This window comes from Aegilops tauschii, chromosome 1 (genome assembly GCF_002575655.3).
Source record: "Aegilops tauschii subsp. strangulata cultivar AL8/78 chromosome 1, Aet v6.0, whole genome shotgun sequence".
Classification (NCBI taxonomy): domain Eukaryota; kingdom Viridiplantae; phylum Streptophyta; class Magnoliopsida; order Poales; family Poaceae; genus Aegilops; species Aegilops tauschii.
In genome coordinates, this window is record NC_053035.3 from 486,452,946 (window position 1) to 486,595,458 (window position 142,513).

The 142,513-nt window shown below is 46.5% G+C and overlaps 9 protein-coding genes, 1 long non-coding RNA gene and 6 other non-coding genes across 16 annotated transcripts; 15 read left to right on the forward strand and 1 right to left on the reverse strand.

Annotated features, from left to right (window-relative positions):
* Window positions 1–31,596: 31,596 nt before the first annotated feature.
* Window positions 31,597–32,711, forward strand: LOC109761980 (protein RADIALIS-like 3). The gene is made up of 2 exons (XM_020320788.4): window positions 31,597–31,971; window positions 32,424–32,711. The coding sequence occupies exon 1, from the start codon at window positions 31,699–31,701 to the stop codon at window positions 31,963–31,965; it is 267 nt and encodes an 88-aa protein (XP_020176377.1). The 5' UTR covers window positions 31,597–31,698; the 3' UTR covers window positions 31,966–31,971; window positions 32,424–32,711.
* A 3,984-nt stretch (window positions 32,712–36,695) lies between these two features.
* Window positions 36,696–37,867, forward strand: LOC109761975 (protein RADIALIS-like 3). The gene is made up of 2 exons (XM_020320783.4): window positions 36,696–37,078; window positions 37,561–37,867. The coding sequence occupies exon 1, from the start codon at window positions 36,809–36,811 to the stop codon at window positions 37,073–37,075; it is 267 nt and encodes an 88-aa protein (XP_020176372.1). The 5' UTR covers window positions 36,696–36,808; the 3' UTR covers window positions 37,076–37,078; window positions 37,561–37,867.
* Window positions 37,868–51,285: 13,418 nt separating this feature from the next.
* Window positions 51,286–52,620, forward strand: LOC141039176 (uncharacterized). Its single transcript, XM_073506491.1, has 4 exons — window positions 51,286–51,408; window positions 51,501–51,674; window positions 51,795–51,981; window positions 52,508–52,620. The coding sequence occupies exons 1-4, from the start codon at window positions 51,286–51,288 to the stop codon at window positions 52,618–52,620; spliced, it is 597 nt and encodes a 198-aa protein (XP_073362592.1).
* Window positions 52,621–56,459: 3,839 nt separating this feature from the next.
* Window positions 56,460–57,574, forward strand: LOC141026163 (protein RADIALIS-like 3). Its single transcript, XM_073502146.1, has 2 exons — window positions 56,460–56,841; window positions 57,217–57,574. The coding sequence occupies exon 1, from the start codon at window positions 56,569–56,571 to the stop codon at window positions 56,833–56,835; it is 267 nt and encodes an 88-aa protein (XP_073358247.1). The 5' UTR covers window positions 56,460–56,568; the 3' UTR covers window positions 56,836–56,841; window positions 57,217–57,574.
* Window positions 57,575–61,408: 3,834 nt separating this feature from the next.
* On the forward strand, window positions 61,409–62,707 carry LOC109761966 (protein RADIALIS-like 3). The gene is made up of 2 exons (XM_020320774.4): window positions 61,409–61,788; window positions 62,380–62,707. Exon 1 carries the CDS (start codon window positions 61,519–61,521, stop codon window positions 61,783–61,785), a length of 267 nt encoding a protein of 88 aa, XP_020176363.1. The 5' UTR covers window positions 61,409–61,518; the 3' UTR covers window positions 61,786–61,788; window positions 62,380–62,707.
* A 3,212-nt stretch (window positions 62,708–65,919) lies between these two features.
* On the forward strand, window positions 65,920–67,604 carry LOC109761982 (protein RADIALIS-like 3). Its single transcript, XM_073506492.1, has 3 exons — window positions 65,920–65,938; window positions 66,260–66,525; window positions 67,151–67,604. The coding sequence occupies exons 1-2, from the start codon at window positions 65,920–65,922 to the stop codon at window positions 66,520–66,522; spliced, it is 282 nt and encodes a 93-aa protein (XP_073362593.1). The 3' UTR covers window positions 66,523–66,525; window positions 67,151–67,604.
* A 637-nt stretch (window positions 67,605–68,241) lies between these two features.
* LOC109761981 (alkylbase DNA glycosidase-like protein mag2) lies at window positions 68,242–69,371 on the reverse strand. Its single transcript, XM_020320789.4, has one exon. It carries the CDS (start codon window positions 69,302–69,304, stop codon window positions 68,456–68,458), a length of 849 nt encoding a protein of 282 aa, XP_020176378.1. The 5' UTR covers window positions 69,305–69,371; the 3' UTR covers window positions 68,242–68,455.
* A 10,029-nt stretch (window positions 69,372–79,400) lies between these two features.
* On the forward strand, window positions 79,401–83,811 carry LOC109761942 (sugar transporter ERD6-like 4). Its single transcript, XM_020320753.4, has 17 exons — window positions 79,401–79,827; window positions 79,933–80,022; window positions 80,279–80,338; window positions 80,424–80,489; window positions 80,758–80,823; window positions 80,902–80,977; window positions 81,130–81,194; window positions 81,280–81,372; window positions 81,542–81,622; window positions 81,713–81,797; window positions 82,270–82,316; window positions 82,405–82,467; window positions 82,570–82,629; window positions 82,780–82,845; window positions 82,933–82,992; window positions 83,157–83,271; window positions 83,389–83,811. Exons 1-17 carry the CDS (start codon window positions 79,543–79,545, stop codon window positions 83,499–83,501), a joined length of 1,491 nt encoding a protein of 496 aa, XP_020176342.1. The 5' UTR covers window positions 79,401–79,542; the 3' UTR covers window positions 83,502–83,811.
* Window positions 83,812–83,948: 137 nt separating this feature from the next.
* LOC120973131 (U2 spliceosomal RNA) lies at window positions 83,949–84,145 on the forward strand. The gene has a single exon (XR_005767245.1). It is a non-coding gene; the product is annotated as a U2 spliceosomal RNA (small nuclear RNA).
* A 3,356-nt stretch (window positions 84,146–87,501) lies between these two features.
* Window positions 87,502–87,698, forward strand: LOC120973128 (U2 spliceosomal RNA). The gene has a single exon (XR_005767242.1). It is a non-coding gene; the product is annotated as a U2 spliceosomal RNA (small nuclear RNA).
* A 2,940-nt stretch (window positions 87,699–90,638) lies between these two features.
* On the forward strand, window positions 90,639–90,834 carry LOC120973129 (U2 spliceosomal RNA). The gene has a single exon (XR_005767243.1). It is a non-coding gene; the product is annotated as a U2 spliceosomal RNA (small nuclear RNA).
* A 2,238-nt stretch (window positions 90,835–93,072) lies between these two features.
* Window positions 93,073–95,408, forward strand: LOC109761951 (uncharacterized). The gene is made up of 2 exons (XR_012187984.1): window positions 93,073–95,215; window positions 95,301–95,408. It is a non-coding gene; the product is annotated as an uncharacterized lncRNA (long non-coding RNA).
* On the forward strand, window positions 93,351–93,547 carry LOC120973130 (U2 spliceosomal RNA). Its single transcript, XR_005767244.1, has one exon. It is a non-coding gene; the product is annotated as a U2 spliceosomal RNA (small nuclear RNA).
* Window positions 95,409–97,300: 1,892 nt separating the features above from the next.
* LOC120973127 (U2 spliceosomal RNA) lies at window positions 97,301–97,497 on the forward strand. Its single transcript, XR_005767241.1, has one exon. It is a non-coding gene; the product is annotated as a U2 spliceosomal RNA (small nuclear RNA).
* Window positions 97,498–101,861: 4,364 nt separating this feature from the next.
* Window positions 101,862–102,058, forward strand: LOC120972907 (U2 spliceosomal RNA). Its single transcript, XR_005767045.1, has one exon. It is a non-coding gene; the product is annotated as a U2 spliceosomal RNA (small nuclear RNA).
* An 18,921-nt stretch (window positions 102,059–120,979) lies between these two features.
* Window positions 120,980–125,328, forward strand: LOC109761941 (sugar transporter ERD6-like 4). The gene is made up of 17 exons (XM_020320752.4): window positions 120,980–121,514; window positions 121,615–121,704; window positions 122,239–122,298; window positions 122,384–122,449; window positions 122,683–122,748; window positions 122,845–122,920; window positions 123,191–123,255; window positions 123,337–123,429; window positions 123,532–123,612; window positions 123,700–123,784; window positions 123,872–123,918; window positions 124,045–124,107; window positions 124,188–124,247; window positions 124,353–124,418; window positions 124,516–124,575; window positions 124,684–124,798; window positions 124,901–125,328. The coding sequence occupies exons 1-17, from the start codon at window positions 121,209–121,211 to the stop codon at window positions 125,011–125,013; spliced, it is 1,512 nt and encodes a 503-aa protein (XP_020176341.1). The 5' UTR covers window positions 120,980–121,208; the 3' UTR covers window positions 125,014–125,328.
* The last annotated feature ends 17,185 nt before the right edge of the window (window positions 125,329–142,513 follow it).

Genomic DNA, 142,513 nt, shown 5'->3' on the forward strand with positions numbered 1-142,513 from the left:
AGCAAGAACCGTTCTTACCTACGCATCAAAACCACAACGATAGTTTGTCAAGTTGGTGCTGTTTTAACCTTCGCAAGGACCGGGCGTAGCCACACTCGGTTCAACTAAAGTGAGAGAGACAGACACCCGCCAGTCACCTTTAAGCAACGAGTGCTCCGAACGGTGAAACCAGTCTCGCGTAAGCGTACGCGTAATGTCGGTCCGGGCCGCTTCATCTCACAATACCGCTGAACCAAAGTATGACATGCTGGTAAGCAGTCTGACTTATATCGCCCACAACTCACTTGTGTTCTACTCGTGCATAGCATCAACGCATAAAACCAGGCTCGGATGCCACTGTTGGGGAACGTAGTAATTTCAAAAAAATTCCTACGCACACGCAAGATCATGGTGATGCATAGCAACGAGAGGGGAGAGTGTTGTCCACGTACCCTCGTAGACCGACAGCGGAAGCGTTATCACGACGCAGTTGATGTAGTCGTACGTCTTCACGATCCGACCGATCAAGTACCGAACGTACGGCACCTCCGAGTTCTACACACGTTCAGCTCGATGACGTCCCTCGAACTCCGATCCAGCCGAGTGTTGAGGGAGAGTTTCGTCAGCACGACGGCGTGGTGACGATGATGATGTTCCACCGTCACAGGGCTTCGCCTAAGCTCCGCAACGGTATTATCGAGGTGTAATATGGTGGAGGGGGGCACCGCACACGGCTAAGAGATCTCAAGGATCAATTGTTGTGTCTCTGGGGTGCCCCCTGCCCCCGTATATAAAGGAGCAAGGGGGAGGCAGCCGGCCAAGGGGAGAGGCGCGCCATAGGGGGGAGTCCTACTCCCACCGGGAGTAGGACTCCTCCTTTCCTTGTGGGAGTAGGAGAAGGGAAGGGGGAAGGAGAAAGAAGGAAGGGTGCGCCCCCTTCCCTAGTCCAATTCGGACCAGACCATGGGGAGGGGTGCGGCCACCTTTTGAGGCCTTTCTCTCATTTCCCGTATGGCCCATTAAGGCCCAATACGAATTCCCGTAACTCTCCGGTACTCCGAAAAATACCCGAATCACTCGGAACCTTTCCGAAGTCCGAATATAGTCGTCCAATATATCGATCTTTACGTCTCGACCATTTCGAGACTCCTCGTCATATCCCCGATCTCATCCGGGACTCCGAACTCCTTTGGTACATCAAAACTCAATAAAACTGTCATCGTAACGTTAAGCGTGCGGACCCTACGGGTTCGAGAACTATGTAGACATGACCGAGACACGTCTCCGGTCAATAACCAATAGTGGGACCTGGATGCCCATATTGGCTCCCACATATTCTGCGAAGATCTTTATCGGTCAGACCGCATAACAACATACGTTGTTCCCTTTGTCACCGGTATGTTACTTGCCCGAGATTTGATCATCGGTATCTCGATACCTAGTTCAATCTCGTTACCGGCAAGTCTCTTTACTCGTTCCGTAACACATCATCCCGCAACTAACTCATTAGTCACAATGCTTGCAAGGCTTATAGTGATGTGCATTACCGAGTGGGCCCAGAGATACCTCTCCGACAATTGAAGTGACAAATCCTAATCTCGAAATACGCCAACCCAACAAGTACCTTTGGAGACACCTGTAGAGCACCTTTATAATCACCCATTTACGTTGTGACGTTTGGTAGCACACAAAGTGTTCCTCCGGTAAACGGGAGTTGCATAATCTCATAGTCATAGGAACATGTATAAGTCATGAAGAAAGCAATAGCAACATACTAAACGATCGAGTGCTAAGCTAACGGAATGGGTCAAGTCAATCACGTCATTCTCCTAATGAGGTGATCCCATTAATCAAATGACAACCCATGTCTATGGTTAGGAAACTTAACCATCTTTGATTAACGAGCTAGTCAAGTAGAGGCATACTAGTGACACTATGTTTGTCTATGTATTCACACATGTATTATGTTTTCGGTTAATAAAATTCTAGCATGAATAATAAACATTTATCATGATATAAGGAAATAAATAATAACTTTATTATTGCCTCTAGGGCATATTTCCTTCACGGGTTTCATGGAGGCGTTTGAATGCGGCACGGAGGCGTGTTCAGCCGGGCGTGCCGCGAGTGGCGCCCTCGACTCTGACCTAGGACACCGCGCCGTTCTTCCACTGACGTGTGGGCTCTTTGGGTGCATGGCCTGCATGTCAGTGACCCATCGCAGGCAGCGCACAACAGAGGAACCTTTGGTGGGCCAGGGCGGTCAGAAGCGGGCATTTCATAAACCGATGATTGTTCATTGAGTGTGACGTCATCTTTTTCATGTAGATAAGCCTACTATGTTGATAGCCCGTTCGATACGTTGTCATTCATAAAGACCGCTGCAAACTTCAATGTTCTGCTTATCACAGATAAGATTGATTAATACCCGTAACAATCCATGTCCTTAATAAAGGGTGCATGCACGTATAGGTTGAGCGTGTGTCTTGCGTCGTGTGCTGTGTGCATGCAGGCGTGCGAGTGTTGCGTGCGTGCAAGGGTACGTTTCAGTGTTGCATGCATGGGTGCGTACGTGCGTGTGTTCGTGAGTGCATGTGTACGTGTCAGCGTTGCACGCCAGCATGCGTGCGTGTGTACGTGTCAGTGTTGCACGCCTACATGCGTGCGTGTCTTGCGTGCGTGCATGTGTACGTGCGGGGTGAGGCTACACGTCAGTCGGCTGACTTTTCATCTTTGGTGATTAGATTTTCCAGCCGTTGGATACGAAATCAAGGGCCTCCAGTTTATCATCAAACTCCACCCCCCCTGAGCCGCCAGCCACCACCGGCCGAACCGCCAGCCCCCGCCGCCCGCGGCCGGCCTGCCCTCCCCGAAACCACTCCCCACCGCCGGTCCGCCGTCGCACCGGCCATCCCTCTAGCCCCCCCCCCCGTGCCGAGCTTTTTCTCCGGGGATCCCCACCCCACCGCCCAATGAACGCTCCCCCAACCGCCGGTGACTGCCAACTAGAGGTCTCACGACTTCGAATACCCACCGACCACTAATTTATTACCATTTCTGTCCTTCATATACGCGCTGACGGTTGGGCCCTATGGTAATGTGCGCTGCTGAATGTGGACCGTTTGACTGGTCAATTGATCGTGTTATCAACAAATTACGGAGCTGTATGGTGAGTCAGTGACCGTATGATCACCCTAAAATGTACTCCTATTTTATTAACACAGTACAGACTCAAACTACCATTTCTATCTTTCATATACGGGCTGACAGGTGGGCCCCACGGTTACGCGCCCCAATGGTGCAACACTAGTTGCGCCGCGTGGAACATTTGACTGGTCAATTGATTGTGTCATCAACAAAATACAGAGTTGTACGGGTGAGCCAGTGACCGTATAATCATGATATGTACTCCCTCTGTCCCAAAATATAAGAACGTTTTTAACACTACACTAGTGTCAAAAACGTTCTTATATTATGGGACAGAGGGAGTATTTGTTTAACACGGTACAGACACAAGGGCTCATATATACGCGCAAGCACTAACCGCTATAAGCGCGCACACGCGAACCCTACCCCTATGAGCACCTTCGAGAGAGTGGGACAGCATATATGATCTTGAGATTTTACGAAGTCACCATAGGTGCCTCGTAGTCGAGTGGAACGTCTCCTCCCACTGAACGTACATCGCCGGAAAATACTGAAATTAACACAAGATAAATGCGAGCACCGGGACTTTAACCTTGGTGGGCTCGAGAAACCACTGTCCTCTAACCATCCAACCACATGTTGGTTAGCACGACAAAATGTATGTGGTGACCGTGATGAGCTTATTCTGAAGTCCAGTGACCATATCGTGCTTTCGCTTCAAATACAATGACCGTAAGTTTCGTCAACAAAATACAGAGCACGCATCAAATGCAAAGTCCGTCAGTGTCATCAACAAAATATGGAGACGTATCGTGAGCTAGATACCGTTGTACTATTGTATATGCTTATTTTCTTAGTGGCCGATTGCGTGTGTGGTGTGGTGGGCACATCATTTCTAGTTGTGGTGGGTCAACATGAAGACTCATGGGTCGGTTCCATCCTGCGCCACATATAGGTTGGACCGAGACGTGTTATACGAAGACCCATGTGGAGGACTCGGCGTACAACACGAAGCTACCAGAGTCGCGGAGGACTCTATCCCCACTGGTGATAAGCCGACTATATATGATTTGTAACCCTAGGCCCTTAGTATGTTATACAAGCTTGGGGGCTAGTTCAGCGATAGTATACACACATGCACAATGCCTGGTATTCACATGTACTTTGTACACACCCCTATCACTAATATACAGTACCAGGAGTAGGCTATTTCTTCAACTGCAAGGGTCCGATCCGAACTAGGGTAAAACTTTGCCTCGTATTACCATCCAGCCTAACAGCCAGGGGTATCCTACCGAATGATATGATGAAATCATATCTGCCAACTACTAAGAGAGAGGTGTGTCGGGGGGCAATGTGTGCGAGAGAGGCCTAAAGATAATGTGCATGCGGGAGACACGTAGGCACATATATGTGCATATAGAGGGCTAGTAGAGACCGTGCATGTGTATATATGCATGTGAGAGAAATAGTGTTTTCCAACTGAGATTAGTGAAAAGAGTGGTACATAGTAGTCAGAAAGAGAGAGAGAGAGAAACAGAGAGAGCATGTGCGTGAGACACCCCGACACCCTGAGAGAGATTGTGAGCATGTGTGAAAGAGAAATGCCGATGTATATAAAGTGTGTGCACTTATGCGTTAGATAGAGAGATATATAACGCGTTTGTGAGAACGGGGCGAGGCATAGTGCATCTACGTGTAAAAGGCGGTTCTACGCATTAAATTAAAATATAAATGGCATTATTATTTTTGGATGAGATCATGAATTTTGCAAATTGCGTATGGACTAAAATCGGTCTATCAGACACCCATACTCTATTGAATTCTAGCATGTGCATGTGTTTATTTCATATTATCGATCCAAAGAGTGAGAGCGTTTTGAAATACAGGCAATGGATGCTTTTGCAATTATATATAAACATTAATTAGTGCACTCCATGTGTTAGTGTGAAGCACTATACATTTGTCACTTGCATGGATACATTCCAAATTGCTAGCTACGAAATAGAATACATGTCGAATTCAACATAAAGGGGGTTTCGAAGATTCGAATTCATAGGAAGTGCATTCATCTATTTGAACCCGAGATAATGGCATTTGTAAATCAAATGTAAAAGGCGGCATCAATCTTTGTTGTGAGTTTGAACATGCTATATATATTCATACGCATATCTAACTTTTTTTTGCAACCAAGGAGATTATATCTGGAACCATGCATGAACTGAGGTAAGTTGCATATTTTTTAATATATACTCGTGTACAATGTATATTCAAATGTACCCCCTCCATTCCAAAATAATCGTTGCTTTAGGATTTTCAAGAGTAAAGATTTGTGAAGTTTGACAAATCCTGAAAGTTCAATTCAAGAGAACCGAAAACGTTAATGCTTCTGCTCCCAAATATTGAACGAAGCGCCAAATAGGCCTCTGGTCACCCAAAACCGCGCGAGACTAATGTTTTGGTGGTAGGAAATTACTGTCCTGACTCTGGCCCGTGTAGCCTATCGGCCCGATGTCCAAAGGTCTAAACCGGGGTAGGTTTGTAACTTCACCAAGACGCCAGTCTCAACCGCCTCCGAGAAGCATTCATACGCCGTGGGCGCCTACCCATGCGCTCGGCCGAAATCTATCCCGCCCACATTTGGGACACCTGACATGACTGTCCTACCCCCAACCCGCAATATGTCTGAAATTTTAGATGGGGGCAAAGTTTGTAACTTTCCCCAAATTTCAAACAAGCGCGTCTCAAACCGAAACATTGTCCCCCCTTAGTTCCCCGCCTCCCTCCGTTTCCCCTTCATACTCCGTGGGCGCGAAAACGCCCTCTCCACCAGCCGCGAAACCCCAGCCTCCTCCATCCTCCACCCCATAGCGGCCAATCCACCGCCGCCCTCCTCCATCACGCCGGAGCCGGTACCCCGACGTCGTCGTCCAGCGCAACCGCAACCGCAACGCCCTCAAGGACTTAGCAGCTGAAGCCGAGGCAGAGCTGCCTCCACGACGCGGACGCCGACGTGCGCCGTACCAGAACCACTCCGACCACACCGTCCTGCGCCTCACTGCTGCGGCTCCACTGTCGCAACCGTCCACCTTACCGGAGCTGTTCCCGCTACGCCGTCGTTCGCCGCCTCGGATCTGCTTCCCCGTCGCCGACAGACGACCACCGCACCACACTCAACAACTTGGCCATGGGTTCGTCCAAGGCTGCACCGTCCTCCACAACTTCTAGTTTCCGGCGAACAACAAGAAGATCGTCGGAAAAACAGAAGGAGGACACAACACTGCCAGCAGAAAGAGGTACTCCTCTTCCCTTATTCGTGCAAATCTTACGTCTCCGCTCACACCGTATTCATCCCACGAAAGAAACTAGTTGAGCGCTTCTTACTGCATCTTCTTCGTGATACTAAATGCACAAGGTTTCCTCCCTTTTACTATTTCACCTTTGCTAGAGGTCAGTAGCCCGCCTGGATTTCAATTCAGGGTCAGTCGCACCGCAATTAAAAGAAGCAGCACCCGCTTAGGCGCGCAGAGCACCTAGTCAGCCTGTTCCCCGGGGAAGCGGCGCATCGGTGTCTATCATAGGGGTGTGGGGCGCATGAGCTGCTTGCGCCCGATCTGGAGGTCGGCGGGGCTTCAATGGATGGCCGGGGGGGCGGTGCCAAGCACGGCGGTGCGGTGAGGTCGAGGGGAGGGCGCAGGCAGGGGAGGAATACTGGGCCGGTGGTCGCTGGTGTTTCGAGGAAGATCGTCAACACTGAGTGGCTGGAGGTAGATGAAGGCGATCTGCCCGTTCTTTGTACATCGGACGGTGCGGAAAAAATGGACTGACCTATTTGCTTTCAGTCGACTATTATTTTCATAGAATCCTGTAGTAATTTAGTGTGCCATGCATGTTGTAGAGCTATCATATGTCTCCCGTCATTTATTTCTCACCGACCTGCTATCTGCTACCTTTACACTGTACAAATTGTGCACACACTTCACCCATACTCACACTATTGTTTTTTTATGCATGGGTATTTCAGACTCTGACGCAGTGTTGATGAATGCAGAAAAGAAAAGACAGAAGTCGCTCCAATGTAATTTGAAGATAAGCACTAAGCGTTTCAGCGCTCTAATGGGTGCAGTGTCAGCAGTTGGAGACAGTAAACGTAGCTCTGCAGTTGATGATCTCAATTGCCACACACAACCATCCCAGGTGCTTGCTTTAACTTCGCGCTGTCAAATGTGGTTGCATGTTGCATATGGTGTCTAGCTTGTATTGCTTCCAATTTGGTTAAATTGCATCTGGTTACTTTACACATTATACCTTTGATAATGACATGCCTTCCTGTTTTTGATACATACTACATATGTCTATTAACCATGTTCGTACATCAAACTAATGCTCTTTTGTATCCCTCGTCAATCACTTATGATGAGACAGTCACCCGAGTGGGTTACTGTGAGACGCCCTACTCGTTTAAAGAGTGCAGTGTCATCCTCCCCACATGATTCTCAAGAAACAGCAAGGCTAAATGAAGATAGTCAACGTAGCTCTCTAGTTGATCACCGCAATTCCCCCACACCACCATCGCAGGTGCTTGCTCTTACTTGGCAGTGTGATATGTGGTTGCATGTTGCATATGGTGTCTACCTTGTAATGCTTCTAATTAGGGTAAATTGCATCTGCTTAGTTAACACATTATACCTGTGAATATGACATGCCTTCATGTTTTTGGTACATACTACGTCTTTCTATTAACCATGTTCTTACATCAAACTACTTTTCTTGTGTATCCCTCATCAATGCTCCTAATTTGTTAAATTGCATCTCCTTAGCTTACACATTATACATGTGAATATGACACGCCTTCCTGTTTTTGGTACATACTACATCTGCCTATCACACCATGTTCTTGCATCAAACTACTGTTCTTGTGTATCCTGCGTCTATCGCTTATGACGAGATAGTCACGTGCGTGGGTTGATATGAGACGCAATACTCATATAAAGAATGCAATTTCATCCTCTCCACATGATTCTCAAGAAACAGCAAGCCTAAATGAAGATATTGAATGTAGCTCTGTACCTAAAGACCGCACTTCCCCTACACCACCATCACAGGTGCTTGCTCTAACTTCGCAGTGTGATATGTGGTTGCATGTTGCATACGGTGTCTAGCTTGTAATGCTTCTAATTAGGGTAAATTGCATCTGCTTAGTTTACACACTATACCTGTGAATATGACATGCCTTCCTATTTTTGGTACACACTACATCTATGTGTTAACCTTGTTCTTACATGAAACTACCTCTCTTCTGTATCCTGCATCAATCACTTACGATGAGTCACCTTTGTTCGTTGCATATTGCATATTATTTCTAGCTTGTTGCCATGTATTGCTTCTAATTTGGTCAAATACATTTGTTAGGGCACCCTTTTAATTTGGGAGAGTGATATTGGTTTCATCTTTCATATGGTTTCTAGCTTGCATCGATTCTAACAAGTTCAAGCACCTTGTGCTTGGTTTACACTTTATACATCATACATGTCAATATGTCACGCCGTCCTGTTTTTCATACATATTCCATCCTCCTATCATGCGGCTGCCTTACATGAAAGTAGTGTTCGTCAGTATCATGCATCAATGAGTTCTGAAGAGCAAATTTTATTCCTTTTTCTTGTGGGTTTGACTTGACAAGGCAAAATCAAGAAAGAGGAAGGAAAAGAGTAAGGAAGGCGATGACGGTGGTCCTCCGCAGCAACGTAAACGGAGCATCTGTACCGATTCTCCTTGTACTGATAGTGCATTACAAGGTCCAAGTCTCCGCTCCCCTACTCCACCATCCAAGGTGCTTGCTCTAACTTGGCAGTGTGATATCCGGTTGCATGTTGCATATGGTGTCTAGCTCGTATTGCTCCTAATTAGTGTAAACTGCATCTGCTTAGCTTACACATGATACATGTGAATATGACACGCTTTCCTGTTTTTGGTACATACTATATCTGTCTATCACACCATGTTCTTACACGAAACTACTCTTCTTGTGTATCCTGCATCAGTCGCTTATGATGGGACACCTTTAAGTTGGCAGTGTGATATTGGTTTGCGTCTTGAATATGATTTCTAGCATGTATTGCTTCTAGTTTGATGAACGCCACCTATGACGAGACAGTTTTAACTTGGCAGAGTGATATTGATTGCACCTTCCATATGGTGTCTTGCAGTGTTTCTAATTTGTTGAAGTGCCTTCTGCTTAGTTACCACATCATAGGTGTGAATATGTCAAGCCGTCCATTTTTTCATACATATTCCATCCTCGTATCATGACTTTGCCTTTCATCAGAGTAATGTTCGTCAGTATCATGCATGAATGAGTTCTGAAGAGCGAATGATATTCCTTTTTCTTGTCGGTATGACCTCACAATGCAAAATCAATAAAGCTGAAGGAAATTGGCAAGGCATTGGATGATGGTGGTCCTTCCGAGCAACTGAAACGGAGGTTCTCTACAGATTCTACTCCGCCATCCTCCCAACAAGATTCACAAGACAATGCAAGGCTAGACAGTCAACGTAGTTGTGTAGATGATGAGCACATCTCCCCTACTCCACCATCACAGGTGCTTGCTCTAACTTGGCACTATTATATGTGGTTGCATGTTGCGTATGATGTCTAGCTTGTATTGCTTCTAACTTTGTTGAATTGCATCTGCTTACTTTACACATAATGCCTGTGAATATGACATGTGTTCCTGTTTCTACATCAGACTACTATTCTTGCATATCCCGCATCAGTCACTTATGATAAGGCACCTTTAAGTCGCCACTGTGATATTGGTTGTGTCTTGCATATGATTTCTAGCATGTACTGCTTCTAATTTGTTGAAACGCCATACAGTTTGAACTTGGCAGAGTGATATTGGTTGCATCTTTCATATGGTGTCTAGCTTGTAGTGCTTCTAATTTGTTGAAATGCCTTCTGCTTAGTTACCACATCATTGGTGTGAATATGTCACACCATCCTGTTTTTCATACATATTCCATCCTCGCATCATGTGTTTGCCTTTCATCCGAGTAGTGTTCGTCAGTATCATGCATGAATGAGTTCTGAAGAGCGAATTTTATTCCTTTTTCTTATCGGTTTGACTTCACAATGCAAAATCATTACAGCTGAAGGAAATTAGTCCGGCAGTGGATGATGGTGGTCCTTCGGAGCAACTCAAACAGGGGGTCTCTACAGATTCTACTCCGCCATCCTCCCACAAGATTCGCAAGACAACACAAGGCTGGACAGTCAACGTAGCTGTGTAGATGATGAGCACATCTCCCCTACTCCACCATCACAGGTGCTTGCTCTAACTTGACACTATTATATGTGGTTGCATTTTGCGTATGATGTCTAGCTTGTATTGCTTCTAACTTGAATTGCATCTGCTTACTTTACACATAATGCCTGTGAATATGACATGTGTTCCTGTTTCTAGAACATACGTGTACATGTTGAGCACATCTCCCCTACTCCACCATCACAGGTGCTTGCTCTTACTTGGAACTGTTATACGTGGTTGCGTTTTCCATATGATGTCTAGTTTGTATTGCTTCTGATTATGTTGAATTGCATCTGCGTAGCTTACAACTTATACCCGCAACGATCACTTACCCATAAGACACATTTAACTTGGGACTGTGATGTAGGTTGCATCTTGCATTGTCTTCTAGCTTGTACTGCTTCTAATTTCTTGAAATGGCACTTACGACGAGACACTTTTTACCTGATAGAGTGATATTGGTTGCATGTTCATATGGTGCCTAGCTTTCATTTCTTCTAATTTTGTTGAAATGCCTTCCGCTTACTGTTTTTCATACATATTCCATCCTCCTATCGTACGTGTGAATATGAAACGCTGTCTTTTTTGTATATATTCCATCCTCCTATCCTGCGCTTGCCTTACATCAAAGTAGTGTTCGTCTGTATCATGCATCAACCAGTTATGCAGAGCTAATTTTATTCATCTTCTTGTGGTTTTGACTTCATAAGGCAATATCAGAAAATAGGAAGGAAAAGAGTAAGTTATGGGATGTTGGTGGTCCTCCGGACCGACGTAAACAGAGACTCTCTAGATTTGCCACTGCTACTGCTAATGAAGTTGAAGTCCCAAGTCTACATGATGAGTTCATCTCCCATACTCCACCATCGCAGGTGCTTGCTCTAAGTTGACAGTGTGATAATTGGTTTCATGTTGCATATGTTGTCTAGCCTGTATTTCTTCTATTTTGATTAAGTTGCACGTGCTGAGTTCATACGTTATACATGTGCATATGACATGCATTTCTGTGTCTAGAATACACTGCATCTATCTATCATACCATGTTCTTACATCAAAGTACTGCTGTTGTGTATCCCGCATCAGTCACTCATGATTGGATGCTTTTAACATGGCAGTTTGATAGTGGTTGCATCTTGTATTGATTTCTACGTTGTACTGCTTCTAATTTTTCGAATTGCCACTTATGACAAGACACTTTTAATTTGGCAGAGTAATATTGGTTGCATCTTTCATATGGTGTCTAGCTTGCATTACTTCTATTTTCTTGAAAATCCTTCTGCTTAGTTTGCACATCGTAGCTGTGAATATGTCATGTCGTCCTGTTTTTCTTACATATTCCATCCTCATACGGTTGTCTTACATCAAAGTATTGCTTGTCTGTATCATGCATCAATGAGTTCTGAAGAGTGATTTTATTCTTTTGTGTTGTGGGTACAGCTTGACATGGCAAACTCAAAAAAGAGCAAGGAAAATAATATAGTAGGGAGTGCTGTTACTCGTCGGGTGAAACGGAAAAGGTTCTGCCATCGAGATTCTGCTGGTACTTATAGTGCAGTAGAAGGTCCAAGTGCACTGGCTAAATCTACAAACACAGTATCACCTGCTCCACCAGCTGCAGCATCCGCTTCAACTGTACCAGCATCTCAACCAGTTACTCGTTCGTTTGCTCCGGAACTGGCCAGTTCCCAAGCTGCCTTCACACCTAACACTACTTCCGAAGCACTGCTGACACAACAGGACTTGGCAAGATCAGATGAACCTCATGAGCATCAACACCAAGACGGTACCTAACCGAGTCAAGTTGCAGTTGCATGCTCCTTTATATGTACTCTCACAGTTTGATGTACACTAACACTTTCCATATTCGTTGTTGAACTAGCACCACGGCGCAAGCGGAAACAGACATCAGGGATAATGCTTGACAGATTAACAAAATCTAAAGGAGGAAGAATGGAGATCCATTTTGAGGCAGGTTTAAAAAGGCCACGTGATGCTACAGAGTCAGCCAAGTTAGTATCAGAGGCAGTCGTTGCCGTTAGGTGTCATGCACGTATCCTCCCAACGTGGATCCAGTACAGGAATGAGAAAGACAATACCCAGTTTAACACCTTCCTTGACCATTTATCCGTAAGTAATGTTATTCATCGCAATTAGTAATATTGTCTTGCTCTGTCCCATACTTTCTAGCTTCCTCCTAATAAGATTCACATTCTTTTTTCGACAGATCAGGTTCAAGTTGGATCTGAAAGATGATGCAACTAAACAAGCATGCACTCATGTTTTTCAGTCTGCTTTGCGACAGTATCGGTACCACCTTAGAAAATCTCACTTTCAAGGCAAGGCTAACAATGAAATCGCCCAAACATCTCCAGTGGAATATATTACATATGAAGACTGGACAGCCCTCGTTATACACTGGTCTGATCCAAAGTATCAGGTAGGCTATATGTATTTGATCAGACCACATATTGAACTTGTATTTATGTATGTGCCTTACAAGTGTATCTTCTTCTAGGCTAACTGTCTGAAGAACAAAACCAACCGTTCTAAAGTGAAATTCCAACAGACAACAGGATCTCGTAGCTATATTGCACACTGCGAGGCTCTTGTAAATAGCTGCTACTTCCTTCTTTTTTTTGTGCCATATTATCGTATCTATATTGACTTGTTCCAAATACAGAGGAAAGCCCGTGCGGACCAAAAAGAACCTGAACCGAATGCAGTGCAAATCTTCAAGGATTGCCACACCAGCAAGATGAAGGGCATGAGCACACCAGTTCAAGCCGCTGTTGTAAGTCCTTAGTCCTCCTGCCTTGAACTGATTGGTATTGTGATGTGTTCATTTAACTACTTGGTTTGCAGCCAATGTCAGTTACTCTGTTCACTTTTATTCACAGTTGTCTTAACGTATCATTTCACCTTACATGGTTTAAAAGAGATGAAGGATATTCTTTTGGTCTTGATCTGTAATCTAGTTGTTATGTTCACGTGCGCACACAATGATAAAATAGCATGTTTGTTTTATATTTGTTTGCCCATGATATGAATGATGTCATACTATGTTCATCCTACTTTAAACCATGTCTATTTATCCTTAGATGTCAACGAATGTGAGGAAATAGACAATACAGTAGGCATGCTACATGGACATATGTTCCGAAAGTGATTTTATTATGTAGTTGGCACTACAATACATGCTAATGTATTACAATAGTTCACCAAAATAAGTTATGTATAAACGTTTAACCTACTTTGTTTGTTTTTGTCTCATTAGTAACTTATCTGGTACACTAATCTACAAGTTCAAACTTTCAGGAAGCTATGGAACAAACGATTGAACAGCCAAAACCACCTGAAGGTGACGAGGCTACTACAGGCACAATATCACCTCTTACTACAGTGCGTCAGTATCTTTCCACTAACAGTGCAAAAAGCACATTCCTGCGTAATTCTGGGTTGGTTTTCAAGGTAACCTCATCCAAATCGCCTACTGAACATAATCTTCCTGCTAGACAGAGTGATATATCTGCGCTCCAGACACAAGTCCAATCCCTAATGGACGTTGTTTCGGAAACAAGAATAGTGGTTGAGAAATATCATCAAGATATGAATGGTTTTGAAACCAGACTATCAGACATTCGCTTCGTTGTTCAAGAGCAATGGCGGAAAAAAGGTGGAGATCGTGCTGCTCCATCAGATTCTACAGCCTGAAACATTAGCACTCAGGTCAAATGATCTGTGCTTCTATACATCTGATGGTGCTTTTATCTGGAAGGACTGTAAACTTTATGCCAACAGGCCTTTTGTTGTATGGTTGGAATTTATTTTGTTGTGATACAACATTTATGATGCTGCCTCAGGCTGTAGTAATTACGACGCTATTTTTGTATAGTGTAGGTTTATCTTAGTAATGTATTCAGCCGAAAGCTTCGTAGGAGCCCAACATGCCAACATTCGTCGGGCCCATTCCAATTGGGCTAAAAACGATTATGGGCCGAAATTGGCATGTATCCCACTAAAAATATCTGGGCCTAAATTAGCATAAGCTTTCATATTTTTCTGGTAGGCATGTGCCCATAGTGGGCCTTTAACAGGCCTAAACATAATTTGGGCCCTCAGTAAAAATAGGCCGTTTACAGGTGTAAATATCTCGAGCCCATAAAAAACATGGGCCTTTAATAGACCGAAAGTGAGATTGGGCCCATTTACGATGCAGATCTTTGACACGCCGAAATTCGGACGGGCCGTAAATGCGCCGACCTAATACACGGGCCTTTAACAGGCCGGAACTTCGGTCGGGCTAGATTATCGTCATTTTTATATGGGCTGTTAATGCGCCCGATATGACGTTGGGCCACATATGGCCCATGGTTTACGTACGGCGTTAACATGCCGAAAATGACAACTGGCCGAAAGTGGCCTAAAGCTATAGTGGGCCTCTAACAGGCCGAATGTCAGACATGGCCGAATATGACCCAAATCCTTCACGGTCGTTTATGGGCCGAAAGTTTTGATGGCCTCTAAATGGGCCCACATGAAGCCGGACCTTTAACAGGCCGGAAATACACTGGGAAGTAATTCGGCCCAATTACTTAGCGGACTGTTAACGGGCCAGAAGTGACCACGGGTCGCGTTGATGACAAGTTTAGGATAGGCCGTTGACGGGCCGATTTGACAGAGAATGTTGGGCCTTTAGCTGGGCCGGCCCATTATGGTCTGCAGAATCTTGTGGGCCTTTAGCTGGGCCGCCCATTGTGGTCCGCAAAATCTTGCGGGCCTATAGCTGGGCCGGCCCATTATGGTCTGCAAAATCGTGTGGGCCTTTAGCTGGGCCGGCCCATTATGGTCCGCTAAATTTTGTGGGCCTTTAGGTGGGCCGGCCCATTATGGTCCGCTAAATCTTATGGGCCTTCGGTTGGGCCGGCCCATTTAAACTTTGTGGGCCACTTTTGGGCCGGTCCACGTGTCAACATATCATAGGCCCATCTCGACCGTTGGATGAGTGACACCTGTGCCAACGCGGAGCTGACGCGTGGATCCGTGAGCCAATGAGAATTTTACACGTGGAAAATCGGCATTGGTCGTGGCTGTTAACGGGTTATCGGATCCAAAATCCGACCCGATAGCTTAACGGCGTTCCGTTACGGTGGATGCCACGTGTCGGCCACCCTTGACGAAAGCACTTCTGTGACGCGCGATTTATCGTCATGGAAGTGGACACTTCCGTGATGATAATTTTGGCAATGTCATGGAACACTTCTACGACAGCACAGGTATGACTATCTTGATTCTGTCATAAATTTGTCATGGATGTACATGCATGACAGAAAACGCGACCTACTGTGACAAACACGTATCATCATGGAAATGTATTTTTTTTGTAGTGCTTGTTGTCCTCTAAAATGACACAATAAGCTTAGTTAGGTCAAAAATGGCATAATTAGCTAGGTAAGCTCAAAAATGGCATTTTTCTTCTTATTTAGCCTATTTAGTCCATTTATGACATAATTTAGCCTAGTCCACAAATGACATAATAAGATGAAGAAAATCAAGGAAGAGTTAGAAAAGAAGGAATAGGAAGAAGAAGAAGAAGAAGAAGAAGAAGAAAAGAACTTCTTCTTCTTCTTCTTCTCCAAAATGAAGTTAGCTCTAAGTTAGCTCTAATATGCTTAGTTACCTAGGTTAGTTCACTCAAAAATGGCATAATTAGCTAGGTTAGCTCCATTTTACCTAAGTATGCTAACTTCTCCTTCTTCCTCTTCTTCTTCTTCATTTTCATCTTCTTCTTCTTCTGATTCTAGTCTTCTTCTTCTAACTTTCTTGTTTCCCATTTTGCAGATTTAATTCACTATACGGAAGCTTGCATGGATGGAGTGCTTGTTCCCCTGTTCTTCTTTTCGTTTGTATCGATGAAAAATGTGGAACTTGTTATATGGATGCATGGAACAATGTGTTGGATGAACATTGTGATATTACTGTAATATGTATGGATGGAACTCTGTTTCTTATGTATGTATGTTGTCATGGATGGAGCTATGTGTTAGATACATCATATGTCTGCTGTGCCTGTGAAAAAAAATATATGTATATCTGTGTGTGAATTCCTGTGAAATTAAATGGATATAAATAAAAACAGTGGATATATAGCCTCTTTGCCGTCTGCTAGCGGACGGCGAAGAGCTTTTCCGTCTGCTAGCAGACGACAAAGAGGACATGTGGCAGCCACCTGTAGAAACTGGGAACACTTTGTCGTCCACTGGCAGACGGCATAGCTGGCCATGTGGCAGCTTTCCAGTGATGGCCTAGCTGAGCTCTTTGTCGTCTGTCAGCGGACGGAAAAGAGCACCGTTAACCCCCTAACGGCTCTCACCCCACCCCACTGTCGTCCGTTCTCTTTGCCATCTGCTGGCCTCGGATGGCGGACGGCACAATCCTTTGCCGTCCGTTTCTAAGAAGCGGACGGCAAAGAAGGCCTTTGCTGGCACGTGTTCAGACGGACAGTTTGTCGTCCACTGGCTGACGGCAAAGGAGTTTGCCGTCCGGGATCTATGCCTTTTCCGTCCGCCATGGCGGATGGCAAAGAAGGTGATTCTAGTAGTGTATGGACCCGTAGGTCTGTGGTAAACTACTCATGCTTCATCGGAAGGGCAGCAAGGTTGATGTAGATGCCCTCCGTGATCGAATCCCCCTCCAGCAGAGTGCCGGAAAAGGCCCCAAGATGGGATCTCACGGGAACAGAGGCTTGCGGCAGCGGAAAAGTATTTTGGTGGACGCTTCTGTTGGTTTGGGAATTTATAGTGCAAGAATTAGGGTTGGAGGACTCCCGGGGGGCCCACAAGCCCTCAGGGTGCCCCCCTTGGGGCGCGCCTAGGAGGCTTGTGGCCTCCACGGGAAGCTTCTGGCCCCCTCTCCAAGTCCTACGGGTGTCTTCTGGTCCAAGAAAAATCATCGCGAAAGTTTTATTCCATTTGGACTCCGTTTGGTATCCCTTTTCCGTAAAACTCAAAAACAAGGAAAAAACAGAAACTGGCACTGGGCTCTAGGTTAATAGGTTAGTCCAAAAAATAATATAAAATAGCATATTAATGCGTATAAAACATTCAAACAGATAATATAATAGCATGGAATATTCAAAAATTCTAGATACGTTGGAGACGTATCAAGCATCCCCAAGCTTAATTCCTGCTCGTCCTCGAGTAGGTAAATGATAAAAACAGAATTTTTGATGTGGAATGCTACATAACATATTTATCCATGTAATCTTCTTTATTGTGGCATGAATATTCAGATCCATAAGATTCAAAACAAAAGTTTATTATTGACATAAAAACAATAATACTTCAAGCATACTAATAAAGCAATTATGTCTTCTCAATATAACATGGCAAAAGAAAGTTATCCCTACAAAATCATATAGTCTGGCTATGCTCCATCTTCATCACACAACGTATTTCATCATGCACAACCCCGATAACAAGACAAGCAATTGTTTCATACTTTTGGTGTTCTCAATCTTTTTCAACTTACACGCAATACATGAGCGTGAGCCATGGGTATAGCACTATAGGTGGAATAGAATATGGTGGTTGTGGAGAAGACAAAAAAGAAGGAGAAAGTCTCACATCAACTAGGCGTATTAACGGGCTATGGAGATGCCCATCAATAGATATCAATGTGAGTGAGTAGGGATTGCCATGCAACGGATGCACTAGAGCTATAAGTGTATGAAAGCTCAAAAAGAAACTAAGTGGGTGTGCATCCAACTTGCTTGCTCATGAAGACCTAGGGCAATTTGAGCAAGCCGATCATTGGAATATACAAGCCAAGTTCTTATAATGAAAAATTCCCACTAGTATATGAAAAGTGACAACATAGGAGACTCTCTATCATGAAGATCATGGTGCTACTTTGAAGCACAAGTCTGGAAAAAGGATTGTAACATTGTCCCTTCTCTCTTTTTCTCTCATTTTTTATTTGGGCTTCTTTGGCCTCTTTTTTTTTATTTGGGCTTCTTTGCTCTCTTTTATTTTTTATAAAGTCCGGAGACTCGTCCCAACTTGTGAGGGAATCACAGCTTCCATCATCCTTTCCTCACATGGGACAACGCTCTAAAAATGATGATCATCACACTTTTATTTACTTACAACTCAAGGATTACAACTCGGAACGGTGGAAGTTGCATGACAATATATCACGGAATGGCTATGGAAATGCCATAATAGGTAGGTATGGTGGCTGTTTTGAGGAAGGTATATGGTGGGTGTAATGAACCGGCGAGAGTTGCGCGGTACTAGAGAGGCTAGCAATGGTGGAAGGGTGAGAGTGCATATAATCCATGGACTCAACATTAGTCATAAAGAACTCACATACACGCATGCTCCTAGGCAGATAGATTGGTAGAAAAAGACCATCGCTCGTCCCCGACCGCCACTCATAAGGAAGACAATCAAAAAATAAATCATGCTCCGACTTCATCACATAATGGTTCACCATACGTGCATGCTACGGGAATCACAAACTTCAACACAAGTATTTCTACCAATCCACAATTACTCACTAGCATGACTCTAATATCACCATCTTTATATCTCAAAATAATTGCAAGGAATCAAACTTCTCATAGTATTCAATGCTCTTTATATGAAAGTTTTTATTATATCCCTCTTGGATGCCCATCATATTAGGACTAAATTCACAACCTAAGAAAATAACATGTTGTTTAAAGACTCTCAAAATAATATAAGTGAAGCATGAGAGTTCAACAATTTCTATAAAATAAAGCCACCGCCGTGCTCTAAAAAGATATAAGTGAAGCACTAGAGCAAACTGCCTAGCTCAAAAGATATAAAAGCACATAGAGTATTCTAATAAATTCACGATTCTTGCATGTCCCTCTCAAAAGGAGTGTAAAGCAAGGATGATTGTGGCAAACTAAAAAGCAAAGACTCATATCATACAAGACGCTCTAAGCAAAACACATATCATGTGGTGAATAAAAATATAGCCTCAAGTAAATTTACCGATGAACGAAGACGAAAGAGGGGATGCCATCCGGGGCATCCCCAAGCTTAGATGCTTGGTTTTCCTTGAATATTACCTTGGGTTGCCTTGGGCATCCCCAAGCTTAGGCTCTTGCCACCCCTTATTGCATAGTCCATCAAATATTTACCCAAAACTTGAAAACTTCACAACACAAAACTCAACAGAAAACTCATGAGATCCGTTAGTATAATAAAATAAATCACCACTTTAGGTACTGTTGTGATCTCATTCTAAATTTATATTGGTGTTATATATACTATATTCTGACTTCTCCATGGTTCATACCCCCCGATACTACCGATAGATTCATCAAAATAAGCAAACAACACATAGAAAACAGAATATGTCAAAAACAGAATAGTCTGTAGCAATCTGGAAACTTCGTATACTTCTGTAACTCCAAAAATTCTGAAAATTTAGGACAATCTAGGCAATTTGTATATCAATCTTGTGTAAAATATTCAGATCAGAAGCACGCTTCTGTGATTTTTTAAAATTCTGTCAACGAGCGCAAAAGTTTCTGTTTTTCAGCAAGATCAAATCAACTATCACCATAAACCATCCCAAATGTCTTGCTTGGCTCAAACACTAATTAAAACACCAAAAAACAATTACTACAAATGTAATCATGTGCATTTATTGAAAACAGAACCAAAAACAAAAAGCACAAAAATAAAACTGGGTTGCCTCCCAACAAGCGCTATTGTTTAACGCCCCTAGCTAGGCATAAAACATAGATCTAGGTATTGTCTTCTTTGGTATGCAATTCTTCGATTGCACTTTTGTGCCTCCTAGGAAGTTCTTTGATTTTATTGATAATCACACTCCTCGGTAGGAAATCAAGAAATTCATTCGTAACAATTGGTTCTTTCACGATATTGACAAAGCTAGGGTGAACACTTATCATCTTAAGATGTTCGTTTCCTTTACTAGATGATTCACCATTATTTTTAGGAACATAAACAAACTTAGTAGCCTTGGCGGGAGGAAAATTTGGATTAGTTTTAACAGAGGCAAAAGCGGAATCATAGTTGGTAATAATATCTTCTAACTTATCAATTCTAGTAGAACCTATATCTATTTTCTCGTTAACTATGGGTTACTTTTCCTTTAGATTCTTTAAAGTCATTCCCACCTTCGATTCAATTTGAGTAATATGATTGTGGATCTTCTTATCCAAATTTTCAATAAGTTCTACGGTAGAAATTTTATTCTCAATAATACCAAGCCTTTGCATCACATGTTCCAAAGTTAAAACTGTTTTATTAACCATGAGTGGTGGTGAGCCTACCAAATCTATCATAGCATTATAAGAATCCAAAGTATGGCTACCCCAAGAAATTACCTCCGGTAATGGTATCTAGCACATATCTATACCAAGTAGTAACACCCACATAAAAATTGCGAAGGAGAACAGTAGTAGATTGCTTACGAGTAGATCTATTTTGAGCATTGCAAATTCTATACCAAGCATCTTCTAAATTTTCTCCCTCCCTTTGCTTAAAATTGAGAATCTCACTTTCAGCGGTACTAACGATGGTAGAAGGACTAGCCATGATAGCAAAACAAACTATCTAGCACACAAGCAACCAAAAAGCAAACGGAGCGAAAGAAGGGCAAATAAAAAGGCAAATATTTTTGTGTTTTTCTGAAAACGTTTTAGAAGTGGGGGAGAGTAAAACGAGAGGCAAATGGCAAATAATGTAATGCAAGAGATGAGATTTTATGATGGGTACTTGGTAGGCTTGATGTAGAACCTCCCCGGCAATGGCGCCAGAAATTCTTCCTGCTACTACTTGAGCTTGCGTTGATTTTTCCCTTGAAGAGGAAAGGGTGATGCAACAAAGTAGAGATAAGTATTTCCCCAAGTTAAGAACCAAGGTACCAATCCAGTAGGAGGCACAAGAAAGTCTCCAATCTATGCACCTGCAAAAACTAACAAACACTTGCACTCAACACGGAAAAGGGGTTGTCAATCCCTTCACCGTCTTGAACAAGAGTGAGATCTAATAGAGATAGGTATAAAAGATAAACAAAAAGGCAAACTAAAGTAAATATAAATAAATTGCAGCAAGGTATTTTGGGTTTTTTGGTTTGTAGATCTGAAAATATATGATGGGAAATAGACCCGGAGGCCATAGGTTTCACTAAAGGCTTCTCTCTTGAAAGAAAACATACGATGGGTAAACAAATTAGTGTCAAGCAATTGATAGAAAAGCGCAAAGTTATGACGATATCCAAGGCAATGATTATGAATATAGGCATCATGTCTGTGTCAAGTAGACCGACTCCTGCCTGCATCTACTACTATTACTCCACACATCGACCGCTATCCAGCATGTATCTAGAGTATTAAGTTCATAAGAACGGAGTAACGCCTTAAGCAAGATGACATGATGTAGAGGGATAGACTCAAGCAATATGATGAAAATCCCATCTTTTTACCCTTGATGGCAACAATACAATACGTGCCTCGCTACCCCTACTTTGTCACTTGGCGAGGACACCACAAGATTGAACCCAAAATTAAGCACATCTCCCATTGCAAGAAATACCAATATAGTTGGCCAAGCCAAACCGATAATTCGAAGAGAAGTACAAAGATATTTAATCATGCATAAAAGAGTTCTGAAAAGACTCAAATAATATTCATAGATAATGTGATCATAAATCCACAATTCATCGGATCTCGACAAACACACCGCAAAAGAATATTACATCGGATAGAACTCCAAGAACATCGAGGAGAACATTGTATTGAAGATCAAAGAGAGAGAAGAAGCCATCTAGCTACTAGCTATGGACCCGTAGGTTTGTGGTAAACTACCCACGCTTCATCGGAAGGGCGGCAAGGTTGATGTAGATGGCCTCCGTGATCGAATCCCCCTCAGGCAGAGTGCCGAAAAAAGGCCCCAAGATGGGATCTCACGGGAACAGAGGCTTGCGACGGCGGAAAAGCATTTCGGTGGACGCTTTTGTTGGTTTGGGAATATTTGGGAATTTATAGTGCAAGAATTAGGGTTGAAGAACTCCCAAGGGGCCCACAAGCCCTCAGTGCGCCCCCCTGGGGCGCGCCTAGGAGGCTTGTGGCCTCCTCGGGAAGCTTCTGGCCCCCTCTCCAAGTCATACGGGTGTCTTCTGGTCCAAGAAAAATCATCGCGAAATTTTTATTCTGTTTGGACTCCGTTTGGTATTCCTTTTCTGTAAAACTCAAAAATAAGGAAAAAAACAGAAACTGGCACTGGGCTCTAGGTTAATAGGTTAGTCCCAAAAATAATATAAAATAGCATATTAATGCATATAAAACATCCAAAACAGATAATATAATAGCATGGAACAATAAAAATTATAGATACTTTGGAGACGTATCACCCTGCTAATGAAGCACCACTCAATTATGTCAAAAGCTTTGGCCAAATGAATTTTAAGAATAAAAGCTTTGTGCTTCCAGGAGTTAAGAAGAAAGGAGTGAGTGATTTCTTGAGCAACAATAATATTATTAGAAATCTTCTACCCTAAAAAGATCTTGCTAAAACTCATGGATGTAATTAGGAAGATCTATTAGTCTATTAGCTAAAGTTTTTGTGATGCTTTTATACACTATGGGTCAGTTCTTTTGGGCGGCTTCAAAACTAAGCTGCCTCTCCCCAGCTTAAAAAATAAGCTGCTCCTCAATTTTGTTGAGACTTCTAAATTAGTTTCCCATAACTAGTTTAGAAGCCCCAATGAATAAGAGAGACGGCTTATGGGATAAGATGGAGAGGGGGCGGCTTATTTTTTTAGCTGTCAAAAGAACTGGCCCGACTAATGGGCTTAAAATCTTGAGGGATTTTGGCATTATCTTTCTTCAAAATTAAAGTAATGCAGGTTTTATTAAGTTGAGGATGAAGCTTGCCCCTTGTTTAGGAATCTTTAACTAATCTAGTTACATCTTCTCCTATCCACTTCCAACCTAGGAGGTGGAAGGCTACATTAAAACCATCTGGTCCAAGGGATGCATTCCTCTTCATTCCTTTAAGAACCTGCAAAACTTAATCTTTATCTAGTATAGAAGAAGAATCCATCATGTTCTCATTATTGTTGTTTGGAGAAGGCGCAGTATTTAAGTTGGGATTACTGGTTGAAAATAAATGAGTGAAGTCCTTTATAAATCAATTCGTAATTTCATCTAGATTCTGTAAAACTTAATTGTTACTATCAAGAATAGAACTAATCCTATTCTTCCTTCTCCTCTTGAGAATAGAATTATGAAAATAATTATTATTCCTATCCCCTTTTGTATCCCAATGCTTCTTAGCTCTTTGCTTGTAAAATTTTGTTAGCTTGGTCATAGTTTTGTCATAAAACTCCACCGAGCTAGCTTCTTCATTGTGGTCCTGCAAATGAATAGGTTTAGTCTGTAAATTTTCCAGATCTTTGTGAATGGGGTCAAGTTGTTGCTTCAAAAGCCTTTTACTTTTACTCCATCTCCTGAGCATGCCTACAAGAAGAGAGTTCTAACATGGAAAGGTTTTTTATTAGTTGTTCTAACATGGAATGGTTAGTGTTGTTCTATCATCATAGCCCACCTTCATTATGAGTTGCTTATTGCTCTATAAAGGAATCATTGGAAAAGTTGGTAATTACAAAAGGCACCACTTCTGACACAAATAGGCTTTTGCTCCGCTTTGTAAATAAATTAACCAACACGTCCATGCAAGAAGTCCATGAGCCGCCGGAACTAAATTAGTCAGTTGGGGAAACAACACAAACACGCCCAAAAGAAAGCAGAAAAGAGAGATGAAAAAGGCCACCAAGTGGCCGGGAGCTCAGGCGATCTTCGACAAATCAAGATGGCGTGCAGCAACAGTCACAGCGGCCACCATGTGTCCTAGCCGGTCTCGATCACACTGTCTAGAGCGCGGGTGCTAATGCTGCAGAAATGCAAGGAATTTTGAGATAGAGTCCGAGGCCCGCCTAAGAAAGACCCGCTCAATCACATAATATTTGGACAAGAATAATCCTCCCATTGTTGCCTGGGACTTAATTTGCAGACCTAAAAATAAAGGAGGATTGGGCATTATTAATCTGCATACATGGAATATTTCCATGCTTCTTAAGATGGTGCCTAAATTCCTCAACTATGTTGTTCTTTCTTGGGTACACCTGATCTGGGAGGCTTACTCTAAAAATGGAATCCCCAATGAGCAGATTTCCTATTGTTCATCCTGGTGGAGAAATTGCCTTAAGTTGCTGCACATCTATAAAACTCATGTTGGTTGCTCTGTTCAGAATGGTAAGTCTATTGATCTTTGGCATGACAAATGGCAGGACATACCTAGTATTAGAAAATGTCCATACTTGCATTATTTTTCTTAGAATAAACATATATCCTTGCAAAGCTTGTAACTTTGAAGATTTCTCAGATCATTTCCATCTACCTCTCTCTGAAGAAGCTTACACTAAATTCGAAGAGCTTGATACAATGTCACTTCAGAGACATACAATTGGAATCTACCTCCAGGTGCCTCCAACTTCAAAGTGTCCAAATCATACCAATTTATCATTGTGGATCATCCAGCCATGCCAGCCATGAAATGGATATGGAGGACTTGTTGTCAGCTCAAACACAAAATCTTCCTATGGCTACTTCTCCAGAATAGACGCAACAGTAGAGCAATGCTTCACAGGAAGAATTTTTCTCTTGCTGGTTATACTTGTGTTATGTCTGGTATGTAGGTCTTAGAAACTAGAGGTCATCTTTTCTTCCATTGTCCTTTTGCACATGTATGTTGGACATACCTTTGCCCATCTTGGAAACCACGCTACCAAGGAGTCCAAGCAGATATTGGTCACATCAAGGAACTCCTGGGAATGCCTTTCTCTTTTGAGATCATCATTTTAGCCTCATGGGAAATTTGGACAACAAGGAATGACTTCATCTTCAAAGGCATTACCCCTAACCTTTTATGCTTGCAGGAAGAAGTTTAAGGAGGAGCTCAAATGGACTATCCATAGAGCAAAGAGAAAAGGGTATCTTCATATTGAAACATGGGTCAACTCTTTTAGTTATAGTTGACCTATGAGACTTTTGTTGTTGTACGTGTGCTCATGTTTAGCTTTTTTCTTCTTTGCTTTTTTTTCTGGAACACCTCGTCTATACTGTTTATTTGAAAATTAAAATAAATAAGCAACAGAGTCTTGTTGTTTCCCCAAAAAAGTTTCCTGCCCTCACATGTATATATATTTGCCCAGGAGGCTCAATACTATACACAAAGCATTACGACAATTCTCTCATCTCTAATCCTCTTAGACGGTATCAACCATAAGTTCCTAGACCTAGCTCCAGAATGCTAGCCGGCAAGCCAGAATGCTAGCTGTTTTTGTCATACTATGTTGATGTCGATGCTATGAGAGTGGTTTCAGTCTGTCAGAAAAGTTTTGTAAGTTGTCTTGTATTGGATGATTTGTGGACAATAATTTGTGATTGTGGTGAAAGCCTGACAGTATCATAAATCATGGCAAAACTTATCTCAAGCTAGCTAAATGTTGTGGCCTCGAAAACACAGACCGAAAAACGAGGACACATGTAGCTACTGCCATATTATTCCTACTAGCAATAGTAGCATTAATGAATACATTGGCCACGCTCTGATTCATCTTCTTAGAATGAACCCTGCGGCAGTGGGGGTAGTGTGTGCCGTGCACGTACCCTGTGACGAGGAGAAAGTCGGAGGGACTCGCCGTTTCCTTTTCAGGTGAAAAGAAAGAAAGAAGGGCTGGTAGCTTTGAATCCACAGCATATATAGCGAGGCCCGCTACCCTAGCCTGGATTCTGATTCCCATCTCCAGCAACTTGTTGAGAGAATTGAATCCGGATCCCAGAGCTTTTGGGCTCAAATTTTAGAAGTCTCCCCTCTTGGGACAACTATCTACCGGCTGGTCCCTCGCGTCCCTCGCATCGCCATCTCTGGCGGCGGCGGGGGAACCCCAGCAACCAGCCGCCACAACCCCTTCCCAGCCCCTCAACCACCTCGCCGCCACCGGAGGAGCAGCGCGGGCGCGCCGGCTCCCAAGAAGGTGGCGGCGGGGCGCCTCCTCCGGCTGCGGCCTCCCTGCCGTCACGCCCGTCCGCCGGCCTCTGTGCCCTCCGACGGCTGATCCGCCCTCCGCCGGCGCGTCTCTGGCGGCGACCTTCTCCCCACCCCGCCCGACCTCGCCCTGCTCCCTTCCCCGTCCGATTTCCACGCCAGATCTCGGCCCGGCGAGGTTTGTCCTGTTGCCGGCGCGTCTCTCCTGCTGGCGCTGGACCCGGGGTTGGGGCTGATGTCCTCCTCGGCTGGCCTTGGGGCTACCCTTGTGGCGCCGCGACGACTTCCCCGATCTGCGGCCATGACTACAAGGATCTGACGCCGGGATGGCGCGAGGTGTCGACGGCGGCTGTAGGGTCGTTGCGCTGGGCATGTGGGGCTGCGGCGATGTGCTGGCCTTCCGCGTGTGCCAGCCGAACGGCGATGCTACGTTTTTCGGTCGGTGGTGCTGATCTAGATCAGATCGGTCAGATGGTGGTGTTCGTAGATTGTTCTCCAGAGACTTCCTACGGATCCACGACTGCGCAGGTCATCGAAAAGAGTTCGGGAGGTTTTATCTCTTGATCTGGTTGATGACTTCAGTGGTGTGATACAAATTATGGATGATGAATTGACGCAGAGGGTAAGTTGTGGAGTGGCGGCGGTCCAATTGTAGCTGCTGGGATTGCGGACAAGCGGTGGCGACAACACTTTTGTGACTTGGATGGTGGTGCTGCACGCACCAGGTCTCGAGCTCCGGGGCGAAAGCCTAGGTCAGACCCGAGTGGTTACATCTGGCAATGGCGATGTTTTTATGCCGTTACCTTGTTGGAGGCATTGCTCGGATTTGCTCGGACGGATTCTTCAGGGTGAAAACTTAGATTCTGGCCTTTGTGGTTAGATCCGGTGACGGCGGCGCTTGAGTGTCGCTTCCTTCGTGAAGGCGTTACTGTTGAAGTTCCTCGTCATCATGTGGTATCAATGGTTGGTGCGAATATGGTCTCAGTTGTAGTTTGTCGATCACTGATCTGATCGTTTTTTTTCCTCCTTTTTTCTCGCCCGCACATAGCTTTTGGTCTTATGACTTTGCTAGTTGCGGGTATGTTTCCACGTGAGTGTGTTGGGTTGGTTGTACTCATTGTGTTATGTATTCTCTTGATGCTTCATTTTGAGCCAATAAAGTCCACCCTTTGTCGAAAAAGTAACATGGAATCCAGTCCGATCCAAGGCTACTACTTGGCATCCATATAGGGAGGGATCAGTCAATTATCCAGCCAAGCAGCTGGCAACGAAGAACATACTGTATACCGACTAATGATGGCTTAGACAGAGCCCAAAAGCATTGCCACTTTGCTTCTTTTGTGAAGATAGATGATAGATGATGTTTGTACCTACAAATTCAGCCTGGTTGACTCGAAGAAATAAAATCAGGCTGGTTGTTCTGAAAGACTAAACATAAGAATCGAAACATATAGTATAGATAGAAAGTTGGTTCCTCCATACAAGCTAACGTAAATATTCCCCACAATGCGAGATGCCTTTTATGTTATCTACCTTCTCACTTGGAGACAAGACTCTGGTCAAACTAAGGACCTCCAATTTTCCGAAGCCCGGCGCTGAATTATAATATCGCAACAAGTTTATAACAAATCTTCGCCCAAGATCAAACTGCAGGCAAGGAGGGAAAGATCTATGTCGCATATTTCAGTGGGCACGGGTCACTAATTTTGTTTTCCTCAAACACGCCACGCCCACTGGGCTGTAGCACGTCATCATTTTCGTCAAGAAGAAAGCGCTAAGATAGTGCCCCATTGTATGTAGGATAAAGTTATGTTTTACTAACGTACATGAACTGTATCGTGATAGCCTACCTTAGAGAATACTGGCAAAATATGCAAGAGCAAATGCCTTCCTGTAGGAAGCAGAAAAGCACCCAAAGAAAATGCCCACAAAAACATGCATGTTAGCAACTGATTTTTTTTTCTTTTTCAAAAATAGAAGACATACATGCAGATATAAAGTTAGTTCTTGTGTACAGGATAAGAGATAAATTCCACACAATATGTGATGCCCCCTCCTCTCCTTTTATCTTCCCTTTCACACAACATTCTGGTCACTCAAACTTGCCCAGAAGCAAAACGTTCAAAACAAACCAATCTTCCGTTTTCGCTCCGCAGGATTAATTAGAAATCACAAATAGCATATTCAATTTTTTTAAATCGTATATCAGATACCGTCATGTTTAAAAATACAGGACCACGCCTGTGATAACCTGCAATTGTTGTGATACTGCTATTTGGAAGTTAATAACCCATCGGAAAGTAGTGGCCACTCTCTGGTGTACTACACCCGAGTTAGCAAAAAATTGAAAAAAAAAGTTATCAAACAACATCCAAACAAATCTGAAATTTTGTGGCATCAAACTATACCATATGTTCAAAATTCTTGCAAAAGTTTATCCAGAAATAACGTCCTAGGAGCTCTGAGGAAAAAAAACAAATCGCTGCTCAAAAAGTGCACAAAACTTTGAGCAGCGATTTTGTTATTTTTGGTGAGATGAGACCTCCTCAGATGTTATTTTTTGATAAAATTCTGCAAAAATCTCAAAAATTTGACAAAGCTTGATGTCATTAAATTTCAGAGTTTTTGGATTTTGTTTGATAACTGTTTTCAAATTTTTTTGGTAACTCATGAGTCGTACACCCAAGAGTAGAAGATCCAGTCTCATAACCCATGCATGCATGACTGTGGAACAATAGGAAATGCTTGCAGAAATACTACATGAAATAAGTGCGCATTTTGCTGGTTTATTTACACGGGCTAGCATCTTCCTGAAAAGCATTTTTTCTCCAATTGTTCGAAATTTGACAGAGAATCCTGCATCTTTCCCATGGCTTTTACGCAGATATGATTCCGGTGAAGAGATCTCCGGTGGACGGGTGGTGGACCGGTCCACACGCCCAAAAGAATCAAACCCGACGCAAGTTGCGCCCACTGCCCCCTCCGCAGTCCAGTGCATCCGATGCAAACCCTAACCTCCTAAGACTCCTTGAGCAAGCAGCAAGCAAGGAGCCAGGAGCAGGATGGAATTTTGTCAATGTCCTTTCCAAGACCATTGGAGATGGAAAGATAGATATATTCCTTCGGTCCCCGGACCCACAGGGTGTTCATCTCCCTCTTTGGAATCTGTTGGCCGATCGGGTGGCCGAGATCATTTGTGCGACATGTAATGAATGGAAGCTCTCAGCCCACATCCCTGCGCTTTTTCTATCCCAAACGGATGATGGTGCTCCCTAAACTAACGCATGGTCAAGCAAAACACCCTGTCTGAATTCCGCGACTCCTTTCTGAACAATGCAAAAATATTTCTTTAGATGATTTCTGTATTACGTATAAAAGATTTCTCTATCGCTGACTCACTGTGAGAAAAAAAAATCTAGGATACTATATCGCCGATAATGTAATAAAAGATACAGTGATGCTAAACCCATGCTTTAATTCACAGTTTCTGGCACATCTGGTAGAACTACTTTTAGGTGAAATGGTGATCAGCTCAGATAGGCTATGAGGGTGCATGTATGACATGCTTGCCAGCATTGGGTCAGAGGGGTTTCAGAAAACTAATGGAAATGAGCATGGAGATGAGACGTTTTTGGGTATGCGCACCTGCACATTGGCAGCTCAGTTCAGAAAAGCACGTATCCTCCTCCTCCTCTCCTGTGGGCGCCTTGCAGCCTATTGGCTGATGTGCACGCTTTACGAGACTCTCTGCCAACCCATCATCAATGTCGGGATCACGCGGCTGAGACATCGCCATGCAGGCAGAGATGGATGCTTCCGCGCGTTGGTGATGTGAGCAGAGCACACAGCCTGTGTCAATCGATCCACGCTGCTTGCTACGGCAGCTAGCATTGTGCGCCAAAATGTTGAATTTGGAACCATGTAGAAGATGTGGGCAGGAATGTGTTTGAAAACTGATTACCAAGAAAAAAAAAAGGCGATGGACGTAGTGAACACGTGAATTTCACAAGGAATTTAATTACCAAACATCAAAGCTGCCTACCATGCCCATGCCATGGTGGAGAAGTTGAAAGCTGGACACTACATGTGATCAATGTGACCTGTTACTATACTTGAGGGGAGAGACAAGCAAGATGTGCAATGCTCCAAACGGCTAGATGTGCAATGCTACAAACGGCTAGCTGGTGTAGTAGTAACTGATTCCAGAGCACTCGCCGTCCATTTACATGTATCATCGCGAGTGAGTGGCAACTGCTGCCTGGTGATGAACAGTTGTCAAATGCATGCAAAACTAGCATTGGAGGGAGAAGAGGTCACACCACCATGGCACCATTGCCATCTGTCAGTGGCCGCCGAGCCGTGCCATGCCTGGCCACGCTGACAATAATTAGGTAACCTCCATCTACCTGAGAGAGTATGTTTTGGAGTTTTGACAAGTTCTCAAAAAAAAAAATGTATAGCATGTTGAAGAGATGGTTTTCTATACACATGTAGAAATTTCGAGTTAGAACACAGTACAGATTCATTTACAAGGTATGAAAAAAAAACAATTCAATAATGAATAGTGAAGAATAACAAGCTAGGGCAAGAATATGCACACAGAAAAATATATTTCTCAAAAGAAGGATTTCATTTCCCTTTAAGATGCAGCTTAGCCAGGAAATTACATCAAACAATTTTTTTCCTTTTTATAAATTAATCAAATTTTCTTTTACATCAAACCGAAGCACTAATTAAGATTTAGTTACGACGGATTCAAGAGTTATGAGTTAATTCAGATTACGTTGATATGTGTAGTGTTGGATACAACTCGAGACGACGTCGGCATGCGTTGGCAGTGCGCAAATGGACCCAAAAGGCTTAATTGCTCAAACAGGCTGTCACTTAAATTGTTCATGTCTGATACTGATACCTACCTCAGAAAACCTGCGAGAACCTTAAGCTTGTTATCCTCTCCTCAGCCACCTTTTAACCCACAGCCACATAGAGAGACATGGCACGCTCCCAGGGCCTATAAATAGCAGCCCATATAGCAAGAGAGACACCAAACCAAACCACCAGAGCTTCTCCAAGAGCAAAGGACTTCCTCACTTCCAGGAGCTAGCCCCCAGCACCCCAGGCACAAGTAGAACATCACATCTCACCTGAAGATGTCTTCCGGGTCGCCGTCTCGGAGCACCTCCCCGAGCTCCGACTCGGAGTGGAGCAAGAAGGAGAACAAGATGTTCGAGGAGGCACTCGCCTACTACGGCGTGAGCGCCCCCAACCTCTGGGAGAAGGTGGCCAGCGCCATGGGGGGCACCAAGTCCGCCGAGGAGGTGCGCCGCCACTTCCAGCTCCTCGTCGACGACGTCGACAGCATCGAGCACGGCCGCATCCCCTTCCCCAAGTACAAGACCCAGGGATTCTGGACCTAATAAACGGTATAATTCTCAACAGACATAGGATGCTTTGCTTCTAACAAGTTTTCAGTTACTGCTGTATTTGTCTGCTTGCTGGGACTGCGTCGTTACTCGTTAGCATATATGCTTTAACTCAAAAGGCACAACATGCAGGGTATTTATGTACTACTTTTGTTTTTCTTTAGAGGTTACTTACCACCATGCATGCATGACGACTGGCACCATGAACTAACTCTCTATAAGCCAAACTGCTTAATTGCAGCCACCCTGGCCCAATTTATCAGTGGTCTAATCTTAGAACAATCAGACAAACAAATTCCCTACTTCCAAAGCAAAAGCTTGGATGTATCTTGCAGTCTTTCATTTATAGTTTTTTTTTTTTTTTTTTGCTAGAACAAAACAAGTCTCTTCTGTTTGAGTATTTGTGTTCAGAGTTCAGATAAGCTTACAGCGCAAGCGTCTCATGTTTTCAGGATCGATGAAGCAGTGTAAGCTCCAGTGGACAGTGAAAAAAGTTGTACAAAGTAGATCTCTTAAGAATGGGCCGATGTTCTAGGAGGAAGCAAGGGTATCCAGCATTGGTTAGAATAACAGGAAGGAATGGAGTGTTGTCTATTGTGTGGACAGAGTATTGTTAGGCCCTGTCCAAGGTTAAGTCTGTTAGATTCTCGTCTACATTCATGAACTGCATGTTGTTAATTATCCCGTGGAACCAAGGTTAATTATCCCGTGTTATTTGTAAGAAGTTGTACCTGTAGCAATTTGTCGTCTCCAATATCTGGTTTAGCTGGCCACCATGTTCAGTTTGGACTCCACGGGTTCAGAAAGCACACCGAATCCTTGTCACCGCTACCTTCCTCCTTCCTAAAAGAGAAGTCGCTAAACTTTGTTCAAGAACCACAGGAAGAACCTAATGCCAGAATAATCTAGTACATCTGAGCCCACCAATATTCACTGTTAAGCATCATGGAATCAGGAGTGGTATTACGGTAGAATCAAGAACAGTCCTTGAGATTGGCCTATAACATAGGATCATGATTCCGTCAAAAAGAAGTTGTGAGTATTATTTCAAACACTGCAGAGTACAGTATAATCAAGTACAGGCTGTATATAGCAAGTCAAAGCGGACATATGTCGATTCCATATTGTTTCCAGCCATAAAAATTACACTCTTCTCTCTACAAGTAACAGGACAGGATGAAACTAAACTTCATTGAGAACAAGGCAGGACAAGTACATCAAGATAAAACCATATTAGCAACCATAGTGGGCATATAGACACACAAGTCACAGTGTCAGACACTAATACTTCACTAATCCAGGCAGCATCTGCCACATTGTCATCTAAATTTAACAGCTTGAGTACAACAAAAACAGACTAGCATCACACACAAATGACACATACCTAGCTATGAGCTCGCATTGCCCTTCACTGCCTTATTCGTCGCGCGCCCTTGATCTACAGGAGGCACCACACCACATGTACCTTGTGAAGAGGAGAAAGCCGGGCGGTCACCAATTCCTTTTCAGGGGAAAAGAAAGCTCGCTTTGAATCCCCAGCATTGCAACGCTCGCCATGCCAGGGAGACCACCCTGGCCTAGAATCCGATTCCTATCCCCTACAACTTGACCGGTGAGCGAATCTGGATCCCGGAGCTTTTGGGCTCAAAGAATTGGAATCTAGCAGCCGATGATGCAGTGACGGAATCCAGTCCGATCCAAGGCTACTTGGCAACGATATATAGGGATCAGTCATTCAAGCAGCTGGCAAACAAGATACCATATACCGACTAATGATGGCTCACACCACAAAAGCATTTCCGCTTTGCTCTGCTTACCTTAGCTTAATATACTTTGTGAAGAAGATGATGTTTGTAGTACTAGCCAAGGATCTAGTTATGGAGAGAGGCAACTTGACCGTTTGCATAAATTCAGGCTGGCTATTCCCAAGCCTCAACATCACATGAATGAATTTTCTCCAAGAATAAAAACACATACATGTAGATAGAAAGCTAGTTCTTCTGTGCAAGATAATGTATTCTGCACATCATGAGATGCCCCTCTCCTTTCATCATGAGATGTCGAGGAAGACAACACTCTGTGTTCAAAGTTCAAACTGTACCAGCCCGCCAGGGAGCAACACATACGTTCCAAAGAAACATGTTGGCTCCATCTGTATGACTAGAGATCCCTACATTAATTGGTTGCTTGATGATTTATTAATAAGATACTACAGCAATACTCGAATTGTAACAGCCGTTATATCAGATACTATCATGTTTACAAATATAGGAACATGCCGTATACGTATATATGCATATATACTGCGATGCCGTTATTTGGAAGTTAACCCATGCATGAACGCGTCACAATACTGAACTGGCAAAACCTGTCCCGTACGAGAACGGAAATCTAAAGGAAAAATGCTCGCAGAAATACATGAAAATGAGTATAGTTTAATTGAACCCCAGCAGCTTCCTGAAAAGCTTTGCTCCGATTGTTCGAAATATGAGGGGGGAATCCTGCATCTTTGCTATGGCTTTTACGCAGATATGATTCCTGAGGAGAGATCTCCGGTGGATGGATGGACCGGTCCACACGTCCAAAGAATCAATCGCAAGTTGCGCCCGCCGCCCCCCGGTTCAGTGCATCCGATGCAACCACGAGGACTACGTGAGCATGCAGCAAGCAAGGAGCTGCAGGATGGCATTCTGTCAATTCCCTAGCGAAGACCATTGGAGATAGAAAGATAGTTATGTTCCTTCGGTCCCTGGAGCCCGGGGGCGTTCATCATCTCTTTGGGATCTGTTCGTCAACCGGGTGGTGGAGATTGCGCGACATGTAAAGAATGGAGGTTCTTAGCCCACATCCCTGCATCTTTGCTCTCACAAATGGATGAATCAATCATGGTGTCCCTAAACTAATGCATGGTCAAGCAAAATTCGTTTTTGAACGAGGACAGCACCCTGGACTTCTCTATCATCGATGGTGACAGAATGAAAGAATGGAGGCTCTTAGCCCTCATCCCTGCATCTTTTTTTCTCCCTAAAAGAATGCACGGACAAGCAAAGTACTCTCTCTGAATTCTGGGACCCCTTCCCGAACAATGCAAAAATATTTCTTTACACGATTTCTCTATCATAAAACTCCATAAATATCCCATACAAAAGAGTCAAAAGGCTGTTTTTGAGGAAAAAATTCTAAGATACTCTAATGTAACAAAATATTCAGAGATACAGTTGGTAGCGCCATGCTTACTCCATGGTTTCACAGCTTTCCGGGACATGGTGATGATTAGCTCAGATAGGCAATGAGGATGCATGCATGTTGCATGACATGCTTCGCAGCATTTGATCGACCGGAGGGGTTTCAGAAAACTAATGGAAATGAGCATCGAGATCAGAGGTTTTTGGGTATGCGCACCTGTGCAGCTCTGTCGTTCTGAACAGGAGTAGTGTCACGTACCCTTCCTCCTGTGGGCGCCTTGAAGCCTATTGGCCGACCCATCATCCATGTCAGGATCACGTTCAATTTGGAACCATGTAGAAGGTGTGGCCAGGTATATGTACTTGAAAACTGAATAGCAAGTAAAAAAGAATGGCGATCGACGTACTGAATGCGTGAACTTCACAAGGAATTTAACTACGAAACAAACAAAGCTGCCTGCCATCATGCTCATGCCATGGTGCCCAAGTTAGAAATAGGACACTGCAATCCTGGTGAGAGCTAGCCATGTGATCAATGTGACTTTGCTGTCTACTTATTTCAGAGGAGACGCACGCACGCATGATGTGCAAAGCGCCAAAGGCTTAACAGGTTTCTACTTGGAGCAAGGCCAGCTAGCTGGTGTGTAATAACTTAGCAGGGAGCCTGGGACCAATGGCCTGAGAGGGTGCATGCACTCGGCACCGGCCATCCTTTTACAAGTTTAATTTGTAAGGATTAGTAACTGTTGCGTAGTGATGAACAGTTGTCCAATGCATGCAAGTTACTAGCTAGGACACATTGCAGAGATGACACCACCATTGCCATTTGTAAGTGGCCATGCATGCATGGGCACGCTGACATCGGGTGCCCAGCCCAGCCCAGCCCAAGTCACCTCCATCTACCTGAGAATATCTCGTGGGAACCGGTGAAAACCACATGAAAACTATGTTTCTGGAGTTCTGCAAAATTCTCAAAAGGCTACTGGATAGTTTTCTATATGTGGACATGTAAAATTTCAAGTTCAAACATAGATTCATTTACTTCCCGAAAAAAACACAGATTCATTTACAAGGTATAAAAATACAAATTCAGTAATGAATAGTGCCAGATAGCAAGCTAGGGCCAGAATATGCACACAGGAAAAAAACATTTCTAAAAAGAAGAGTGTATTTCCTTTTGAGATGAAGCCTAACCAGTAACTTACGTCAAACCAAACGACTAATTCAGATTCAGATACGACGGATTCAAGAGTTAATTTGCATTTTAGGTGATACTCGTATAATGTTGAAAACATCTCAGGACAACGTCATGAGTTGGGGGCACCGGCAAATGGACCCAAAAGGCCTAATTACTCAAACAGGCTGTCACCAAAAAATTTCATCACAAACACCACACGCTTCTCATGTCTGATCCCTAGCTCGAAAAACCTGCGAGAACCTTGTTGTCCTCTCCTCAGCCACCCTTTAACCTACAGATAGACACATGACACACCCCCATGGCCTATAAATAGCAGCCCTTACAGCAAGAGAGACACCAACCAAACCACCAGAGCCTCCCCAAGAGCAAACAAGTTCCAGGAGCCCACACCCCAGCACACCAGGCACACGAAAGCTAGCGTTAGTACAAGTAGAACATCACATCTCACCTGAAGATGTCTTCCGGGTCGGCGTCGTGGAGCACCTCCCCGAGCTCGGGCTCGGAGTGGAGCAAGAAGGAGAACAAGATGTTCGAGGAGGCGCTCGCCTACTACGGCGAGGGCGCCCCCAACCTCTGGGACAAGGTGGCCAGCGCCATGGGGGGCACCAAGTCTGCTGAGGAGGTACGCCGCCACTTCCAGATCCTCGTCCACGACGTCAACAACATCGAGCACGGCCGCATCCCCTTCCCCAAGTACAAGACCCAGGGCTTCTGGACCTAAAAGGTATAACTCTCAACTAAAAACTGTACAGACATAGGATGGTCTGATGTTAACAAGTTTTCAATGTCAAAGGCACAGCATGCAGGAGCATTTATGTATTTTTCTTTTTTCTTTAGAGGTTACTTACCAGCACGCATGCATGACGACTGGCACCATTAACTCTCTATGAGCCATACTGCTTAACTGCTGCCACCCTGGCCCAATTTATCAGTGGTTTAATCTTAGAACAATCAGACAATTTCCCTGCTTCCAAAACAAAAGCTTAGATGGATCTTGCAGTTTTACTAGGCTACTTTTTTTTTGTAGATTTGTGGTATATTTTGTGCAGCTCCACACTACCTACACACCCATTCGCCTAACCTCATGCCTACATAGAACAAAACAAAAGAAAGAAAGAAAGAACAAGTTTCTTTTATTTGAGTATCTGTATCTGTGTTCAGAGTTCAGATAAGCTTACAGTGCAAGTGTTTTTCTCAACTTTTCAGGATGAAGCAGTGTAAGCTCCAGTGGACAGTGAACAAAGATGTACAAACTATATCTCTAAGAAGTAAGAATGGACTGTTGTTCTAGAAGGAAGTAAGGGAATCCAGCATTGGTAGAATAACAGGAAGGAAAGGAGCATTGTCTATTTTTGTGTACAAAGTATTGTTAGGTCATGTCCAAGGTTAAGTCTGCCTCAATGTCGTTGTAGATTCTCGTCTACATTCATGAACTGTGTTGTTGTTCATTATCAGTAAACTGTCATGTAAACTCATGTATATGTGTTATTTGTAAGAAGTCGTGCCTGTCGCATTTTGTTGCCTCCAATATCTGGTTTAGCTGGCCACCATGGTCAGTTTGGACTCCACAGGTTTAGAAAGCACACAGAATCCTTGTCGCCAGTACCTTCCTACAAGAGAAGTCACTTTGTTCAAGAACCACAGGAAGAACCTAATGCCAGAATAATCTACATCTGAGCCCACCAATATTCTCTCTTAAGCATCATTGAATCGAGGTTGATATTACGGTAGAATCAAGAACAGTCCTGCAGATTGGCTAAGATACGATCATGATTCTGTCAAAAAAGGCTGTGTATATCAGTCAAGGCTGAACAATGATAGAAGATCATGGTGCACAGACATGGACATACAGCGATTCCATTCAAAGAAATTTCCCTCTTTCTCTACAAGTATTAGGAGTTCAGGACATGATGAAACTAAATTTTATTGATAACAAGGCAGGACGACAAGGACATCAAGATACAATCATATTAGCAACCCTAATGTGCACATAGACAGACAAGTCACAAGGTTGCCCAAAATACTTCACTAATCTAGGCAGCATCTGCCACATTGTCATCTAAATTTAACAGCTTGAATACAACAATACATACTAGCATCACTATCACACATTATTAAACACATACCTACTCCCTCCGTCCCATAATATAAGAACGTTTTTGACACTAGTAGAATGTTTAAAACGTTCTTATATTTTGGGACAGAGGGAGTAGCTATTAGCTTGCATTGCCCTTCACATTCTTTGAAGCAGCGTGCTTGATCTCCAGGAGGTGCCACATGTACCTTGTGAGGAAGAGAAAGCCCGGTGGTCACCATTTCCATTTCAGGGGAAAAGAAAGCTCGTTCTGAATCCCCCGCATTGCAACGCCCAGCGCAGAGAGATAGATCGCCCTGGACTGGATCCCGATTCCCAATCTTCTTCAGCAACTTGACCGGGGGAGACAATCAGGATCCCAGAGCTTTTGGGCCCAACGATTTAGAATCTGGCTAGCCGATGATGCAGCGGCGACTACAGGGCGGAATCCAATCCACTTGGCAACGATAGGTAGGCATCTGGCAAACAGAGTCCAAAAGCATTCCCACTTTGCTCTGCTTACTTTAGTACTCCCTCCATTCCCTTATACAAGGCCACTATCAAAAATACATTTTGCATCAATACAATGCCACCAACAGTAATCGAGGCAAAAATTAATGATGTTTCCTCGTTCTAGCAACTTTTTAATACTTACATGCATGTAGTCATAATGACAGTCAGTCACTTCCTTCCCATTCATTCGTTGCATGCTTGTGGTGTATTAATAATCTCATTTAACGAAAAGAAAAATTGACTTGCAAAGGAGTCATTAAATTTTATCTTGGTACATGTAATATGAGTTTGTGGCCTTGTATAAAGGAATGGAGGGAGTAGTAATATACTTTGTGAAAGAGATGATGTTTGTAGTACTAGCCAAGGTCCAAGGATCTACTTATGGAGAGAGGCAAGCTGGCTATTCCCAAGCTTCAACATCACATGAATGAATTTTCTCCAAGAATAAAAACATATACATGTAGATAGAAAGTTTGTTCTTGTGTGCAAGATAACGTATTCTGCACAGCATGAGATGCCCCCATCTCCTTTTATCTACCTATATGCCTTTTCAGTCGAAGGAGACAACACGGTGTGGTCAAACTAGCCTCGCCCGCCAGGGAGCAACACGCACGTTCCAAACAAAAGTGTTGGCTCCATCCGTACGACTATAAACCCCTACATTTATTGCTTGATGGTTTATTAATCAAATACTACAGAAATACTCACATTGTAACACTGGTTATATCAGAACTATCATGTTTAAAAATTATAGGAATATGTTGTCTATGTACACTGGCGGGGCTATGTGTTGTGAACTTGTGATGCAGGGGCCATGGCCCCCAGGCCCCAGCCCATGGATATTTTGTGAAGAAACACTGTTTAGGATGGGCAAATTAAGAGAAATAGAGTATTTGGCCTCTTCAGAAAATTCTATTTGGCTATTTGCCCCCTCAGTAATCCCCCGCAAGCTCCGCCACTAATATATGCATACATACTGTGATCCCGTTATTTGGAAGTTAACCCGTCCATGAACGTGTCATAATACTGAACTGACAAAACCTGTCCTGTACGAGAACGGAAATCTAAAGGAAAATTGTCGCAGAAATACATGAAAGAAGTCTAGTTTACATGAGGTAACATCTTTTTGAAATGCTTTGCTCCGATTTTCGAAATATGACGGGGAACCTGCATCTTTGCTATGGCTTTTACGCAGATATGATTCCGGGGGAGAGATCTCTGGTGGATGGATGGACCGGTGCACACGCCACAAGAATCAAACACAAGTTGCCCCCCCCCCCCCCCGGGGTCAGTGAATCCGATGCAAACCCCAGGACTCCGTGAGTATGCAGCAGCAGGATGGCATTCTGTCAATTCCCTTTCCAAGGCCATTGGAGATGTAAAGATAGATATATTCCTTCGGCCCCCAGAGCCCGAGGGTGTTCATCGTCTCTTTGGAATCTGTTTGTCGACCGGGTGGCAGAGATCGCGTGACATGTAAAGAATGGAGGTTCTTAGCCCACATCACTAGACTAATGCATGGACAAGCAAAATTCGGTTTTGAGCCAGGGGAGTCCCCCCGGACTTCTGTATCATCGATGGAGACGGACTCGAAGATTCAGAGGCATGCAAAAAAAATTTGAGATAATTGCACTATGCTTCGTGCTTTGGAAGTCTTTTTGTTTTGTGATTGAACATGACTTTTGCGATTGAACATGACTTTTGTGATTGAACATGAGGAAATATTACAATCTTTGGAGAGGAGATGCAAAAGCGCAGTCTCCTGAGATATGTATAGTACTCCCTCTGTCCCATAATATAAGAGCGTTTTTTACGCTACACTAGTGTAAAAAACACTCTTATATTATGGGACGGAGGCAGTACTATTTTTTTAGATGAATTGGTAATTAACTCGGATAGGCTACGAGGGTACGCGCTTGGTACTTAGCATTGGATTAGAGGGGTTTCAGAAAAATGATGGAAATGAGCACCAAGATCAGAGGTTTTTGGGTGTGCGCACCTGTGCATCTCTCTTCTGGATAGAAATAGCACGTACCCCTTCCTCTCGTGGCGCCTTGCAGCCTATTGGCTGATACGCACCGCTCACGAAGAGCTCTCTGTCGACCCATGTCAAGATCACATACGGCCGAGATGTCACCATGCATCCAGAGATCACTACCAGAATAACTGGCGATGCCGACGGCCGAACCTATGCCGACGGCCCCCGTCGGCATAGATTGGCCTATCCCGACGGCCCAGCCCAAGCCGTCGGCATAGAAAAGCCGTCGGCGTATATCCATCTATGCCGACGGCCCCCGTCAGCAAAGCTTAGCCGTCGGCGTAGCGAGAAATATGCCTACGGCGGCCGTCGGCATAGATAAGCCCGTCGGCATAGAACGTGGGCCCGGCTACCCGGGCGGAAACGGCCTTTTGATGGCGTCAGTCTACGCCGACAAGCTAACGGCGGCCGTCGGCATAGCCCCCACGTCATCGATCCGCTTCGCCCGCCACGTCATCGATCCGCGTCGCTCGCCGGTCCGTGGGGTGGCAAATCTATGCCGACGGCCTGGCCGTCGGCATACGCCTGGCCCATGGATGTTGCCACGTCATCGATCCCCGCCCTTTGCCACGTCATCGATCCGTGGCCGTGTGCGCAGGTATGCCGACGGCGGCCTTGCCGTCGGCATACCTCTATTTTTTATTTTTTTTATTTTTTATTTATATTATTTACTTTTTCCTTTTTTTCACAACATAAATGTGCCTTATCTAACAAAAAAACATACCCCGATGGTATATCGATTGCCCCCCTCACGGACGTTGCTGCCGCCGTGCCCCACAACGACGCCGGTGAAGGGGGGCACACCCCGGAGCTGCGTGCCGGGTGCCTGCGCCAGCCACCACGCTTCCACAACCGTAGGAGGGCCCAAGGCAACACCTAGCGGCATTGCTACCCCCCCACCCCAGGTACACCGTCCCGTCTAACCGGGCCCTCATACATGCGGGGCGGTGTGGTGCCATGTCTGAAGAGGCGGGACGGGGGCCCTGGGGGATAGCAATACCACCGGAGCGTCGCACCGGGCCCTCATACATGCGGGGTGGTGTGGTGCCATGTCCAAAGAGGCGGCGCGCATCTCCGGGGTGTGCCCCCCCTCACGGACGGCGGCGCCGCCGGCACCTGGAGGGGGGAAACGGACGCGTCGGGTCTACACGGAGGGGATCTTGCTGTGGGTCTGGCCCGGATGTTGCTCCAAAGTGTTCCTATGGGCTGACCTAACACAACTGGGTGGAGAGTTTCACTGGTCAAAGCCCGTCCGTGTAAAGTCAAAGGGCTAGATCTCGTGGTCTAACGCTACATGGTTAGGCGGGACGGGGCCCCTGGGGGGTAGCAATGCCACCGGAGCGTCGCACCGGGCCCTCATATATACATGCAGGGTGGTGTCGTGGCATGTCCGAAGAGGCGGCACGCGTCTCCGGGGTGTGGCCCCCCTCACGGACGGCGCCGCCGCCGGCACCTGGAGGGGTGAAACAGACGCGTAGGGTCTCCACGGAGGGGATCTTGCTGTGGGTATGGCCCTGATGTTGCTCCAAAGTGTTCCTATGGGCTGACCTAACACAACCGGGGGGAGAGTTCCAATGGTCAAAGCCTGTCCGTGTAAAGTCAAAGGGCTAGATCTCGTGGTCTAACGCTACAGGGTTAGGCGGGACGGGGGCCCTGCGGGGTAGCAATGCTACCGGAGCATCGCACCGGGCCCTCATACATGCGGGGTGGTGTGGTGGCATGTCCGAAGATGCGGCACGCGTCTCCGGGGTGTGGCCCCCCTCACGGACGGCGCCGCCGGCGGCACCTGGAGGGGTGAAACAGACGCGTCGGGTCTACACGGAGGGGATCTTGCTGTGGGTTTGGCCCGGATGTTGCTCCAAAGTGTTCCTATGGGCTGACCTAACACAACCGGGGGGAGAGTTCCAAGCCCGTCCGTGTAAAGTCAAAGGGCTAGATCTCGTGGTCTAACGCTACAGGGTTAGGCGGGACGGGTGCCCTGGGGTAGCAATGCCACCGGAGCGTTGCACCGGGTCCTCATACATGTGGGGTGGTGTGGTGGCATGTCCAAAGAGGCGGCACGCGTCTCCGGGCTGTGGCCCCCCTCACGGACGGCGCCGCCGCCGGCACCTGGAGGGGTGAAACAGACGCGTAGGGTCTCCACGGAGGGGATCTTGCTGTGGGTATGGCCCGGATGTTGCTCCAAAGTGTTCCTATGGGCTGACCTAACACAACCGGGGGGGAGAGTTCCAATGGTCAAAGCCTGTCCGTGTAAAGTCAAAGGGCTAGATCTCGTGGTCTAACGCTACAGGGTTAGGCGGGACGGGGGCCCTGGGGGGTAGCAATGCTACCGGAGCACCGCACCGGGCCCTCATACATGCGGGGTGGTGTGGTGGCATGTCCGAAGAGGCGGCACGCGTCTCCGGGGTGTGGCCCCCCTCACGGACGGCGCCGCCGGCGGCACCTGGAGGGGTGAAACAGACGCGTCAGGTCTACACGGAGGGGATCTTGCTGTGGGTTTGGCCCGGATGTTGCTCCAAAGTGTTCCTATGGGCTGACCTAACACAACCGGGGGGAGAGTTCCAAGCCCGTCCGTGTAAAGTCAAAGGGCTAGATCTCGTGGTCTAACGCTACAGGGTTAGGCGGGACGGGTGCCCTGGGGTAGCAATGCCACCGGAGCGTTGCACCGGGCCCTCATACATGTGGGGTGGTGTGGTGGCATGTCCAAAGAGGCGGCACGCGTCTCCGGGCTGTGGCCCCCCTCACGGACGGCGCCGCCGCCGGCACCTGGAGGGGTGAAACAGACGCGTCGGGTCTACACGGAGGGGATCTTGCTGTGGGTTTGGCCCGGATGTTGCTCCAAAGTGTTCCTATGGGCTGACCTAACACAACCGGGAGGAGAGTTCCACTGGTCAAAGCCTGTCTGTGTAAAGTCAAAGGGCTAGATCTCGTGGTCTAACGCTACAGGGTTAGGCGGGACGGGGCCCTGGGGGGTAGCAATGCCACCGGAGCGTCGCACCAGGCCCTCATACATGCGGGGTGGTGTGGTGGCATGTACGAAGAGGCGGCACGCGTCTCCGGGGTGTGGCCCCCCTCACGGACGGCATTGTTACCCCCCCCCCCCCCCCGCCCACAGGTACCCCGTCCTGTCTAACCCTTACACAGACGACCGCCGGGTCTAGCCCTTTGACTTTCGCCGGATGTGGCATGTCCATCTATGCCGACGGCTAAGCTCCAGTGGCATTGCTACCCCCACGGCCCCCGTACCGCCTAACCCCCAGGGTCCCGGTGTCACAGGCGTCGCACCGGGTACCGGGTCCCATACAGACGGTAAACTAAGAATCTAAAAATGTAATAATTGAATTGATTAAAAACTCCGGTATTCATCATTGAAAATGTACTATCACTGTGAAACCTTTAGTGCCCGGGCACCGGGCCGGCTGCCTGGGCACTGAAAGTTTCACAGTAATTGTCCATTTTCTTCATATAAGTCTAATGAATACCGGAGCTTATAACGTATGGATTAGTGAACTATTTAAACACGTCAAATTGCTTTTCCCTCGGCGAGGTGGGACTATTTTTTCAAAAAAAAAGTAGTTGCCATCTATGCCTACGGCATAGCCGTCGGCATAGGCCTCCTATCTATGCCGACGGCCTGGCCGTCGGCATAGAGCCACCCTTATCCACTCGATGGCCCTCTCGCTGTCAGGTGGGACCACTCCTATGCCGACGGCATGGCCGTAGGCATAGATCCACCCTTATCCACTCGGGCCACGCCGTGGCCACTCGTTCAACTGCCCCTCCTCAACCACTCATCCTACTCCGACCCACGCCGCGCCGCCGCCCGACCCCGACCCCCACCCCCACCCGCGCCGCCGCCGCCACCGGATCCCGACCCGCCGCGCCGCCGTCCACCCCCTCCACCCGCTGCCGCCGTCCGCCCCCTTCCACCCCAGTCCCCCTCCACCCGCCGCCCCGGCCGCCCCCTCCACCCCCCCTCCACCCGCCGCCCCATCCGCCACCTCTACCTGCCGCCGCCCTCCATCGTTGCCGCCGTCCGCCCCCCTCCACCCAAGCCCCGGCCGCCCCGTCCACCTCCTGTTGCTGCTGGTGAGCTGGCCGCGGCCATGGCTCCGGCGAAATCCGGCGCCCTCCCGGCCCTCCTCTGCTGCTGGTGAGCACCGGGGAGGCCTCGGCCGCCCACGCTCCACCGCCCGTCGCCGGCCCCTCAGACACCACCTCCGCCACCACGTCCCCCGCCGCTCCCCTACTGCCCCCTCGGTGAGCTCCCCCGCCACCCTGCCGCTCCCCCCGCTGCTGCCTTGCTCCCTTACCGCTGCTGCCTTGCTCCCCTGCCGCTATTGTGTTGCTAGATGAATGGATGGATAGATAGTTAGATAAATAAATAAAATTGTATGTTTTTTGTTCTTCTTGCTACTGTTTTTAGGTGGATGGATGTATGGATTATTTTTTGTTAGATGGATGCATGGATGTTGTTAGAATCATAGATGGTGGATGGATGGAATGTCGGTGAATTTTTTTAGAAACTTTGTTTGTCATAAATTTAATGTTAGGTCATGTTGATAAATGGATGTTGGTCTGTTAATGATATATGAATGGATGGATGGATGTTGAACAAAATTTTGACACTTGACTGAGATGTGATGATCTTGCTATTTTTTTATACTCATAATGATCTTGATAAAATAATTGAAGACAAAATTTTGAAACTTAATAAGATGTGATGATCTTGCTAAAAAATGATAGTCATGATGATCTTGCTAAAAGAATAGAAGACAAAAGTTTGACACTTGACTGAGATGTGATGATCTAAGTTGTTTTTTCGTTGGAATTTGCAGGCTTTGTGGTGTCACATTTCACCGGAGTGGCCGTTGTCCGACGCGTTGGTCCCTGAGCATCCCTCTGCTGTTCGACTACTTCCTCTACACCGGAGGGTGAGCTACAAATCCATCACCTCCTTTTTCATGTGACTAGATTTCATTCTCAAGTCAACTGGCGTAACCTAGGCATCTCCCGTCCGAAAGGGTTGCATCGATAAATATGCATTCAATTGCATATTTATCACCGTAGCTCTTTCGGATTGTCCAGCGTTTTCCACGGACAGCCCGAGGATGTGTAGATTGGGTATGTTCTCCATGTTCTACCCCGTTCCGAGATAGGATTTCGGCGGCGCCTCCCCATTGTTCTCCGGAGCACATTCTCTCGGCTATTTGCCGAGACGTGTATCTAGAGAACAGCGGGGAGGTGCTGCCGAAATTTTGTCTCGGAACGGGGTAGAATGGAGAACGTACTCAATCTACACATCCTCGGGTGGGATTAGGACCCATCTTTACCTATTAGAGATGTAGGTGGATTCAACGCGGTAGAAACTGAAAATTTGATGTGATTAATTAAAATGAATCCTTAATTATGTTGTGTGGCTTGCAAAAAAGCAGAGGATGGCAGATAATCAGTGGATGTATAGTGGTTTTATCCGTCGGAATCGAGTAACATCAGAGTAGATCGCGAAAACCGATGTGTATTTGAAGGAGATATTCCGTCGTCCAATGAGAATTATCCCACCATGCCCCTGTGCGAGATGTGCCAGACGTCACCGTAGAAATCAGACGGACATGAGTGAGCACCTTCGCACGCACGGATATATGCCAAACTTTGACATGCCGCCGATAAACATAGCCGAGCAGGACCGTGGTAGAGAGGAGGTGATGCGACAACGCATCGATGGATATGAGGACGACGGGGTCAGGGACATGCTAGATGATGTCATTGTTGCAGAAACGGCAAATGCGACACCTTCAGAGAATGAACCAGAGGAGCCGGAGGCAACCGCAAAGGCCTTCTTGGAGGTCTTGGCCTCGTCGAAGAAACCTCTTTATGCGGGTGCGAAAATATCTCAGCTGGATGCCATCTCGCAACTGATTGCAGTCAAGGCTGAGTACGGTTGTAGCCAGAAATGCTTCGAAGCATTCTTGGGAGTATGGGCTAACAGCCTCCCTAAGGGTCATGAACTGCCGAAAAGCATGTACGATACAAAGAAAATCATGAAGGCACTCTCTATGGATTATGAGAAAATAGATGTTTGCCCGAAGAATTGCCTTTTGTTTAGGCATGAGTATGCGGATGACAAGTACTGTAGGCAGTGCGGTTCGTCTCGGTACATTGAGGTGGTCGGTGAGGATGGTGAGAAAAAGCAGCTAACCATCCCCGTTAAGGTTCTTCGGTATCTTGATTTTATAAAAAGACTGCAGCGCCTTTTCATCACGAAGGAGTCTGCCAAAATGATGAGGTGGCACAAGGAAGGTATAAGGTACAATCCAAAAAAATCGTACATCCATCGGAAGGGGAAGCATGGAAGTCGTTCGATGAAGAATACCCCGAGGAAGCAGCCGAGGCTGGGAATGTCAGAATAGCCATACCAGGTGATGGGTTGAATCCATATGGTATGTCGTCCAATCCATACAGCTGCTGGCCTGTGTTTGTAATTCCGCTCAATCTTCCTCCCGGTGCCCTAATGCAACGCAAGACCATGTTCTTGTCGCTCATCATTCCGGGGCCTGATTATCCGGGGAAGCAATTGGGTGTGTTTATGCAGCCGCTGGTGGATGCTTTGCACCATTCTTGGTACTTTCCGACGTTGACATACGACCGGGATCTGCAGAGAAATTTCTTGATGAAAGTTTGGTTGCGCTATTGCATGCATGACTTTCCCGGCTATGCTCTATTCTGCGGATGGTGTACAAGTGGGAAGATGCCATGCCCAGTGTGCATGCAGGCTCTGCGAATGATTTGGGTGAGTAAGGGTGGCAAGTATGTAGCCTTTGACCTGCATCGACAGTTCCTCCCTCCAGACCATCCAGACAGGGAAGACAAGAAGAACTTCACGAAAGGCCGGGTTGTTCATGAAGTAACCGAGATTCCAACATTTTCGGGGGCAGATGTTCTCGCTCGGCTAAAAGCTCTCCAGCCTAAAGTCAAAGGCAAAGGCAAAGCCAAAGCCAAAGGCTTCGAGGGATATGGTGAGACGCACAACTGGACTCACATTACCCCCTTCTCGCAGCTTCCCTATTTCAAGGACCACAAACTTCCTTACAATATCGATGTGATGCACACCGAAAAGAATGTGGCAGAGTCCCTTTTCCACACGATCCTCGATATTCCTGATAAGACGAAGGATAACGTTAAAGCTAGAGCCGATCAACAGTGAATTTGTGATAGACCACGTCTGAACATGAAGCCTCCCACAGGCGGTCGAAAAAACTGGTTCAAGCCAGATGCTGACTTTGTCCTTAAACCGCCAGAAAAAAGGAAGTACTTATCTGGCTGAAACACATTTTGAAGTTCACCGATGGTTATGCATCAAATATAAGTAAGGGAGTCAATCTTTCAACGGGCAAAGTGACCGGCCTGAAGAGTCATGACTACCATGTATGGATTGAGCGGATAATGCCGGTGATGGTTCGAGGCTATGTCCCCGAGCATGTCTGGCGAGCGCTTGCCGAGCTAAGCCATTTCTTCCGCACGCTCTGTGCTAAAGAAGTAAGTAAAGACGTGATTGAAAAATTGCATAAGAAGGCACCGGAGTTGACAGTCAAGCTAGAGAAGATCTTTCCGCCAGGCTTCTTTACACCGATGACACATCTCATTCTGCACCTCGCGAATGAGGTATTGTTGGGGGGCCTGTGCAGAATCGCTGGCAGTACGGCCCTGAGAGACAGAACAAGCATCTCCGACAGAAATGTGGAAACAAAGCTAAGATTGAAGCTTCCATAGCTGAGGCAGTTATCCTAGAGGAGGTGTCAGACCTCAGGACATCATACTATCCAGACCACGTTCCCCATCTGCATAACAAGGTGCCTCGATACAATATAGAAGATCTGAAGTATCAACCCAGGCTCCATCTATTCAACGCGCAAGGTGGGAGGGCTGGGGCCTCGAAACCTTATAACATGCCACGACAAGAGTGGCAGGACCTCATGTTCTATATCTTGCACAACATCAGGGAAGTTGAGGAAGTGTGGATGAGGTAATACCACTACACCATTCCTTTATGTCTTCCACATCATCATGTTTTATGTTCACTTAGTCCCGGTCTAACACCGCTTTTCTTTTTTTTAGTGATTTCGTTCAAGAGGAATGGACGGGAATGAATCCTCCTACTGAGGCGGAGGCACTTACTCTTCTCCGTCATGGAAACCCTGGACGTAAAAAAATTTGTTGCTTGGTTCATGGAGAAAGTAATTTTCCACACTCCCCTATTAAATACCTAGTTCAACATTTATTAGTTAACTAATGCACGCAACAATTTCAATTATACTTGTAGGGAAAAGATCCGAACATATCTATGGATGATGAATTGAGATGGGTTTCCATGGGTTTTGACCCTGCCGTCATGACATGTAAAAAGTATGATGTGAATGGGTATCGCTTCCATACAGAGGAGCACCAGAACAGCCGGCCTGATCCCAAAACTATAAATACCGGAGTGTACACCCCCGGTCAAAATTCAGTAGACTACTATGGAAGGGTACAAAATATATACGAGATTAAATTCCACCAGGGGCGCGAGACCCTAAGTCTGCCTGTGTTCAAATGTCGATGGTTTGATCCGCGGGAGGGGGTAAAACATACGCCTTCCATTGGTTTGGTCGAATTTAAACCATCAACCGTCTATGCCGGAGCCGATCTCTTCATTGCAGCTACCCAAGCTACACAAGTATATTATCTGCCTTACCCATGCCAGAAAGAGTACCTAAAGGGTTGGGAAGTTGTGTTCAAGGTGTCGCCACATGGTAAGCTACTGAACCCGAATGAAGACGATTACTACAACATTAACCCCATGACATACGAGGGAGTGTTCTATCAAGAGCAACCTGATGATGATGATGTGGTTAGAAACGATGACGCTAGACCATTGGGTGATGATGATGTGGATCCAAACGACGACGATGCACGGAATGATGGTGAGACCATTGTCAATGAAAATGACATACTTATGCTAGAAAAGTTAAACGAAGACGCTGACGACGAGGAAGAGCCTCCACCTCCGTCAGACAACGAAGATGATATGATTGATAGTGATGATGAGACGGACCGAGAAAGAGGTTACAACAGTGATGATTCATATGGTTTCTAGCAGATGTACGTGTCAAGTCTTTTTTCTATAGTTTAGGAATATGCATTTTTATTAATGTGTTTATTATCATGCCTTTTCCTTCATTTCATTAATTTACTAATTGCTTATTCTCTTTTCAATGCAGGTTCGTGGAACATGGGCAAGGGGAAGGCTGACGGCGTGGGTTTCCTATGCAAGGTCGTCGGCCTGCCTAGTCGGAGTGGTCGAGCACGTAATCCTCCCCCCCCCCCCCGGCTACTTGACGATGACTCCTCACAGGGAGGTCGAGGGAGAGGTGCCCCTAGAGGAGGAGGGGGCGGGGGGAGAGCCCCTAGAGGGCGAGGTGGGGGGGAGAGCCACTACAGGGGGTCGTGGCCAGAAAGAGCGCACCCTCACCGACTTAGGGGTGTTGTCTTCGAGGCCATCCTCTAGTGAGGTACCCTCCTCTGGTGAGGAGGAGGAGGACGACGAGGCAGGCGAGGAGGAGGAGGTTCGGGATGGGGCCGAGGAGGAGGTGGAGGAGGAGGACGAGGAGGAGGAGGATGAGGAGGAGGTTGGGGAGGGGGAGGCAGGCGAGGAGGAGGGTGGTGGCGGGGATGATGGTGGTGGCGGGGAGGGGGTTGACAACATGGGGTGGCTGCATGGTAACGCAAAGCTACCAAAGCAGGTTCCTGCTACTGAGGAGCAGAAGTAGCTCATTGAGCCCACGGGGAAAGAGTAAGTGCGACTTTATAATAATTTCATTATTTTGCTTGTCACATGCTCATTCCGGTTGTTATTTATTTTGCTTGTCACATGCTAATAGTTCATTCTTTTTCAGCAACTGGATATATTCTAAAGGGGTCCGTATTCCCAACGGCCTCATCACCGTCTTGCTGAAGTTACACTGGCCGGGGTTGTACTGTCCGGATCCAGTCAGGCACCTGAACCATCGGGTCTTGGCCACGAGATGGGAGCATTGGGAAGCGGCCCTCCATGCAGACCATGGGACCCATGCCAAGGCCGTGATCACCACTTTCTGGGTGAGTTCTCTTCAGAAGCACAAGTCCATTCTAGTTTCATGAATGATTTAACTCATGGCTTCTTCCATTCTTGTTTCGTGCATGATTGTAGAAATTCTATCGAGTTCTCCCGGAGCACAGGGCCAGAGCGGACCAGATCGTGCTGCGCCAATGCAAGAAGAGGGCCCGCCAGATGCAGTACGAGGTGCGCTATGTGGCCATCTCGACATACCACCACGACTATCTTGGTGTGAAGATGACCAAGGAAGACGCGCGGAGGATGGGCATTACCTTGGAGAGGGACGAGTTCTTGAAGGTAAGTATAAAAGATTTTTCATTATGCTTTCATTACCTTGTGGTACATTTCACCGTTTTGTGTTGACATGCCATTATGCTTTCATTATGTAGGTGTTACCAAATTGGTGTTATGGAAAAGACGAGTCCTGGGCGGCATTGGTGGATCTTTGGTGTGATGAGGCTGGAGCCTGGGCGGCTATGAGAGTCAAAAACAAGGCTAACCGAGGGAAGGAGGGAGTACATGCTCAGGGAAACCGAAACCACTATCTCCACAAGGCAGTTAATGTATGACTAACCCCATTAAACATTCTTCTTCTTCTATTTACCATCACTTTCTTATGTATGACTAACCTCTGTTTGGTGGTGCAGGAGGAGAAACTAAAGCGGCCGCTCTCACACATGCAGGCGTGGGAGATCGCCCATACGCGGAAGGACCCCAAGCCTGGCGAGCCCAAGTACTACGGCAAGAAGACCGCGCATAGGAAGAAGGCCTACTCCGATGGGTATCTGGCGTTACATCCTGACACACCTGACCCCATTGCGGCGGATCTGGACGAAAGGGTGGTGGTAGGCATGGGGCCGAAGGAGCACGGTCGGGAGGCGATTCTCGATGCTGTGATCACTCCTACTATCTCCTACACACAGCTCCGTCGGATCGACCCGACCCTAAGCCAGCGCACGAGCACGCCCATGAGCAGTGCACCGTCACAGTCCCTCTTTCAGGAGCAGCAAACTGTAAGTATTTTCCCTTTTATCTTCATTGCTCACTTTATTTTCCACATTTAGTAGTTTTATGAGTTTCATCATGTCATACTGTAGGCCTACATGGAGTACACACGCTAGGAGACCATGGCGTGGCACGACCGCCTTCATGCATACCATCAGCAGAGGGATCGCCAGATGCAGCACGCTTTTCAGGAAATGGCGGCCGGCAGGTGTCCTCAATGGCCATCAGCAGAGGGTCCTCCAGCACAACCAACGTTGCTGACCTTTGAGGAGTTTGTGGCACAGAACGCTGGCCCCTCGCCGGTTAGTTCATCCCCAATCTATTCACTCAAAGCATATCATGCCTTTCAACACAGTCATATATCCCGTTAATATGTCTTTTCAACATCCAGGGAACCGGTGCATCAACCGTTGGCGGTGGTCTTCGCAGCACTCCCGAGTCACGGAGCCCGACCACTCCGATCCACGGAGGCAGAGGCGGTCTTGGCGGTACCGCTGCCGCTAGCAGTGACGACCTGGGCTTCGGCGGTCTTGGCGGTGACGACCTCCGCGGTGCTCGACGTCCTGGCGCTTAAGCCTTTGGGTCACATTGTGGCGGTTCTCGATGCTAGGATACTTATATGCTTGTGATGTTTCTTATCTTATTGTTGTTTGTGAGATTCTTATATGTTTGGTGGTGATGATACTTATATGTTTATGCTTTGCGATGCTTCTTATGATGTGTGATGATGAATTTGTTGTGTGATGCTGCTCCTTATTGTTACGTGATGCTGCTTCTTATATATGCTGTTCTTATATATGCTGTGTATATTCAAATGAATTGAGCTGAAAAGAAACAGAAAAAAAAACTGGACAGAAACTATGCCGACGGCCTGGCCGTCGGCATAGGCTTGGCGTGAGCTCCTAGTGGCCGACACGTGGCAGGTCTATGCCGACGGCCTAGCCGTCGGCTTAGTTTGAAACTAGGCCGTCGGCATAGACTTGCCACAGGAGCGCCCAGTTTCTGACACGTGGCATGTCTATGCCGACGGCTAGGACGGCCTAGCCGTCGGCATAGTTTCAAACTAAGCCGACGGCTAGGCCGTCGACATAGACCTGCCCCAGGAGCAACCACTACAGGAATCAGCTATTTTGCCGTCTGCCATGGCGGACGGCAAAGGCATGAACGGCGGATGGCAAAGGCCTTTGCCGTCAGCCGCGGACGGCAAAAGGCTCCGGCAAAGTAGGCTACGGTAAACAGCTGCTTTGCCGTCTGCTTCCTGACGGCTGACGGCAAAGGCCCTTTGCCGTCTGCCGCGGACGGCAAAGAGAGCAGACGGCAATAATTGTGCTCTCAGTCCGTTAAGTGGCTAACGGCAGGCCTTTGCCGTCCACCGCGGACGGCAAACTTTCTAGTGCCTTTGCCGTCCGCTTCCGCCTCGCCCGCTTCCGCCTCGCCCGCCGCATTGGCCGCCCCCGCTTCCGCCTCGGCTTGCGGCGCCACTTCCGCCTCGGCCGCCGCGTCGCGTCGCGTCGGCCGCCCCCGCTGAGGCGCTGCCGCCTGCCCCCCGCTGCCCGCTGCCGCCTCGCCTGCCCCGCGTGCCCCGACGCCTCCTGCCCCCCGCTTCCCGCTGCCGCGCTGCCGGCTGCCGCCTCGCCTGCCCCGCGTGCCCCGATGCCTCGCGGTCAACGCCGCCATCTCGTCTTCCGCACGCCGCCATCTCGTCTTCCGCGCGCCGCATTAATTCCCGGCGCTATAAAACCCGCCCTGCGCGGCGAGTTTGGTCACACCGCCCGTCCATCCCTCCTCCCCCTCTTCACACGCGCGTTCTCTTCGCGGGATGGCGTCCAGTGACTCGGACTTCGACGGCGCGGCACCGGGCGGCCACTGGCCGTCGAGCCTCACGTTGGGGCAGACGGAGGACCTCGCTCGGTTCTGCCTCTATGTGCCGCCGCCGGCGAAGGTGCCGCGGCCGTGGAGGATCTCCGCGGACGGATTTCCCACGCAGGGCGTACCGGCGACCAAGGCAGAGCTTCGCGCGCACCCCGGGGGACGCTACAACCGGAAGGGCCGCCGCCATTTTTGGAAGGGCAAGCGGTTCGACGACGTCATCGGCGCCTTCAAGCGCGCCGCCCGAGGGCTCCCTGTCGGTGATCTCTCTGGTGGAGCCGGGCCCTCCCAGCCGCGCGGGTGCATACCCGCTCCCACCCCCGCCCCAGCAGCCCCGGCCGACGTTGTGATCCCGCCGGAGCAGGCGGCGCTCCAGCAGGACGGCGACCCGGAGGACACGCCCGGGCTCCTCGCGATCCTGGCGCAGTCAGCGGAGGAGGCCGCCGCGGCGGCGGCGCTGGAGGCCCGGGAGGAGGCGGCGCGGCAGGCGGCGCGGCAGGCGGCGATGGCGGCGCGGCAGGCGGCGATGGCGGCGCGGCAGGCGGCGATGGCGGCGCAGCAAGCGGCGATGGCGCCGCCGAGGTGGCAGCAGGAGTGGCAGCAGGCGCCGGCGGCGGAGGAGGAAGAGGATTCGGACGACGTCCCGGTCGACTGGGACGACGTCGCGAACCGGTCCAGCAGCGACGATGACGGCGGCAACGGCCCGGCCGTGATTGACCTCGATAGCGACGCCGAGTAGTTTTTTTAGTATTTATGTACGAACTAGACTTTATATACGAACTTTTTTTAGTGTGTTGTTTGCGGACCTAAAACTAAACTAAAACTAAACCTAAAACTAAAAAAAAAGAAAAAAAGGAAAAAAAAAGGGGGTAGAGCTCACCTGAGGCAGGGCCGGTGGAGGAGGTCGCCGGTGGAGAGGGGGGCGGGGCGGTGGAGGAGGTGGCCGGTGGAGGAGAGGTGCGGTGCGGCCTGGGGCGACGGCGCCGGGCCCGGGGCGGTGGGGCGCGGGGGGGCCGGGGCGCCGGGGCGCCGGGGGGCCGGGGCGACGGGGCCCCGGGGCGGGGGGGCGACGGGGCGGTGGGGCGGCGGGGCCCCGGGGCGGTGGGGCCGGGGCGCCGGGCGGCGGCGAGTGCTGGGGGCGGCGGCGGCGGCGGTGTGGTGGGATGTAGTGCGCGTCGGCGAGGAGAGAGAGGGAGAGAACAGAGAGTAACGGGCGGGGGGGTACGGGCCGTTAGGTAGTCTCCTCTTTGCCGTCTGCCACTATTTGTCGTCCGCCCTTTTGCCTCTTTGCCATCTGCTGGCAGACGGCAAAGAGGTGGGGCGTTAAGTTTTTTCCAAACGGGCGGGGGGTGGGGGCCACCTCTCTCTTTGCCGTCTGCCAGCGGACGGCAAAGAATCTTTCTTTGCCGTCCGCTGGCGGACGGCAAAGAGCCCGCAGATGGCAAAGAGCTTCTTTGCCGTCTGCCATTTCTTTGCCGTCAGCTTCTGGGTAGCTGATGGCAAAGAGCTTCTTTGCCGTCAGCTAGCAGACGGCAAAAAGCTGGCAGATGGCAAATTAGCTGATTCCTGTAGTGAACGGCTTCTCGCCACGTGGTGAGAAACCATTGGTCAACACTTGACGGCGGCCGTCGTTAGGCGATGACGTTGCCGACGGTCAGGGCCGTCGGCATAGATGTACGGCCACCGTCGGGATAGGGGCTATGCCGACGGCCTTTCTATGCCGACGGGCATCCTGGCTACGCCGACGGCCCTATACCGACGGGGGCCGTCGGCATAGGCCTGTCCCGACGGCTAGTCAGGGGTATGCCGACGGCCCATAGGGTGCGATTCCGGTAGTGGATGAGATGCTTCCGTTGGTGCAGGCGGCATGCATCGATCCACACTGCTTAATTGCTACAGCAGCGAGCACTCTGTGTCAAAATGTCAAATTTGGAACCACGTAGCAAGTAAACATGGTCAGGTATTTCAAAACTGAATACCAAAAAGGAAATACAGCGATCAACGCATGATTTTCGCGAGGGATTTAGTTACGGAACAGAAAATTCGACGCTGAAAATTTCTAGCATCAAAGCGGCCATCGTGCAAAGCACCAAAGGCACCACGCTGGTAATTTTTACTAGGCTGGAAGCAATGGCCTGAGAGGGCGCGCAGGTGCATATCCAGTTTCTACAGCTATGATATTTGGAAGATGTGTATAATGTTGGATACAACTCCAGAGTCCAGACGTCATGCGTCGGGAATGCCCTCATGCGCACCTGGCCCCAAAAGGTAATTACTTAGGGAGGCTGTCAGTGAAGTGATGACACTTAAATTTTTCATCACACACAACACAAACACAGGCTTTCTACTATGTCTCTAGCTCAGAAAACCTGCGAGAACCACCTTGTTGTCCTCTCCACAGAGAGAGACATGACACCCCCAGGGCCTATAAATACCAGCCCCGGCAGCAAAGAAAGACACCAAACCAAACCACACCACCAGAGCTTCTCCAAGAGCAAAGGACTTCCAGGAGCCCCCACCCCAGCACACCAGACACAAGAAAGCCAGCGTTAGTTCGAGTAGAGCATTACATCTCACCTGAAGATGTCTTCTGGGTCGTCGTCTCGGAGCGACTCGCCGAGCTCGGACTCGAAGTGGAGCAAGAAGGAGAACAAGATGTTCGAGGAGGCGCTGGCCTACTACGGTGTGGGCGCCCCCAACCTCTGCGAGAAGGTGACCAGCGCCATGGGGGGCACCAAGTCCACCGAGGAGGTGCGCCGCCACTTCCAGTTCCTCGTTGACGACGTCAACAACATCGAGCACGGTCGCATCCCCTTCCCCAAGTACAAGACCCAAGGATTCTGGACCTAGTAAGAGGTATAATTCTCAACAGACATAGGATGCTTTGCTTCTAACAAATTTTCAGTTGAGCATAATTAAGCATAGCAGTTACTACTGTAACTCAGAAGGCAGCATGCAGGGATATGTATGCACTTTTCTTTTTCTTTAGAGGTTACTTATCACCATGCATGCATGACGACTGGCACCATCAACTCTCTATGAGCCAAACTGCTTAATTGTAGCCACCCTGGCCCAATTTATCGGTGTTTACTCTTAGCACAATTAGACAATTTCCCTACTTCCCAAAACAAAAGCTTGGATGCATCTTCCTAACCTCACGCCTACATAGAACAAAACAAAAGTTTAGAGTTCAGATAAGCTTACAGTGAAAATGTTTTCTCAACTTTTCAGGACCAAGCAGTGTAAGAGCTCCAGTGGACAGTGAACAAAGTTGTACAAACTAGATCTCTAAGAAGCAAGGATGGACTGTTGTTCTAGGGGGGAAGCAAAGCAATCCAGCATTGGTTAGAATAACAGGAAGGAAAGTGGTATTGTCGATTGTGTGTACAAAGTATGATTAGGTTATGTCCAAGGTTAAGTCTGTCTATGTTGTTGTAGATTCTCGTCTACATTCATGAACTGTGTGTCGTTCAATATCCCCTCGAACTAAGTCGTCAAGTAAACCGTCATGTAAATTCATGTATTTATAAAAAAAATCATGTATTCATGTTATTTATAAGAAGTCGTACCTGTAGCATTTTGTCGCCTACAATATCTGGTTTAGCTGGCCACCATGTTCAGTTTGGACTCCACAGGTTCAGAAAGCACACAGAATCCTTGTCACCACTACCTTCCTAAAAGAGAATCCACTAAACTTTGTCCAAGAACCATAGGAAGAACCTAATGCCAGAATAATCTACATCTGAGCCCGCCAAGATTCGTTGTTAAGCATCCTCGAATAGAGGTTGGTATTATGGTAGAATCAAGAAGAGTCCTGCAGATTGGCTAAGATACAATCATGATTCTGTCAAAAAGAAGTTGCGAGTATTAAGTAGAGTATAATCAAGCTCAGCAGGCTGTATATATCAAGTCAAGGCTGAAACAATGATAAAGATCATGGTGCACGGACATGGACATACAGGGGTTCCATATATTTCCATCAACAGAAATTTCCCTCTTCTCTACAAGTATCAGGACAGGATGAAATTAATATTATTATTTTTGCGAATGAAATTAAATTCTGTTGATAACAAGGCAGGACAAGTACATGAAGATACAACCATATTAGCAACAAGAATGTTCACATAGACACACAAGTGACAAGGTTGCGCAGAATACTTCACTAATCTTGGCAGCATCTGCCACATTGTCATCTAATTTTTTTTACGGGAACACATTGCCATCTAAATTTAAAAGCTTGAATACAACAATACATACTAGCATCACCATCACACATTAATGACACGTACCTAGCTATGAGCTCGCATTGCCCTTCACTTCTTTGCCGCGGCGTCCTTGCTCTCCAGGAAGCACCACACCACATGTACCTTGTGAAGAGGAGAAAGCCGGGCGGTCACCATTTCCTTTTCAGGGGAAAAGAAAGCTCGCTTTGAATCCCCAGCAACGCGAACCCCCCCCCCTCCAGAGAGATAGATCGCCCTGGACTGGATTCCGATTCCTGATCTCCTCCAGCAACTTGACCGGGGGAGAGAATCCAGATCCCAGAGCTTTTAAGCTTAAAGATTTGGAATCTGGCCTGCTGATGATGCAGTGACGGCCACAGGGCGGAATCCAATCCAGGCTACTTGGCAACGATAGATAGGGATCAGTCATTCAAGCAGCTGGCAAACAAGATACCATATACCAACTAACGATGGCTCAGACAGAGCCCAAAAGCATTCCTACTTTGCTCTGCTTACTTTAGTACTCCCCCTGATCCATATTAATTGCGGCTGATTTAGTACGGATCGGAGGGAGTAATACACTTTGTGAAAGAGATGATGTTTAGCCAAGGATCTAGTTACGGGGAGAAGCAAGCTGGCCGTTCGTATAAATTCAGGCTGGCTATTCCCAAGCCTCAACATCACACAAATGATTTTTCTCCAAAAATAAAAACACATACATGTAGATAGAAAGTTAGTTCTTGTGTGCAAGATAACGTATTCTGCACAGCATGAGACGCCCCCTCACCGTTTATGTATCCATCTGCCTTTTCAGTCGAGGGAGACAACACTGTGTGGTCAAACTAGCCTAGCCCGCCAGGGAGCAAACACAAACGTGTTGGCTCCATCTGTACGGCTAGAAATCCCAACATTGCTTGCTTGATGATTTATTAATCAGATACTGCAGCAATACTCAAATTGTAACAACGGTTACATCAGATATGATCATGTTTAATAATATAGGAATATGTCGTATATGTATATACGCATACGTACTGTGATGCCATTATTTGGAAGTTAACCCATGCATGAACGCGTCACAGTACCGAAGTGACAAAACCTGTCCCTTAGAAGAACGGAAATCTAAAGGAGAATGCTCGCAGAAATACATGAAATAAATCTAGTTTAAAATGAGCTAGTATCTTCAGCTTTGCTCCGATTGTTTGAAATATGATGGGGAATCCTGCATCTTTCCCATGGCTTTTACGCAGATATGATTCCAGGGGGGAGATCTCCGATGGACAGATGGTGGACCAGTCCACACGCCCGCAAGAATCAAAGCAAGTTGCGCCCGCCGCCCCGGTCCAGTGCATCCGATGCAAATCCCAGGACTCCGTGAGCAAGGAGCCAGGAGCAGGATTGCATTCTGTCAATTCCTTTCCAAGGCCATTGGAGATGGAAAGATACACATATAGAGATAGATATATTCCTTCGGTCCCCGGACCCAGAGGGTGTTCATCGTCTATTTGGAATCTGTTCGTCGACCGGGTGGTGGAGATGGCATGGCATGTAAAGAACGGAGGCTCTTAGCCCACATCCCTGCCGCCTTTTCTCTCTCGAATGGATGAATCAATCATGGTGCTCCCTAAATTAATGCATGGACAAGCAAAACATTATCTCTGAATTCCGAGATGCCTTTCTGAACAATGCAAAAATATTTCTTTAGACGATTTCTCTATCTCTGTTACAAAAACCGAGGATACTCTATCACTGATAATAATGTAATAAAAGATTCAGAGATGCTTAATCCATGCTTTTATTCAGAGTTTTCTGGGGCATGGTAGAACTACTTTTAGGTGAAATGGTGGTTAGCTCAGATAGGCTATGAGGATGCATGCATGACATGCTTGTGTAGCATACGATCAGAGGGTTTTTCAAAAACTAATGGAAATTAGAATAGAGATCACAGGTTTTTGGGCTGCGCACAGCTCTCTTCTCCTATGGGCACCTTGCAGCCTATTGGACGATGTGCACGCCTTAAAAGGAGCTCTCTGCCGATCCATGTCAGCACACACACACAGCTGAGATATCGCCATGCATCCAGATGCATGCTTTCGTTGGTGATGTGAGCAGAGCACGCAGCATCCATCTATCCATGCTGCGTAATGGCCACAGCTGGTGCCATGTGTAAAAAACTGTTTCTGGAACCAAGAAGCATACGTGTGGTCAGGTATTTCAAAACTGAATACGAAAAAGAAAATATAGGGATCAACATGTGATTTTTCATGAGGAAATTAGTTACGCGGCGTAAAATTCGACAATAATGAAAAAAATGTTCACAACAAAGCTGCATGCTGTCATGCCCAGTCCAAGTTGAAAGTTTAAGCACTGCAGTCCTTGTGAGAGCTAGGCATGTGATCAATGTGACCTGCTACTATACTTGAGGGGAGAGGAAAGCAAGATTTGCAAGGCTCCAAAGGCTTCACAGGTTTCTACTTGGAGCAAGGCCTGCTACAGCTAGCTAGCTGGTGTAGTAACTGAGCTGGAGAAGGCGCATGCATCCAGAGCACTTACGTTTTTTCCGCTTGTGAAACTGAGCACTTGCCTAGTGATGAACAGTTGTCAAATGCATCCAAGCATTGGAGGAGAGGTCACACCACCATTGCCACTTGTCAGCGGCCATGGTGCCACGCATGCCGACACTGACGTAATGCCCAGACCCAGCCACCCCAGGTCAGCTAGCTAGACCCATAATATGCACTCACAGGAAAAAAAAATCACTTCCCTTTGACATACAACTTAGCAAAACACAGAAGAAATAAGTATCTAATCAACATGTTTTTTCATGAATCATGAACAAACTGCATGAAACCAAGCCGAATCACGTATTCAGATTCAGATACGACGAACTCGAGAGTTGATTTCTACAGCTATAAAATATCTGGACTAGATGATGTGTATAATGTTGGATACAACTCCAGATGCCATGCATTGGGAATGGCTGCCCTGATGCGCATCTGGACGGACCCAAAAGGCTAAATTACTCAAACAGGCTGTCACTTAAAATTTTCAACACACACACCACAAGCTTCCTTCCCGTGTCTGATCCCTAGCTCGAAAGACCTGCGAGAACCTTGTTGTCCTCTCCCCAGCCACCTTTTAACCCACAGAGAGAGACATGACACACCCCCAGCGCCTACAAATAGCAGCCCCCGCAGCAAAGAGTGACACCAAACCAAACCACCAGAACTTTTCCAAGACATCAGAGATAGAAGAAGCTAGCAATTAGCTCAGTAGAATCTCACCAGGGAAGCTTTACCTCCTCCAAAGGATGTCTTCTGGGTCATCGTCTCGGAGCACCTCGCCGAGCTCCGACTCAGAGTGGAGCAAGAAGGAGAACAAGATGTTTGAGGAGGCGCTGGCCTACTACGGCGAGGGCGCCCCCAACCTCTGGGAGAAGGTGGCCAGCGCCATGGGGGGCACCAAGTCCGCCGAGGAGGTGCGCCGCCACTTCCAGATCCTCATCGATGACGTCAACAGCATCGAGTACGGCCGCATCCCCTACCCCAAGTACAAGACCCAAGGATTCTGGACCTGAAAGGTACAATTCTAAACAGACATAGGATAGCGTTGCTTCTAACAAGTTTTCAGTTGAGCATAAGCATGGCAGTTTTTTTGTGGGGTCATAAGCATAGCAGTTACTACTGTATTTGTCTGCTTCCTGGGAAAAGTAGATGTTTGAACTCAATTTCAAAGGCATAGCATGCAGGGGTATTTAAGTATTTTTCTTTTTCTTTAGAGGTTACTTACCAGTTACCACCAAGCATGCATGACATGTTGACAACTGGCACCATGAACTATAACTCTCTAGCTATGAGCCAAAACTGCTTAATTAAAGGCACCCTGGCCCAATTCATCGGTGGTTTAATCTTAGAACAATCAGACAATCTTAGAATGGATCTTGCAGTCTTTCCCCCCTCGTACTTTCAGCTTGCAAGGCTATTTTTTTTAATAGATTTTTGCTAAATCTTGTGCAGCTCCACACTGTCTATAAACCCATTCCATTCCGAAAGACCCAACCTCATGCCTAAGTAGAATAAACAAGGATAGAACAAGCATCTTATATTTGAGTATCTGTATTTGTCTTCAGAGCAGATAAGCTTACACTGCAAGTGTTTTCTCAACTTTTCAGGATGAAGCAGTGTAAGCTCCAGTGGACAGTGAACAAAGGTGTACAAATTACTAGATCTCTAAGAAGTAAGAATGGACTATTGTTCTAGGAGGAAGCAAGGGAATCCAGCATTGGTTAGAATAACAGGAAGGAAATGAGTATTGTCTATTGTGTGTACAAAGTATTGTTAGGTCATGTCCAAGCAGGTTAGGTCTGGCTCTATGTTGTTGTAGATTCTCGTCTACATTCATGATCTGTGTGTTGTTCATTATCCCGTCAAATCAAGCCGTCAAGTAAGCTGTCATGTAAACTCATGTATTAGTGTTATTTGTAAAAAGTTGTGTCTGTAGCATTTTGTCGCCTCCAATATCTGGTTTAGCTGGCCACCATGTTCAATTTTGGACTCCACAGGTTCAGAAAGCACACAGAATCCTTGTCACCACTACCTTCCTCCTTCCTAAAAGAGAAGCCACTAAACTTTGTTCAAGAACCATAGGAAGAACCTAATGCAAGAATAATCCACATCTGAGCCCACCAATAATTCTCTGTTAAGCATCGCCAAATCGAGGCTGGTATCACGGTAGAATCAAATACAGTCCTGCAGATTGGCTAAGATACGATCATGATTCCATCAAAAAAGAACAAAGAGTATCATTCCGGAAATTGGAAGTAGATTATAATCAAATTCAATAGGCTGTGTATATCAAGTCAAGGCTGAACAATGATAGAATATTACAGTGCACAGACATGGACATATGGCGATTCCATGTTTCCAACCACAGAAATTTCCCTCTTCTCTAAAAGTATCAGAGCAGGATGAAACTAAACTTTATTGATTACAAGACAGGACAAGTACAACAAGACACAACCTTGTTAGCAACCATAATGTGCACATAGACACACAAGTCACAGTGTCACAAAATGACACTTCACTAATCCAGGTAGCATCTGCCGCATTGACATATAAATTTAACAGCTTGAGTACAACAAATACATACTAGCATCACCATCACACATAGATGACAAGTACCTAGCTATGAGCTCGCATTGCGATTCCTTTCCTTCTTCGCCGCGGTGCCCTTGCTCCCTAGGAGGCGCCACATGTACCATGTGAAGAGGAGAAGGCCGGGAGGTCACTATTTCGTTTTCAGGGAAAAAGAATGCTCGCTGAATCCCCAGTATTACGACGCCCGCCAAAGAGATAGATCATCCTGGACTGGATTCCGAGTCCCAATCTCCTCCAGCAACTTGACCGGGGAAGAGAATCCAGATCCTAGAGCTTTAGGCTCAAAGATTTGGAATCTGGCTAGCCGATGATGCAGTGATGGCCACAGTGCGGAATCCAATCCAGGCTACTTGGCAACGACAGATAGGGATCAGTCATTCAAGAAGCTGGCAAACAAGATACCATATACCGACTAATGATGGTTCAGACAGAGCCCAAAAGCATTCCGACTTTACTCTGCTTACCTTAGCTTAATATACTTTGTGAAAAAGATGATGCTTGTAGTACTAGACAAGGATCAAGTTATGGACAGAGGCAAGTTGACCGTTCGTATAAATTCAGGCTGGCTATTCCCAAGCCTCAACATCACATGAATGAATTTTCTCCAAGAATAAAAACACATACATGTAGATAGAAAGTTACTTCTTGTGTGCAAGATAACGTATTTTGCACAAAGTGAGATGCGCCCTCTCCTTTTATCTACCTATCTGCCTTTTCACTCGAGAGAGACAACACTGTGTGGTCAAACTAGCCTAGCCTGCCAGTAAGCAACACTTGCGTTCCAAACAAAGGTGTTGGCTCCATTGGTTGCTTGATGATTTATTAATCAGATATTACAGCAATACTCGAATTGTAACACCGGTTATATCAGATACTATCATGTTGAAAATTATATGGATATGTCATTTATGTATATATGCATACCTACTGTGATTCTGTTATTTGGAAGTTATTAACCCGTGCATGAACGTGTCAAAATACTGAACTGACAAAACTTGTCCCGTACGAGAACAGAAATTTAAAGGAAAATGCTCGCAGAAATACATGCAATGAGTCTAGTTTACATGAGCTAGCATCTTCCTGAAAAGCCTTGCTCCAATTGTTCGAAATATGATGGGGAATCCTGCATCTTTGCTATTGGTTTTACACAGATATGATTCGAGGGGATAGATCTCCGGTGGATGGATGGACCGGTCCACACGCCCCAAGAATCAAAAGCAAATTGCGCCCGCCGCCCCCGGTTCAGTGCATCCGATGCAAACCCCAGGACTCTGTGAGCATGCAGCAAGCAAGGAGCAGCTGGATGGCATTCTGTCAATTCCCTTTCCAACGCCACTGGAAATGGAAAAGATAGATATATTCCTTCGGTCCCTGGAGCCTGGGGGTGTTCATTGTCTCTTTGGAATCTGTTTGTCGACCGGGTGGCGGAGATCGCACGACATGTAAAGAATGGAGGTTCTTAGACCACATCCCTGCATCTTTTTCTCTCCCAAATGGATGAATCAATCATGGTGCTCCCTACACTAATGCATGGACAAGCAAAATTCATTTTTGAACGAGGGCAACCCCCCGGACTCCTCTATCATCGATGACGACGGAATGAAAGATTCAGAGGCATGCTTAATTTGTTTTTTGAGACAATTGCACTATGCTTCACGCTTTGAAAGTCCTTTTTTTTTTGCGGTTGAACATGAGTTTTATCCATTAGAGGAAATATTACTATCTTTAGAGAGGAGACGCAAAACCAGAGTCAGCGGAGATATGTATAGTACTACTTTTTTAGATGAATTTGTAATTAACCCCGCTAGGCACTGAGGGTGCACGCTTGGTACGTAGCATTGGATTAGAGGGGTTTCAGAAAAATGCTGGAAATGAGCATCGAGATCAGAGGTTTTTGGGTATGCACACCTGTGCATCAATAGCATGTATCCCCTCCTCCCGTGAGCGCCTTGCAGCCTATTGGCTGATACGCATGCCTTACGATGAGCACTCTGCCAATCCAGGTCAGCATCACACACGGCCGAGAAATCGCCATGCATACAGAGATGGATGCTTCCTTTGGTGATGTGAGCAGAGCACACAGGTGGCATGCATTGATCCACACTGCCTAATTGCTACAGCAGCTTGCACTCTGTCAAAATGTTAAACTTGGAACCATGTAGCAAGCACACGTGGTCAAATATTTCAAAACTGAATACCAAAAAGGAAATATAACGATCGACACATGATTTCCATGAGGGATTTAGTTACGGAACAAAAAATTCGACGCCAAAAATTTCTCACAACAAAGCTGCAATCATACCCATGCGTGCCATGGTGGAGAAGTTAAAAAAAAATTGAAACTTGGTAAAGAAGTTAAAAGCTGAACACTGCAAACATAGTGAGAGACATGTGAGCAAGCACCAAAGGCTTCACAGGTCTCTACTTGGAGCAAAGGCCATCTAGCTGGCAGTTTTTACTTAGCTGGAAGCAATGGCCTGAGAGGGCGCGCATCCAGTTTCTACAGCTATAATATCCAGATGATGTGTATAATGTTGGATACAACTCCAGATGCCATGCGACGGGAATGCCCTCGTGCGCATTTGGGCCAAAAAGGCTTAATTACTTAGGGAGACTGTCAGTGAAGTGATGCCACTTAAATTTTTCATCACGCACAACACGGGCTTTCTATGTCTTTAACTCAAAAAACTTGTGAGAACCTTGTTGTCATCTCCCCAGCCACCTTCTAAGTTCAAACCCACAGAGAGAGACATGACACACCCCCAGGGCCTATAAATAGCAGCCCTCGCAGCAGAGACACCAACAAAACCACCAGAGCTTCTCCAAGAGCAAAGGACTTCCAGGAGCCAACATACTAGATACAGGAAGCATTAGCTCAGTAGAATCCCACCTGAGAAGCTTTACCTGCTCCAAGGATGTCCTCACCGAGCTCGGACTCAGAGTGGAGCAAGAAGGAGAACAAGATGTTCGAGGAGGCGCTCGCCTACTACGGCGTGGGCGCCCCCAACCTCTGGGAGAAGGTGGCCAGCGCCATGGGGGGCACCAAGTCCGCCGAGGAGGTGCGCCGCCACTTCCAGTTCCTCGTTGACGACGTCAAGAACATCGAGCACGGACGCATCCCCTTCCCCAAGTACAAGACCCAGGGCTTCTGGACCTAAAAGGTATAATTCCCAACCAAAAACTGCACAGACATTAGATGCTCTGTTTCTAGGAGCAAGTTTCAATTGAGCGTAAGCATACCAATTACTGCTGTATTTGTCTACTTGCTGGGACCATGTTGTTACCATAGATGTTTTAACTCAAGGAATATCATGCAGGGGTATTCATGTATTTTCATTTTTCTTTAGAGGTTTACCACCATGCATACATGATGACTGGCACCATGAACTCTATGAGCCAAACTGCTTGATTGCAACCATCCATGGGCACTTAGCCAAAGGATTGTGGTCCACTCCATCGGTGGTTTAATCCTAGCTACACTATCAGAAAAATCTCCCTACTTCTAAAACAAAAACTAGGATGGATCTTGCAGTCTTTATCTCCATGTGCTTTCAGTTTGCAGTGAGATCAATATAAGTACGCCTTAGTACCATACAGGACTATCTTTTTACAGATTCTTGCTACATTTTGTGCAGCTCCACACTATCTACACACACATTCACCTAACCTCATGCCTACATAGAACAAAACAGAAGAAAGAAAGAACAAGCCTCCACACTATTTGAGTATCTGTATTTGTGTTCAGAGTTCAGATAAGCTTACAGCGAAGTGTCTTCATGTTTTCAGGATGAAGCAGTGTAAACTCCAGTGGACAGTGAAAAAAGTTGTACAAACTAGATCTCTAGAATGGACTGATGTTCTAGCAGGAAGCAAGGGAATCATTGGTTAGAATAATAGGAAGGAATGGAGTATTGTCTATTGTGTGTACAAAATATTCTTAGGTTATGTCCAAGGTCAAGTCTGTCTCTATGTTGTACAAACTAGATCTCTTAAGAGTGGACTGGTGTTCTAGGGAGATGCAAGGCAATTCAGCTTTGGTTCGAATAGCAGGAAGAAAAGGAGTTGTATATTGTGTGTACAAAGTATTATTAGGTTATGTCCAAGGTTAAGTCTCTGTTACTGTAGATTATCATCTAGATTCAAGAACTGCATGTTGTTCAGTATCCCCTCGAACCAAGTCGTCAAGTAAACCATCATGTAAACGCATGTATTTGTGTTATTTGTAAGAGGTCGTACCTGTAGCATTTTGTCGCCCCCGATATCTGGTTTAACTGGCCACCATGTTCAGTTTGGACTCCACAGGTCCAGAAAGCACACAGAATCCTTGTCACCACTACTTTCCTAAAAGACGTCACTAAACTTTGTTCAAGAACCACAGGAAGAACCTAATGCCAGAATAACCGACATCTGAGCCCACCAATATTCGCTGTTAAGCATCATAGAATCTAGGGCAGTATTACGGTAGAATCAAACAGTCCTGCAGATTGGCTAAGATATGATCATGATTCTGTCAAAAAACAAGTTTAACGAGTATCATTCCAGAAATTGAAAGTGTCAACAGGCTGTATATATCAAATCAAGACTGAACAATGATACAAGATCCCCCGCAAAAAAAAAAAAGAACAATGATACTCCCTCCGTTCCTAAATATAAGTCCTTTTAGAGATTTCACTATAGACTACATACGGAGTAAAATGAGTGAACCTATGTTTAAAAGGCGTCTATATACATCCGAATGTAGTCTGTATAGTGGAATATCTAAAAGGAATTATATTTAGGAACGGAGGGAGTACAAGATTACAGTGCACAGACATGGACATATCGCAATTCCATACCATTTCCAGCCATAAAAATTCCCCTCTTCTCTACAAGTATCAGAACAGGATGAAACTAAATTTTATTGATAACAAGGCAGGACAAGTACATCAAGATACAACCATCAAGATAACAAGGCAAGACACACAAGTCACAATGTCACACGATGATGCTTCATTAATCCAGGCACCATCTGCCACATTGCCATCTACTAAAGTTAACAGCTTGAGCACAACAAATACATACTAGCATCACCCATAGATGACACATACCTAGCTAGGAGCTCGCATTGCCCTTCTTCGCCTTCTTCGCCGCGGCGCCCTTGCTCTCCAGGAGGCGCCACATGTACCAGGCGCCGACCGACCGGTACGGGCGCCAGCGCTCGCACAACGCGGCCATCTCCTCCGGCTTGGGCAGCGCCTTGAGCTTGTACAGCTCCTGCACGCCCTTGCGCACGCCGAGGTCGCCGGACGGCAGCACGTCGGGGCGGTGCAGCGAGAAGATCATGAACATGTGGACGGTCCACTCGCCGATGCCCTTGACCCTGGTGAGCTGGGCGAGGAGCGCGTCCTCGCCCATGGCGGCGACGGAGGACTCGGAGAGGTCCCCGGCCGCGAACCTGGCGGCCAGGTCGTGGAGGTAGGCGGCCTTGCGGCCGGAGACGCCGATGGCGCGGAGGTCGGCGGCGGCGAGGGCGAGCACGGCGGCGGGGCTCACCGCGCCGTCGGCGGCGGAGGGGAGGAGCGCGAGGAAGCGGGCGTAGATGGCGGCGGCGGCGGAGGTGGCGAGCTGCTGGTAGAGGATGGAGCGCGCGAGGGAGTGGAAGGCGGGGAGGGAGGGGGTGGATGTGAAGGCGGGCGCGTCGGTGGAGGCGATGACCTCGGAGAGGAGCGGGTCGGCCGCCGCGAGGTGGCGCAGCGCGGCCGCGAGCTCGCCCGGGGCGGACAGCGCGGGCAGCACCGGAGCGGGCGGCGCCGGCGGCGGCAGAGCGGCCGCGGCAGGGGGTTTGGAGGGTGGAGTCTTGACGATCTTGCGGGAGCGGAAGGAGATCCTGGCGGTGGCTGCGGCGGTGGAGGTGGCGGCGGCGGAGGGGCGGGGCGGAGCCGCCGACCTGGTCTTGGCCATTGCGCTCGGTGGTGGTGGACGGCGGCGTGGACCGTGGAGGAGTGTGGAGGGAAGCGGTTGGCTGTGTAGTGTGTGGGCCTTAGCGGCCCATCGAAACTTCGGGCTGTGTATTGGGAAGCTTTGGGCTAGCCTGTCTAGCAACTTTAGCCTAATTCTCTTAGTCAAAATAGCATCCCTGAGTTTCGTTTTCTCTCCAAAAAAAAAATCCTTGAGTTTCGTTTGCCTCAAAAAAATAAGCCCTGAGTTTCGTCCCCTAAAAAAAACCTGAGTTTCCTAGGGGAAGAAGAGAGAGAAAAATTCCCTACCACCGATTTTTTTTTTGCGAGACCTACCACCGATTGTTATGGCACGTATACATTTTTTTAGAAAAACAAGGCAGGAGCTCCCCGGCTCCATATATGGCACCTACACACATAACCTCAAGTCTCACCATCAACAACAGGAAAGGGAGATAATAACCCATCCTTTTGTACATTCCTTCATCATGACGAACGGTCAAAGAGCCTCAAATGAAGGTTAATTACTTGCAATCTTCCCCACAACGACAGTCGAGCTCAGAGACGTTGCTAGTCGGAATTCTTACCTTCAATGGGAGAGGAGGGACCGAGACCGGTGCCCATTGACCATTCATGCGGATTGCAATAAGAAATTATTCACTGTCCTTTCCTTGGCATGACTCGGTGAATCATCGGCTAGACCCCGCTTATTCTTCAGTAGATTTTTCTCGAAAAGGGGAGCAACCCGGCCTTTACATCGTCGAGCGATGCACACAACCATTATTCTTCCACTAGTAGTTATGAAGGAAACCTTTTGTCCTTTCTGTGGCTTTTGACAATGAAGATGCGACACGACAAAGATGTCCTCATGTAAAAATTGGAGCTGAGAAAAATATCGCATTGTCGTTTTCTACACATGTAGATAACCTTTCTACTACGAAAGCATCTATTCTTGATATGCCAATATATGCTTAATGTTTTCCAATGAAGTTGAATAGTATATGCTTAGTGTTATATCAAAAGTTAAAAATGGCGACTGCCCTTCTTAGGGCAACTTAGTTTTCATGTGCGTTCCAGTCAATTTTCATGGAGACGGATCAGGTTGATGGGTGTGTCATCGGCGTCGGAGAAATGAAGATGGTTAGAGGGATGGTCGGGGTGGCTCGGCGGTGTGTGTCAGGGACGCCCGCGTGGGTGGGTGGGAGAGTGTTAGACCGGTGACGGTGGAGGGTGGGATGTAGGGCAACTGGGAGAGAGAGAGAGAGAAGAGAAAGAAGGCGAAGAATAAATCAATTGACCCGGGCTTTTTCATTTTCAGGATGATCATCACTTGCGTGCTCGTGTGTGTCACACAGTGCTCTTCCTCGGTGTGTAGAGTGTACTGACACTACTGTAGTGGAGCGGCAAGCAACCGTGTGTGGGCACGATTACGGCGTCGATATTCTCTGAACAGCTGGACATCCTCGAACGGCAAGAGGGACAAATCTAGCTCTTTTTTTTTCTCGGCTGAGGACAAAACTGGACAAGGCGACCATGTTCTCCAGCCCAGGCAAGAATTTTCTGTCCTTTCCACTGTCCCTGTTGCTCCTCTCGTCTTCTCCGATCTTGTCACCACCCCCTCGCGGTGGCCGCTGGCGGGAGCCTGGCTTCGCTTGGCAATGAACGGCGGCGGGGGTGATGGAGTAAATTCCACAAAACCATTACTTTGAAGGCTAGGTTTGCAAAAAACACTACGTTACCTTTTTTTTGTCGAAAACACCACGTCTTGTGTAATCCTTTTGCAAAATCCACTGATCGGCGGATCTCTCTTTGTTAAGTGAGATTATGACAGATGACGCCCGTCAATCAGGCTGACGTGGCACAAATTTTTTACACCATTACATTGAATCGTTTTGCTGCACATGGTCCCGTTTATCAGTGTAACACTCCTCCCTTTAGCATTTCATCGAGCAGCTGGTATGCACGCCCTCGACGGTGCCAGGTCGGGGCATCTTTGCCTCGGCCGGGGGCGGGGCGGGTGGCAGCCTCTGCCTTGGCCAGGGGCGGGACGAGTCCATGGCGGCTCGGCAGCAATAGCAGCAGCAGGCGCGACGAGCGGCGACAGTGAGCAGCAGGGGCGGCGAGCAGCAGGAGCAACAGGCAGCGGACACGGCGCGACGAGCAACAGGCGCAACATCAGTGAGGCGGGGCAGCGGGGATGCCCCGATCTCGACTGGATCCGGATGAATTGGTGCAGCGGCGGGGGGTTGACGAGCTCCAGCGCCGGCAGCTGATCCAGGGGCCGAGCACTGGCTCCATCTGGACCGGGTCGAGCGCCTACTCCTCTACCTCTCCCATGGTGGACGGTGGCCTCTGCCCCAGAAGAGCAGACATGGACGTCGGACTTTGTCTTGACTAGGTTTTTTTTCTTTTTTCTTTCAATGACAGGTGGACCCCACAAGGCCACACATGATGATAATGTTAGCCAACGTCGCCGTTACATGTGAGACGTTAAACGGTGCCACGTCAGCCTAACTAGCTGGTCCAATCTGTTATAAACATGCTTAGTCGAGCCAAATCCGCTAATCAATGTTTTTTGTAAAAAAATTACATAAGATGTGGTGTTTTCTGTCGAAGAAATGCAGCATAGTGTTTCTGTAAACCTAGCCTCCAAAGTTATGGTTTCCTGCAATTTACGTACTCAGGACGATGAGAACGGCAGCGACCAGGGGGCGGCGGGACGTGGAAGTCTCTGCTGCTGAGGAAGAAGAACACGGGGAGCTGGTGCATGATGGTGGGGTCGTCGTCGCCGCAGTTGGCCGGCGCCTCGTTCATGGCGGTGCTGCGCGAGCCCCACGTCTCGGCGCTTCACTTGAGACTTCTCACTGTCCAGGACGCCATGAACCCATGATCCGCGACCTCAGCCCCCAGGCATCTCCCAGGCCTAAAATGTTATTCCCTCCGTTTCAAATTATTCATCGTAGAAATGGATGTATCAAGAACTAAAATACATCTAGATACATTCATTTCTGTAACAAATAATTCGGAACGGTGAGAGTAGTTAGCCTCCTGTGTACGACTGTGCACACGCTGTGCAGTTCTCGCCGATCGGCTCACTGTCCAACGTCGGGGCCATCGCCAGCGAGGAGATGTGGTGAGAAATTTGGACCATTTTCTCGTTCCGGCTGGTACGGTATACGGAGTGGCAAGAATTTGGATTTGATCTTAGTTAGTCAGCACGTGAGTTAGCTAAAAAAAATGTCAGCTCGTAAGTTGCTTAGTTAGTTTGTGTGGTATTTGATATGACAGAGGAGAGGAGTTTTTTTCTTTTTCTGAGAAAGGAGGAGAGGGATTGGTATCGAAGAAAATGTGTAGGTGAAGTGTTTTCGTGTTTTTTTCTATTTCAAAAAAATACAGGGGACATCCTTTGGCCATTGCATTGAGTGATGCACATGACATATTATTAATTAATTAGTGTTACAAAGTTCAGTATCTGAGCTCAGTTCAGTAGAATTCAAAAAATATAATGCAGCATATGGCTACCAAAAGGGCAAAGAAAAATAAAAATGAGGCTTGTGCATCACAATTCCTACTACTAAGCCATCAACCAAATCGGTTGAATGAATTTTAAGTGACCATCTCCCATCGTTTCCACCCAATGACCATGGGCGCCCACTCCTCCTCCCTGGGATGTAACGATCACATATGGATCTAGCTTATGACGAGCCTTGTGCATCACATTCCTACTACTAAGCCATCAACCAAATGGGTTGAATAAATTTTGAGTGACCATCTCCCATCGTTTTCACCCAATGACTGGGCGCCCGCTCCTCCTCTGTGGGAAGTAACGATAACATATGGATCTAGCTTATGACCTTGAAGGTAACCTTCAAAAAAATTGAAGCTTTCGTTCCGTTAAAAATACAATCATTACGGGCGTTCTTCGTGAGGGAAAATCCAACCATTTTGTTCATGTCACTTGCTTTACGACCAAACAATAATTAACTAAGCTAAAATTTCACTCTTTTACTAATCGGTGGTTAACAGTGTTGCCGTGCGTGTCACTCATTGTCCTTCCTTCGTGGTGTTTAGTGTGAAAATAGATGAGATGATGGTTTGGTTTTCTGGTGCATCAAACAGATGATGACCGACCAGAGGACATATGTAAGCACTAATACCCCTTGTGAATTGGACTGTACTCGAGGAAGACACATCTTTTGGACCAAAACAACTCAAGACGTTGTCAACGGTGATGGACTGGACGACAGATGGCCCAGGCGACGGTGCCATCGTGAGTGAGTTGGCTTGATAGAGGCAGACAAGGCTGACCTGCGATTAGGGATGAAAATGGAGCGGAAACTTTCCGTTTCTTCGGAGAATGGAAACGGAGAGGAAATATGAAAACGGAAACGGAAATTTGCAAAACGGAAGTGGAAATTGAATTTTTAATGCGGAAACGGAAACAAAAACGGAACGGTGTTTTCCGGTGGAACATGCATGAAAACGGAACTTTTCGTTTCCATGAATATGGAATTTCTGTTTTTACTATAGACCTATGGTTGCTTTGTAGCCCAACCACCAAAGAGAACATAATGACACAATTAGTAGAGTGAATCTGAGGCCCAACTTCTACTACCACACATGTACTCAGCTTGACCCTATACGTAATTGTCCAGTACTACTACAATACTACGCTAAGTTGCTAACATAATTATATTATTTTATAGCCATGTGAACAACTCATTAAATTTGTTTGTTTTTGTGTGTATTTCTCTATGATTCAAGGGGTTTTTAAGTTCCGATCAACGCCCACTCTGTTTCCGTATACACTTTGTATTTGCTCCGTGTCCGTTTCCGGTAGTATCTGTTTCCGTATTCATTTCCGGAGTTTCTGTATTCATTTCCGCTTTTGCAAAAAAATATGAAAACAAATATGGTAGCACTCAGCTCCGTCCGTTTTCGCTCCGTTTTCATCCCTACCTACGATGACTTGAGCTTCTGCCATAGATGGGATAGAGACTACCCTCACTACCCCCTCGAACAAGAACCTTCCTTGAAGTTAGATCCTTGACAACAAATCAATTAGGAAAAAGTTCAATTGAGGCATTGTTACCACTAGCGAGACAATGTGCAGAGAGAAGGCTCTTTTGAGCTTGAGGGACATGGAGAACATTATGTAAAGCAAGAGGTTGGCCGTTCGGCATATGAGTATGGTATGTACCAATGTGGGAAATTTTCATGCCAGATCCGTGGCCGCATGGACTTGATCCTTGCAGTTGTACACCTCGTGGGTGTTGAGCTTTTTTTCTATCTACCTGGTGATGTGATCGGTGGCTCCGAAATCTACGTACCATGCCGAATCATAAGTTTGATGATCGATGTTGATGTTGTTGGCGAAGCGAGGATCTTCCCCTGGTAAGTCTCGTTGTACTGTTTGTAGCACTAGTACGTGGGGTCCATTCTTGTCGCTGATTTGGCATTCCATTGCCCGATTGTTGGAGTTACTGCCAAAGCAGTGGCCACTGGGGTTGGGAGGTGCATTCCTTATGACGCCAAGACCACATGCACTATCGTCGCCCTTGGTTAGGAGCGCCCCTTCGCCCCCTTAATTCTCGTGGCCACTTCCTTGGTTCTTAGCCGTCATGACCACCGTTTGTTGCGCCTGCGGCCACAATTGTTTCTGTCATTCCCGCATCGAGCGAAGGTTTGGTAGTTGGTGTCGTACGTCTCCCGGAGGGTCTTATAGTCCAGCATATGAGAGTAACGATCATCCAGTGTGATCTCACCTTCCTTCAGGTTAATGGAGGTGGTGAGGGACCTCATACGACTGATCAAGACCTACCAGAAGATGGATCATCAGCTCATCGTCGGTGATTGAGATTTCGGTGGTTGTTAGCTGGTCTCCTGGGGACTTGACATGGTCACAGTAATCGACCATGTTGAGATCTTTCTTTTGGATGAGCGCCAATTGCTTCCGGATCAGAGTGAAAACATCATATATATTTACCATGATCCAAACCGCAAACCGAGGAGCCGAGACCGAGCGTCCATGATGGCACTTCTCCCTACAATGTTGAGAGGAGCCCGAAGAGGATTAGTTGGTCCTGTGTGTACTACATCGTGTAGGCGGAGTTCGCCCCCATTGGAAATCCATTTGCGTCTGATTCATGGACAATCTTTGCCAGTCCGGGGAACCATCCATCAACATAGCCAAGGAGCTGGTGGTCGCGAATGATGGGGACACAACCTATGCTTTCCATGGAATATGGTTGCCACGACTTAGCTTGACAGTGATCATCCACACTGTTGAGTATCGTGATTATTAAAAAAGTTAGGATAGCGTAGGATATTATTCTACCTTGCCTTGTATTCTAAGATGATCATGTACTCCTATATATATTATATGACTATGAGACTTAAGCAATACATCAATCAACAATTCCACCAATCCCTCTATATCCCTTCTAATATTGTATCAGTCTAATCGATTCTGAACCCTAGCCGCCGTCACTTCCGCACCCGCGCGCCGCCCCCGGGCAGTCGGCCTACATGACTGCCGCCGGGGGCTGCGCCGCCCGTAACTAGGGTTCGTCCGCCAACCATGTTGATCGGCTGTCCTAGAGTCTTTTTCCGATCCATTGATCGGGGTTTTTCTCTCTCACCGGTTATTTGATCGGTGTTTTTATTTGGTTTTCCGATCTATAGAACGGTTTGCGTTGCCGTCGCCGTTTGTCATCTATAATGTATGTCTACTTCAGCATCTTCATCAACCCGACGAGATCTGGATCGGCACCCGGCTCCCGCTTGCTGCGTGTCAGGCCGCTGGTTTAACAGTCGCTCGCTGGCCTGCCATCTTCGCCATGGCCTGCGATCTCTCTCGCGCGGGACGCGAAGTGTGGCCGGCTACTCTAGCGCCCGAGCTGCTCCTTCTATTCACAACGTCGCCTCGTTACATGCATGTTCCTGCTAGTTGATTTCGTGCATGCTGCGTCCCGTGTGATTGAAAGGTTGGTCACGCGTGTATGCTTCCAGATCAGCCTCCTTGCTCCTGCGTCTAGCGCACATCGTTTGGTCTGATCAACCGCCGGATTATGTGAAGTTCGTCATCGAGTGCTCATGCATCAACACCGATCGAGCAACGGGCTACAGCTGTGTCATCCCTTCGGACTACAGTGTTGCCGCCCCATGGTTTTTCCTGAGGCTACATCGACCCGCGCGCTACCGCTGCGTCGTCCTTTGGGCCCTAGTGCTGCGACCTGCGGTCCATTGCCACCCGACGCCGTCCGCTCCAGGCCGTCTTCATGGCAGCATAGACCTTCGCGCCGCCGCTGCGTCGCTTCATCGGGCCGTAGCGAGCGTGGCACGCGGTACCTGTTACCGCCCTGCGGTTCTTCCCATGGCTGCACCGACCCGCGCGCTACCGCTGCGTCGCCCCTTCGGGCCGTAGTGCCGCGGCCCGCGGTCCACCACCGCCCCAATGCCGTCCGCTCTAGGTCGTCCCCGTGGCTGCACCGACCCTCGCGCTGCCGCTGCGTCACCCCATCGGGCCGTAGCGAGCGTGGCACGTGGTCCTTGCCCCACCCTGAGGTCTTCCCCGCCGTCGCGCTAACCTGCGCGCTGCCGCTGCGTCGCCACTTCGGGCCGTAGCGCCGCGGCCTGCGGTCCACTTCATCGTCCACGCGCGTCGACTTATGTGTGGTATGCGTCACGCCACCTTCCTAGGCGCAGGAACGCCACCGTCCGCTCGGTCTTCGTCACGCTGTAGGGTTCTTCCTCGCCTACTTCGAGCATCGTCGCTGCGCTTCTGACCTAGCCGCCGCCACCTCCTCCTCAGGCCGCCGCCGCCACTCTTCTTCCCGGTCCACGGCGACTACCTTGACACCGGCCACCCCGACTCGACATCGACCACAGCATCCCTCGCACGGCTACCTCAACCACGGCTACACAACCCGACGCTCTCGGCTACATCGACATCGGCACAAAGGGCTACCGCCAGCAAACTCGTCGGTTTCCACTCCAGCCACGACTTCCGTGGTGCATCAACCGTTACGACTGTGTGTGTGGGGGGGGGGGGTCCGTGGGCTTGCCTTCGGATTCGTCTCCAGTCTCACCATGTGCGTCGCTACCGTTGTGACTGCGGGGGGATGTTGAGTATCGTGATTATTAGGAAAGTTAGGAAAGCGTAGGATATTATTCTACCTTGCCTTGTACTCCAAGATGATCATGTACTCCTATATATATGCCTATGAGGCTCAAGCAATACATCAATCAACAATTCCACCAATCCCTCTCTATCCCTTCTAACACACACCATCATCGGGATCGCAACGTAGCCAGATGCAGAGGAGCCCACAAACGCCGAGATGGCAGTGCTAGGTGTCGTGCCGGAGTTTTGCTTTCCGAGGGCGAGGATGGTGATGTTTTAAAAAAAGGAGGATATACCCTCGGCCTCTGCATCTGGACGATGCATGCATCCATTTTATTAATTATTCACAAAGACCATACAAAGTAATACATCAGTAAGCCTGAAGCCACCATCTAGACAAGACTTATTGCTACTCCTATCCCCTTGATGAAAGGGTGCCGAATATTCCGAGCCAAATACCAAACAGACATCGCACCGAAGCCTAACATCTAAAGCGGATGCCTCAGCCCAGCCACATACCAAGACCGGGTCACACACCGGACCGGCGCACTCTCAGAGGATGACGCTGCCATCTTCCACCGGTCCATCTCCAGAGCAGGAACTGACGCACCGACCTTGCCTGGCATGTCGTCGACGCCACCACGGCGCCAGGCAACGCCACCATCCTGCACGTGTCCGTCCACATGCGCCTGTCGCCGAACATCCGCAGTGACATGCCGCCGGGATCCGCCGTCAACCTTGCGGTAGATGTAACACCGCTCCTCCTCTTGTCCCCCCCAGCCAACACTTACTCCACACGATGCCCCCAGGAGGGAAAGCGATACTGCGAAGGCCATCATCCTCCGATCCAGTAGACCCAGATCTAGGGTTTCCCTAGGAGCATCCCGAGCCTGATGACGCAAACTGCAACGACGATGCCTCGAGAAGGGAACGACGTCACAGACGCCGCCATCTCTGCCATGACCGTAGTCGGCGCGATTTTCGCCGGCAGTCATGCCACCAGGCATGCGCCACCGACGTCATTGGTCCCTTCAGCCAGAGCAAACTCCAAAACGATGCCCTGAAGAGGGACTACGATGCAAAAGCACCGCCATCGCTCAATCCCAAGGAGATCTAGGGTTTCCCCCGGAGTTGCCCACGCTGTCATGGACCAGACAACGGTAGAATCCCGACGGATCCGCCCAGCTGCCGACGTGTTGCATCCGCCACCGCGTCGACCGTAATCCACTGACCAAGGCCCACGCCTGGGCCTAGATCCGGCCGCGCCGCCGCCGACCGATCTGGTCACGCCGCCGCCGTCCCTGGTGACCGCGATGCACCAGACGGCGAAGCCGCCTGCCGCAGACGAACGGAATCGCCGGAGCGCCGCCGCCACCCGCCGTGACGTCCAGCCCGGGGGCGCCGGCCCGTGCCAGCCCCACACGAGCGGGAAAACCCCGAGTCCCCGCCGCCACCGGCAACGGCAAGGCCGCGCCCCTGGGCGGCGGCGAGGGAGGAGGGGGAGGAGAGGGGGAGTCCGGCCGACGAGATCTGGGGAAAAGGATGATGATGGAAGCGGTAGATGGTGAGGCCTTGCCCGAAGGTGGCACCGAAAATCATTCTCCAAATCGTGCAAGCCTCTGGTACCATTTGAAAATGGATGAGACGATGGTTTAGCTTTTCTATGCATCAAATCAGATCTAGACTCCTCTATTCGTACAGTGGAGGGCTAGGGTCGCGTGCACTGATCGGATCGCCAACCACATGCAATTTAAATTGCTAACCACATGTAAATCACAATACAATACAGGCATAAGATTTACAAGTTGATGCTCAACACACATGTGGTACAGTTGGAGAAGCAAGCGTGTGACGTGGACACATACACTATTATAACGTCGACGCGCCTATGAAACGGCTGGATACCCAGAAACAGCAGGAGAGACAAATCTGGCTCCTTTATTTCTGTTGGCCTCGGACAAAACTGGATTATTCTCCAGCTCAGACACGGCTTGTCCCAAATCCGCCACCAACTTCCGGCTGACCTCTTCTTCCCACTGTCGCTCTTGCTCCTCTCGTCGTCTCCCTCCGATCTTGTCGCCACTATCCCCTCGCGCCTAGCTTGGTTTCGCTTGGCGATGAACGGCGGCGGGGGAGACGAGAGCGGCAGCGACCATGAGGGAAGCGGCACGCGGAAGCCGCTGCTGCTCAAGAACACGGGCAGCTGGTACAGGATGGTGGGGTCGTCGTCGCGGCAGATAGTCGGCGCCTCCTCCATGGCGGTGCTGCGCGAGTCCCACGTCTCGGCGCTCCTCTGCACGCTCATCGTCGCCCTCGGCCCCATCCAGTTCGGCTTCACCTGCGGCTTCTCCTCGCCCACCCAGGACGCCATGATCCGCGACCTCGGCCTCTCCATCTCCCAGGTCCCCCTCAACCAAGCTGCCCTGTCACCTCCTCCATGCTTGCTCTGCTTCTAGCTACTTCCTTGCCTAAAATGTTGACTAGCTTCGTCCGTGCGCGCTCTGCAGTTCTCGGCGTTCGGCTCACTGTCCAACGTCGGCGCCATGGTGGGCGCCATCGCCAGCGGCCAGATGGCCGAGCACATTGGCCGCAAAGGGGTGAGAAGTTTCGACCATTATTTTCTCCCTTTGACTACTACTTAAGCCAGAGTTAGGAGTTGACCTTGTACAATTAGTCTTGAATCTCGTGAGCTATTTAATTAGTTGCGTGTGGCACACTGAATTTGGAGTTGGTGTTGCAATTTTTTTGCAAATGAAGTATATAGTGAAAAAAGTTCAGGCTTCTGTTTTACTAGACTGAACTGAAGTTGCATTCGTTTACTCTAATGTGCTTGTTGTCTGATTGAAATTTCAGTCGTTGATGATTGCGGCAATTCCGAACATCATCGGTTGGCTCGCCATCTCCTTCGCGAACGTATGACATGATGCACCCGCATCTTTCCCAAGCATTTTTTCCGCACTTTTCCTTCATGCTTGCCGATCCGTGTTTTAATCTACAGGACTCGTCGTTTCTCTACATGGGACGGCTGCTCGAAGGATTTGGTGTTGGTGTCATATCCTACACGGTTCGTATAAAGTATCTTAAATGCGTATTTATTTTGTTCCTAGAATGTTCATGCCTCATGGCCTTATGCTTTCAGAGTTTTTAGTACTTCTCAGCTGCTAAAAAATGTTCAGAAAAGAAAGAGCAACTGATATGTCAATATATTGGGTGCAGAATGGTCAATAGTTTATACAAAATTTATATTACTGTCGACACAGTATTGGACTAGTTATTAATACTAGTTACAACACTAACTGTTATGTATGAATTATGTGATGCCATCATACCAGGTGCCTGTATACATAGCAGAGATATCCCCTCAGAGCACAAGAGGAGCGCTTGGCTCCGTGAACCAGGTGCGCCGCCTATTCTCACTAGTCACAAGTACATGGATTGTTCATGTCAAGCTCACCATGCAGTTGTTCATTATGTAGCTGTCTATCACCCTTGGTATCTTCTTGGCCTATGTGCTTGGCATGTTTGTTCCTTGGAGGCTGCTTGCAGTACTAGGTGATGCAACTAAACACCTACCATATTACTGAAATTTGGTCTTGCTGCTACCATTTTGCAGTTAATTTCTGATACTCTGTTTTTGCACAGAGTTTTCAATTAATTTCTGACACCCGGTTTCTGGTGCAAATATCTGCCATCCATTCTTTCAGGAACCTTGCCTTGTACATTGTTGATTCCTGGCCTATTCTTCATCCCGGAGTCTCCAAGATGGCTGGTGTGTACATGCTCAAGTTCGATATATGAAGCAGAGCATCACTCTGAAATCTGTAATGACATTCTTTTTATGCATCTGTCTTCAGGCAAAGATGAACTTGATGGATGATTTCGAGACTTCTCTGCAAGTTTTGAGGGGTTTCGAGACTGACATCACAGCGGAAGTGAATGATATAAAGGCAAGCACTTGAACTCTTTTTCTCCCTCTTATTGACTTGGAAATCCTTCTGAAGTATTTTCAGTCTAGTATAATTTCCTTAAAATCGGAAATATGTCTATATGTGTGTCACTCTTCTAGAAGTAACATCTTCGATTTTAGATTTGAACTTTTTGATTGCTGTTGTGCAGAGAGCCGTAGAATCTGCAAACAAAAAGGCTACGGTCCGTTTTCAGGAGCTGAATCAAAAGAAGTACCGAACTCCCTTACTAGTAATTTCCTTGCCCTTTTTCATATTTTTGGTCCATCACATACAAAAATTACTGTATTTTTTAAATGATAATTATGCTACATTTGGGCAGATAGGAACTGGCCTTCTAGTACTTCAAAATTTATGTGGGATAAATGGCATACTGTTTTACGCAAGTAGAATCTTCAGAGCTGCAGGTGAGTTATGCAGCATTTTTGTATCGTTTAGGCATAGTAAGTTGTAGGCATGACTTTTCGGACGGAATTAGGTTACTTTTGCTAATTTAGACTGGAATAAAAGGAGAGGTGTTTGGTTGTTTGCTACATAACCAACCTGAGAGTGACAAGTTACACTTTGGCAAAAATTTCTTTCAAGTCACAGGGTATCCCAACAGATTTATGCCCAACAATTCCTTGTTATTATGAGGTCAGCACTATGCTATCTTCAATAAAGATAATATAATAAATAACTTCATGGCATGGTTTTCCATTCTGCTTTCTCAATCAAAGTAGGAAGATGCCATTTCATTGTCTACTGTAAAATCATTCGTCTTGACCGAATAGCTTCAAAGTACCAGCAGTTTCATCTGTTTCTGAAGTACAAAAGTGATTTTCCTTAAGTACAATTGTGATACTTTGGCTTGTAAATTTGACATGTAAAGTTCATCAGGGTTCACAAACAGTGACCTGGCCACATGTGCACTTGGAGCTATTCAGGTATGTGATGTAACATGTTTTGAGGCCATTTAAGTTATCTTTTCAGCAAGGTTCGATCTTGTCTCGCTGACAGCACTGCCTCTATTAGGTTCTCGCCACCGGAGTTACAACCTCGCTACTAGATAAAGCTGGCCGAAGGATGCTCCTTATTGTAAGTTCCTCACAACCTCGCTACTAGTTTGTAAGCTGTATGTTTTATAAATGAAGTGTAAGCTGTATGTAACTGTAATATTTTTCCCACTTCAAATTTCAGATCTCTACTGCTGGGACAACTCTGAGCCTTCTTGCAGTTTCTGTTGCATTTTTCCTCAAGGTATATTCAGGTGTATTAGCCTTTGATTCTGGTAAAAAACATGGCATTTTAAGATGCTGAGAGGCAAACACTGTTTATCACTGGGTCTCTTCCTCTTCTGCCAAAGCCACTCTGAACTTATCATATTGTTGTGATGGTTACTTGTTACAGGACAATCTACCACATGACTCTCACTCGGACTACATCTTAAGCATGGTGTCCTTGGTGGCTCTTGTGGTATGTCTGCAGTTACTTCATTTCGCCGCGTGACGTGTGTGTCGAACCCTATGCAAGAAGTCATCTTAACTTGAACGATTTCTTCAGGCTTATATCATCACCTTCTCCTTTGGCATGGGTGCCATTCCGTGGCTCATAATGTCCGAGGTAAGAGCTGCTGGCCTCTCATAGCCCTCGAGAACATTCAGATAACCACAATTCAGAGAGATGCCATGAATAACAAATTCAGAGCAAGCATCTGAAATTCACAACCGATGCATTAGGAAAGTATTCTAAATTCTTCAGTACCAACTCTGAATGAACATTTTCAGATCCTCCCGGTGGGCATCAAGAGTTTCGCGGGGAGCTTCGCGACGCTGGCCAACATGCTCACTTCCTTCGGGGTGACAATGACGGCGAACCTGCTACTGAGCTGGAGCGCTGGCGGTACGTGACTGCTCGGCGCCTCTGCTCTCCCCTCTTGCCTGTCCAAGGATTAGTTCTGAACCATGAAACTTGATGAAATTTTACGTGCTCATTCATCATCTGTATAAACAATTGCAGGGACTTTCGCGTCTTACATGGTCGTGAGCGCGTTCGCCCTCGTGTTCGTTATACTTTGGGTGCCGGAGACCAAGGGGAGGACGCTGGAGGAGATACAGTGGTCGTTCCGGTGAGCGATCTCGATCCGCGGTGCCACCCGGTCGTCGCATATGGTGTGTAGCTCTTCAAGTTAGGGTAAAAGCCGTATGTCAGGCAAGAATTGTTGCACGGTCAGCGATCTTGGCTCTTCGAACCTTGCAGCCAGTTCCCACCAAGTGGAATCAGTAGTACCAGTCACATTATTTTCTTCTTCTGTTATGTATCTTTTGTAAGTCAAATGCAGAAAATCATATTTTCAGCGGGAACGAGCAGCCCCAAAAAGGCCGTGCGTTTCCTGCCGAGGCTGTACGGCTGGGCCGGGCTTTGAGGCCCAGTCTTCATTCTTGGTTTCTGCGTCCAAACGGTAATCAAGCTAATCAAAAAGAAAAACCTCCCGGTTAGATTAGTCCCAAACCGTTTGCGCAGATCAGCGTAGCTGTTCAGACGTGTATAAGAGGAGGTGCAAGGCTCCGGTTCAACTCATACCTTTCTCGGCCTTTTGGCTAAGATCAAGTGTATTATCTGTTCTTATCAGTTTAATATCTGATATGTGGACTACATGTCCACAACGATATTAAATTTATTTTTTCTGGGAGAGGATCCATCATAGTGGCTTGCCACTCAGGTCGTCGCGTGTTCCCCGGGCGTTGCACTGTAGCCCGGGCGTGGCGCACCCCAACCAAAGACAAATTAAATATTTAACTCAACTTGCAATTGATTTGATTATTGAATCTTTTAATTCAAAATAAAATGAGCTGTGAAACCACAATGGCCTAGCTCAATTAAATTGAGCTCTTGCTTTGAACCTGATCAAGTCGCTAATCACGACCCAAAGAGGTAGTCCGCGCCATTTTCCATAAGTTAGTTTTTCTTTTTTCTTTTTGAGAATCCAATGTGTACGAAATGGTTACGAAACTCGTAATAAACATTATTTGTAGACAAGTATTTTGAAGTCTGGTGTCTACTGGTAAAAACATTATCAAGGAGCAGGGCTCCGTTTAAAGTTTGTGAGCCCCATGAGGTCAACTCATTTTTTTTGGTTTGGTTCAAAAAGAAATGAGTGGTACAAGCTTCCTTTTTGTATCTCGGTTGACATATGAGCCGAGGGACGGTGCTCCAAAGTCTAGCTTGCTCAATTTTGACTACAAATAGTATAAGCTAGCATCGTAGGTAGTATGTTATCTTCAGTACAAATGATGAGCTACTGAGGAGTAAGGGGGGATTCGACCAAATCATAACAATGTGTTACCTTTTATTTGGGAAAAATTGGTTGCTTTTTGATAGGCGCGAGAATTTTTGTGTTTCGCCCCCCCCCCCCTACCCACACACACACCCACCCACCCACACCCCACGCAGACACACACAAGTTTATCTTATTTGTCTCGAAAATGACTCATGATGGGCTCGAGGTCGTTACTAACCGAGTATGATCCAACTCTGGAGTTTGAACTCTCGAAACAGGCTTTTGCCCGCTTTATATATAAATAAACAACCGAACAAAGTACACAAGTGAACGATACAAAATGGAGAGGTAGCCCTCTTACAAAGCATGCCCTAGGATAATCGGATCACGCAGAACACACAAAACTACGCTACTGAAGAGAACACGAGGAGGACTAGGTACAACACCACGCTACGCCCTAGCACACTAAGCTCCATGATAAAGCTCTCAGGAGGGAAAGACGGCGTGAAGCGTAGCCGCTGACGAGTCCAAAGTGGACATGAGCTTTCACCCAAAACCCTGACAAGAAGGGAGAACCACAACGACGGCTTCAAGAAGAAAGTGGAGCCCGTGAGCGTCGCCACAGTCGGCGCAAAGCGTGGAGCTTCCGCTCGGTAGATCAACCGTGTCACACTAGGACAACCGCGGCGATCGCAGAATCCCAAATCCTGATTTGCGCGTCGCCACTGTCAACGACATACGACGAGCCCGAGCCACTTGACGTTACCCCCTCGCCGCCCACACAACCAAGAGGGAAGCCACCACCACCGCCATAGTACCTGCAGGTCTGAAACACCGCCATCTGTCCACTTCACAGCACACCCACCACAGTTGGAAGAGTGGAGGCCTCCATCCACTCCTAGCCCGGCATCAGCCATCGATACTGGGTTAGCGCCTCCACCTTAGGAAGCGTCCACACATGCATCTCCAGCCAGCCCCGGTGGACTAGGGGGGCACGAATGGAGGACTGTCAATGTCCGTTGTCGAGCAAGTCTTAACCCTAGCCCTCCAGCCTTGGCCCAGGCTAGCACGCACAACGCCATGTCCTTGGCCTTCGGCACCGATCCGACGGCACAAGTAGCAATGTCATGTCCACCACCAACTCCCACCGCAGCCGCGAGAGGAAGACGGCGCTCACGAGCACACCCCCACACCGAGCCCAACCTCACCTACCCCAAGCACCAGCTGTCCAGCTCCGATCTGCCTCGGGCATAGATCTGGCCCGCCCGAGCACGAACCCTAACTCCAAGCCTTCCCTGTTTGCATTCGAACTCTAGCTCAAGTCAAACTGAGCTCGCTTTGTTTTATAATATGAGCTGCCAAGTTTTGATAGGCACTCAAATTTCAAGCCGTTTGCATCCCTACTTTCATGTTTTGGAATGAACAGTTTTTCTTTGTCAACGTCGTCTAAAAATGGTCCACCATTGTGTATAGAAAAACATGGTTATTGTCGCACTAAGAGCATCTCCAATAGATGGTCCAAAATTTGACGGTCCAAAACCGGAGATGTAAAATTTGGACCGCCAAAAAGTGCGTTTTGGAGCTCCGAAAAAAGCTCAACTCTAACAAATGGTCTAAATTGATGGTCTAAAAGAGCAACTCCAACAGATGGTCCAAAATGAAGATGTAAAATCGCCTTGATCGTCTTCTTCAACCTCGGGACGTCGGCCGCCTTCGTCAAATCCGTCGCCATCAAGCTCTCCCCGACCTCCCCGAGCGCGCCATCCACCCCGTGATGAGCTCATCTCCCAATCCCCCTATTTTTTCCCTTCGATCGGTGTCGTTTGCCACTGCTCCCGTGCTCGTCCGTGGTCGCCATGGCCGGAGCCCGAGCTCCCCTGTACGTGTTCCTTTGCCGGCCAGCAGCGACGGAGGCGAGCAACAGCCGACGCAAACACCACGAGCAGAGGCACAGGCACGCTGCACGGGCCAGCAGCGACGGCAGCTCGGCTGGACAGGGTCAGTGCGGGGCGGCGGCGGGGCCGGGAGGCAGTGGCAACGGGGCGGGCTAGCGAGCGGCGGCGGGCGGCGGCCTAAGGACCCGGCGGAGGCCTACATGGGCAGCCAGATCGCCGGAGGTGCCGAATCCCACCACGGTTGCCTCCCGATTCGGCGGCGCCTGGGCGGCTACGAGACGGCTTCCGGCGAGGGAGGCGACGGGGGCGAGGGCGGCGGAGGGCGGCGTGGCGATTTGGAGCGGTGGCGGCGATGGCGGCGGGGATTTGGGCGGTGGTGGCGGCGGATTTCGGCCGGCTGGTGTTCGGGCGGGCGGATAGGCGCGGCTGTGAAATGAAATGAAGTGGCGGTGAAGCTGCCGCTCAGCTAGAGCCCTTGCGGCACGATTTCAGTTCAAAAGGACTTCGTTCAGTCGAGGTTCTGAACCAAGGACTAATTCTGAACCATGAAACCAGGCGCAAATTCACATGTTCATCATCTTTATAAACAATTTCTACGGGTACTTTCGTGTCGTACATGGTGGTCGTTCTTCGGGTGCCGGAGACAAATGGGATTATGGGAGGAACCTGGAGGAATACAGTGGTCCAACATACGCAGAAACCTAAAACATATTTTCATGAACGAAAAAATAATCCAGAATTGCCGTGCATCATGCATGAAGCCGTATTACGGGGCCTTTGAACATATGGGCTTTGAGGCTTTCTGTCTTCTAGATGGGTTTCTGGGCCCAAACGTTAATCAAGCTAGTTGAAATCAGATAGAAAACCTCCCGCTTAGAATAGTCCCACACGGCTTAGGCAGTTCCTCACAGGTGGTCGGACGGGTATAAGAGCAGGGGTAAGGCTCCTTTTCAACTCATACCTTTCTCGGCCTTTTGGCTAAGATCAAGTGTAGTATCTGTTCTTATCAGTTTAATATCTGATATGTGGACTACATGTTCACAACGATATTAAATTTATTTTTTATGGGGAAGGATCCATCATAGTGGCTTGCCACTCGGGTCCTCGCGTGTTCCCCGGGCGTTGCACTATAGCCCGGGTGTGGCGCACCCCAACCAAAACTAATATAAGCTTTTAACTTGACCAAATCTTATTGTTCAAATTTCAAAATAAATGAATTGTGAAATCAGTGTTTAAGTTGAGCCAAGGGTGACAGGCTAAATTTTGACTCCGACATAATAGCTTGGTCGTACTATGTTAGCCATGTTACTTTTGGTACGTAGAGTAAAAATTGCTGCTGTTTTGGATTGAGAACAAATCAGTTGCATTTTAATAGATCGTGAAATTTCGCCCCATCCCCCCTCCCCTTGATTTTTTGTCTTCCCAGGCAATGGCCCAAGATCGACCAGGTCGTTACATAATACTCCCTCCGTCCCACAATACAAGACGTTTTTCCAAGCTATGTTACAAGTTTGCAGCTTGAACTCTAGCTAAAGTCAAACTGAGCTCGCTTACAGGTTTTGGAATACATAATACAAGTTGACCTGAGTTTAGTCTAGGTCATTCAAATTCAACACGTTTATATCCCTACTTTCATGTTTTCGAATGAAAAAGGAAATCGTCATCATCGGATAAAATAATTTCATTGGTCTACCGGGCTATAGAAGTACTTGGTTCTTGTTGCGCTAGCGGGGCAACACAAATCTGGAAGGAGGTGATTTCAACTCTTTGATTGCTATTGTGTAGATTGCTGTAGCACCTGCAAGTTATCTATCACCCTTGGTATCTTCTTGGCCTATGTGCTAGGCATGTCTGTTCCTTGGAGCTTGCTGGCAGTACAAGCTACTGCAACTAAACACCTATCATATTACTGAGGTTTGCTCTTGCTGCTACCAATTTGCAGTTCATTCCCTCTTTTTGCGAGAGTTTTCGGTTAATTTTATGACACCCGTTTTCTGATGCAAATATCTGGTATTCAGTATTTCAGGAACCTTGCCTTGCACTTTGTTGATTCCTGGTATATTCTTCATTCCAAAGTCTCCAAGATGCTGGTGTGTATATGCTCAAGTTCGATATTTGAAACAGAGCATCATTCTGAAATCTGTAATGACATTCTTTTTACGCATCTGTCTCAACGGATTTTAGTTACAAGTACTCTGAATTCTTCAGTTCCCAACTCTGAATGAATGAAAATTTTCAGATCCTCCCAGTGGGCATCAGGAGTTTCAGTTCAGAAGGACTTCGTTCAATCGATGTTTAGGATGGAGCCATCACATGACTGCTCGGCCCTTGTGCTCTCCCCTCCCCTCTCGCCAGCCCGACAAAGACTGGATTCCTCTTTGCACAATCTCTACATTTTTTTTTTTGAAAAAGGAGGATGATCCCCAGCCTCTGCATCGGGAAGATACATGCAGCCATTTTATTGATTATTCTCGAGGACCTTACAAAGTAGAACAAAAATATGCCTGAACCACCATCTTGGCAACATCTGCCGCTACTCCTATCCAAATGATGAAGGGGTGCAAGCTGGGCCACATACCCAGACCTCTCACCTAAGTCTAACATCTAAAGCCGGAGGCCCCGACCAAGCCATCTGCCGGGTCCAGGGCTCAAACCGGTCCGACTCACTCACATGTGTCGTCGCCGCCATCTTCCACTGGTCCATCTTCAGAGCAGATTGAGGTGACAACCTTGGCAGGTCCTTCGCCATCGACGCCACCACGACGCCAAACGACGACCTCCACCTACGCGAGCCTTGGCAGGTCCTCCGCCATTGACGCCACCACGACGCCAGCCGACGACCTCCACCTATGCGAGTCCATCTCCAAGCAACAGACGTAAATCCATGCTAGGATAGGGCCGCACCACCGCCGTCGCCCACCACCCACAAGCGCCACACAACCCCAAGGTTCCCAAAGCGGCGCCTTCAAGAAGGGACGACGCCGTGAGCGCCGCCGCCGCCCAATAAAGTTAGGGCTTTCGCCCAGGAGACCTAGGGGAAGGTGAAGTGAGAAGATCAGTCCATACCGATGCCTCCAAGGAGGGGAACGGCGCCCTCAGGCGTCGCCGTCGGCGCGGCCGGTCATGGCCGGCCAGGGATTTCGCCCGAACTAGATCCCCGCCACCAGCAGCGCCTCCTGTACAGAACCGGGGACCAAGAGGAAGCGCGGCCCGACCAGGCTGGCCCGCACGCCGAACAGGGGAGGAGGCGAGGCGCTAGATCGCGCGCACCGACCGCCGCCGGCCGCCAACGACGACCGGATCCCGCCGCCCGCGCGGCTAGGACACCAGATCCACTGCTCGCACGGCTGCTAGCCGGCCGTGCCTTGCCAATGGAGCCGCCGCTCCAGATCCGGGGTTCCCCACGCAGATGCAGGGCAACCGAGGCCCCGCCGCCACCATCCTTGACGCCCCGGGCTTGCCCGACGGCTGCCTCAGGCGGCGGCGAGGAAGGGAAGAGGGGGGGGGGGGGTGTGGTGAGGAGGAGGGGCTGCTAGGGTTGGGAGGAGGAGCGGCGGCTAGGGTGGGAGTTAACAATCTCTACATGCAGGGACCTTTGAATCGTACATGGTCATGAGTACGTTCACCCTTGTGTTCGTCGTGCCTCGGGTTCCGGAGTCCAGGGGGAGGTCGTTCCGGTGAGGGATTTCGAGCCGCGTTACCCGGTCATCGCATATTGGCATGCAGGAGTTAGTTTGAACAGACTCGAAATCTTGGCTCTGAGAGTGTTCAAGCTAGCTCCCACCAAGTGAACGTAGTAGTACGAGTCACTTTTTTTTTCCTATCCTATCTTTTGTAAGACAAGTCGCAAGAAAGAAAAAACATCTTTTCAGGGCAACAAACTACAAGCCCGTGTGTTTCCCTCCTAGAGGCCGTATTGGTGGGCCTTGAAACGTACGGGCTTTGAGGCTTTCTATCGTACTGCTGGGCTTCTGCGCCAAAACGTTAATGAACTGCAAAATCCTCAAAGGCTAGATTAGTCCCACACCGCTTGTGCTGCTCGACCGAGCCGTCCGGAAGGGTACAAGGGGAGGGGCAAGGCTCTGTTTCAACTCATACCTTTCTCGGCCTTTTGGCTAAGATCAAGTGTAGTATCTGTTCTTATCAGTTTAATATCTGATACATGGACTACATGTCCACAATGATATTAAATTATTTTTTATGGGCGAGGATCCATCATAGTGGCTTGCCACTAGGGTCCTCGTGTGTTTCCCGGGCGTTGCACTACTGCCCGGGTGTGGCGCACCCCAACCAAAACCAACTTAACCTTTTTACTTGGAATTTTGGCTGTACATTGCCATCGGTGAAGATAGCGGCTTACAGATCCAATCTCTCATTGGGTCATCTGTGATTAACATGAATACATTAAATTTTTCCTAAGAAATCCAGTGTCTACTAAACCATTAAACTGTTGGCTACTTAGATAAGGTATTTTGAATTATGAGCTTATTGGTTTGTAAAAACATTAACCAGCTAGTATGGCTCTGTTAAAAGCTCATGGCTTGTGAGCAGCTTGAGAATGACTCAGGTTTTAGTTGGACGTGAAAATATATGAGGCAGAGTATGAGCTTCCTTTTGTATCATTGTTGGAAAAATTAGCCGAAAGGTAGCTCACAGAATTTTAAATCCACATGAGTCAAACTAGCATGTAGGTACGTTATCTTTGATACATATAATGAGAATTGTACTGATTTGTTACCTTTATGTTTTGGAATGAAAAGTTATAAGTCACAAACTGTGAAATAAAGCAAGTTTGCAGAACTAGCAAATAATACTGAAACTGAAGTACCCAAGGAAGACTGAACTTAAAATTAAATAATAACTTGAGCAATCGAAGCAGCCGGTGCTCCTCATCCTGATCAAGGTCTTCTTCCCAACGTTCCAGCTCAATCCTACACGTCCTTATACATGGACCGGTCCCTGAAAGCAGCCGGCAAATGCATGTTTTGTAAGCAAAAGTGGCCTGAAAAAACAAGGTTCTTACCAACAATTCCGAGTGCTGACGCTACTCTAATCTAACCACAAGTCCACTAATATCAAAAAAAGTATTTTGTTTCTGGTTCTATTATATACCAATGTGCAGGTACTGCGTTGGTAATGAAATTATTTGATTAATTGAAAAACCCTAGAACAAAAGGCAAAGCTTTATGCTTTTTTGACTTGGCCTAGTTTAGTTGGGAACATTTATGTTTTATATCAAATATCACTTTTGCAGTTCCTTCGCAGGTCACCAATGGCGCATCTGCACATGCCTAAGGTTCCGCGATGTCGGTCCCCCAGATTGACAAGGCGTTGATTCATCCGGCATGGGAAAGGAGCTAATTAACGGTTGCCGAAACAAGAAGTAGCTGGATGCAATCAGGACCGTGTGCACACATAAATATTTGATGGGAAGAAAGGACCGTGCAGAAAAAGTAGGCAAGCTGCTTGCAAAATGATCCATACTTTAGTACTCGTATTTTCTAAATACATGAATAAATGGTATGTAATGCTGCTGCTATTACGGTACTACCTATAGGCTTTCAGGTTTCCTGCGACTCAATAAATTCACATGTTGCTTATACCTGAACCTTTCTGAACGAACCTACCTAAATCCTTATCTTGATCTAGCAATGAAGAGTATATCTAACAAGAATTCAATTCTACATGCAAACAACAACATAAACTTGAGTTTTATTGCACAATAGTAGATAAAAGGTTGGCATTTTTTCTATAGGCCGGGAGCCGACGTGGTGAGAGGTCCCCTAACCGGGACACCATCAAAATAGGCAAAAGTGTTTTTAGCCCGAAAAGACGCAGTAAAGGATCCTACCCTATTTCTTGTATTACCTTGAATTTCGGGCATATTTTGCGAAAAAAAGATAGAGACGCCTATCAAAAAGATACTCCAAAGGCTTCGGGACCGAGGTCTCATTAGCTGAAGAAGACCCAGGCCAATCCACGTGGCCTCTTTGACCAACGTCAGCGACAGAGACATATAGTAAATTGTTCCGCGGGCATCACAATAAGTCCTCTGTCCTACAACAAGTGCTGCGACAAACCTATACCAAGTCCCAACGATTGTCTGGAGTCTGCCGGAGTGAAGCAGGGGCCAAACGTGTTTTAAAGGTGAGTAACACTAATGAATTATTCCTTTTTCCGTCGAACTATTATAGGTCAGCGCATGCATTTGAATTACACAACCGATGCATTAGCGAAGTAATCTGAATTCTTCAGTTCCAACAATGAGTGCACATTATCAGATCCTTCCTGACGGCATAAAGAGTTTCACGGGGAGCTTCGCTCGCCACACTCGCCCAACATGCTCACTTCCTTGGCGGTGACGATGACGGCAAAACTTGCTGCTCAGCTGGAGCGCTGGAGGTTACTACTTCTGCACTCCTATCTTGCCTGCCTGGATCAATGATCCTGACCAAAAACCTGAATAAATTTTACATTCCTTTCTTTGAACAATCTCTACATGCAGGGACATCCACGTTTTCCTTTTTTTTTAGGGAAGCAGGGACATCCACGTTTTCCTTTTTTTTTAGGGAAGCAGGGACATCCACGTTTTCCTTTTCTTTGAACAATTATCGGCCAGTCACGCTGAGGCCGTATGACTGGGCCTTTAAACATATGGGCTCTATCTTATTGCTGGGTTTATGCGCCCCAACAGTAATAATGTGAAACGGAAATCCTCAAGGTTAGATTAGTCCCACACTGCCTACGCAGGTTAGAGGAACTGGTCAGACGTGTATAAGAGGAGGTGCAAGGTTCCCTTGCAACTCATACCTTTCTCGGCCTTTTGGCTAAGATCAAGTGTAGTATCTGTTCTTATCAGTTTAATATCTGATACGTGGACTACACGTTCACAATGATATTAAATTTATTTTTTGTGGGGGAGGTTCCATCATAGTGGCTTGCCACTAGGATTCTTGCGTGTTCCCTGGGTGTTGCACTACAGCCCGGGTGTGGCGCACCCCAACCAAAACTAAATTAACCTTTTTACTTTTGTTCCCTGGGCTTCAAACACGGTTCATGGTATCTTCCTTCTCTAGTTGAATTGTTTAGAAAGAAAGATCATTTGGCAGAAAAAAAAGGAATGTTCTCTGAGATGTGAATACATTGGATGCAGAATGATACCGTGAACGAGGTGCCTGTATACATAGCAGAGATATCTTCTGAGTCACAAGTACATGTGTCAAGCTCACCGTGCAATTGATCGTTATGTAGTTATCTATCACCCTTGGTATCTTCTTTGCCCTATGTGCTAGGCATGTTTGTTCTTTGGAGGTTGCTTGCAGTACTAGGTAATGCAACCATATTACTGAAATTTGGTCTTGCTGCTACCATTTTACCCAAAAAGTTTTTCGCCCCGCTTTATATATAAAGCATCACCCATACATTACAACCATCAACACAATAAAGAAGGAAAAGAAGAGAAAAGAAAATCGACAAGGATACAAACACTACGGAACAACAAGCGACGACCTCCGATCATGCCAACGACGCAACCGCGACAAGGGAGCAATTCGCCACCAGAGGGAGGCCAGGCTCCATCAACTCCCAAGGGCCAACCCTGTTGTCCTACCTTCCGCCGCTGCCTCCGAAGAGGGCACCCCTGCCCTCTCGTCCTGGATCGAAGGACGCCGACCCGTCAGGAGGCAGAACAGCTCACCCCCGAGCACGGATGGACTGGCCAACATGTTGCCGGGGAGAGGACGAGCCCTGGCCACCTCACCTCTCACAGGAACCCAAACATCGCGCCCGTCACCGGCCAAGACCAAGAAGCCCACCGCCATTGCCGAGAAGGGACACGACATAAACAGGCAAACCACCACCGCACCGAGCTCCTGACCATCCTGGACTCCCATGGCAGCGTCTTCAAGAAGAAAACGACGCCGATGCGCCGACGCCACCCAATCAAGAGATTTTAGGCTTTCGCCCGGGACCATGGGGTGGAGGCGAGGAGAGGGTCTCGATGTCGCCCACCAGAGGGAGAACGGCGCCGCGAGCGTCGCCAACATCGTGACCGGCACCGCCGGTCAAGGGTTTCCCCCGACCCAAAGCTCGCATCGCCATTGCTCTGCCAACAAGCCGAGCAGGACGTCCGGAGGAAGCCCGCAGACCGGCTAGCAGAGGAGGAAAAGCGTGGTGAAGCCGCCAACTTCAGATCGAATCCAAGCCCACCGCCGACTCGCCGCCCAGCACGGCCAAGACGGCGCACCGAGTGCTGGCGCCAAACCCCGTCGACAAGGGGGAGACGCCCTCTCCAGCAGTAGCCGCCGCCACCCGCAATGCCCGCCGCTCCCAGGGGGGCAGATCGGCCTCCAGCACGTCTCCGCCGACGGAGGCCCCGCCGGACCCAGCTCCCCCACGGGCGGCGGCCTGCGCCACCGAGATCCCGACCAGGAGAGGAAGGAGAGAGCCCCGCCGCTGCAAGCGCCGCACGGGCTTTGCCCGGCGGACACCCTCCGGCGGCGGCGAGGGGGAGGAGTGAGCGAGGAGGGAGTCTTGCGCCGGCGACGGAGGGGAACCTCCCGTGACGCGCTCGTGGGAGAGTTTTCAGTTAGTGCCCATTCTTTCAGGAATCTTGCCTTGTACATTGTTGATTCCTGGTCTATTCTTCATTCCGGAGTCTCCAGGATGGCTGGTGTGTATATGCTCAAGTTTGATACACGAAACAGAGTATCTGTCTGAAATCTGTAATGCCATTCTTTTTACAAATCTGTCTTCAGGCAAAATCAACTTGATGGATGATTTCAAGAGTTCTCTACAAGTTTCGAGACCGACATCACAACGGATGTGCATGATATAAAGCACTTGCACTTGTTTCTCTTGTTTTATTGACCTGGAAATCCTTCTGAAGTATTTTCAGCCTAGTATAATTTACAAACATTGGAACTATGTCTGTATGTATGTCATTCTTGTAGAAGCAACATCGTTGATTGTAGATTTGAACTTTTGATTGCTGTTGTGCAGAAAGCCGTAGCATCTGCAAACAAAAAGGCCACGACCCGTTTTCAGGAGCTAAATCAAAAGAAGTACCGAACTCCCTTACTAGTAATTTCCATACCCTTTTTCACCTTTTGGTTCATTACATACCAAAACCACTGCATTTCTTTAAATGATAGTCATGCTACATTTGGGCAGATAGGAACTGGCCTTCTAGTACTACAAAATTTATGTGGAATAAATGGCATACTGTTCTATGCAAGTATATGTCCGGTGCTTTTCTTCTCGTTCAGGCATATCAAGTTCCAGGCATGACTTTTTGGATGGAATTATGATAGCTTTGCTAAATTAGATTAGAACTGTCGGAGAGGTGTTTGCTACATAACCGACCTGACAGTTACAAGTTTCACTTTGGCAAAAAAAATTGAAGTCACAGGATGTCACAGCAGATTTATACCCAATAATTCCTTGTTATCAGTTCAGCCTCTCCTTCGGGATGCGTGCCATTCCATGGCTCATAATGTCCGAGGTAAGAGCTGCTGACCTCTCATAGCCCTTAAGAGCATTCAGATAACCATTATTCAGGGAGATGTCGTGAGTAAAAATTCAGAGCAAGCGTCTGAATTTCACAACCGATGCATTAGCAAAGTATTATTCTTCAGTTCCAACACTGAAGGAACATTTTCAGATCCTCCTGGGGAGCTTCGCGACACTGGCCAACATGCTCACTTCCTTCGGGGTGACAATGACAGCAAACCTGCTGCTGAGCTAGAGCACTGGCGGTACGGTTTGCCTATCTGAGTAAGAGATGTTGGCCTCTCATAGCCCTTAAGAGAATTCAGATGACCATAATTCAGAGAGATGCCATGAATAACAATTCAGAGCAAGCATCTGAATTACACCACCGACGCATAAGCGGAGTATTCTGAATTCTTCAGCTCCAACTTTGCATGAATATTTACAGATCCTTCCGGTGGGCATCAAGAGTTTGGGGGGGGGAGCTCACCAACATAGTCACCTCCTTCGGGGTAACAATGACAGCAAACCTGCTACTGAGATAGAGCGCTGGCGGCTCTGTTGTGCCCTCTTGCCTTGCCAAGGATTAATTCTGAACCATGAAACTTGATGCACTTTTACATGTTCATTCATCATCTCCGTAAACAGTTCCTGGGCTTTCGCGTCGTACATGGTCGTGAGCGCGTTCACCCTCGTGTTCGTCGTCCTTTGGGTGCCGGAGACCAAAGGGAGGACCCTAGAGGAGATACAGTGGTCGTTCCGGTTAGGGATCTCGATCCGCGGTGCCCGGTCATCGCATATTGGTGTGTGGCTCTTCATGTTAGTATAAACCGTATATCAGGCAAGAGTTGCTTTGGACTGATTGGAAATGTAGGCCGTGGGGACGTTCAAGCTAGTTCCTACAAAGGGAACGTAGTAGTACGAGTCACGTTTCTTTTTTCTATCCTATCTTTTTTATGAGAAACACCTGTATCTGTTTTTCTTTCTATCCAATCTTTTGTAAGTAAAGTCACAAGAAAAAAAACCATATTTTCAGGGCAACAACCTAGGAGCCCGTGTGTTTTCCTCCTAGAGGCCGTATTGGTGGGCTTTTAAACGTGCGGGCTTTGGGGCTTTCTATCATATTGCTGGGCTTCTATGCCAAAACGTTAATAAACTGCAAACACAACACAAACCCTCAAGGTCAGATTAGTCCCACCTCGCTTGCGCAGCTCGGCGGAACCGGCCGGAAGGGTATAAGAGCAGGGGCAAGGCTCCATAGTAACTCATACCTTTCTCGGCCTTTTGGCTAAGATCAAGTGTAGTATCTGTTCTTATCAGTTTAATATCTGATATGTGGACTACATGTCCACAACGATATTAAATTTATTTTTTGTGGGGGAGGATCCATCATAGTGGCTTGCCACTAGGGTCCTCGTGTGTTCCCCGGGCGTTGCACTATAGCCCGGGTGTGGCGCACCCCAACCAAAACAAAATTAACCTTATTTTGCTTGTGATTTTATTAAGCATAATTCTAACTTATTTAAAATATCCTCATTTTGGCTATATAGATGTTCTCTACATTTCCATGGGTAAACATTCGTTTTGTGTCCAGAATATCTTGTGCAGCTGTTGAATCCGCTAATGATCAACATGAGTGGGGTAGTACATTAATTCTTTCATGGGAAATCCAATGTCTACTAAACTACTCCGTAGTAAATTGTTAGCTACTTAGGTACATATTGTAATGTGCTTTTTGGTTAGTAAACACTTTTACCTCGGATTAGGGATTTCATTAAAAGCTCGCGGCTTGAGATCAAACTCGGGGTTTAGCTGGACGTGAAAATATATGAGCCGGGTATGAGCTTCTTTTTGTATCACTGTTGGAAAATGAGATGAAAGGTAGCTCACAAATTTTTAATCGACATGAGTCGAACTAGCATGGTAGGTATGTTATATATCTTTAATAAATATATAACGAGAATTGTTATCTTTATGTTTTGGAATGAAAAGTGTGTTGCCTTTTAATAGGTGGGCACGGAAATTCCCACAAGTTAGGGAATCACGTTGACACTGCACGCAAGATCTTTTAGGACTTCTTATCTGCCTCGAGATTGAGCATGCACGCAAGATCTTCCAGGACTTCTTTTGTGCCTCGAGATTGAGCAGAATATGAAACATCTTTGCCACTTGAACTCTAGCCCATGTCAAACTGAGCTCGCTGCTTTTTAATACGAGTTGAACTGGGTTTAATCTAAGTCACTTAGATTAAACTCATTTGCATCTCTACTTTTAGAATTTCGTATGTAATTTTTACTATGTTTGAGGTGTTTTGTACTTCCAGTGAACTTGGATAATAGATCTGATTCATTTTCGCAAAAAAAAGTCGGGTATAAGTTTAGGCAAGAATTGATCTTTGCAAGAATCTTGGCTCATGAGTCATCAAAGTCAATTGCTAGGTGACTTTATGTTGCTGTGTAAGAAATAAAGTTGAAGGAAATTTTTATACATTGATGAAACAGATGACATCACACATATTTAGTGAATGATTGGGTGTCTTCCAGGATAATACAAAACACAAATGAAAATAAGTCACAAACTGGGAAATAGGGCAAGTTTGTAGAACTAGCAAATAATACTGAAACTGAAGTAAGCGAGGCAGATTGAACTCAAAATAAAATAATAACTTGAGCAATTCAAGCAGCCCGTGCTCCTCATCCTGATCAAGGTTCTCTTCCCAACGTTCCAGCTCAATCCTACACCTCCTTATACATCGGTAGATCCCTGAAAGCAGTCGCCAAATGCATGTTTGCTAGCAATCAAAGTCTATTTCCATACAGCCAGAGAAAAAAAATCGCTGTATAATAGTAGAACAACTTCCGATCTTCTCATCGATCAGTCAAAGGAAAACTTCGATCTTTACCAGTTCCAAAACTGCTGTTACAAAAGTAACCGGCCAGAAAATTTCAACAACAGAAGTGATTCTAACCACCAACAATTCCGAGTGCTGACTCTATTCTAATTTCCACTAATTCCAAAAATATAACAAGCAGCATTGGGCACAAATAAATATTTGATGGGAAGAAAGGACGCTGCAGAAAAAGTAGGCACTACACAAAAACCGGCTTTTGCAAACTGATCTGTACTTTAGTATTTTCTGAATTCGTGAATAAAATGGTATGTAATGGTGCTGCTGTGTTACGGTATTATTACCTACAGGCTTTCAGGTTTCCGCCCATGTAGCAGGATCAAATAGTGTACCTGAACCTTCCTGATTGGTAAGATATCGAAATTTTCCAAAGTACTGAAATACATCCTTACCCTATTTAATCCAAGAAATTCACTTCGAAATTCAAATTCAGCCAGGCAGTTTGGTAACAGCACCTCAAGGTCAAAATTAATTAGTAAAACTACCAACGGAACAAACAACTTGGTTGAAAAGGTCGACCAACACAATTATGTGACATGCAAACTCATATCTGCGAAAGCAGAAGAAGTTTAGAATGGAGAGGGAAGAAAAGGCGAGGAAGCTAGCTCAGTAACCAAGCCAGCAATAGCAATAGCCAGTACAAAGTAAGTAATACACAATTTGCAAGAAATAAACATGTGAGATGTAAATTAATACCTGTGAAATCAGCCGAGAACATGTTTGAGAACTGACAGGGAGAAAGGACTGCAGAAGACGACACCTGTGCCTGACCATGTCTGCATCTTTGCCGGAGAGGTCTTCCTCTCCTTGAATATATGGAGAAACCGAAACTATTGCCTCTTTGATGATATCAATAACAACCACGGAAAGCTTGTCAACATTGTCCCTCGGCTCACACACGATGAAGTGTATGAGATCGGGCTCGTCTCTATTCACAAGAGGGGAACATGGGCACACAGTTGTGCGGTAGAAGACGCTTACGGGCGGCTAGGCGCCGAAATGTTTGAGATGTAATCACCGCCTCCTTGTGCCAAACATTATCTTCTGACGATGCACGGGCATGGCAGGTGATGGTGAAGCTAGAATAAGGATCAAGCGGCCCAAAAAAGGTACCACCGTCACGGGCAACGTCGATAAACTTGAGGAGATCGCTCTCTTTCCCCGCTCGCACAGACCGCGGCACATCTCATGTGTCTCTCCTAATGTTTTAAATAGCGGGCTACGGAAAATAGCAGCGGACCTTCAAATCAGCTATAGCGGGCTATAGCAGGCTATAGAGGGCTATTTTTGAAGGCGACCATTTAGCGGCACCCTACTGAAAAGGTTATAGCGGGCTATAGCGGAGCTATAGCCGGCTATTTAAAACTATGGTCTCTCCGCTTGACGAGGAATCCCGAGGACGATTGTTGATAGGCAGTCGGCTGTAATAGATGATTCTACGTGGTCTTGTTTCTAGTGCATCATGACATGGCTTGTAGGACAGGATACCTCCCTGGTGGTAATCAACCCAGATCACGCAGTCGTTCGATATGATGGTGGCATCCGTCGACCAACAGGTCAGGTCGGTGAACTCCTCCTTTGTATGTTGGATGGGCAGCGTCAGAATCTCCCACTTGCCCTCGGCATCAATATCATCAGAGCCATCGGTCGACAGAGGGGAGCGGAAGACGCACAGTTCTGCTCCAATAGCACTGTTCTTTGCTGAAACACAGAACTTGGCCAGCTGCAGCACGGTGGAGTCATCCCTGCCGCAATATATTCCGATGGTGTCCCGGTTGAACCAGCGATCCATTGTTGTGTCCTCGCCCCACAGTTTCCGCACAATGGGTACGGTGCACGCCGGGAGCCGCTTGAGCCGGGATTCACCAGCCCCTTGGGCGGTATGGAAGACGAAGTAGTCCTGCCGGTAAGGGTCACTGTCGTCGAGGCCCAGCTCGGAGGTGAGGCTGAGCAGGAGGAGGTCCCGGTGGGCGGACAGGAGTTCGGACCCCATGTCGGACCCGTCGTAGGTGCGTGGACCGCACGGCCACTGCACGTAGATGCGGGAGAAGGCCGGAGGGGCGGCGGGGAGCAATGCGACGGCGAAGGGGTCTCCGAGGGAGGTGACGGAGTTGGCCCTCAAGGGCGCGGCCGCTTCGTCCGGGAAGGCGGAGGAGCCGCCGCCGTCATCGTCGTCGTCCCTGCGGAACACAAAGCGCTCCAGCATCACCCACGAGGCCTCCACGGCCGGACGATCTGAGTTCAACATAGTGGTGGACATGTTAAGCATCGGCCATAACGAAGAGGTGTTGCCGTATACTGAGCCATGGCCATGGATCGGCGAAAACGAAACGAACTTTCGGCGTGTTAGGGTTTGATTTAGGTGTGGCGGATCGCGTTGTAGCTTTATGATGAGAAGTCTTGAGACGGACTATGGAACACTTTCCAAGGCATCTCCTACAACCGCCTCGCCGGCCGACCCGCAGCGACCTCTCCTACAACCGCCTCGCGGGGTTGGACATCTCCCTACTCCGCGGCGGCCTCAACTTCCCGGGCCACGCGGCCACCTGATGCCATGCGACCACTGAACTTTAGACGACCATGGCGCTCAGCCGCGGGAGGGCCAGCAGCATTATCACGCCCTCAGATATAGGCTACTCAACGAACCGCTGCTCCGCCGAGATCATATTTTCAGCGAGAACAACCCCAGAAAGGCCGTGTGCTTTGTGTTTCGTGCACATGCCGTATTGGCGTATTACTGGGCCTCAAGCATTATGGGCTTTCAGGCTTTCTATTTTATTGCTGGGTTTATGCACCCAAATGTTAATGAAGTAATTAGACAGAAAACCATCCGGTTAGATTAATTAGTCCCACACCGCTTGCACTGCTCAGCGGAGTCGGTCGTACGTGTATAAGAGGAGGGGAAGGCCCGGTTCAACTCATACCTTTCTTGGCCTTTTGGCTAAGATCAAGTGTAGTATCTTTTCTTATCAGTTTAATATATCTGATATGTGGATTACATGTTCACAACGATATTAAATTTATTTTTTGGTGGAGGATCCACCATAGTGGCTTGCCACTAGGGTCCTTAACTGTTCCTCGGGCATTGCACTATTGCCCGGGTGTAACGCACCCCAACCAAATCTAAATTAATATTTTCTTTACTTGGTATGTGATTTTTATCAAGAATAACCGTGGCTTAAAATATGTATAGTGAGCTGTTACAGTATTTGACGTTCGTGATTGTCGGCGATGAAAATTATAATGATTTGTTATCTTTATATGTTTTGGAATTAAAAGTTAGTTCCCTTTTGCTCCCTCCGTCCCTAATATAAAAGCGTTGTAGTGTAAAAAAATGCTTTTATATTATGAAACGGAGGGAGTAATAGGCAGACGTGAAATTGCCACAATTTGGGCAATCATGACACCGCATAGCGTGATCTTTTAGGACTTTTTATGTGCTATGAGATTGAGGCGAGTATGAGAGAATTATGCCACTCGAACTCTAGCCCAAGTCAAACCGAGCTCGCTCGCTTTGTAATATGAGTTGCATCGCATTTCTTCTCATTTTGGTAGCATAGCGGCACCAAATGATGTCCTAAAACCTACTAACTACAAATTGGGACCGTAGATCCGAAGACCCACATCGGGGGCGATTTTTAAAGACTTCTATCCTATTTGATCACCATTAGTAGAAAACAGGGCTTTGGTCCAGGCCTGGCCAGCCCATTAGTCTCGGTTCAGTCACGAACCGGGACCCATGGGGGCATAAGTTCCGGTTCGTGAGCCCAGGGGGCCAGTCGGGCCGCGTGGGGTATTGGTCCTGGTTCATCTGATCCCTTTGGTCCCGGTTCCAGACACGAACCGGGACCAATGGGCCTCGTTCCTGGCCCACAACCATTGATCCCGGTTCGTGGCTGTAACCGGGACGTATCGGGACTGGTCCCGGTTCCAGCCACGAACCGGGACCAATGAGGTGCCTATATATACTCCCTCGCCCGCGAGCAGAGCACTCCACTGCTCTGTTTTTCTGGCCGGCAAGGGGAGAGCTTTGTGGTGCTCTAGCTCACCTTCTATGCACATGAGGTGTTCGATGAAATGTCTGAGCCACACTACTTAAGCTTTCTCCTCTCCAAGCTCGACCTCCAAGCTCCATTTTTCTCAAGATTTGTCTAGATTTAGCCGTCCGTCACGTCACGTCCCCGTCTTCACCGCCGTCGATCGCCCGCGCCGATCTCGTCGCCGGTACCACCGTGGTGAGCCTCTTGTTCTTATCTTCTTTCCAAAAGAAAAAATCTTACTTGTATGATTTAGATAGATACTTGTATAATTTTCTTACTTTTATTATTCTTTGTTATTATATAGTGCGGTGGTTTTTGACACACTTAATTATATATAATGCACGCAGATGAACCGGCAATGGATGTACGGTGACAGACGCACCTCCGAGTACATTAAGGGCGTGCATAATTTTCTCGAAGTGGCTGAGGCGAACAAGCAGAATGGTTTTATGTGTTGTCCATGCCCTATATATGAGAATAGGAAGTCTTACTCTGACCGAAAAATCCTTCACAGCCACCTGCTTTATAAGGGTTTCATGCCACACTATAATGTTTGGACCAAGCACAGAGAAAGAGGGGTTATGATGAAAGACAACAAAGAAGAAGAGGATGATGACAACTATGTGCCCCCTGAATACGGTGATGCTGCAACGGGGAAAGCTGAAGATCAAGAGGAACCAGACGATGTGCCCGATGATGATCTTCGCCGGGTCATTGTTGATGCAAAGAGACAGTGCGAAAGTCAAAAGGAGAAGCCGAAGTTCGATCGCATGTTAGAGGATCATAAAAAAGGGTTGTACCCCAATTGCGAAGATGGAAACACAAAGCAGCAAAGAAGGTTGTATGCCCTCTAGGATTGGAGGTGCAGAAGATACATGCATGCCCTAATGACTGTATCCTCTACCGCGGTGCGTACGAGGATTTGAACGCATGCCCGGTATGCGGTGCATTGCGGTATAAGATCAGACGAGATGACCCTAGTGATGTTGACGACGAGCGCCCCAGGAAGAGGGTTCCTGCCAAGGTGATGTGGTATGCTCCTATAATACCACGGTTGAAATGTCTGTTCAGAAACAAAGAGCATGCCAAGTTGATGCGATGGCACAGAGAGGACCGTAAGCAAGACGGGAAGTTGAGAGCACCCGCTGACGGGTCACAGTGGAGAAAAATTGAGAGAAAGTACTGGAAGGAGTTTGCAGGTGACGCAAGGAACATATAGTTTGGTTTAAGCACGGATGGCATTAATCCTTTTCGGGAGCAGAGCAGCAATCACAGCACCTGGCCCGTGACTCTATGTAACTATAACCTTCCTCCTTGGCTGTGCATGAAGTAGAAGTTCATTATAATGCCAGTTCTCATCCAAGGCCCTAAGCAACCCGGCAATGACATTGATGTGTACCTAAGGCCACTAGTTGAAGAACGTTTACAGCTGTGGAATGGAAAAGGTGTACGTGTGTGGGATGAGCACAGACAGGAGGAATTTGACCTACATGCGTTGCTGTTTGTAACCATCAATGATTGGCCTGCTCTCAGTAACCTTTCAGGACAAACAAACAAGGGATACCACGCATGCACGCACTATTTAGATGACACCGAAAGTATATACTTGGACAAATGTAGGAAGAATGTGTACCTGGGGCATCGTCGATTTCTTCCGACCAACCATCAATGTCGAAAGAAAGGCAAGCATTTTAAAGGTGAGGCAGATCACCGGAAGAAGCCTGTCATGCGTACCGGTGATCACGTACTTGCTATGGTCAATGATTTACAGATAATTGATGTCTACTACGCAACCTTCTTCTTGTAGACGTTGTTGGGCCTTCAAGTGCAGCGGTTTGTAGGACAGTAGCAAATTTCCTCAAGTGGATGACCTAAGGTTTATCAATCTGTGGGAGGCGTAGGTTGAAGATGGTCTCTCTCAAGCAACCCTGCAACCAAATAACAAAGAGTCTCTTGTGTCCCCAACACACCCAATACAATGGTAAATTGTATAGGTGCACTAGTTCGGCGAAGAGATGGTGATACAAGTGCAATATGGATGGTAGATATAGGTTTTTGTAATCTGAAATTATAAAAACAGCAAGGTAACTAATGATAAAAGTGAGCGTAAACGGTATTGCAATGCTAGGAAACAAGGCCTAGGGTTTATACTTTCACTACTGCAAGTTCTCTCGACAATAATAACATAATTGGATCATATAACTATCCCTCAACATGCAACAAAGAGTCACTCCAAAGTCACTAATAGCGGAGAACAAACGAAGAGATTATGGTAGGGTACGAAACCACCTCAAAGTTATTCTTTCTGCTCGATTTATTCAAGAGTCCGTAGTTGAATAACACGAAGCTATTCTTTCCGTTCAATCTATCATAGAGTTCGTACTAGAATAACACCTTAAGATACAAATCAACCAAAACCCTAATGTCACCTAGATACTCCAATGTCATCTCAAGTATCCATGGATATGATTATACGATATGCATCACACAATCTCAGATTCATCTATTCAAACCAACACAAAGTACTTCAAAGATTGCCCCAAAGTTTCTACCGGAGAGTCAAGACGAAAACGTGTGACAACCCTTATGCATAAGTTCATGGAACTAGCAAGTTGATCACCAAAACATACATCAAGTGGATCACGTGATATCCCATTGTCACCACAGATAAGCACATGCAAGAAATACATCAAGTGTTCTCAAATCCTTAAAGACTCAATCCGATAAGATAACTTCAAAGGGAAAACTCAATCCATTACAAGAGAGTAGAGGGGGAGAAACATCATAAGATCCAACTATAATAGCAAAGCTCGCAATACATCAAGATCGTACCACCTCAAGAACACGAGAGAGAGAGAGAGAGAGAGAGAGATCAAACACATAGCTACTGGTACATACCCTCAGCCCCGAGGGTGAACTACTCCCTCCTCGTCATGGAGAGCGCCGGGATGATGAAGATGGCCACCGGTGAGGGTTCCCCCCCCTCCGGCAGGGTGCCGGAACAGGGTCCCGATTGGTTTTTGGTGGCTACAGAGGCTTGCGGTGGCGGAACTCCCGATCTATTCTGTCCCCCGATGTTTTCAGGGTATATGGATATATATATATGCGAAAGAAGTCGGTCAGGGGAGCCACAAGGGGCCCATGAGGGTGGGGGGCGCCCAGGGGGGTAGGGCGCGCCTCCCTGCCTCGTGGCTGATGTCTACTATGCAACCTTCTTCTTGTAGACGTTGTTGGGCCTCCAAGTGCAGAGGTTTGTAGGACAGTAGCAAATTTCCCTCAAGTGGATGACCTAAGGTTTATCAATCCGTGGGAGGCGTAGGTTGAAGATGGTCTCTCTTAAGCAACCCTGCAACCAAATAACAAAGAGTCTCTTGTGTCCCCAACACACCCAATACAATGATAAATTGTATAGGTGCACTAGTTCGGCGAAGAGATGGTGATACAAGTGCAATATGGATGGTAGATATAGGTTTTTGTAATCTGAAATTATAAAAACAGCAAGGTAACTAATGATAAAAGTGAGCGTAAACGGTATTGCAATGCTAGGAAACAAGGCCTAGGGTTCATACTTTTGATACGTCTCCAACGTATCTATAATTTTTGATTGTTCCTGTTGGAAATATGCCCTAGAGGCAATAGTAAAATGGTTATTATTATATTTCATTGTTCAAGATAATTGTCTATTGTTCATGCTATAATTGTATTAACTGGAAACCGTAATACATGTGTGAATACATAGACCACAACATGTCCCTAGTAAGCCTCTAGTTGACTAGCTCGTTGATCAATAGATGGTTATGGTTTCCTGACCATGGACATTGGATGTTATTGATAACGAGATCACATCATTAGGAGAATGATGTGATGGACAAGACCCAATCCTAAGCATAGCACAAGATCGTGTAGTTCGTTTGCTAAGAGCTTTTCTAATGTCAAGTATCGTTTCCTTAGACCATGAGATTGTGCAACTCCCGGATACCGTAGGAATGCTTTGGGTGTACCAAACGTCACAACGTAACTGGGTGGCTATAAAGGTGCACTACAGGTATCTCCAAAAGTGTCTGTTGGGTGGCACGAATCGAGACTGAGATTTGTCACTCCGTATGACGGAGAGGTATCTCTGGGCCCACTCGGTAATGCATCATCATAATGAGCTCAATGTGACTAATGAGTTAGCCACGGGATCATGCGTTACGGAACGAGTAAAGAGACTTGCCGGTAACGAGATTGAACGAGGTATTGGGATACCGACGATCGAATCTCGGGCAAGTAACATACCGATAGACAAAGGGAATTGTATACGAGATTGATTGAATCCCCGGCATCGTGGTTCATCTGATGAGATCATCGTGGAACATGTGGGAGCCAATATGAGTATCCAGATCCCGCTATTGGTTATTGGCCGGAGAGGTGTCTCGGTCATGTTTGCATGGTTCCCGAACCCGTAGGGTCTACACACTTAAGGTTCAGTGACGCTAGAGTTGTTATGGGAAATAGTATGTGGTTACCAAAGGTTGTTCGGAGTCCCGGATGAGATCCCGGACATGACGAGGAGCTCCGGAATGGTCCGGAGGTGAAGATCGGTATATTGGACGAAGGGTATTGGAGTCCAGAATTGTTTTGGGGGTACCAGGCTATGGCCAGCATGTCCGAAAGGGGTTTCGGAGGCCCCGGCAAGCGTTGGGGGGCCTTATGGGCCAAGGGGAAGGGGCAAACCAGCCCACTAAGGGGTTGTGCGCCCCTCCCAACCCCTCTCACGTAACCAGAGAGGTGGGGGCGCCACCCCTAGGGCAGCCGCCCCTCTCGGCTTGGGGGCAAGTTTCCTAGGGGGTGGGGGCGCCCAAACCCATCTAGGGTTTCCCCTGGCCGCCGCCTCCTCCTCTAGATCCATCTAGAGGGGTCGGCCCCCTCTCCCCTACCCCCTATATATAGTGAGGGGTGGGAGGGCAGCCGCACCCCCTGGCCTGGCGCAGCCCTCTCCTCCTCCAACTCCTCCTCCTCCTCCGTAGTGCTTAGCGAAGCTCTGCCGGAGAACCATGAGCTCCATCGCCACCACGCCGTCGTGCTGCTGGAGTTCTCCCTCAACTTCTCCTCTCCCCTTGCTGGATCAAGAAGGAGGAGACGTCCCCGGGCTGTATGTGTGTTGAACGCGGAGGCGCCGTCCGTTCGGCGCTAGATCGGATCTTCCGCGATTTGAATCGCCGCGAGTACGACTCCATCAACCACGTTCTTGTAACGCTTCCGCTTAGCGATCTTCAAGGGTATGAAGATGCACTCCCTCTCTCTCGTTGCTAGCATCTCCTAGATTGATCTTGGTGACACGTAGGAAAATTTTGAATTATCACTACGTTACCCAACAGTGGCATCATGAGTGAGCTAGGTCTATGCGTAGATTCTATGCACGAGTAGAACACAAAGTAGTTGTGGGCGATGATTTGTTCAATTTGCTTACCGTTACTAGTCTTATCTTGATTCGGCGGCATTGTGGGATGAAGCGGCCCGGACCGACCTTACACGTACTCTTACGTGAGACAGGTTCCACCGACTGACATGCACTTGATGCATAAGGTGGCTAGCGGGTGTCTGTCTGTCCCACTTTAGTCGGATCGGATTCGATGAAGAGGGTCCTTATGAAGGGTAAATAGAAATTGGCATATCACTGTTGTGGCTTTTGCGTAGGTAAGAAACGTTCTTGCTAGAAACCCATAGCAGCCACGTAAAACATGCAACAACAATTAGAGGACGTCTAACTTGTTTTTGCAGGGTATGCTATGTGATGTGATATGGCCAAAAGGATGTGATGAATTATATATATGTGATGTATGAGATTGATCATGTTCTTGTAATAGGAATCACGACTTGCATGTCGATGAGTATGACAACCGGCAGGAGCCATAGGAGTTGTCTTAATTTATTGTATGACCTGCGTGTCAATGAACGCCATGTAATTACTTTACTTTATTGCTAACTATTTGCCATAGTAGTAGAAGTAATAGTTGGCGAGACAACTTCATGAAGACACGATGATGGAGATCATGGTGTCATGCCGGTGACGAAGGTGATCATGCCGCGCCTCGAAGATGGAGATCAAAAGGCGCAAGATGATATTGGCCATATCATGTCACTTTATGATTTGCATATGATGTTTGTCATGTTTACATCTTATTTGCTTAGAACGACGGTAGCATAAATAAGATGATCCCTCACTAAAATTTCAAGAGATGTGTTCCCCCTAACTGTGCACCGTTGCGAAGGTTCGTTGTTTTGAAGCACCACGTGATGATCGGGTGTGATAGATTCTAACATTCGCATACAACGGGTGTAAGCCAGGTTTACACATGCGAAACACTTAGGTTGACTTGACGAGCCTAGCATGTACAGACATGGCCTGGGAACACAAGAGACCGAAAGGTCGAACATGAGTCGTATAGTAGATACGATCAACATGGAGATGTTCACCGTTGATGACTAGTCCGTCTCACGTGATGATCGGACACGGTCTAGTCGATCCGGATCATGTATCACTTAGATGACTAGAGGGATGTCTATCTAAGTGGGAGTTCATTAAATAATCAGATGAACTTAATTATCATGAACATAGTCAAAAGGTCTTTGCAAATTATGTCGTAGCTTACGCTTTGGTTCTACCGTTTAAGATATGTTCCTAGAGAAAATTTAGTTAAAAGTTGATAGTAGAAATTATGCGGACTGGGTCCGTAAACTGAGGATTATCCTCATTGCTGCGCATAAGGCTTATGTCCTTAATGCACCGCTCGGTGTGTGAACCTCGAGCGTCGTCTGTGGATGTTGCGAACATCTGACATACACGTTTTGATGACTACGTGATAGTTCAGTGCGTAATGCTAACGATTTAGAATTGAGGCGCCAAAGACGTTTTTGAAACGTCGCAGAACATATGAGATGTTCCAAAGACGTAAATTGGGATTTCAGACTAGTGCCCACGTCAAGAGGTATGAGACCTCTGACAAGTTTCTTAAGCCTGCAAACTAAGGGAGAAAAGCTCAATCGTTGAGAATGTGCTCAGATTGTCTGAGTACTACAATCGCTTGAATCGAGTGGGAGTTAATCTTCCAGATGAGATAGTGATGGTTCTCCGTAGTCACTGCCACCAAGCTATTAGAGCTTCGTGATGAACTATAACATATCAGGGATAGACATGATGATCCTTGAGCAACTCGCGACGTTTGACACCGCGAAAGTAGAAATCAAGTAGGAGCATCAATTGTTGATGGTTAGTAAAACCACTAGTTTCAAGAAGGGCAAGGGAAAAAAAGGATACTTCATGAAACGGCAAATCAGTTGCTGCTCTAGTGAAGAAACCCAAGGTTGAACCCAAACCCGAGACTAAGTGCTTCTGTAATGAGGGGAACGGTCACTGAAGCAGAACTACCCTAGATACTTGGTAGATGAGAAGGCAGGCAAGGTCGACAGAAGTATATTGGACATACATTATATTAATGTGTACTTTACTAGTACTCCTAGTAGCACCGGGGTATTAGATACCGGTTCGGTTGCTAAGTGTTGGTAACTCAAAATAAAAGGCTACGGAATAAACGGAGACTAGCTAAAGGTGAGATGACGATATGTTATGGAAGTGTTTCCAAGGTTGATGTGATCAAGCATCGCATGCTCCCTCTACCATCGAGATTGGTGTTAAACCTAAATAATTGTTATTTGGTGTTTGCGTTGAGCATAGACATGATTGAATTATGTTTATCGCAATATGGTTATTCATTTAAGGAGAATAATGGTTACTCTGTCTATTTGAATAATACCTTCAATGGTCTTGCACCTAAAATGAATGGTTTATTGAATCTCGATCGTAGTGATACACATGTTCATGCCAAAAGATATAAGATAGTAATGATAGTACCACATACTTGTGGCACTGCCATTTGAGTCATATTGGTATAAAACGCATGAAGAAGCTCCATGTTGATGGATCTTTGGACTCGCTCGTTTTTGAAAAGATTGAGACATGCGAACCATGTCTATTGGTAGATATGCATGAAGAAACTCCATACAGATGGATCGTTTGGACTCACTTGATTTTGAATCACTTGAGACATGCAAATCATAACACATGGGCAAGATGACTGAAAGGCCTCGTTTTCAGTAAGATGGAACAAGAGAGCAACTTGTTGGAAGTAATACATTTGATGTGTGCAATCCAATGAGTGCTGAGGCACGCAGTGGATATCGTTATGTTCTTACTTCACAGATGATTTGAGTAGATGCTGAGTATATTTACTTGATGAAACACAAGTCTGAATTATTGAAAGGTTCAAGTAATTTCAGAGTGAAGTTGAAGATCGTCGTGACAAGAGGATAAAATGTCTATGATATGATCATAGAGATGAATATCTGAGTTACGAGTTTGGCACACAATTGAGACATTGTGGAAATTGTTTCACAACTAATACCGCCTGGAACACCATAGTGTGATGGTGTGTCCGAACATCATAACTGCACCCTATTGGATAGGTGCATACCATGATGTCTCTTATCGAATTACCACTATCGTTTATGGGTTAGGCATCAGAGACAACCACATTCACTTTAAATAGGGCACCACGCAATTCCGTTGAGACGACACTGTATGAACTATGGTTTAGAGAAACCTAAGTTGTCGTTTCTTAAAAGTTTGTGGCTGCGACGCTTATGTGAAAAAGTTTCAGGCTGATAAGCTCGAACCCAAAGCGGATAAATGCATCTTCATAGAATACCCAAAACAGTTGGGTATACCTCCTATTTCAGATCCGGAAGCAAAAGTGATTGTTTCTAGAAATGGGTCCTTTCTCGAGGAAAAGTTTCTCTCGAAAGAATTGAGTGGGAGGATGGTGGAGACTTGATGAGGTTATTGAACCGTCACTTCAACTAGTGTGTGTAGCAGGGCACAGGAAGTTGTTCCTGTGGCACCTACGGCAATTGAAGTGGAAGCTTATGATAGTGATCATGAAACTTCGGATCAAGTCACTACCAAACCTCGTAGGTCGACAAGGATGCGTACTACTTCAGAGTGGTACGTAATCCTGTCTTTGAAGTCATGTTGCTAGACAACAATGAACCTACGAGCTATGGAGAAGCGATGGTGGGCCCGGATTCCGACGAATGGCTCGAGGCCATAACATCCGAGAGAGGATCCATGTATAAAACCAAAGTATAGACTTTGGAAGAACTACTTGATGGTCGTAAGGCTGTTGGGTGCAGATGGATTTTAAAAGGAAGATGGACAATGATGGTAAGTGTCACCATTAAGAAAGCTCGACTTGTCGTTAAGATGTTTTCCGACAAGTTCAAGGAGTTGACTACGATGAGACTTTCTCACTCGTAGCGATGCTAAGAGTCTGTTGGAATTATATTAGCAGTTACTGCATTATTTATGAAATCTTGCAATTAGGATGTCAAAACATTGTTTCCTCGACGATTTTCTTGAGGAAAGGTTGTATGTGATACAACCAGAAGGTTTTGTCAATACTGAAATATGCTAACAAGTATGCAAAGCTCCAGCAATCCTTCTAAGGACTGGAGTAAGCATCTCAGAGTTGGAATGTACGCTTTGATGAGATGATCAAAGATTTTGGGTTTATACAAAGTTTATGAGAAACTTGTATTTCCAAAGAAGTGAGTGGGAGCACTATAGATTTTTGATGAGTATATGTTGTTAACATATTGTTGATCAGAAATGATGTAGAATTTCTGGAAAGCATACAGGGTTATTTGAAAAGTGTTTTTCAATGGAAAACCTGGATTAAGCTACTTGAACATTGAGCATCAAGATCTATAAGGATAGATAAAAAATGCTTAATAGTACTTTCAAATGAATACATACCGTGACAAGATTTTGAAGGAGTTCAAAATGCATCAGCAAAGAAGGAGTTCTTGGCTGTGTTACAAGGTGTGAGTATTGAGTAAGACTCAAGACCTGACCACGGCAGAAGAGAGAGCAAGGACGAAGGTCGTCCCCTATGCTTTAGACGTAGGCTCTACAGTATGCTATGCTGTGTATCGCACCTGAAGTGTGCCTTGCCATGAATTAGTGTACAAGAGTGATCCAGGAATGGATCACATGACAGCGGTCGAACTTATCCTTAGTAACTAGTGGACTAAGGAATTTTCTCGATTATGGAGGTGGTAAAAGAGTTCGTCGTAAAGGGTTACGTCGATGCAAACTTTGACACTAATCCGGATGACTCTGAGTAGTAAACCGGATTCGTATAGTAGAGCAGTTATTTGGAATAGCTCCAAGTAGCGCGTGGTAGCTGCATCTACAAGATGACATAGAGATTTGTAAAGCACACACGGATCTGAAAGGTTCAGACCCGTTGACTAATAACCTCTCTCACAAGCGAGATATGAACAAACCCCATGGGTGTTGGATTCATTACAATCACATAGTGATGTGAACTAGATTATTGACTCTAGTGCAAGTGGGAGACTGTTGGAAATATTCCCTAGAGGCAATAATAAAATGGTTATTATTATATTTCCTTGTTCATGATAATTGTCTATTGTTCATGCTATAATTGTATTAACTGGAAACCGTAATACATGTGTGAATACATAGACCACAGCATGTCCCTAGTAAGCCTCTAGTTGACTAGCTCGTTGATCAATAGATGGTCATGGTTTCCTGACCATGGACATTGGATGTCATTGATAACGGGATCACATCATTAGGAGAATGATGTGATGGACAAGACCCAATCCTAAGCATAGCACAAGATCGTGTAGTTCGTTTGCTAAGAGCTTTTCTAATGTCAAGTATCGTTTCCTTAGACCATGAGATTGTGCAACTCCCGGATACGTAGGAATGCTTTGGGTGTACCAAACATCACAACGTAACTGGGTCGCTATAAAGGTGCACTACAGGTATCTCCGAAAGTGTCTGTTGGGTTGGCACGAATCGAGACTGGGATTTGTCACTCCGTATGACGGAAAGGTATCTCTGGGCCCACTCGGTAATGCATCATCATAATGAGCTCAATGTGACTAATGAGTTAGCCACGGGATCATGCGTTATGGAACGAGTAAAGAGACTTGCCGGTAACGAGATTGAACGAGGTATTGGGATACAGACGATCGAATCTCGGGCAAGTAACATACCGATAGACAAAGGGAATTGTATACGGGATTGATCGAATCCCCGACATCGTGGTTCATCCGATGAGATCATCGTGGAACATGTGGGAGCCAATATGGGTATCCAGATCCCGCTATTGGTTATTGGCCGGAGAGGTGTCTCGGTCATGTCTGCATGGTTCCCGAACCCGTAGGGTCTACACACTTAAGGTTCGGTGACGCTAGAGTTGTTATGGGAAATAGTATGTGGTTACCGAAGGTTGTTCGGAGTCCCGGATGAGATCCCGGACATGACGAGGAGCTCCGGAATGGTCCGGAGGTGAAGATCGTTATATTGGACGAAGGGTATTGGAGTCCGGAACTGTTCCGGGGGTACCAGGCTATGGCCAGCATGTCCGAAAGGGGTTTCGGAGGCCCCGGCAAGCGTTGGGGGGCCTTATGGGCCAAGGGGAAGGGGCAAACCAGCCCACTAAGGAGAGGTGGGGGCGCCACCCCTAGGGCAGCCGCCCCTCCCGGCTTGGGGGCAAGTTTCCTAGGGGGTGGGGGCGCCCAAACCCATCTAGGGTTTCCCCTGGCCGCCGCCTCCTCCTCTAGATCCATCTAGAGGGGCCGGCCCCCTCTCCCCTTCCCCCTATATATAGTGAGGGGGTGGGAGGGCAGCCGCACCCCCTGGCCTGGCGCAGCCCTCTCCTCCTCCAACTCCGCCTCCTCCTCCTCCGTAGTGCTTAGCGAAGCTCTGCCGGAGAACCACGAGCTCCATCGCCACCACGCCGTCGTGCTGCTGGAGTTCTCCCTCAAATTCTCCTCTCCCCTTGCTAGATCAAGAAGGAGGAGACGTCCCCGGGCTGTACGTGTGTTGAACGTAGAGGCGCCGTCCGTTCGGCGCTAGATCGGATCTTCCGCGATTTGAATCGCTGCGAGTATGACTCCATCAACCGCGTTCTTGTAACGCTTCCGCTGAGCGATCTTCAAGGGTATGAAGATGCACTCCCTCTCTCTCGTTGCTAGCATCTCCTAGATTGATCTTTGTGACACGTAGGAAAATTTTGAATTATCACTACGTTACCCAACAGTTCCATGCTATTATATTATGTGTTTTGGATGTTTATGGGCTTTACTATGCACTTTTATATTATTTTTGGGACTAACCTATTGACCCAGAGCCCAGTGCCAGTTCCTGTTTTGCCCTTGTTTCAGTGTTTCGAAGAAAAGGAATATCAAACGGAGTCGAAACGGAATGAAACCTTCTGGAGAAGTTATTTTTGGAAGGAAAGCAACCTGATAGACTTGGAGTGCACGTCAGGAAAGAAACGAGGGAGCCACGAGGTAGGGGGGCGCGCCCACCCCCCTAGGGCGCGCCCTCCACCCTCGTGGCTCCCCTGACGTATTTCTTCCTCCTATATATACCCATATACCCTAAAACGATCGGAAAACAGAATAGATCTGGAGTTCCGCCGCCGCAAGCCTCTGTAGCAACCAAAAACCTCTCGGGAGCCCGTTCCGGCACCCTGCCGGAGGGGGGGAACCCTCACCGGTGGCCATCTTCATCATCCCGACGCTCTCCATGACGAGGAGGGAGTAGTTCACCCTCGGGGCTGAGGGTATGTACCAGTAGCTATGTGTTTGATCTCTCTCTCTCTCTCGTGTTCTTGATTTGGCACGATCTTGATGTATTGCGAGCTTTGCTATTATAGTTGGATCTTATGTTTCTTCTCCCCCTCTACTCTCTTGTAATGGATTGAGTTTTCCCTTTGAAGTTATCTTATCGGATTGAGTCTTTAATGATTTGAGAACACTTGATGTATGTCTTGTCGTGCTTATCTGTGGTGACAATGGGATATCACGTGATCCACTTGATGTATGTTTTGGTGATCAACTTGCGGGTTCCGCCCATGAACCTATGCATAGGGGTTGGCACACGTTTTCGTCTTGATTCTCCGGTAGAAACTTTGGGGCACTCTTTGAGGTTCTATGTGTTGGTTGAATAGATGAATCTGAGATTGTGTGATGCATATCGTATAATCATACCCACGGATACTTGAGGTGACATTGGAGTATCTAGGTGACATTAGGGTTTTGGTTGATTCGTGTCTTAAGGTGTTATTCTAGTACGATAATACATCTTAAGTTGATCACCAAAACATACATCAAGTGGATCACGTGATATCCCATTGTCACCACAGATAAGCACATGCAAGACATACATCAAGTGTTCTCAAATCCTTAAAGACTCAATCCGATAAGATAACTTCAAAAGGGAAAACTCAATCCATTACAAGAGAGTAGAGAGGGAGAAACATCATAAGGTCCAAGTATAATAGGAAAGCTCGCGATACATCTAGATCGTACCACCTCAAGAACACGAGAGAGAGAGAGAGAGAGAGAGAGAGAGAGAGAGAGAGAGAGATCAAACACATAGCTACTGGTACATACCCTCAGCCCCAAGGGTGAACTACTCCCTCCTCGTCATGGAGAGCGCCGGGATGATGAAGATGGCCACCGGTGAGGGTTCCCCCCCTCTGGCAGGGTGCCAGAACAGGGTCCCGATTGGTTTTTGGTGGCTATAGAGGCTTGCGGCGGCGGAACTCCCGATCTATTTTGTCCCCCGATGTTTTTAGGGTATATGGATATATATATATAGGCGAAAGAAGTCGGCCAGGGGAGCCACGAGGGGCCCACGAGGGTGGGGGGCGCGCCCAGGGGGGTAGGGCTCGCCTCCCTGCCTCGTAGCTTCCTCGAAGCTTCCCTGACGTCTACTCCAAGTCTCCTGGATTGCTTCCGTTTCAAAAATAACTCTCCCGAAGGTTTCATTCCGTTTGGACTCCGTTTGATATTCCTTTTCTTCGAAAAACTGAAATAGGCAAGAAAACAACAATTTGGGTTGGGCCTCCGGTTAATAGGTTAGTCCCAAAAAATAATATAAAAGTGTTTAATAAAGCCCATTAAACATCCAAAACAGATAATATAATAGCATGAATACTTCATAAATTATAGATACGTTGGAGACGTATCAATAATCTTTGGAAAGGGTCCTGGCGGACTATCTGTTCCGAATGACGCTGAGGGACGCGCACCCATGTGGAAGAAGAAATCTATATTTTGGGACCTACCCTATTGGAAAGACCTAGAGGCCCGCTCTTCAATCGACGTGATGCACGTGACGAAGAACCTTTGCGTGAACCTGCTAGGCTTCTTGGGCTTGTATGGGAAGACAAAAGATACACCGGAGGCACGGGAGGACCTGCAATGTTGGCACGATAAAGAAGGCATGCCTCCAAAGCAGTATGAAGGTCCTGCCAGCTACGCTCTTACCAAAGAAGAGAAGGAAATCTTCTTTGAATGCCTGCTCAGTATGAAGGTCCCGTCTGGATTCTCGTCGAATATAAAGGGAATAATAAATATGCTAGAGAAAAAGTTCCAGAACCTAAAGTCTCATGACTGTCACGTGATTATTACGCAACTGCTTCCGGTTGCCTGAGGGGGCTTCTAGCGGAAAACATTCGATTAGCCATTGTGAAGCTATGTGCATTCCTCAATGCAATCTCTCAGAAGGTGATCAATCCAGAAATCCTACCAAGGTTAAGGAGTGATGTGGCGCAATGTCTTGTTAGTTTCGAGCTGGTGTTCCCACCATCCTTCTTCAATATCATGACACACGTCCTAGTTCATCTAGTCGACGAGGTTGTCGTTCTAGGCCCCGTATTTCTACACAATATGTTCCCCTTTGAGAGTTTCATGGGAGTCCTAAAGAAATATGTCCGTAACCGCGCCATTTTGTTAAATCCCTTGTTTGACATTCATGAGAGAGGCGGTCCGGACGTCGGACATTCATCAGAGAACTCCGGTAACTCTTCAACATGAGGGGGACGTCGATCAACCCCCTCTAGCCCAACCAAAATAAGGAAAAAGAAGAAAAGAGGAAGAAGGAAGAAGGAAGAAGAAGAAAAAGAAGCATACATCATCTTTGCAATGATTTTCATAGCATTTTGTCTTTTTCATAGCATTTTGTGTGATTTTCTTTTGAGCAACATGCCTACTTAATTATCTTTCTGCCATGTCCAGTAAATTCCACTAAGTCCATGGTACCCAAGAAGAGGCCGACTGCAAGAGCTTTTCACCGTGCTCAAGAGCGATGGGAGGAGACTGTCAGCAAGTTCTGCAAGGGAGATGTAGAGAAAAGGGCGGACGTAGAGGAGATCTGCAATAGGTGTCACAGCTTGCAGATGTGCATCGACCATGCTAGGGGCCTCATCGCCGTGGCTACGGATGATGAGAAGAAGACGATGTTCCCCGGCGGCCGTGGAATTCCTCATGTCGCTGTTTTCCTTTGGGCTATGAATGAAGCGGAGAACTCACCAGATCCGCGTCAGCGTGCTAGGTGGTACGAGTACCGCTCCCGCCGTCGCGCCCCTCCAGCTCCAGTGGAAGGTCTCGTCGGCGTCGTGGTCGCTGTACCAGCTGCAGTGGAGCAGGTGATTGTCCACTCTGACAACGAGGGAGAGAGCAGTGAAGATGAGGAGCAGGAGGAGGAGGGGCATGAGTAGGAGGAGGATGAGGAGGAGGAAGAGTCCGGCGAGGGGGAGGAGGAGCCAGGTGCGGACGTGGTGGTGGAGGTGGAGGACGACAGCGAGCAGGAGAAGATGGTGGTGGAGGTGGAGGACGACAGCGAGGGGGAGGGGGGTGGCGCAACAGCTACAGCTGCCTGCCAACGGTGACCTATACATGGTGGCGCCGGGGATCCCGCAGCTCGGCGACAGTAGGATGCCAATCGAGGCGGAGACCTATGTCCGCGTTGGCATTCGCCACTCTAACCGCATCAAGAAGATGAAGGAGATGCAGAAATGAAGAAATGCAGAGTGTCGGTTAGTTAAGTGTCAGTGTTTAAATTGAGTATGCTTTTGCAGACAATGTTTAAGTTAAGTTATGTACTGAAGAACTGCATGTGATGTACTGAAGCAATGCTTGCCTTTTGCAGTCTGTTAAGTTAACTCAGATGGTTTGCCTCTTGCTGTTATGCAATGAGATGTTTAAGCAGAAATGTTTTCCTCTCTGTTGCATTCCACAAAATTATAGTAGCAGAAGAGAGGACACTTCTCTCTATACATATAGTAGCTAGTGTCGACCAAGCACGGAGATAAGAGAGGTCACAAAATTAGCTAGCTAACACAATATATGAAACCCCTAATTAAATTAACCCTCCAAAACCCCCAAACCCTCCCCCTTTAAAAAAAATCCAGCTCCTGAGCTGCTGACGCGTGGATGCTCTTTGGTCCCGGTTGGTGTTACCAACCGGGACTAAAGGCCCTCCTGTCTGGGCTCGCCGCAGCGGTCACGTGGAGCCACACCTGTCCCGGTTCGTAAGCGAACCGAGACTAAAGGTCATGGACTTTAGTCCCGGTTTCAGAACCGGGACAAATGGGCCTCTGGAACCGGAACAAATGGGTCTTTTTCTACTGGTGCACCTCTTGGCGTGCATTCCAATCTTCTTCCAGCGATATACTGGAGTATCTCCACCCCTGTCGGTGGAGCCATTCTCATGCACTCCGAAGGACAAATTATGGTTGAACCGTAGTTTCCATTTCTCGAACTGCGGTTCCCATTTCGATTCAGAATGTTGTGAGGTGGCGAACCAACCTGTGGTTGGATGGTTAGAGGGACAGTGGTATCCCCAGTCGACCAGGTTTCAAGTCCTGGTGTTCACATTATTCCTGAATTTATTTTAGGATTTCCGGCGATGCGCTTTCAGTGGGAGGCGTCTGTATTGATGTTTTAAAAAAGAGAATGTTGCGAGGTGATTGGTACACAATTATGTCCATGTTGAATTGTTGGATGATTTTTAGAGGCCATTCCTAATAACAACCTAAAGCGGGGTACATAATGGCACGGAGTTTGTACGTCCTCATTTCGGCAGCATGTCTCTTTCTCACAAAGGAGGCACCACTTCTCGATCGATGATTAATTAGTTAACTAGTACTCCACGATAAACACAAAGGCCATCACATCAAGGCATGATTGCACGAGATCGCTCCCCTGATCCAATGTGATACCCACCAACCATATATGTCGATGTGGATCCCTCTTGGCACCAACGTGCGCTGCATTTTCGGTAGTAGTATTCTATCAAACACACAACTGGACGCTGGACTTTTTCTCTTTCTTTTGAGACAGCTAGGCGGTTCATTTCTCAGTTTTGTGCCAGAGAAGAAAAACAAATCTTTTGATACTAGATAAAATTGTCCGTGTGTTGCATTTGGGTTATTTAAAAGTAAGATGTGCGACAGTTAAAGCATTTTTTAAGGGGAATCCCATACAAAATCAACAGTACCGAAAAGGAGGTGGAGTGAGGAAGGAGAGGGCAAACGGAAGAAAGTAACATAAGGGGAAATTACATATACTTCAAATAGGAGAGATTTTTTTTTGTGCATACATAGGAGAGATTTGACAGAAGACAAACAATTCATCATCTGCCGTGGACGTAAACATTCTCAAAATTAGCAAGGCTTTGCTCCCAACACAACGATAGAGAATGCAGGAGGAAAAAGACTTCGACACTCTAAGAATTTCGATGCATTTCTTAATTTCTATACGAGCGTTTTGGTATGTGTTTTTTCTCCTCATTGTTTACATTGCTTACCACATGTGTTATGTGGTTTTTGTAGGTGTTTATGCTACATATGCCTTTGGCCTTTAGCAAAAAAAAATACCTCTGTAAGCAAATATAAGACGTTTTATATTTAGTAAGATTTGTTAACACAATTATGGACATCGATTGATATACGGAGTATATGTATCGACCCACGAGTAGTCGTCGCTCAGAAAAATATACAGACGAGACAGGGAGATGTCGTAAGATAAGCACAAGTTGGGCCCACCACCTTTTCGTCCAGCTCAGCAGACCCCGGACCCGCCCGAGTGGCCGCCAAGTGGGCCCGCCCCAGAGCACGACCGGCGAGACAACCCACGTCTCTCTCCTCTTCCCCATTTCAACGGGAGGCGCAGCGCAGGGTCGCATCATCGTCTTCCTCCGATCTTCTCCCCCTCTTCTTCCTCCATCCCTCTCTCGCTCACCCATCCGGCGAGGCCGCGACCGACACGAGGAGAGCGCGCGAGGAGGGCGAGGCGCCATGAACGGCGGCAGCAGCGGCAGGGCCGGGGGAGGCGGAGGGGGAGGGTACGAGAGCGGGAGCGACCATGACACGCGGAAGCAGCCGCTGCTGGTGAACACGGGGAGCTGGTACCGGATGGGGTCGCGCCAGTCCAGCCTCACGGCGGGGACCTCCTCCATGGCCATCATGCGGGAGTCCCACGTCTCGGCCTTCCTCTGCACCATGATCGTCGCGCTCGGCCCCATCCAGTTCGGCTTCACCGGCGGCTTCTCCTCCCCCACCCAGGCCGCCATCATCCGCGACCTCAACCTCTCCATCTCCGAGGTGCGCCGTTTGTTCTCCGTTCATTCATTGCCCCTCTGTCTGGCTTGGCTCGGTATCTTGGATTCTTGGTACTACTTGACGCTCCCCGCGCGCGCTGCAGTTCTCGGTGTTCGGCTCGCTCTCCAACGTCGGCGCCATGGTCGGGGCCATCGCCAGCGGCCAGATGGCCGAGCACATTGGCCGGAAAGGGGTGAGATTTTTCTTTCTTTCTTTCTTTCTTTGACCTGCTTGGTCACTCCTCTATGCGGTTGCTGTTAGCTGTCAGTAGTATATCGTTGCCAGATGGATCAGTTTGCTGCTGCTTGTGGCCTGAAAGTTCAGAAGGGTCAACGTCAATGCTTGGTGGATTGATGCCCCCCTACAACCAATAGCAATGCAATCTTTTGGTTAATTCAAATCAAATCAAATAAAGTGGGTGTGATTTTGTACTCTATCAAATGCTGATCATTTCATTTCGGTGACTTGAAATTATGCGCTCCAGAATCGCTGCCTTGCTGGCTTAATCTGCTACATTGGGGGTTTGACCTTATCATGTCCATGAGTCAGCACTTGATTCTGCATCTGTTTGGTATTCAAGGAATTGAAATGAACCAAATGTGGGGGGTGGAGCATTACTGATGTGCCAAACTTCTGAATTTTGGGCGTATCTTCGCAATGTTTCAGTAGCTAACTGAGCTAATGCTCTTCTCTTTACCTCTAACAAGCTTGCTCATGCATTTTACAGTCACTGATGATTGCTGCTATTCCTAACATCATCGGCTGGCTTGCCATCTCCTTCGCAAAAGTATGACAGTACATTTCTTTTTTCAAAGACTTAGTTTCACCATTTGCTGCTTCAGAACCTGTTGCTAGCCGGCGTTTTTTTACAGGACACTTCTTTTCTGTATATGGGACGATTGCTTGAAGGATTTGGGGTCGGTGTCATATCCTACACGGTTAGTATAAGAACACTTTGTGCTTGCTTTTTTTCTTTTCTTTTTTTTTTGCATTGAAGATCTATGTTTCCATATGTCTATCTAGTTAAGTTATTCAGAAAAAAAAAGGATCAACAGGGTGTCAGTAGTATGGGACAAAATGGATCATCGTCACTATGATGTTTATTTGTTGTTAGAAGAATCTTGGACTAGTTACAAGACACAGTCCTGATCTGTTATTTTTGTCATAACAGGTGCCAGTATACATAGCAGAGATTTCTCCTCAGAACATGAGAGGCGCCCTAGGCTCTGTGAACCAGGTCTGCTTATCCTCACAAGCAACTTGTCCTTTTCGTCAGACCAAGACTTCAGTTTATTTTTTTGTTGGACTCATTATGCAATTGTTTGCTCCGCAGTTGTCGGTAACGATTGGTATCGTGTTGGCCTATATTCTCGGCATGTTTGTTCCTTGGAGGATGCTTGCAGTGATAGGTAAAATGACTTGATGCTGACGCAGTACTGAACTTTGTTGTTTCCACTGTCAGTTTTCACTTAACCTCTGACATTTCAGTTCACAAGTTCAGTAAGAGTAAAATCCTGAGAAATCCTAAGCAAAAAATTTGATTTCACCTTTTAAAAGAAAATTTACTTGTGTTAGTAACATTAAACAATGCTGATTTCGCTAGTTCTTTATGGACTCAGAGCGAGTTTCAAAGCCTCTGACTGTTTCTGATTCAAATCTCTGGGATGACATTCCTCCAGGAATCTTGCCATGCACAATATTGATACCTGGCCTATTCTTCATTCCCGAATCCCCAAGATGGCTGGTTTGTATACCTAAATGTTGATACAAAGTGCTGCATCATTCTGATTTTTATTATTAACCACTTTTTTGCATCAATCTTTAGGCAAAGATGAACAAGATGGAGGACTTTGAAACCTCGCTACAAGTTTTGAGGGGATTTGAGACTGACATCACCTCAGAAGTGAATGATATAAAGGCAAGCACCTGCCCTTTTCCTTCTGGACTGACTAACTGCAAAAATCTATGTGCAGTACTTTTAGCTTAGGCACCAATGTTAATATTTGCGAACATTATGCAGAGAGCAGTAACATCAGCAAACAAAAGGGCGGCGATCCGTTTCCAAGAGTTAAACCAAAAGAAGTTCCGCATGCCCCTGATTGTAACCTCCTTACCTTGCCGGTTTGTATTTCATACCAAAATTCATAATGCATCCTGTAATAATGGTGATTGTGGTACAATTTGGCAGCTAGGAATCGGCCTGCTTGTTCTACAACAGCTAAGCGGAATCAACGCTATACTGTTCTATGCAAGTAGTATCTTCAAAGCTGCAGGCAAGTTGAACAATTTGTTAGACTGTTTTTTCAGAGTTATATTATAGCCAATTTTAGCTGCTAGATTTAACATGAAAAGCTCTTCAGGTATTACAAACAGTGACTTGGCCACATCTGGACTTGGAGGTATTCAGGTGTGTAACTCGACAGATTTTTTCTTGTCTCTTACTCCCTCCGTTCCGATTTACACGACAAGTAAATGGGAACGGAGGGAGTAGTACTGTACTTTACATTATGCTGCTGACAGCATTTGTCATCAGGTTCTTGCCACTCTAGTTACAACCTGGTTACTAGACAGGGCTGGCCGGCGCATCCTACTCATTGTAACTTCCTCCTCCCTGTGAAACTAATTTGTTACTGTAGCTGTCTGTAACTATAATCTAGCTCTCACTTCAACTACCAGATATCTTCTGCTGGGATGACTATAAGCCTTCTTGCGGTTGCCGTCATATTTTTTATCAAGGTATGTTCAGGTTTCTGTACTACAGGGTAACACAATAAATTGCAGGGACTCTTCTGTCATTCTTCTGAATATTTTTCTTACATTATTATGGTTTATTTGTTCCAGGACACTGTTTCACAAGACTCTCACATGTATTACATATTGAGCATGGTCTCCTTGCTTGCTATTGTGGTACGTTCATCCGTCAGTTAAATTGTTTGGTCTGAAAAATCACATCGCAAATTCACAAGCTGTGCCTGAAATACTGCTAACTTGACACTTCATTCAGGCTTATGTTATCGCCTTCTCCTTTGGTATGGGCGCCATTCCATGGGTCATAATGTCCGAGGTACAGTGAACCTGCACACTGTATATAGCACCATAGCTCATCAAATGGTTTTGCCATGTCACCGGAGCATTCGCATAACCATACTTTGTGGACTGATTATGTCTGTAGATCCTCCCGGTCAGCATCAAGAGTCTGGCGGGGAGCTTTGCGACGCTCGCCAACTGGCTGACTTCATTTGGGATAACAATGACAGCAAACTTGCTGCTCAGCTGGAGTGCTGGAGGTTCATATTCTTATATGCTTTTCCCTCTTCTTTGAGAGTAGGATTGTGTTATGAGCCCATGAACCTGACGAAAGTTATTTCTTTTTACAATGATCACAACAGGTACATTTGTGTCCTACATGCTCGTGAGCGCCTTCACGCTCGTGTTCGTCATCCTCTGGGTGCCGGAGACCAAGGGAAGAACGCTGGAGGAGATACAGTGGTCGTTCCGCTGAGCCCCGTAGTAATTCTTCCTGAATGGCATTGCATTGCAAGTTGGGCAATGTTTTTCTTTTGTGCAAGTCCAAGACGATTCTTCCTCGATGAAGGCCAAGCATTTTTTTTCCTGTCCATATCCATACAACGTTGTGTATATTCTTGTACAACATTGTTTCAGGCTTTGAGTTGGCTTTGTAAAGGGGGGCGGTGTAGTGACTCTCAACAGATTATACTTCGGTTTTGTGTTTCCTGTAGCGTCTCAAAAATAAAATGTAAGCGAGAATACTACTGAGATGGGTAAAAGAAACAGGAGACACATTCTTCTTGTGACATTTCCATCAGTGTGGTTGTAAGGCATTCTGACTTGGTTTTCAGATCGAGGGCATTGGAGATTGAAGACAGATGACGAAAGTTGATAAGATGCTGGCGCCGGGGGCGTGTGGGACAGCAGACGGCAGGACGGGGAGCAGGCGAGCAGCCGCGACGTGCCTTTTTGGTGCCGGTGGAAGGGAGGCAGCGACGACGGACGGACAAATGGAGCTGGATGGAGGGAAGTTCCCTCAGGGAAGACAGCGACGACCAATGGGCCGAGGGTGCCATACTAAGGGCCAGTTCTTTTGAGCTGTGCTGTGGAAATAAGCTCATGTGGAAATAAGCTCAAGATAAGCTGTTGTGGAAATAAGCTCCAGATAATAAGCTAGCCAGTTCTTTTCAGTGCCAGTTTTTTCAGCTTCTGTGATATGATCAGTGAAAAGTCTGTAATACCCTTGGACTATAATATTGTTCAGATCAAACGATATTGCGCTATATTTTTTATCATTGTTGCCCATATGAACATAAATTTGACTGTAAAACACCACAACATGTTATAATCAAACGTAAGGAAGATCATTTTGTCGCATACGAATGCCATACATGCATCACTGTCTCATGTAGTACGAGTTCTTGAGAATAAGTACTGAATAAAAAAGATCTGTAAATTATTACATAGTTATCCCAACAAAAGCGTACACCCTAGAGCTAACCATCAAGGAAAAACACTTGTAGCAATCGCATCACGGATGGAACCCATAGTACCATCATCAATGGGTGCATGGTGATGAGAAAGGCTCTCTTCATGAGCATAAGATCCACTCTCAACCATGTCAAAATGTTGATCACTTAGTTTGCTCTCACGAATGAAGTTATGAAGACACGCGCATGCAGTAATGATCTTTGTTTGCATAGCAGGTTTGTACCGTGTGATGCCGAGGAGGATTCTCCATTTCATCTTTAGAACACCGAACGATCGTTCGATGACGTTCCGTAGTGATGAATGTATATGATTGAAGGTCTCATATCTTCCTCGCGGCGGTACTTGTTGGAAATCTGGTACATGGTAGCGTTTTCCTTTGTATGGTGCTAGATATCCAACTCTGTTTGGATATCCAGAGTCAACAAGATAATATTTTCCTGCATTGATAATACAGATGACCAAAACTAATTAGTTCATGCAAAACATTAGAGGAGAAGAATGCATGTACATACCGTCCGGAGGGTGTGGAAAATAGGAATATTCAGCTTGTGCATCATTGAGTACACGTGTGTCATGAACAGATCCAGGCCATCCAGCAACAACAAATGTAAATCTCATATCAAAATCGCAAATTGCCATGACATTCTGAGTTGTCGAACCTTTCCTGTTGCGATACTTGGGTTGCTCACTTGCAGGCACAACACATTCAATGTGTGTTCCATCTATTGCCCCAATGGCATCCTTGAAGTGAGGCCAAAATCTTGTTTTTTTAAGCGAGTCATGAACTTGGGTGAAAGATCGATCTTTCGGTTGAATGTAATCTCCGGCCATACGGTAGACACAGAACAAGACATCCTTAAATTTTTTGTTGATGGTAGACCGACTGTGTTCAAATCGATCGGCGACATTGTCGGTGGTCTGGCGTGACCCCAAAGTCCACAAGAACTGTGCTAATGCCTCCTTGCTTGTCATGTTGCAAGTTGACTTTAAACCATACTTTTCAACTAAAATGTCATGTAGTGAGTAGAACACAGACCTTCGCATCCTGAACATAGAGTAGAATATTTGTGGTTGCTTCTCCTTCTCTTCCACCCACTGCAATCCTGTCATCATTGGTGCTCCCCTAGGTCCATATGGCAGCCTTTCTTTGTTTAGAAGATAATATGCCATTGCAACAACGCAAAAATCAAGTTCCTCCTCCTCATCCTCCTGAACAGAGATGTCCATCTGTGATATAGAAATAGAAATATCATAAACATTTGTCCACAAGACAACAAATCACAGCTCCATCAGTACAAATTGGTTCACAGCAATACAATTAAGTTCACAACAAAGATTTATAGCAAGTAGATTCACAACAGTACAAATTAGTTCAAATCAATACACATGAGTTGACAACAAAGCAAATAAGTTCACAACACTACAAATGAGTTCCCAACAAAGCAAATAAGTTCTAATTTTTTTTCATAAATGTTTCACATGCCCTGTTGATCCATTCAAGCCTCACAGTTGAATCTTCCTCCTTTAGTGCACTGAAGACATCACGATGTTCCTTCTTCGTAAAGAGTTCTAGAGCATGAAAATACACTTCACTTCCAGGTTTACCTCCATCATTCACCACCATGTCCTCCATCTCCTTAATCTCATCTCTCACAGGATCCTCCTTCATTTCAGATGTCGCCGAATTGCGGCTAGTCTCCCTCTTTTCCCAAAGGTCAGCAATACGCTTAAATTGCATTCTATCATCACTATCTTTTGCAATCTTTTGCACCATCGCAGGACTAGGTGAATAAGGACATGATCTCTTCTTTCGACCTTTAGCTTTGTTAGGTGTCACAAAAGTAGCATCTATTTCACATCCTGAACCAGCCACATCATCATCATCAATGTGAATTTGAGATGCATCAACTTGAGACGAGGGAGGTGCCGCCCTCGCGTACTCATTTGTCACACTAATATCATCAAATATAGCACTCAGTTTGATCTCATCCTCTAGTGGAGCAAATCGAAACTTGGCGGCAAGTTCATTTCTCTGAAAAAAAGCATATCAAAAATTAGTGCAAGAATTGGTAGAAAAAGAAAAGTAAAAACAAATGGAATTGATATGACGATATGTATACATGTATCTCATTTGCCCACCATTCATCACTAGCCGCAATGGTCTTGGTAACAGGATCAAACCCAATGCCTGATGCCTTTTGGGTTAATGTCTTCCAAACAACATACTCTTTTTTCAGCACATCCCACTTATTCTTGAATTGCTTTTTGGTATATTCTCTCCTCGTGCGCTCAAAAAACTTTCTGACCACATTTTCATATCCAAGTGGTGACAATGTTCCTTCTTTGCCACGGTTATTGGCATTCACTTCTTCCACACAAATATCAATGAAAGTTCTAAGACCCACATTATCCCATTGTGCTTTCATCTATTTTTCATCATGTCAATAAAAAAGAATTGGAAGAATTAATAACAATATCTAGAATGCTTTTATGGTAGAAGTAGCTCGTTTAGATCAACATGAAATCATCACACTTCAGCAGTAGTACAATCAAGATGAAATCATCATCCTTTAGCAGTAGCTTACAACTAATATACATGAATTTTTTTGCAAAAAAATCACAGGAGCTGCTCACCTTGGTGGCTCACGGCCAGGAGGAGGGCAGGGGGAAAGGGGGTCGCCGACCGCCGGAGATGGGCGCCGTTTGCCGGAGAGGGGCCCTGGGCAGACCTGGCCAGGCGCTGCTCCTGGACAAAGGGGACGGAGGGGATGTGGCCGAGGGAGGGGTCGCGCCCGTGGGAGTTGGGGGGTGGAAGATGCAGCCCTATCCACATGCCATCTCGCTGGCCTCGTCGTGGTCCAGAGGATTGGAGGACCGGCGGCGACGGCGGCGGCGGTGATGGGAGGAACCCTAGGCGGAGCGGAGAACAGAGCAGGAGGAGTCGAGCGGGGGGAGGAAGGGGATCGAGCGCTGCTGTCTTTTGCGACCGGTGGTTCTGTGCGGGACTGGGGGTGGCAATATTGAGGTAATAAGATCAAACTAGAGGGGCACGTCCCTATACCCTTTCGTTTTTAAGTCAGAAGCTGCGGGAAGCCACCCGACCCCAGCTTTTTCTCATTGTGAAGGAGGAGGAGGTAGAAATAAGCTGAGTTGGCTTCTCTAAAATGAGTTCTTTTCAGCTTATAGCTTTTTTTTGACAATAAGCTGAAATAAGCTGCAAAAGAACTGGCCCTAAAAGTCCAACCTCTGGATGTTTTTTTTCATTTCATACCATACTCTATACTATCTTTTCTTTTTAATTTCCACTGTCATTTTTTCAAATTAGCGAATATTTTTTTCTAAATCGTGCACATTTATTAGTCATCAAACTCAAAAATTGTACACTGAATAAAAAAACCTAAAATCTAAAAAGTGCATACGCACTTTTTTGATGAACCGAGCGGCCGGCTCCTGGCCACTCGCTTTCGTGCGTACGTAGTCCAAGTGTCACCTGGTCTGAATCGTATAGAATTGTTTTGGACTGTTGCGCTCTCATATAGTGGACCAAGGAATATAATTAGAAGGAAAGGTAGCCCTTTTAGAAATATGCCCTAGAGGCAATAATAAATAGGTTATTATTATATTTCCTTGTTCATGATAATCGTTTATTATCCATGCTAGAATTGTATTGATAGGAAACTCAGATACATGTGTGGATACATAGACAACACCATGTCCCTAGTAAGCCTCTAGTTGACTAGCTCGTTGATCAATAGATGGTTACGGTTTCCTGACCATGGACATTGGATGTCGTTGATAACGGGATCACATCATTAGGAGAATGATGTGATGGACAAGACCCAATCCTAAGCCTAGCACAAGATCGTGTAGTTCGTTTGCTCAGAGCTTTTCTAATGTCAAGTATCATTTCCTTAGACCATGAGATTGTGCAACTCCCGGATACCGTAGGAATGCTTTGGGTGTGCCAAACGTCACAACGTAACTGGGTGGCTATAAAGGTGCACTACAGGTATCTCCGAAAGTGTCTGTTGGGTTGGCACGAATCGAGACTGGGATTTGTCACTCCGTAAATGGAGAGGTATCTCTGGGCCCACTCGGTAGGACATCATCATAATGTGCACAGTGTGACCAAGGAGTTGATCACGGGATGATGTGTGTTACGGAACGAGTAAAGAGACTTGCCGGTAACGAGATTGAACAAGGTATAGGGATACCGACGATCGAATCTCGGGCAAGTAACATACCGATGGACAAAGGGAATTGCATACGGGATTGATTGAATCCCCGACATCGTGGTTCATCCGATGAGATCATCGTGGAACATGTGGGAGCCAACATGGGTATCCAGATCCCGTTGTTGGTTATTGACCGGAGAACGTCTCGGTCATGTCTGCATGGTTCCCGAACCCGTAGGGTCTACACGCTTAAGGTTCGATGACGCTAGGGTTATAGGGAAAGTATGTACGTGGTTACCGAATGTTGCTCGGAGTCCCGGATGAGATCCCGGACGTCACGAGGAGTTCCGGAATGGTCCGGAGGTAAAGATTTATATATGGGAAGTCCTGTTTTGGTTACCGGAAAAGTTTCGGGTGAAATCGGTAATGTACAGGGACCACCGGGAGGGTCCCGGGGGTCCACCAAGTGGGGCCACCAGCCCCAGAAGGCTGCGTGGGCCAAGTGTGGGAGGGGACCAGCCCCAGGTGGGCTGGTGCGCCCCCCCACCAAGGCCCAAGGCGCATGGGAGAGTGGGAGGGGGCAAACCCTAGGTCCAGATGGGCCTTAGGGCCCATCTAGTGGGGCGCCCCCCCCTCTCCTCCCCTTGGCCGCCCCCCTTGATGGGATCTAGGGCTGGCCTCCTCCTCTTGGGGGTGGAAACCCTAAGGGGGGCGCAGCCCCCTCCCCTCCTATATATAGTTGAGGTTTGGGCTGCCCAAGACACACGAGAACATCTCTCTTTCGGTGCAGCCCTACCCCTCTCCCTCCTCCTCTTCTCCCGCGGTGCTTGGCGAAGCCCTGCGGGATTGCCACGCTCCTCCATCACCACCACGCCGTCGTGTTGCTGCTGGATGGAGTCTTCCACAACCTCTCCCTCTCTCCTTGCTGGATCAAGGCGTGGGAGACGTCACCGGGCTGCACGTGTGTTGAACGCGGAGGCACCGTTCTTCGGTGCTTAGATCGGAATCAACCGCGATCTGAATCGCTACGAGTACGACTCCCTCATCCGTGTTCTTGCAACGCTTCCGCATCGCTATCTACAAGGGTATGTAGATGCACTCCCCTTCCCCTCGTTGCTAGATTACTCCATAGATTGATCTTGGTGATGCGTAGAAAATTTTGAATTTCTGCTACGTTCCCCAACAGTGGTATCAGAGCTAGGTCTATGCGTAGTTTCTATGCACGAGTAGAACACAAAGTAGTTGTGGGCGTAGATGTTGCCAATTCTTCTTGCCGTTACTAGTCTTATCTTGTTTCGGCAGCATTGTGGGATGAAGCGGCCCGGACCGACCTTACACGTACGCTTACGTGAGACAGGTTCCACCGACTGACATGCACTAGTTGCATAAGGTGGCTAGCGGGTGTCTGTCTCTCCCACTTTAGTCGGAACGGATTCGATGAAAAGGGTCCTTATGAAGGGTAAATAGAAATTGGCATATCACGTTGTGGTTTTACGTAGGTAAGAAACGTTCTTGCTAGAAACCTATACAAGCCACGTAAAAACTTGCAAACAACAATTAGAGGACGTCCAACTTGTTTTTGCAGCATGTGCTATGTGATGTGATATGGCCAGAAGATGTGATGAATGATATATGTGATGTATGAGATTGATCATATTCTTGTAATAGAAATCACGACTTGCATGTCGATGAGTATGACAACCGGCAGGAGCCATAGGAGTTGTCTTTATTTTTGTATGACCTGCGTGTCATTGAATAACGCCATGTAAGTTACTTTACTTTGTTGCTAAGCGCGTTAGCCATAGAAGTAGAAGTAACCGTTGGCGTGACAACTTCAAGAAGACACAATGATGGAGATCATGATGATGGAGATCATGGTGTCATGCCGGTGACAAAGATGATCATGGTGCCCCGAAGATGGAGATCAAAGGAGCAAAATGATATTGGCCATATCATGTCACTATTTGATTGCATGTGATGTTTATCATGTTATGCATCTTATTTGCTTAGAACGACGGTAGTAAGTAAGATGATCCCTTATAAAATTTCAAGAGAAGTGTTCCCCCTAACTGTGCACCGTTGCGAAGGTTCGTTGTTTCGAAGCACCACGTGATGATCGGGTGTGATAGATTCTAACGTTCGAATACAACGGGTGTTGACGAGCCTAGCATGTACAGACATGGCCTCGGAACACATGCAAAACACTTAGGTTGACTTGACGAGCCTAGCATGTACAGACATGGCCTCGGAACATAAGAGACCGAAAGGTCGAACATGAGTCGTATAGGAGATACGATCAACATGGAGATGTTCACCGATGATGACTAGTCCGTCTCACGTGATGATCGGACACGACCTAGTTTGACTCGGATCATGTATCACTTAGATGACTAGAGGGATGTCTATCTGAGTGGGAGTTCATTAATCAGATGAACATAATTATCATGAACATAGTCAAAAGATCTTTGCAAATTATGTCATACGCTTTAGTTCTACTGGTTGAGATATGTTCCTAGAGAAAATTTAGTTGAAAGTTGGTAGTAGCAATTATGCGGACTGGGTCCGTAAACTGAGGATTGTCCTCATTGCTGCACAGAAGGCTTATGTCCTTAATGCACCGCTCGGTGTGCTGAACCTCAGCGTCGTTTGTAGATGTTGCTAAACATCTGACATACACGTTTTGATGACTACGTGATAGTTCAGTGAGTAATGCTAACGGTTTAGAATTGTGGCACCAAAGACGGTTTTTGAAACGTCACAGAACATATGAGATGTTCCGAAGACTGAAATTGGGATTTCAGACTAGTGCCCACGTCAAGAGGTATGAGATCTCTGACAAGTTTCTTAAGCCTGCAAACTAAGGGAGAAAAGCTCAATCGTTGAGCATGTGCTCAGATTGTCTGAGTACCACAATCGCTTGAATCGAGTGGGAGTTAATCTCCCAGATGAGATAGTGATGGTTCTCCATAGTCACTGCCACCAAGCTAGTAGAGCTTCGTGATGAACTATAACATATCAGGGATAGTTATGATGATCCTTGAGCAACTCGCGATGTTTGACACCGCGAAAGTAGAAATCAAGAAGGAGCATCAATTGTTGATGGTTAGTAAAACCACTAGTTTCTAGAAGGGCAAGGGCAAAAGGGATACTTCATGAAACAGCAAGTCATTTGTTGCTCTAGTGAAGAATCCCAAGGTTAAACCCAAACCCAAGACTAAGTGCTTCTTAATGAGGGGAATGGTCACTAAAGTAGTACTACCCTAGATACTTGGTAGATGAGAAGGCAGACAAGGTCGACAGAAGTATATTGGATATACGTCATATGAATGAGTACTTTACTAGTACTCCTAGCAGCACCAGGGTATTAGATACCGGTTCGGTTGCTAAGTGTTAGTAACTCGAAATAAAAGCTGCGGAATAAACGGAGACTAGCTAAAGGTGAGATGATGATATGTGTTGGAAATGTTTCCAAGGTTGATGTGATCAAGCATCGCATGCTCCCTCTACCATCGAGATTTGGTGTTTGCGTTGAGCATGATTGGATTATGTTTATCGCAATACGGTTATTCATTTAAGGAGAATAATGGTTACTCTGTTTATTTGAATAATACCTTCAATGGTCTTGCACCTAAAATGAATCTCGATCGTAGTGATACACATGTTCATGCCAAAAGATATAAGATAGTAATGATAGTACCACATACTTGTGGCACTGCCACTTGAGTCATATTGGTATAGAACGCATGAAGAAGCTCCATGTAGATGGATCTTTGGACTCACTCGTTTTTGAAAAGATTGAGACATGCGAACCATGTCTATTGGTATATATGCATGAAGAAACTCCATGTAGATGGATCGTTTGGACTCACTTGATTTTGAATCACTTGAGACATGCAAATCATACCACATGGGCAAGATGACTGTAAGGCCTCGTTTTCAGTAAGATGGAACAAGAGAGCAACTTATTGGAAGTAATACATTTTGATGTATGCAGTCCAATGAGTGCTGAGGCATGCAGTGGATATCGTTATGTTCTTACTTCACAGATGGTTTGAGTAGATGCTGAGTGTATTTACTTGATGAAACACAAGTCTGAATTATTGAAAGGTTCAAGTAATTTCAGAGTGAAGTTGAAGATCGTCGTGACAAGAGGATAAAATGTCTGTGATATGATCATAGAGATGAGTATCTGAGTTACGAGTTTGGCACACAATTAAGACATTGTGGAAAGTGTTTCACAATTAATACCGCCTGGAACACCATAGTGTGATGGTGTGTCCGAACATCATAACTGCACCCTATTGGATATGGTGCATACCATGATGTCTCTTATCGAATTACCACTATCGTTTATGGGTTAGGCATTAGAGACAACCGCATTCACTTTAAAAGGGGCACCACGCAATTCCGTTGAGACGACACAGTTTAGAGAAACCTAAGTTGTCGTTTCTTAAAAGTTTGGGGCTACGATGCTTATGTGAAAAAGTTTCAGGCTGATAAGCTCGAACCCAAAGCGGATAAATGCATCTTCATAGAATACCCAAAACAGTTGGGTATACCTCCTATTTCAGATCTGGAAGCAAAAGTAATTGCTTCTAGAAACAGGTCCTTTCTCGAGGAAAAGTTTCTCTCGAAAGAATTGAGTGGGAGGATGGTGGAGACTTGATGAGGTTATTGAACCATAACTTCAACTAGTGTGTAGCAGGGCACAGGAAGTTGTTCCTGTGGCACCTACACCAATTGAAATGGAAGCTTATGATAGTGATCATGAAACTTCGGATCAAGTCACTACCAAACCTCGTAGGACGACGAGGATGCGTAATACTTCAGAATAGTACGTGATCCTGTCTTGGAAGTCATGTTGTTGGACAACGATGAACCTACGAGCTATGGAGAAGCGATGGTGGGCCCATATTCCGACAAATGGTTAGAAGCCATGAAATCCGAGATAAATGGATCTTTAAGAAGAAGATGGACATGGACGGTAATGTTACCGTCTATGAAGCTCGACTTGTGGCAAAGTGTATTTCCACAAGTTCAAGGAGTTGACTACGATGAGATTTTCTCATCCGTAGCAATGCTTAAGTCCGTCGGAATCATGTTAGCATTAGCTGCATTTATGAAATCTGGCAGATGGATGTCAAAACAAGTTTCCTTACCAGTTTTCGTAAGGAAAGGTTGTATGTGATACAATCAGAAAGGTTTTGTCGATCCTAAGGATGCTAAAAGGTATGCTAGCTCCAGCGATCCTTCCATGGATTAGAGCAAGCATCTCGGAGTCAGAATATACGCTTTGATGGAGCGATCAAAGTTTTTGGGTTTATACAAAGTTTGTTAGAAACTTGTATTTACAATAAAGTGAGTGGGAGCGCTACAACATTTCTGATAAGTATATGTGAATGACATATTGTTGATCCGAAATGATGTAAAATTTCTGGAAAGCATAAAGGGTTGTTTGAAAGGAGTTTTTCAAAGGAAGACCTGGATAAAGCTGCTTACATATTGGGCATCAAGATCTATAGAGATAGATCAAGACGCCTGATGATACTTTCAAAGAACGCACACCTTGACATGATTTTGAAAGAGTTCAAAATAGATCAGCAAAGAAGGAGTTCTTGGCTGTGTTAGAAGGTGTGAGTATTGAGTAAGACTCAAGACCTGACCACAGCAGAAGAGAGAGAAAGGACGAAGGTCGTCCCCTATGCTTTAGACGTAGGCTCTACAGTATGCTATGCTGTGTACCGCACATGAAGTGTGCTTTGCCATGAGTTGGTCAAGGGGTACAATAGTGATCCGGGAATGGATCACATGACAGCGGTCGAACTTATCCTTAGTACCTAGTGGACTAAGGAATTTTCTCGATTATGGAGGTGAAAAGGAGTTCGTCGTAAAGGGTTACGTCGATGCGAACTTTGACACTAATCCGGATGACTCTGAGTAGTAAACCGGATTCGTATAGTAGAGCAATGACTTGAAATGGCTCCAAGTAGCGCGTGGTAGCATCCACAAAGATGACATAGATATTCGTAAAGCACACACGGATCTGGAAGGTTCAAACCCGTTGACTAATAACCTCTCTCACAAGCATAACATGATCAAACCAAAACTCATTGAGTGTTAATCACATAGTGATGTGAACTAGATTGTTGACTCTAGTGAACTCTTTGGATGTTGGTCACATGGTGATGTGACCTATGACTGTTAATCACATGGTGATGTGGACTAGATTATTGACTCTAGTGCAACTGGGAGACTGTTAGAAATATGCCCTAGAGGCAATAATAAATAGGTTATTATTATATTTCCTTGTTCATGATAATCGTTTATTATCCATGCTAGAATTGTATTGATAGGAAACTCAGATACATGTGTGGATACATAGACAACACCATGTCCCTAGTAAGCCTCTAGTTGACTAGCTCGTTGATCAATAGATGGTTATGGTTTCCTGACCATGGACATTGGATGTCGTTGATAACGGGATCACATCATTAGGAGAATGATGTGATGGACAAGACCCAATCCTAAGCCTAGCACAAGATCGTGTAGTTCGTTTGCTCAGAGCTTTTCTAATGTCAAGTATCATTTCCTTAGACCATGAGATTGTGCAACTCCCGGATACCGTAGGAATGCTTTGGGTGTGCCAAACGTCACAACGTAACTGGGTGGCTATAAAGGTGCACTACAGGTATCTCCGAAAGTGTCTGTTGGGTTGGCACGAATCGAGACTGGGATTTGTCACTCCGTATAAACGGAGAGGTATCTCTGGGCCCACTCGGTAGGACATCATCATAATGTGCACAGTGTGACCAAGGAGTTGATCACGGGATGATGTGAGTTACGGAACGAGTAAAGAGACTTGCCGGTAACGAGATTGAACAAGGTATAGGGATACCGACGATCGAATCTCGGGCAAGTAACATACCGATGGACAAAGGGAATTGCATGCGGGATTGATTGAATCCCCGACATCGTGGTTCATCCGATGAGATCATCGTGGAACATGTGGGAGCCAACATGGGTATCCAGATCCCGCTGTTGGTTATTGACCGGAGAACGTCTCGGTCATGTCTGCATGGTTCCCGAACCCGTAGGGTCTACACGCTTAAGGTTCGATGACGCTAGGGTTATAGGGAAAGTATGTACGTGGTTACCGAATGTTGTTCGGAGTCCCGGATGAGATCCCGGACGTCACGAGGAGTTCCGGAATGGTTCGGAGGTAAAGATTTATATATGGGAAGTCCTGTTTTGGTCACCGGAAAAGTTTCGGGTGAAATCGGTAATGTACAGGGACCACCGGGAGGGTCCCGGGGGTCCACCAAGTGGGGCCACCAGCCCCAGAAGGCTGCGTGGGCCAAGTGTGGGAGGGGACCAGCCCCAGGTGGGCTGGTGCGCCCCCCCACCAAGGCCCAAGGCGCATGGGAGAGTGGGAGGGGGCAAACCCTAGGTCCAGATGGGCCTTAGGGCCCATCTAGTGGGGCGGCCCCCCCTCTCCTCCCCTTGGCCGCCCCCTTGATGGGATCTAGGGCTGGCCGCCTCCTCTTGGGGGTGGAAACCCTAAGGGGGGCGCAGCCCCCTCCCCCCCTATATATAGTTGAGGTTTGGGCTGCCCAAGACACACGAGAACATCTCTCTTTCGGTCCAGCCCTACCCATCTCCCTCCTCCTCTTCTCCCGCGGTGCTTGGCGAAGCCCTGCGGGATTGCCACGCTCCTCCATCACCACCACGCCGTCGTGTTGCTGCTGGATGGAGTCTTCCCCAACCTCTCCCTCTCTCCTTGCTGGATCAAGGTGTGGGAGACGTCACCGGGCTGCACGTGTGTTGAACGCGGAGGCACCGTTCTTCGGTGCTTAGATCGGAATCAACCGCGATCTGAATCGCTACGAGTACGACTCCCTCATCCGCGTTCTTGCAACGCTTCCGCATCGCTATCTACAAGGGTATGTAGATGCACTCCCCTTCCCCTCGTTGCTAGATTACTCCATAGATTGATCTTGGTGATGCGTAGAAAATTTTGAATTTCTGCTACGTTCCCCAACAAGCCCGTGATGTCCATTCTCTCTCTCCGCGCATGTGACTGATTTAGCTACCTTTTACAACAATTCAAAAAGTCATAACTTTTTAACCGCGCGTCGGAATTCAAATCCGTTTTCACCGTTGGTACCCTCGCGACGAGATCTTCAAAACTAGATCCCACATGGGTATGTTTCGATGAATTTTTTTGACGCCAACTTTGATGCTATATGGTGCAACTTTAGTAGTGCGTTTACTGCATGGTGCAACTTTTTTGAAAACAAAATTTTAGAGCTGCATGATTCAACTTCCTATGTGGTTGCAACCTAGCAACCATGACAACCTGATTTGCAACTAGTCTACTGCTCTGGTCAACTACCTAGTAGTAGATGTGCAACCACGACGACAACTTTGATGTTTAGCTACACACACATTGATGTTTAGTTGGCAGGACACTAATTGCTCAGTTGGCTTGTAATTTAGTCTAGTTGCACACACATTGATGTTTAGTCGGCAGGACACTAGTTGCACACACATATGCTCAGTTGGCGCGGCAATATTGTCTAGTTGCACACACATTGGTGTTTAGTTGGCAGGACTATTTGGCACACATATATGCTCAGTTGGTGCGGCAATCTAGTCTAGTTGCACACACATTGATGTTTAGTTGGCAGGACACTAGTTGCACACATATGCTCAGTTGGTGCGGCAATGTAGTCTAGTTGCACACACATTGATGTTTAGTTGGCAGGACTATTGGCACACACATATGCTCAGTTGGCGCGACAATCTAGTCTAGTTGCACACACATTGATGTTTAGTTGGCAGGAAGACTAGTTCGTCGAAACATCCCATGCGGGATCTACTTTGAAGAGCACGTAGGGTTTCAATGGTGAAAACGGATCTAAATTTCGACATGTGGTTTAGAAGATATGTCTTTTATAATTTTGAAAACCAAAAAATAATGCACAAGGAGCAGACATGACGAACATTAATACAATGGCATGCAGGTATCCATCACGTGAGAAGAGACCACATATGATAGGGACTAGACGTGTTGCCTTTTTTGAACCAGGCGACAGGCGCTTACCTTTTTTACCCGGCCGCTCGCGAGCGTTAATGGGCCGCCGGCCGCCAGCTAGACGCACCCATAAAAAAAATCATCAATTTTCTAAAGATGTTCATCAAATTCAACAAATGTTTGTGGAGTACAATTTTTTTCATCAAATTCAAATGTGTTTGTGGAGTACAATTCAAATATATCATTTTTTTCTTGGAAATGCATGAATTTAAAAAATGTTCATCCAATTCAAAATTTATTCATCAAATACAAAATTTATTCATTTTTATATGAATTTGTAAACATTATTTTTGAACTGGAGAACATTTCATGAAATGCATGAATATGTTTTCCAAATTAGTGAACATTTTCTCGAATTTAGTAAGAAAATAAAATTTTGTGAACATTTTTTGAAATTTAATGAATATTTTTTTAAATCCATGAAACTTTATTAAATTCAGGAACAGTTTCAAAATATGAGGAATTTTCAAAATTTATGAACATTTTTTCAAAGTCATGAACATTTTTTTGAAAATCTCCAATTTGATTCAAAGAAGCAAAATAAGGAAAATAATAAATAAAAGAGAAAAATTGGAAAAGGGGCGCCTTGCACACAGATGGGCCGCCCCAAAAAGGTGCACACGTGGGTGGGGGTGGGTGATGGGGTGCACGTCTTAGCACTTGGCATCGCGCTGATCGGGCAATAGGGGCTCCCCTCTTATAACATGAATGTCAGCAGCCTCCCGTTGTCTAGGCCTCCTATAGTTAGGTTGCAGAAGGCCTACACATATGGTACAGACCACAGATAGGAATTTCCCACCCATTTTGGGCTATGGTTTCATTTGGCCACAATTTAGATCTTGATTTTTCGGTATTAAAACCCTACAAATGCATTTAATGCCCTGAATATAGTAGGCTGACCCCGAAAAAGACAGGACCTTGCATGTGTCATGTAATGGTGTGTGTTGAGTGTAGAAAAATATTCAAAACCAATAGAGGAAGGGACCCGACACTTCGTGTGCAAACCTGGCACTTTCTCGCCATGATTTCATGTGTTCGGGTCCTTTTGCTATATTTACTAATACACATAACAAATAAAGAAAAGAAGAGACAGTGAAAATAAGAAATAGAGTAATATAAAGAAAGAGATAATAGGAAAATAAAGAAGAAAGGGAAAATAGAAGAAAGAAAAGAAGTAAGGAAAAAAAAAGTAGAAAGAAAAGAACAAAGATAGAAAAACACAAGAAAGGAAACAAAGGAAAGAAATACACTTAGTTGCAGAGATAAAAGCACACATGCTTATCCGGGAGTTTGTTTCCGAGAAGTTTACGAGCGAGCAAAATAAAGGTAGCAGATCGTTTGGCATTATATAGTCGTGCTGAACAGGCCACGGCTATGTGGGCTAAATTTTTTTAAATAATACATTTTTAATTAATTTTCATAAATATTACGCTGGGTAAATTTTTTTCAAAAATAATACACCGTCGGCCCGCTGCAGGCCGACTGGGCCTAGTCGGCCCACAGCAGGCCGATTGGACTCCAGTCGGCCTACAGCTGGCCGACTGGCCCCTGTCGGCCCACTGTGGGCTGATTGGGTCCTGTCGGCCCACTGTGGGCCGACTGGAGCTAATTAACTCGCTGTGGGCTAATTGTTTTTGAAAAAAAGTAGGCATAAAAAATATGTTTAAAAAATGTTAATTATGTAATTAAAAAAGTTAAACGTGTATAAAAAATGTTCCTGATGTATACAAAAATGTACAATATATATGCAAAAAAGTTGACATAAAAAATATGTTTTAAAAAGTGTTAAGCATGTATTTAAAGTTGTTAAATGTGTGTATACAAAATGTTCCTTATTTATACAAAAAATATAGAATGTGTATGAAAAAATGTTGACATTTTTTCAAATACATGATTAAAAATTGTTAAATGTGTGTATTAAAAATGTTTCTTATCTATTCAAAAAATATAGAATGTGTATGAAAAAAGTTGATACCAAAAAAATATGTTTGAAAAAAATGTTCCAGTTCCATATAAAAAGAGCAACCAATCGTACTTAGGTCAGTGATGCTCCCATACCGGATCCGGAGCTGGAACATTTTTTTATACACGTTTAACCTTTCATTCCAATACATGAAACATTTTTGTGTACTCGTTGAACATTTTTTCAAATACATGATTAACATTTTTTTCAAACATATTTTTTTGGTGTCAACTTTTTTTCATACACATTCTATATTTTTTGTATAGATAAGGAACATTTTTTCAAATACATGATTAACATTTTTTTCAAAAATATTTTTTTGGTGTCAACTTTTTTTCATACACATTCTATATTTTTTGTATAAATAAGGAACATTTTTATACACATATTTAACAATTTTTAAATACATGCTTAACACTTTTTAAAACATATTTTTTATGTCAACTTTTTTGCATATATATTGTGCATTTTTTGTATACATCAGGAACATTTTTTTATACACGTTTAACATTTTTTAATTACATAATTAATATTTTTTAAACATATATTTTTTATGCCTAATTTTTTTGCAAAAACAATTAGCCCAGCGAGCCAATTAGCTCCATTCGGCCTACAGCTGGCCGACAGGACCCAATCAGCCCACAGTGGGCCGACAGGGGCCAGTCGGCCAGCTGTCGGCCGACTGGAGTCCAATCGGCCTGCTGTGGGCCGACTAGGCCCAGTCGGCCTGCAGCGGGCCGACGGTGTATTATTTTTGAATTTTTTTATCCAGCGTAATATTTATGAAAATTAATAAAAAAATGTATTATTAAAAAAAATAGCGCTATGTGGCTTGGTCAATGACCTCCTTATATACAACAATTACTGCCTCTGGATTGTAACCATATCAATATGGAATAAAACTCCCTTTTCCTTGCAAAAAAATACAATGAAAATAATAAACAAACCAAAAATAAAATAAAGAATTTTTTTGCCGTCGCGTGCCATTTCATGGGTTCTCAACAAAGCTTTAGGGCACAAAAAACAGAGTGCACGCGTTTACCGAGCTCCTAACAGCCAGCAATCGGCAAATTGCCCCCGTCATAAAGGCTTCATCAAATGCGGCCGCGAGGGGCACATGGCAAACTCTTTGCCGAGCACTGGTTGTTTGCCGAGTACTTTTTCCTCATTTTACCAAGTGCAGATGGTTTCTCGAGCATGTTTTTCATGGTTCTCTGCAAAGTATGCTCTTTGTCGTGTGTTGCGCATTAATCGAGTGTTTTTCAAATGA

Bases quoted from the DNA above. Each gene is read 5' to 3' on its own strand.
- LOC109761980 (XM_020320788.4), top strand. From the start codon at position 31,699: ATGTCTTCCGGGTCGCCGTCTCGGAGCACCTCCCCGAGCTCCGACTCG.
- LOC109761975 (XM_020320783.4), top strand. From the start codon at position 36,809: ATGTCTTCCGGGTCGGCGTCGTGGAGCACCTCCCCGAGCTCGGGCTCG.
- LOC141039176 (XM_073506491.1), top strand. From the start codon at position 51,286: ATGCAGTACGAGGTGCGCTATGTGGCCATCTCGACATACCACCACGAC. The intron at 51,409-51,500 runs GTAAGTATAAAA...TTCATTATGTAG, and splicing joins AGAGGGACGAGTTCTTGAAG to GTGTTACCAAATTGGTGTTA. The intron at 51,675-51,794 runs GTATGACTAACC...TCACACATGCAG, and splicing joins ATCTCCACAAGGCAGTTAAT to GCGTGGGAGATCGCCCATAC.
- LOC141026163 (XM_073502146.1), top strand. From the start codon at position 56,569: ATGTCTTCTGGGTCGTCGTCTCGGAGCGACTCGCCGAGCTCGGACTCG.
- LOC109761966 (XM_020320774.4), top strand. From the start codon at position 61,519: ATGTCTTCTGGGTCATCGTCTCGGAGCACCTCGCCGAGCTCCGACTCA.
- LOC109761981 (XM_020320789.4), bottom strand. From the start codon at position 69,304: ATGGCCAAGACCAGGTCGGCGGCTCCGCCCCGCCCCTCCGCCGCCGCC.
- LOC109761942 (XM_020320753.4), top strand. From the start codon at position 79,543: ATGAACGGCGGCGGGGGAGACGAGAGCGGCAGCGACCATGAGGGAAGC. The intron at 80,978-81,129 runs GTGATGCAACTA...CCATTCTTTCAG, and splicing joins GAGGCTGCTTGCAGTACTAG to GAACCTTGCCTTGTACATTG. The intron at 82,630-82,779 runs GTATATTCAGGT...TACTTGTTACAG, and splicing joins CTGTTGCATTTTTCCTCAAG to GACAATCTACCACATGACTC.
- LOC109761941 (XM_020320752.4), top strand. From the start codon at position 121,209: ATGAACGGCGGCAGCAGCGGCAGGGCCGGGGGAGGCGGAGGGGGAGGG. The intron at 121,515-121,614 runs GTGCGCCGTTTG...CGCGCGCTGCAG, and splicing joins TCAACCTCTCCATCTCCGAG to TTCTCGGTGTTCGGCTCGCT. The intron at 124,799-124,900 runs GTTCATATTCTT...TGATCACAACAG, and splicing joins GCTCAGCTGGAGTGCTGGAG to GTACATTTGTGTCCTACATG.